Source organism: Monodon monoceros, unplaced genomic scaffold, assembly GCF_005190385.1.
Source record: "Monodon monoceros isolate NGI ecotype Baffin Bay Population unplaced genomic scaffold, NGI_Narwhal_1 Super_Scaffold_6, whole genome shotgun sequence".
Classification (NCBI taxonomy): Eukaryota; Metazoa; Chordata; class Mammalia; order Artiodactyla; family Monodontidae; genus Monodon; species Monodon monoceros.
The window spans coordinates 28,649,142-28,793,320 of NW_021703783.1; the positions used below are offsets into that span (position 1 = coordinate 28,649,142).

The following is a 144,179-nucleotide window of genomic DNA, read 5'->3' on the forward strand; positions in this document are numbered from 1 at the left end:
AACCACTTTTCTATTCTCTGTTTCTGAGTTTGACTTTTTTGTTTAGATTCCACATATAAGTGTTACCATGTGGTATTTGTCTTTCTCTGGATTATTTTACTTATGCTAATGCTCTCCAAGTTCATCCATATTATTGCAAATGACATGATTTCATTCTTTTTAAAGGTTGAATGACTTTCCATTGTGTATATATATACCACATTTTCTTGATCCATTCTTTCATTGATGAACACTTAGGTTGTTTTTGTATCTTGGCTATAGTTAATAATGCTGCTATGAACATGTGACTAGAGCTTTCGCTTTGAGATATGGATACATATCTTTGGATACATACCCAGAAGTGGTATTGCTGGATCATGTGGTAGTTCTATTTTTAATTTCTTGAGGAAACTCCATACTGTTTTCCATAGTGGCTGCATCAATTTACATTCCTACCAACAGTTTGCAGGAGTTCCTTTTTCTCCACATCCTCCCCAGCATTTATCTTTTTTATTTTTGACAAAAGTAATCCTAAGTGTTGTGTGGTGATAAATCATTGTGGTTTTGATTTGCATTTTCTTGATAATTGGTGATATTGAGCACTCTTTCATGTACCTGTTGGCCATTTGTATGTCTTCTTTGGAAAAATGTCTATTTAGGTCCTTTGCCAATTTTTAAGTTGGGTCATTTGGTCTTTTGCTATTGAATAGCATGAGCTCCTTACATATTTTAGATATTGACCCCTTATCAGATATAAGATTTGTAAATATATCTTCCCATTCCATAGGTTGCCTTTTCATTTTGTTGATGCTTTCCTTTACTGTGCAGAAGCTTTCTAGTTTGATGTAGTCTTACTTACTGATTTTTGCTTTTTTTCCTTATCCTTTTGGTGCCATATCCAAAAAATCACTACCAACACCAATATCAAGGAGTTTTTTCCTCTGTTTTCTTCTAGGAATCTTATGATTTCAGGTCTCACATTCCAGTGTTTAATTCATATTGAGTTAATTTTTGTGTATGGTGTAAGATAGTAGTTTAATTTTATTCTTTTGCACATGGCTGTGCAGTTTTCCCAACACCATTTATTGAAGAGACTATCCTTTCCTTATTGTATATTCTTGATTGTCATAAATTAATTGACCATATGTATGTACATTTATCTCTGGGCTGTCTTTTCTGTTCCATTGGTCTATGTGCCTGTTTTTATGCCAGTACCATACTGTTTGATTACCATAGCTTTGTAATGTTGTTTGAAATCAAGCAGTGTAATGCCTCCAGCTTTGTTCTTTCTCAAGATTGCCTTGGCTATTTGGGGTCTTTTGTGGTTCCATACAAATTTTAGGATTATTAGTTCCATTTCTGTAAAATCTTTCACTGGAATTTTGATGGGGATTGCATTGAATCTGAAGATCACTTTGAGTAGTATGGACATTTAAATGATATTAATTATTTTAATCCATGAGCACTGAATATCTTCCTATTTAGCTGTGTTTTCTGCAATTTCTGTCATCAGTGTCTAATAGTTTTTAGTAAACAGATGTTTCATCTCCTTGGTTAAATTTATTAAGTATTTTATTCTCTTTGCTGCCATTGTTAATGGGATTGTTTTCTTAATTTCTCTTTCTGATAGATCGTTGTTAATGCATAGAAATACAAGTGATTTTTGTACATTGATATTGTATCCTGAAACATTACTGAATTTTTTAGTTGTAACAGTTTCTGGTGGAATCTTTAGGGTTTTCTATCTATAATATCATGTTATCTGCAAATAAAGACAATTTTACTTGTTCCTTTCTAGTTTGGATGCCTTTTATTTCTTTTTCTTGCCCAACTGCTCTGGCTAGGATTTCCTTACTGTGTTGAATGAAAGTGGTGAGATTGGGCATCCTTGTTCCTGATCTTAGAGGAAAAGGTTTTAGTGTTTCACCATTGAATATTAGCTGTGGGTTGGAGTGGTAGATATGGAGTCCAAACCCTTTGCTCCTCAGGGAGAAGCTAGGATTTGGGGGTTCTCTCCCAACTGTATGGCATTGTGCTAGGGTAGGGTTTATGGTAACAGTGTGTCTCAGCCTTTCCTATTCATTTTAATGCGGAAATTTTATCTTTTGTCCAATGTGCAGGAGTCACTCACCTAGTTTCTGTATCTTTTTCATAGGGAATGCTCCAAGTGTAGCTGTACACTGGGTGTGTCTGTGCGAAGAGGGAAGCTTAGGAACCTCTTATATTGCCACTGTAAGGGAGCAAAATCTTCTACCCCAAAATGTCTCTTTGGCATGTGGATTATTTCAAGCTGAAAACATTCTAGGCCCAAAAGACTCAGGAAGAAACATTGACCTTTCTCCTAATTGCCTAAAAGAATTCAGATAGACAGCCTGTTCCCAGAACAGAGCTATCATCAGAGATATCAGCAAATATTGCCTAGGTGTGGTGTGGGAAAATTGGCAGGGCCTACAGATCAGAGTCCACTCTGGGTCCCATTGTCTACATGGCCCAGCAAACATTTATGTACCAAACATTTGCTTTTCCATCTCCATATGAATTGCCTTTCTTCCCTTTGAAGTCCCAAACCACTACTCCCAACATCCTCTTTTGTCTTTAGCTGAAGATGTTATTAAAGGTGAGGACTGCGCCCTGGTGGCGCAGTGGTTGAGAGTCCGCCTGCTGATGCAGGGGACATGGGTTCGTGCCCTGGTCCGGGAAGGTCCTACATGCCACGGAGTGGCTGGGCCCGTGAGCCATGGCCACTAAGCCTGCAAGTCTGGAGCCTGTGCTCCGCAACGGGAGAGGCCACAACAGTGAGAGGCCCATGTACCGGGGAAAAAAAAAAAAAAAAAAAAGGTGAGGACTTCAGCCATTTTGGTGAGTTACTCAGTTTTCCTGGATCTCTCTCATGTATACATGTTATTAAACTTCTGTTTGGTTTTCTCCTGTTAACGTGTCTCATGTCAATTTAATTCTTAGACCAGTTATAAGACCCTGGAAGGGCAGAGGAAAATTTCTTCTTCTCTGACACAATCTTGGTTAACCCTTGGGGGCAAAAACCAACTTTGCTCTCTTATTTTAATGTTAATCTAAGCAAAACCATTAGAAGCAACTATTAGGAATATATATATATACCTCCAACATGCACACACATAAATATATACATACAAATCCATACCTGACATAGCCAAATAAAAAATCACTTTTTGATGGTCAACTATTTTAACTTTATTGTACAACATCTCTTCAGTGGACTTTGTACCCTTTGGCACCCCAACATCTGAATCTGAGCACCTTGTCTATGCCTTAGGTATTTCTCACTTTATGAATTTTGATGATAGGCACAGCCCACCTACCTCTATAGAATCTGGAAAAAAAAAACCCAGATACCTGTTTCAGCCTGTTTTGCTGCTAGTGAATGGGCATATGATCTAAGCTCAGACTTTGATGTACTTGTCCTGTACCTTGAATCAGAGGTTAGTGGCCCAAAGAAATAAGACCTACAGGGCACCTATTGTAGTTGCAGGCAGTTGTAGGATCTGCAACAGCATTGAGTTTTCAGGGTTAGTAACACCAGTGATGCCAGAAGAGGTTGTTTTTCATTGTCCAGGTGTAGAAATTGTGCAGTCAGTGGTGTCCAGTGTTTGCCAGTGCCAGCAGTGGTGTCTTTATGAGACTAATCATGGCATAATTTTGACTGTGACCCCACAGCTGTCTCGACTTCCTTGTTCTTGCCAGTTGCCAAATCTGCTTCCTCAGCCCTCTTGGCAGGTCTATTAGCTATCCAATTTCCCTTTTTTTTTTTCATATATCAGTACTCAAAGAGAATTCATTTATTTTTTATTTTTATTTTTTAAACATCTTTATTGGAGTATAATTGCTTTACAATGGTGTGTTAGTTTCTGCTTTATAGCGAAGTGAATCAGTTATACATACGCATATATCCCCATATCTCTTCCCTCTTGTGTCTCCCTCCCTCCCACCCTCCCTATCCCAGCCCTCTAGGTGGTCATAAAGCACCGAGCTGATCTCCCTGTGCTATGCAGCTGCTTCCCACTAGCTAGCTATTTTACATTTGGTAGTGTATATATGTCCATGCCACTCTCTCACTTTGTCCCAGCTTACCCTTACCCCTCCCCGTGTCTTCAAGTCCATTCTCTAGTAGGTCTGTGTCTTTATTCCCATCTTGCCCCTAGGTTCTTCATGACATTTTTTTAGTTTCCATATATAATGTTAGCATAAGGTATTTGTTTTTCTCTTTCTGACTTACTTCACTCTGTATGACAGTTTCTAGGTCTATCCACCTCACTACAAATAACTCAATTTAGTTTCTTTTTATGGTTGAGTAATATTCCATTTTATATATGTGCCACATCTTCTTTATCCATTCATCTGTCGATGGACTCTTAGGTTGCTTCCCTGTCCTGGTTATTGTAAATAGAGCTGCAGTGAACATTATGGTATATGACTCTTTTTGAATAATTGTTTTCTCAGGGTATATGCCCAGTAGCAGGATTGCTGAGTCATATGGTAGTTCTATTTTTAGTTTTTTAAGGAACCTCCATACTGTTCTCCATAGTGGCTGTATCAGCTTACATTCCCACCAACAGTGCAACAGGGTTCCCTTTTCTCCACACCCTCTCCAGCATTTATTGTTTGTAGATTTTTTGATGATGGCCATTCTGACCAGTGTGAGATAATATCTCATTGTAGTTTTATCCAATTTCCTTTCAATTTATTTTCTGTTTAAATTAACCAAAGATGCTTTCATTTCTTTTAACTAAGAATCCAAACTGATGCAATATTCTTCTTTAATATAGGTAATTGAAAGTGACTATATCCAGTAAAACATTTAGACATAGAGTACTTACTGTTTACTAGCATTGGGTACCTTAATAATAGTTTAAAAAGTTCTGTTTAAGAAATTACCTTTGACTTATACATCAGGATCCTTTTTTACTTTCACTGTAGTTTAGTGATCAGTAAGCTGATCTAGCAATTGGTCTTGAATTCCTAATTAATTTTTTCTTAGGCAAATAGGAACAGGGATTATGTAGTACATAGAATTTGGTGAAAGTCATAAGATGATGTCCTGGATAATGGAAAATCAGCCTGCAATAAATTCAGTTGGTTTATGCATATATTAAGACTGTATTTAGACTTTGACTTATCCCTAATTCTATTGATCTTTATAATGTGGGAACTGCTTATACAATTGATATTTCTTTTTTCTCTTTATAATCTGGATTGTTTAGTGTTATTGCAGCCTCTATCATACTTCTTATATTTCTGACTTTGAAAAGTCACTTTTCTCTCTGTGCCAAAGTTTTTTAAGTTTTGAAATGATGGAGAATAAACTAATCCCAAAGGTCCTCTCTAGCCTTAGCATTTAATGAGTTAATGAAGTGTAATTTGTTTCCTTTTTCTTTTCCAAAGTTTGAATGCCAACAGTACACTTATGCTGCATGGAGCAGAATAGTTTGGATTTATTGTTCAGTGACCTCAAAATGGTCAATTTAAGACATACTATTGGGAAATATGTTAAAGAACAAGTTCAGTAAGTGGCAGAGGACTTCCCTGGTGGTGCAGTGGTTAAGAATCCACCTGCCAATGCAGGGGACACGGGTATGATCCCTGGTGCAGGAAGATATGACATGCAACAGAGCAACTTAAGCCCATACACCACAACTACTGAGCCTGTGCTCTAGAGCCCGTGAGCAACAACTACTGAGCCCATGTGCCACAACTACTGAAGCCCACCCGCCCTAGAGCCCATGCTCTAGCCCATGCTCTAGCCCATGCAAGGAAAGCCACCGCAATGAGAAGCCTGCGTACCACAACGCGGAGTAGCCCCCACTCACTGCAAATAGAGAAAAGCCTGCACAAGCAACGAAGACCCAACACAGCCAAAAATAAATAAATTTATTAAAAAAAAAAAAGTGGCAGAGTCTGGGGATATTCAGTAACTGTCATTCATGTAGTTTATGAAAATCATTTGGAAAAATGAACAGCTTTGTATATTCACAGTTGGCATACTTGGCAGGCAGTAAAAGGCACTGGTTAAAAATTTTAAAGCTAGATTTCTTGGATTTGAATCCTGGTTCTACCACTTATTAGCAGTATGACCTTGGGCAAATTACTTAACTTCTCTGTGTCTTAGTTTCTTCATCAGTAAAATGGGGATAAAAATAGAACTTACCTTATAGATTTGCTATGAATATTAAATGAGTTTATACATGTAAAGATTCTGGAGTATCTAGAATGGTACAAGATTTATGGTATTCATTTTTAGCAATTTTATTTTCATGTTATTATTACATAATCTCACATAGCTAAAATACATTTTGTTATTTTACTTATAATTCTTGCACAAATCTTGAATTTGAGAGTATAGTTTCATGTATATCCAAAAGATATATTGTGTAGATCTGACTCTATTATCAATGTTTTATAGTGTTCTGCTATTATTAATAGAGCAAATATTTTATAACTGTTAAATACTGCATTACCATTGGGATTCAGTGCAGTTTTTGGCACAAAGATTATGTGGTTTGAAGCACATCCATAATGAATAGCTGTTTTTTAAAGAAGTTGTGAGGTTTCAGGTACACATAGCTGATATATTAATGTAACTGAAGTTGCTCTAATAATAAACTTAACATTTCCTTAGATCCTATATAGATTTTGATCTTCTCTCTATTCCATGTTGATTTCAGTAGAATATTGAAATACAATACAAGGAAAGGCAAAGAAAATAGCAGTGTTGACCAAGAATATTGCTATCAGATGAGAATGTTTCAGTGATACATTCTTTCCAGTGCATTTATTTCTCTACTTATCTTGTTTTTTATAACAGGTTTATTTTATGCTTAATTATTCATCATAGGTCTAGAGTCTTTTTTATTAGTTCTTGGATTTTCTATCTGGGAAAATTTTGTGAAGCAGTATATATACTTTACAGATAATTTAAGAACATTCTCACAGTTGTCACTACACTTTTAGATTTTAATTCCAAGTCTTCAATTCAGCTAAAATGGCAGTTGTTTCAGAGACTATTTCTTTAATTATTATATGTTTTATCATGCTTCCCTTTTCAGGACCAGAGTTCTGATCAAGCAGGAAAGGAGAAAGCAAAAGGTAAAGAAAAAATATTTTTATTGTGTCTTATAGCCTTATGAGAACAGTGATCTTTTGGAGCACTTTTCCAAGGTTGATAAATTCGCCTGAGTGAAACTGGAAGACCATCTTTCTTTAGTCTTCTTCCTTCTTGTAGATAGCTTAATTAGCTACCCATTTTGCTCAGGCAGAGAGTTAAGGATCATGTTGATTGTTGTTGTCATCTAGTTCCAATATATCCCAAGTCTGATCAATTCTCACTAACTGTACTGTTAGCCCCCTGATCCACATCATTATCATTTATTGCCCAGAGTACTATAATGACCTTATAACCTATTTCCTACTTTTTTTAGTGTTTTTTAAAATTATTACATTGATTGTATTACATAGTAATGTTGAGCATGTATATGCCTTGCAACTGAGCAGTATATATCTCAGAGAAACTTCCACAAGTGCACTTTATGTACATGCTTGTTTGAATCGTTGTTGTTAAGTAGCAAACAAAAAAAAAAAAGAAAGAAGGAGAAAGAGAGGAAGAAGAAGGACAGGGTACAGGGGAGAGAAAAGGGAGCACCCAAACATTCAGGAGCAGTAGAATGGTTAAGCAAATTGTGGCCTACCCAAGTAATGGTATAGCCATGAAATGTATCATCTGAATGTAATTAATGTAGATGAATCTCAAAAACAACGTTGAGCAAGGGAAGCAACTCACAGAAGAATACAAGCAGTGAGATTCCATTTACAAAAAGTTCCAAAACAGTAAAAATATGTTCAAAGGTAGTAAAATTTAAAGAAAGGCAAGGGAGTGATTATGACGTAAGCAGGATATTTGTTAACTCAGTGAAATTATACCTTATTGTAAGTTTAACTTGTATTTTCTTGACTACTAATGAAGCTGACTATCTTTTCATTCAGGTTTTCTGTTTTGGGTTTTTTTTTTAACATCTTTATTGGAGTATAATTGCTTTACAATGATGTATTAGTTTTTGTTTTATAACAAAGTGAATCAGCTATACATACACATATATCCCCATATCTCTTCCCTCTTGTGTCTCCAGGTTTTCTGTTTCATGAGGTGCTTTTCCAAGTATTTAGAATTTTTTTTCTTTGGGTTCTTTGTCTTTTTCTTATTGTGTCTTTATACATTTAGGAATTCTTTGTCAGTTATATGTGTACTCCATAGCTTTATTTTTACTTCCTTAATGATATCTTTGAAGGAAAGTTCTTACTTTTAATGTCATTGAATTTATCAAAAAATTTTTTTGCTTTTTCTCTTTTGTATTCTATTCTTCACACAGCAGTTAGTATGATTTTTTTTAAAACACAAGCCAGAATTTATCATTTCCCTGCTTAAAAGCCTCAATTACTTTTCATTGCTTTTAGAATAAATCTGATTTAAACATATCTAAAAGGACCTAAAGGTTCTGAATGCTGCCTGCTTCTCTGACCTTATTTTTTACTACTCGCCCTATTGTTCATTGTATTTCAACCACACTGAGCCTCCTTCTGCCACTCTTCTTCCCTTTCTCTGGAAAATTCTCCCTTGAGATAGTTTTATGTCTGGCTTATCAATCTTGGGTCTCAGCTAAAGTATCTTAGACTGGCTTTCTCTGATCACTACATCAAATAGCTCCCCACCCTCCAGTTACTCTCTCTTCAGTACTCGCTCTTATTCATCACTCTTTTCAAAGTCTGGTATTTCCTTATAAATTTGTTGATTCTGTTCTCTTCCCCCACCCCCTATTAACATATATTCATAAAAAAGGGATCTTACCACTTTTATTCATTCTGTATCTCCTGTGCCTAGAATTGTGTGTAACATAGGCACTCAATAACTAAATAATCTATGAATGTCATCTGTCCCCAGACTATTTTTCAAAAAATAATCTAACTCTATTTGGATCATTCTTTTGAATATTTATAAGAAAGAAAAAGACTCATGGCCCTTTCCCAAAGTGTTGATCTCTAGTCATGTCACTTTCTTATTCTTTGAAAATTTCATACCTTCCTTTGTCTCCTCAAGCCTCTCTTCCCCAACCCTGTTCTTTATCCCTTCATACTCATTAGATGACCGTGTCTCATATTTCAAAGGAGATAGAAGCTATCAGATGAGAATTATCTGAAATTTCTATCACCAGTTCTATAAACCATCTTATATCTTCACCCATCTTCTCTTTCCCTCCTGTAACTAAGGAAGTAGTTTCCTTTTGTCAAGGTCTCTCTATCTGTGATCTGGATTCCATTTACTTCTGCTTTCTCAGGGACCTCACTGCATCAATTACTTCACCCCTTTCTTGTATCTTCAACTATTCTGGGTCAACTGGAGGTTTTGCATCGATATCATACATACTCAATTCTCTCCTGTTGAAACAAGTAAAAGCTCTCTCTGGATCCTTTCTCTTTTCTGCTATGCCCCTTCCCACTTACCTCCCGTTCACTTCTCATACACTCCACTATACAGCTCTTGCTAATGCTGAAATTGAACTTCATGTTGTTCAATTCCAAGATATTTTTCAGTCCAACTTACTTTAATATGTCATTATCTCCTGCAGTTTACCATTACCTCCATCTTTTCTTTTTGTAGGTGTGTGAGATATAAACAAACCATTCAATACTTCATAAAGTGGACAGTCTCCATTTGGAGAACTGTACACTCCCTTTATCTCAAAACAAGCTCTTACCTTGCTTTCTTTAACACATTCTCCAGATTCTATTCCTGTCTCTCTAGCTGCTTCTTTTAAATAGCTATTATCAAGTTAAAAATTGATTATTTCCTGAGTTTTTTCTAATTATTTTCTCTTTGGCTCTACCAAATGAAACTTGATAGAAAAATTGAGCCTAACCTTGTCAGGTAAATCAGTCACATACCTTTGTTCTTTCTGGGAACACAAAGATTAGAGGCTATCATGATATCTAGAGTATGAGGATCCATTCTCTTCAGCACAGTGTCCCCTGAAATAAAGACTTACTTGCTTTGTAGATAGTCGTTGTACTGTTCTTCCTTATTCCTAGAACCTTATATTTCTATCCTCTGGCTTACTCTTGACTCATCCATCTACCTTAGAAATAATTTCATAAGAAACCTTCCCTCTCCTCCTCTGCCTGACCTCCCACCACCTACCCATAGGTTGACTACCCTTTTGGGGTAGATCCTATAACATCTCCTATCACATGGTATTGTGATTATTTGTGTCACTGTCTCTCTCACAATAGTCTTATTCATCACAAAGTATACTGCCTTAAGAAATAGCATCTTAATTCTAAGATATCATCAATTGTAAGATCCATAGTCAGTTTTTTCAAGGGAAAAAACTATTTACATCCTGAAGGTACTGTAATTTCATTGCTGAACCATAGTGTGATCTTTTCTAAGACATTTAAGTCCAATTTGGGATTGCAAATCACTGAAACAAATTATAAACAGATATGTTTATCTACGGTTAATTTTGCATAACAACATGACATTTACTTTGTTGCTTGAGAACTGGTATGTTTCTTACAATTCTTACAAGTTTTTTACAATCTTAAGTCTAAGTCTACAGTATAAATGTCTATTATAATTAATGATATTCTGAAAGGTTAATGTGAAAGAGCTTTAATTTCTTGGAAAAGCAATACTTCCTCTTTAGTTTTTTTGCCATCTTGGACCTTCCTCATTTTTGATATCTCACATTTATAATCACATTTATGGCAGTGTATTATGAATTATTAATGGAAGAGAAGATGTTTTCACAATTTGTTATAGTGTTAGTACATAGTAGTTGCTCAATAAATAAGTTTTAAACAAATAAATGCCTTTGAACTTGGTAAATTAAGGGTATAATCTGAAAGAAAAGAATGAAGATAAGGAAGAATAATTAAGTTCAAACAACCAAGAAGAGAATAAATGCTGGATGATAAAAGATAATTATGTACAAGTCTGGTTTAAAAAAAAATTGTAGTCATGGAGGTATAACAAAGGGAATTAAATTGGCTTTGGCTGCAGATTATTTCTCACATAGCTGCTTTTTTTCCCCCCCTCTTCTCATCTCAGTTGACTTTTAATGGTACCCAGCTGAGAATATCTTTAAGGATTTTTATATCTATAGAATAGCACACTTTGTAGAAAAACAAATTTGTAACCTGTCAGATTTGTTTTATCAGATTTTTAAAAACTTTCTACATTCAGATAATTTTTGATACCTGTGAATATCTTTATAAAGTTCTGTTTTAAAAGTATTACATTTAACAAAAGAAAGATTATAAGAGGCTGTGAAATTTAGACTCTTTAGGCAAACTTCAAGTTATCATGATTGATTTTAATTTGTAAACATATAAAGCGTGTCACAAAAATATAAAAATATCAAGTCAAGGGCTTCCCTGGTGGCGCAGTGGTTGAGAGTCCGCCTGCCGTTGCAGGGGACACGGGTTCGTGCCCTGGTCTGGGAAGATCCTACATGCCGCGGAGAGGCTGGGCCCATGAGCCATGGCCACTGAGCCTGCAAGTCTGGAGCCTGTGCTCTGCAACGGGAGAGGCCACAACAGTGAGAGGCCCGCATACTGCAAAAAAAAAAAAAAAAAAAAATCAAGTCAATTATTTGATTGTATTATTGCTTTTTATTATTTATGATTCTGCCTGAAACCATATAGTTGCTGCAATAACTTTTTATTTATAATTACTTTAGGAATATTTTGAAAAGAAAAGGTTAAAATCAAAAATGGAATTACTGGGAGTTTCATCCCCTGTCAAAAATTCTGCTGTCAGTTTAGACCTCCTTAACCTGTATATGGTAAATCAGATATCTTGCCAGAATAAAACACCTGGTAAGTAAGTTTTTCTAATACCATTTTGTTTTGATTCTGATGTGATTATAAGACTTAGTTCTCTAATAAGTGTAATTTTAGAACTCAAAGGATGTGGAAAGTAAACTAATTTTAAAACTTGGTTGCCTGGTTAAATAAGGTTTGTTAATTTTTGCTTAAAATCTTTTGTTTAATCCATTTACTTTTATTTTTAGGTTAAGTGTTATATAAAATTAATTTTATAAGGTATGGTTAGACTTATTACAGTGCAGCTGTTTCAGTTATTACATTATTCTGTCTAGGCATATAGTTATCAAAGTTTAGCTAAAGAGAAGGAAATAAATGTATTTACTATCTTATACTATTTAGAGAATTTGTTTGAAAGGAAGAGCTGAAAGGATTTTTGTCAGTTTCCTATCTCGCAATCTGAATAATTTCATAGGCATTCCTGGGGTATTAACTATGGTAGTCTAATACTTCAAAATAAAGTTCCTTTTGGCATGCACTTTGATTCTTTAAGTAAATAAAAAGTTTAATCAGAGTATTTTTTTTCTCTCTAAAGGGAACTTGTGGATATTTAATTTTTAAAATAAATGCTAAAATGAGAGCTTAAAGAAGAGAGTTCATAAATGATGGATAGAAATTGATCATACTGTTCTTAGTATCCTCTCTTTTCCTTTCTCTGCCATTTTTGTTTCTCCCTCCACAGATGGCAGTTTACGCAAGTAAAAAACTTTTACTGTAGTAAAAGTAAATACATTATTCATGGACTTTGGGAATAAAAGCTTTTGTTGTAAATCTGTCTGTTGAATTTACCTTTTATTTTCTTCACTTATATAATACAGTGTTATCAACTATAGTCACCATATTTTACACTAGATCTTCAGACCTTAATCATCATACAGCTCAAAGTTTGTACCCTTTTACCAGCCTCTCCCTATTTCCCCTACTCTCCAATCCCCAGCCCCTGGAAACCACTTTTCTACTCTGTGTTTCTATGAGTTTGACATTTTTTTTTTAATACTCTACATGTAAGTGATTCTACATTTTTTTTTTAAGATTCTACAGTGCACAAGGGTTCCCTTTTCTCCACATTCTTGTCAACACTTGTTATCTCTTCTCTTTTTGATAATAGTCCTTCTGACATGTATGAGAAGATGTCTTATTGTGGTTTTGATTTGCATTTCCCTGATGATTAGTGATGTTGAGCACCTGTTGGCCATTTGTATGTCTTTGGAAAAATGTCTATTCAGGTCCTCTGCCCATTTTTAAATTAGATTGTTTATTTTTTTGCTAATGACTTATGTGAGTTCTTTATATATGGTGGATATTAACCCCTTATTAGATACATGATTTGCAAATATTTTCTCCCATTCCATAGGTTGCCTTTTCATTTTGTTGATGGTTTCTTTTGCTGTGCAGTAGCTTTTTAGTTTAATGTAGTCTCACTTGTTTATATTTGCTTTAGTTGCCTTTGTTTTGCTGTCAAATCCAAAAAATCATGCCAAGATGGATGTCAAGGAGCTTAACCTTTATGTTTTCTTCTAGGAGTTTTATGGTTTCGAGTCTTATAATTTTCACTTTTTTTTTTTTTTTGGCCACGCTATGTGGCATGCGGGATCTTAGTTCCCAGACCAGGGATCAAACCCTTGCCCCCTGCACTGGGAGTGTGGAGTCTTAACCACTGGAACGCCAGGGAAGTCCCTCGGGTCTTATAATTAAGGCTTTAATCCATTTTGAGTTGATTTTTGTGTATGGTGTAAGATAAGGTTCCAGTTTTGTTCTCTTGCATGTGCTGTCCGATGATGAATTTATCTTTATGTATTTTCTTTCTCCCTTACTTTCTTTTCACTTATGCATTCAACATATGTTTACTGAATACCTACCATAAGTATTGTGTTGGATGCTGGGAATAGAATAGGAAGTGACAAGGTCGGGACACGATACCCCAAAATATGGCACCTTGGCATTTTGAATATTTTAAACTGAAGGAATTTGAGAAGCAGCATGTGCAGGAAGGATTCTCATGCGAGAGGTACCCTATACCTGGAGGAAAGGAACATCTTTATCTCCAAGACAGAGGGGCACTGAGAGGAATCTAAATGAACGGGACTGCTGTTTCCCCCAGTTTACTACACTTTGCTCATACCCTTTTTTTGTCCTGTCACATTCTTTATGACTTTCCATTGTTCGTCAAACCTAGCATTGAAATGCTCAGGTTTAAACACTTCTTTGGGTCTTCATTTTCTTTTTGAAGTTTTCTATGTAAAACCTATATTAAGTAAATTTGAATGTTTTCCTCTTGTTAATCCCTGTTTTGTTACAGGGGCCCCAGCTGGGAGTTTAGAAAGGTAGAGGATAGAGATATTTCTACTCTCCTACAAAAGCAAGACTTTATTAGTGAGGACTCATGGCTGCAAACAACAGACATTTAAAAATATATACTTATTTAATGTTGTGAACTGAATGTTTGTGTCCCCCCCCCCAAACTCATATGTTGAAATCTTAATCCCTAATGTTCAGGAGGGACATTTAGGAAGTGATAATGTCATGAGGGTGGAGCCCTCATGGATAGCATTGTACCCTTATTAAAGAGACCCCAGAGAGCTCTCTTTCCCTTTCTACCATCTGAAGGCACAGTGAGAAGATGGCTGTCTGTGAAACAGGAAGCAGGCCCTCACCGGACACCACATCTGCCAGCGCCTTGATCTTGGACTTCGCAGCCTCCAGACTGAGAACTAAATTTCTGTTGTTTATAATCCACCCAGACTATGGTATTCTGTTACAGCATCCTTGAAGGGACCAAGGCACTTAACTAAAAGGAAGGGCTGTGGTGCAGCCAGGCCTCAGAGACTGCTTGAATCAGGGACTTGAATACAGCCAAGATTCTTTCTCACTTCAGATATTAGCTTCATTCTCTCAGACTGTCTTCATCATTGAGGCTTAAAACATTACCTTAGGGGCTTCCCTGGTGGCGCAGTGGTTGAGAGTCCGCCTGCTGATGCAGGGGACCCGGGTTCGTGCCCCGGTCTGGGAGGATCCCACATGCTGCAGAGCGGCTGGGCCCGTGAGCCATGGCTGCTGAGCCTGTGCGTCCGGAGCCTGTGCTCCGCAACGGGAGAGGCCACAGCAGTGAGAGGCCCGTGTACCGCAAAAACAAACAAACAAACAAAAAAAACACATTACCTTAAAAAACTAATATTGCTCATCTCTCCTAGTTTTGCTACCAGGGCAATACTGAGATCTATTTCTCTGGTTCTGAACTTTAAAAAATTCCACTGGAGGGATGTTGCCTTGCCCTACTGGTGCCAGGGCCCAGCACTGGAACAATTACTTATTTTTTTAACTTTTTATTTTATACTGGAGTATAGCTGATTAACAATGTTGTGACAGTTTCAGGTGCACAGCAAAGCGATTCAAACCTACATATATATGTATCCATTCTCCCCCAGGCTCCCGTCCCATCCACGCTGCCATGGAACAATTACTTATAACCAGAGGGAACAATTATTAATTCTTCTTGGGTCAGATGGGTACCCATTATTTTTTCCAGAAAGGCAGGGTTTTATAACATAGAAAGTCTCCACTAGAACTACATAGTTGGTGCATGTGTAAAAGCATTTCACAGAAGAGTTGTCAAAAGTACTGAACAGACAAAATAGAGACTTCTTCTATAAAGAGAGACAAGGATTCTGCTCTATAAAGTTTAAAAATCTAGTGAGGGAAATAGAGTTAATCAAGTACTGCAAACTATGGCAAGTGCTATAATAGAGAACTTATATAGCTTTATGGGAATGTATCAGACAACATCTGATATAGTCTGGGCGTCAGGGAAGTCTTGGAGGAAGTAAAAAGTAGAAGTGAGTAGAGCCCCTTTCACGAGGAATATATAAGATGATGAAGAAAAAGAGATGATTTGACTTACTGTGATAGTATTGTAATGACTTCTAGCATATATATCAATAGAATATAGGTGGTTTTCAGTAAATTTCTAAAATGTACATTTATTTAATGAACATAGTATATCAAACAACGCTTTTAAAAGATTTTATTATTCTTATAGATTTTTATAAATTGTAATTTTTTTCATTATAGAAACTGTGAGAAAACCAATCCACGTGAATATGAATAGAGACATAAAAATGCCCCTAAGAAAGCATGATATAGAGCTTCCAATGTCGCCTCCCTGTGTACCATCTAACGTCTGCATTGATGATGTAGAAAACAAGTAGGTTTTAGCTAAGTTGTATATTATTAGGTATTTAAAATGGGTCATTATTAACACTCATTTATTCATTGTAAAATGTACAAAGGATTTATCCTTCTAAGCTTCAGTTTTTATTTGTTCGGCTGTTATAATATTATTAAACTATTAAGACCTTTATCAAATGACCAAATGTCCACACTAAGTTTTTGTACACAGTTTCACTTTCTTTATCATAAAAATGTCTCTCTTGTAATAATATAATTTTTAGAAAACTCAGTAATATTATAACCCTGGAATGAAGAGAGTTACTTAGAGTTCCATATGTTTTCAAGTATTTGTGTAGAACAGTATGAATTTTAAATAGATATAAAAAGATGGTCAATTTTATTGCCAGCTCTATTTTTAACCTTAAAATTTTATTTTCGTTAGTATATACTATCAAAGACTAAGCAGCAAGGAAGAATTTGATCCAGTTCAGGTGAGTTGTTTTTTTCTTTTTTTTGACAATTGTGACATGCCACCAAATGATATAAATTTTTCAAATACTGGAGAAAATTATAGTCCTTAAAATTATTCTTTTAAAAGTTTTTAATGTAAGGAACCTATACATTAAAATATTTTAACTGATTGCTTATGAGAAACAATTTGGAGTTTTGGTAAAGTAGACTAGGCCTACCTGTGCATAACATTTGATTCTGCTTGTTACTGACCAACTGCAAAGGATAATTCATTAGGAGATTCCTACTTTGGGTTCATGTGATCATTGAGCAATTCATCTCTTCAAACATAGTGATCAGATTATTTTATTTTACATCAAATTGTGATTTTCAATATTCACATTGTTTCTAAGATTATTTTTTAAAGTATTGCAAATGATTATTTTTTAGCAAATAATTTTTAATTTAAACATTTTTTTTTAAATTGAAGTATAGTTGATTTGCATGTCATGTTAGTTTCAGGTGTACAACACAGTGATTCAGTTATGTATATATATGTATGTATGTGTATATATATATATATATATTCTCTTTCAGATTCTTTTCCTTTATAGGTTATTACAAAATATTGAGTGTATTTTTCTGTGCTATACAGTAGGACTTGTTGATTATCCATTCTGTATATACTAGTGTGTATACATTAATTCCAACTTCTTAATTTATTCCCCCCTCCCTTTCCACTTTGGTAACTGTAAGTTTGTTTTCTATGTCTGTGGGTCTATTTCTGTTTTGTAGATAAGTTCATTTGTATCTTTTTTTTTATTCCACATATAAGCTATATCATATGATATTTGTCTCTCTCTGCCTGACTTCACTTAGTCTGGTAGTCTCTAGGTCTATCCATGTTGCTGCAAAAGACGTTATTTCATTCTTTTTTATGGATGAGTAATATTCCATTGTAACTATAAACCACATCTTCTTTATCCATTTATCTATTTGTAGACATTTAGGTTTGCTTCCACATCTCAGCTATTGTAAATAGTGCTGCAAAGAACATTTGGGTGTATTTATCTTTTCGGATTATGGTTTTCCCCAGATATATGCCCAGGAGTAGGATTGCAGGATCATATGGTAGCTCTATTTTTAGTTTTTAAGGAACCTTCATACTGTTCTCCAAAGTGGCTGTATCAGTTTACATTCCAACCAACAGTGTGTAGGAGGGTTCCCTTTTCTCCACACCCTCTCCAGCATTTATTGTTTGTAGACTTTTTAATGGCCATTCTGACCGGTGTTGGGGTGATGCCTCATTGTAGTTTTGATTTTCATTTCTCAAATAATTAGCAATGTTGAGCATCTTTTCACGTGTCTTTTGTCTACCTGTATGTCTTCTTTGGAGAAATGTCTATTTAGATCTACTACCCAATTTTTGATAGGTTATTTGTTTTTTTGCTGTTGAGCTGTATAAGCTGTTTGTATATTTTGGAAATTAATCCCTTATCAGTCTCATCGCTTGCAAATATTTTCTCCCATTCGGTAGGTTGTCTTTTGATTTTTTTATGGTTTCCTTTGCTGCAAAAGCGTTTAAGTTTAATTAGATCCCATTTGTTTATTTTTGTTTTTATTTCCATTATTCCAAGAGATGGATCCAAAAAGATATCGCTGTGATTTATGTCAAAGAGTGTTCTGCCTATGTTTTCCTCTAGGAGTTTTATAGTATCCAATCTTACATTTAGGTCTTTAATCCATTTTGAGTTTATTTTTTACATTGTATTAGAGAATGTTGTAATTTCATTCTTTTACATGTAGCTGTCCAGGTTCCCCAGCACCACTTACTGAAGAAACTGTCTTTTCTCCATTGTATATTCTTGCCTCCTTTATCATAGATTAATTAGCCATAGGTGCCTGGGCTTTCTATCCTGTTCCATTGATCGATATGTCTGTTTTTGTACCAGTACCATATGTTTTGAATACTGTAGCTTTGTAGTCTGAAGTCAGGGAGACTGATTACTCCAGCTCTGTTTTTCTTTCTCAAGATTGCTTTGGCTATTTGGGGTCTTTTGTGTTTCCATACAAATTTTTAAAAATTTTGTTCTAATTCTGTGAAAAATTCCATTGGTAATTTGGTAGGGCTGCCATTGAATCTGTAGATTGCCTTGGACGGTGCAGTCATTTTAACAACATTAATTCTTCCAATCCAGGAACACAGTGTAATCTTTCCAACTGTTTGTGTCACCTTCAGTTTCTTTCATCAGTGTCTTATAGTTTTCAGAGTACAGGTCTTTTGCCTTCTTAGGTAGGTTTATTCCTAGATATTTTAATCTTTGTGATGCAGTGGTACATGGGATTGTTTCCTTAATTTCTCTTTCTGATCTTTCATTGTTAGCATATAGAAATGGAACAGATTTCTATATATTAATTTTGTATCCTGCAACTTTACCGAATTCACTGATGAGCTCTAGTAGTTTTTGGGTAGCATCTTTAGGATTTTCTATGTATAGTATCATGTCATGTGCAGTGACAGTTTTACTTTCTGTTTTCCAGTTTAGATTCCTTTTATTTCTTTTTCTTCTCTGATTGCCATGGCTAGGACTTCTAAAACTGTGTTGAATAAATATCATATGATATAGCTTATGTTTGGAACTTTTAAAAAAAACAGAAACTGTGTCCATAGAGTGGACATTCTTGTCTTGTTCCTGATCTTAGAGGAAATGCTTTCAGCTTTTCACTGTTGAGTATGATGTTATCTGTGGGTTTGTCATATATGGCCATTATTATGTTGAGGTATGTTCCCTCTATGACCACTTTCTGGAGAGTTTTTATCATCAAGGGATGTTGAATTTTATCAAAAGCTTTTTCTGTATTTATTGAGATGATCATATGGTTTTTATTCTTCAGTTTGTTAATATGGTGTATCACGCTGATTAATTTGTGGATATTGAAAACTCCTTGCATCCCTGGTATAAATCCCGCTTGATCATGGTGTATGATCCTTTTAATGTATTATTGGTTTCGATTTGCCAGTATTTTGTTGAGGATTTTTGTATCTAAGTTCATCAGTGATATTGGCCTGTAATTTTCTTTTTTGAAGGTATCTTTGTCTGGTTTCTGTATCAGGGTGATGGTGGCCTCATAGAATGAGTTCGAAGTGTTCCTTTCTCTGCAATTTTTTGGAATAGTTTCAGAAGGGTAGATGTTAACTCTTCTCTAAATATTTGGCAGAATTCTGTTAAGTCATCTGGTCCTGGACTTTTGTTTGTTGGGAGTTTTAAAATCACAGATTCAATTTCAGTACTTATGATTGGTCTGTCATATTTTCTATTTCTTCTTGGTTCAGTCTTGGAAGATTGTACCTGTCTAAGAATTTGTACATTCCTTCTAGGTTGTCCATTTTCTTGGCATATAGTCGTTTGTAGCAGTGTCTTATGGTCCTTTGTATTTCTGTGGTGTTGGTTGTAACTTCTTTTTCATTGCTAATTTTATTGCTTTGGGTTCCCTCCCCTTTTTCTTTATGAGTCTGGCTAAAGGTTTATCAATTTTGTTTATCTTTTCAAAGGACCAGCTTTTAATTTCATTGATCTTTTCTATTGTTTCCTTGGTCTCTATCCCATTTATTTCTGCTCTGATCTTTATGATTTTTTTCCCTTCTACTAACTTTGGGTTTTGTTTGTTCTTCTCTCTGTAGTTGCTTCAGGTGTAAGGTTAGGTTGTTTGAGGTTTTTCTTGTTTCCTGAGGTAAACTTGTATCACTATAAACTTCCCTCTTAGAACTACTTTTAGCAAATAAAATTTTAATCAATTAGAAAATGCACAGATTGTGATTAAAGCTTGAAATATTAAGGTATAAGGCTATATTATTCATTACCCTTTCTTTCCTTTGAATCGCTAAAGTTATACTAGAGAAAGATAACAGTGATACTAAAATCTCTTGGAAATCTTTTCACCTGTAATGTGGGTTAATGAAACTCAGGTTTCCCGTCTTTAGGAGATGGCATGTAAGAGAATGGGGCTTGAGGATGGAGGGGACCAAGTGTGATAAAGGCAAATGAAAAGGAGCTCTTAAGTATAATCTTAGTTGATAACCTCTCTTGTCTTAATAAGTCTTGTCCATTACTGATGGGCTTGCCTTTCCTTGGGACTTTTTCTGCAACCCATGATCTTTTTGCACTTCTATTTTCACTTTCATCTTCTCTGGTTTTTACATTTTGGCAAACCAAATTATTGTATCTTCTTTCATATAGTCATCACAAGTCATGGACTCATATAGAATGTTTGAACCTCAATTCAACAGAACAGAAAACTGCAGTTTCACTCCACCATCTTTTTCAGCTGAATTATCTTCCAATAGAAATACTACAAAACTAAATTTCATTCCCAGAATAGCACCTAGTCTTCAGAAAGTTGCATATGAAGAGAAGCAGAATGAACAGATATCTTTGGATCACGAGTTCTTAGCATTTTGATATTATTATATTTTTATGATATATTCCTTTCTCTTTTTATAGATTTAAAAATATTAGTTGCGAATTGCTATGGATATAGCTAAAATAAGATATGAATTAAGTGTAATAGTTCCTCAAAGGTCAAAAACTTAATTCTCTGCACTGTAGAAGATTATGAATCCAAAAACTGGAGTGTTCTTTAAAAATCTTTGAAAAAAATCATTTTTTATAAAATTGATAGTGAAATTGAAAATCGTTCAGTGTGTTATATAGTAGTATGATTGTAATCACAGTAAATATCTAGTTGGTGATGTAATGGTGGCCCAGTAGACATGTTATCGAAAGGCTCTTGTGAATAGCAGTACATAATCTCAGTGATATCATAGTAGCCTGTTAAAGTATGAGTTGTGATGGCTTGATTCTTTTTATGATTTGTCAGATAACAACGTTATATGCACTTCAATTATAATTATACAAATATATTTCTATAGAGATGTGTAGTGCTAAAATATTGTTCAATCGTTGTGTGCTCTAAAGTAAAAATATGAAAATGTCCAAAATTTAAAATTCTGAAATATGTCTGCCATAGAACATACCAAGGAATGATTTTTTATTAAATTTATATAGAGTTTAAAAATAAAATTATTAAAGATTACTAATGTATAATGATAGGAAAATGGTTGTATAAACACTGTCTTATTAATAGGAATATTTAGTTTGAATTTCTCCCATTTTTAGCATGCAGTAGTTTTATGCTATATTTATGTAGTTATTATTTTTAAATTAATTTATAATTATAAATTTATAAATTATAGTTATATATCATGCTATATTATAGTTATATATAATATATAACATGATTCAATATTATTAAAGTATGTTTTCTGTTTTTCAGAAGAGAGAAAATGAAGTATTATGTTTCAGTGATATGTGTTAGCCTTATTAATTTGAGCACCCAATAATTTTTGAAAGATGCAGTGAAAAACATCCAAGTACCCATTCAGTTTGTATTTTATAAGACTAAAACTTGCATCCTAGATCAGCTTATAACTCATCCTTATTCTGTTAAATAGTTTATAGGCTAGAGAATGAAATACTCTGTAATCTCCTACTTATAGACTGCAGGTTAGTGATTATCTCCAGAGGGGTAAATAATGTTATTCTTAATATGACAGAAGAGAAAAAGAGAGTTTAATGTCCCTGGCATATTGTCACATTGTGACCTTTTAATGAAGTATTTAATAGTTCATTTGGAGGGATTTCAAGAAAAGTGAGAAGAATTAAAATGAAATTATATGATAAAAAAGAAATTGAGTTGAAAAAACATTTTAGAAGAAAAAGTGGTCTGGGGCTCACTTCTCACTTCCCTAGAAAAGTAGTATTTGAGCCCATATATAATATTCCCTTCTCTTTTGATTGTTTCTCACTTCAAGGGATGCACCTTTGTCTCTGCACCTCTGTCACTGTCTCTCTGAGGCTGAGATGTGAGATGTATTATCATACTTTATTTTCAGCTCTCCCTCACTTCAGACCTTTTTTTTTTTAAGACTTTCAGTATCTCTTTTTGTCTCCCTCTCTTTTTTTCCTATTTCTGTCACTGATTGTCTTTGGACTTGTCATTTCTATGTTTGATGACTTGTAGATAAATATATACTACAGATATAAACTATTGTTGCTGGATAGATTAGTGCTGGGCCAATATAATATATTTATATGGTACTTTCCACATTAATAAATGGATTATCTCAACTGCTTTTCACAATAGTCTTCCAACACTTTCTCCATTTTGTATTCAATGATATTGATATTTGGAAATATTAAAGTAGCAGTATAAAATTACTCAGTAAATGGAAAAACTGAGATAAGTATAGCTGTTTTCTTGGGAGAGATAATGTATTTTTTGTCAGAGAAATTTAACTTTTATTTACTCAAGATCCTGGTGTACTGGGTATTTTTTTAATTTTTGTTTTTAATCTCTGAGAAAATGTTTAGCTGACCATAGTATCAACCCTGTTATTTCAATAATTACTCAAATACTGATATTGCTTTCATTGTTATAACAGTATTTATTTTGTTTTCAATTAGGACACAATTACTTTATTTTAGACTAAAATAATACATTTTTGTATATATATGTTCACTTAAATGACATTTGTGATAAATAATTTAACTTGTATATATGTACATTTACCACTTTGGCAGGCTCTTCCTTTCTTTTTGCAGCTCAGTAGTGTTAATTATTCTAATTCCTTGGTTTCTAAATTAAATGAAAGTCAAGATACTTTCAGTCCATCATATGAAACAGCACAATTTGGACCATTACTTGAAAGATTAAACAGGTAAGCAAAGATGTTGAACATAATAAAGAACCTGTAGCATTCTTTCCTTGAATTATTAATTTGACTTTTAATAGATACAAATATTTTTTGTTAGAAATGTAAGCAGACCTAAATATTACTTCTAGAAAAAAACACTATCAGTAAAATGTAGCATTTCACTAAAACACTTATAAGTAATTATTTTCTAATGTGCACATTTACCTTTCATTTATTTATTTTAAAACATATTTGGGACCAAGGTGTTTTGTACCTGTTTTATAATCTCCATGAATTACTTGTTTCTTTTGCTGTGTCGTATCATATTAATTTCTTTTTCATATTTATGATAGTTGATCAGTGTCTTATTTTTATTTTCTAGATGTCTGTATATAAACCCTAGTTATTTGTTTTAAATCCATTGAACTTGTCAAACCAGTTTGAATTACTCTTGGTAATTGTGGTGAGAAACCTTGACTCTGTAATCCTACCCCAGTCATCTTCATGTTAGTAAAAGGCAACACTATTCACTCAGCTGCTTAAGCCAAAATAAAAGTTGTCCTCGATTCCTTCCTTTTCTTCATCTTCCAATATACATTTCACCAACAAAGTATTGTCATTTCTGTATTCTGATAAACTTTAAAATTATTTACTTACATTTTCATCTCAAAGGGTTCCATCCCAGTCTAAGCAACCACTGCTTCTTGCCTGGAGAATTGTAATAGCCACAAAACAGTTCTTTTTGTTTTCTCTTTGTCCTGAGATAAATTTTTTTTACAACTTTATTAATGTATAATCAACGTACAACAAAGTGAACTTATCTGAAATGTGCACTTCAGTAAGTTTTGACCTGTGTTAAAAATAATGAACTTATTTATCATCTCCAGTAGTTTCTTGGGCACCTTTTTAATCGCTTCTTCTGGTCACTTCACATCCCTTACTCCCGTCCCAAGACAACTGCTGATCTGCTTTCTGTCACTACTGATTAGTCTTTAAGTGGCATCATACAATATGTTCTCCCTTTTTTTTGTTTAGCTTTTTTCATTCAGCATAATTGAGATTCATCTATATTGTTTATTATATATATCAATGTCTGTTTCTTTTTATTGCTGAGTAGTATTCCATTGTATGGACATAGCACAATTTATTCATCTGTTGATGGACATTTGGATGTTTTTCTCCCAGTTTTGGCTATTCCAAATAAAGCTACTATGAACATTGATGCTGAAATCTTCGTTTGGACATACGCTTTCATTTATTTTGGGTAAATATCTACAAGTGGAATAGCTGGGTCATATGGTAGGTGTATGTTTAACTTTTCAAGAAACTGACAAACTGTTCTCCCAAGTGATTTGTGTCATTTTTACATTCCCATGAGCAATGATTGAGAGTTCCATTTGCAACACATACTTGACAACACTTGGTACAATCAGTTTTTTTAAATTTACACCATTCTAGTCAACCTGTAATGGTGTCTCATTGGGGTGTTAATTTTGCATTTCCCTAGTGACTAATGATGTTAGCATCTTTTCATGTGCTTCCTAGCCATTTATGTATCTTTGGTGAAATGCTTACCCTTTTCGTTTTCTTAATGGTGTCTTTTTGACACCAAACTTTTTTACAAAGGTTTTAATTTTGATGAAATCACATTTATTAATTTTTTAATTTATGAATCATGCATATGGTGTCAAAGTTAACAAATCTTTGCCTAAGACAAGGCCAGGAAGATTGTCTCTTATGTTTTCTTCTGTCTTGTAGTTTTCAATCTAATATTTTTTATTTTATTTTATTTTTAAATTTATTTTATTTATTTATTTATTTTTGGCTGTGTTGGGTCTTCATTGCTGTGTGCAGGCTTTCTCTGGTTGCGGCGAGCGGGGGCTACTCTTTGTTGAGGTGCACAGGCTTCTCATTGCGGTGGCTTCTCTTGTTGTGGAGCACAGGCTCTAGGTGCACAGGCTTCAGTAGCTGTGGCACATGGGTTCAGTAGTTGTGGCTTGTGAGCTCTAGAGCACAGGCTCAGTAGTTGTGGCGCATGGGCTTAGTTGCTCCGTGGCATATGGGGATCTTCCTGGACCAGGGCTTGAACCCATGTCCCCTGCATTGGCAGGCAGATTCTTAACCACTGCGCCACCAGGTAAGTCCTCAATCTAATTTTTTTTTTTTTTTTTTTTTGCGGTACGCAGGCCTCTCCCGTTGCGGAGCACAGGCTCCGGACGCGCAGGCTCAGCGGCCATGGCTCACGGGCCCAGCCGCTCCGCGGCATGTGGAATCCTCCCGGACCGGGACATGAACCCACGTCCCCTGCATTGTCAGGCGGACTCTCAACCAATGTGCCACCAGGGAAACCCCTCAATCTAATATTTTTGAGTTAATTTTTATGTATGGTGTGAGGTAAGGATTTAATTTCACCATTTGCATTTGTGGAAAGAGAAGAGTAACTTTTCCCCACTGAGTGCTTTGAGACTTTTATTGAAAATTAATTGACCAAAAATATGTTTTGTTTTCCCTGTAATCTCAATTCTGTTTTATTTATCAATCATGTCTATCTTTGTCACACTGTATACTAAAGCTTTAGTATAATTTTTGAAATTGGGACTTGTATTAGTCCTCCAATTTGTTCTTTTTCAAAAGTGTTTTAGGTTGTTTTAGCCCTTTGCATTTTCATATAAGTTTTAGGATCACCCAGTCAGTTTCTGGGGAAAAAAAAAGTTTAATTGGATTTTTATAGGGATTATGTTGAATCTATAGATCAATTTGGGAGAAATTTTAACATTTTAACAATAAAATTAAACAATTTTAACAAAGTGATTCTTCCAATCCATGAGCATGAAATGTTTCTCCTAATCGATTTTTCTGTATGTCATAGGAGCTTTATTCTTAATAGCCCCAAACTTCAACTAACCCAGAAGTCCATTAAGAATAAAATATTATATAATATTCATGTAATGGAATAGTACATGGAAAAGAAAAAGAATGGACTGCTAATATATGTGATAGCAAGCAAGAACATGAATAAATCTCAACACAAAAAGAGAACCATTGTATAATTCAATTTAAATGAAGCTCAAAGACAGGCTAAAATAATGTATAGCAACAGTAATCAGAATGGTGGTTACTTTTGAGAGGTATGGACTTGGAGGGACATGAGAGAGCCTTCCAGTGTGTTTGAAGTGTGATTTTCTTTCTCTCCAGCTTTAATGACATAACTGACAAATAAAAATTATATATATTTAAAGTGTTCACTGTGATGATTTAATATACATACACATTTTGAAATGATTACCACAATCAAGCTAATTAACACATCCATCACCTCACATAGTTATCATTATTGTATGTGTGGTAAGACCACTTAAGATCTACTCTGTTAACAAATTTCCAGTGTAAATATAGTATTAAGAACTATAGTCACCATGCTGTACACTAGATCCCCAGAACTTATTCATCTTATAACTAGAATTTTGTACCCTTTGACCAATATTTCCCATTTCTCCCACTTCCCAGCCCCTGGCAACCACCATTCTACTCTCTGCATTTTTGAGTTTGGCTTTTTAGATTCTACATATAAGTAAGATATACAATATTTGTCTTTCTGTGTCTGACTTTTCACTTAGCAAAATATCCTCCATGTTCTTTCATGTTGTCACAAATAGAAGGATTTTCTTTTTTTTTTTTTATTTTGCGGTATGCGGGCCTCTCACCGTTGTGGCCTCTCCTGTTGCGGAGCACAGGCTCCGGACGCGCAGGCTCAGTGGCCATGGCTCACGGGCCCAGCCGCTCCATGGCATATGGGATCTTCCCGGACCGGGGCACAAACCTGTGTCCCCTGCATCAGCAGGTGGACTCTCCACCACTGCGCCACCAGGGAGGCCCAGGATTTTCTTTTTATGGCTGAATAATATTCTATTTTATTTAATCTTCTTTAATTTTTCTCAGTAATTTACAGTAGTTTTCAATGTATAAGCCTCATGGTTATATTGTTAAATTTATTCCCACATATTTAATTCATTTTATGTTGTGATTGGAATTATTTTCTTTTTTTTAAGTTTTATTGAAGTATAGTTGGTTTATACTGTGTTAATTTCTACTGTACAGCAAAGTGACTCAGTTATACACACATACATATATATGTATATATATATACCTACACACACATATATATATATTCTTTTCCATATTCTTTTCCATTATGGTTTATCACAGGATACTGAATATAGTTCCCTGTTCTGTACAGTAGGACCTTGTTGTTTATCCATCCTCTATATAATAGTTTGCCTCTACTAATCCCAAACTCCCAATCCTTCCCTCCCCCCAGCAGCCCCTTGGCAACCACAGGTCTGTTCTCTATGTCTGTGAGTCTGTTTCCATTTCATATATATGTAAATTTGTGTCATATTTTAGATTCCACATATAAGTGATATCATATGGTATGTCTCTCTCTTTCTGACTGACTTCACTTAGTGTGATAATCTCTAGGTCCATCCATGTTGTTGCAAGTGGCATTATTTTATTCTTTTTTAATGGCTGACTGATATTCCATTACATATATATCTTAATCCATTCATCCATCAGTGGACATTTAGGTTGTTTCCATGTCTTGGCTATTGTAAATAGTGCTGCTATGAATATAGGGGTGCAGGTATCTTTTTGAATTATATTTTTTTCTGGGTATATGCCAGGAAGTGGGATTGCTAGATCATATGGAAACTCTATTTTTAGGTTTTTTGAGGAACCTCCATACTGTTTTCCAGAGTGGCTGTACCAAATTACATTCCTACCAATAGCGTAGGAGGGTTCCCTTTTCTCCACAACCTCTCCAGCATTTATTTGTAGCCTTTTTAATGATGGCCATTCTGAATGGTGTGAGGTTATACTTCATTGTAGTTTTGATTTGCATTTCACTAAGAATTAGCAATGTTGAGCATATTTTCGTGTGCCTATTGGCCATATGTATGTCTTCTTTGGAGAGTTGTCTATTTAGGTCTTCTGCCCATTTTTTGATTGGGTTATTTTTTTGTTGTTACTGAATTGTAGGAGCTGCTTGTATATTTTGGAAATTAAGCCCTTGTCAGTTGTATTATTTGCAAATATTTTCTCCTAATCCATAGTTTGTCTTTTCATTTTGCTTATGGTTTCCTTTGCTGTGCAAAAGCTTACAAGTTTGATTAGGTCCCATTTGTTTATTTTTGCTTTTATTTCTATTGCCTTGGGAGACTGACCTAAGAAAACGCTGGTACAATTTATGTCAGAGAATGTTATAACTATGTTCTCTGCTAGGAGTTTTATGGTGTCTTGTCTTATATTTAAGTCTTTAAGCCATTTTGAGTTTATTTTTGTGTATGGTGTGAGGGTGTGTTCTAACTTCATTTATTTACATGTGGCTGTCCAAATTTCCCAATACTACTTGCTGAAGAGACTTGTCTTTTATTGTATATTCTTGCCTCCTTTGTCAAAGATTAATTGTCCATAAGCGTGTGGGTTTATTTCTGGGCTCTCTATTCTGTTCCATTGATCCATATGTCTGTTTTTGTGCCAATACCACACTGTTTTGATTACTGTAGCTTTGTAGTATTGTCTGGAGTCTGGGAGGGTCATGTCTCCTGCTCTGTTCTTTTTCCTCAGGATTGTTTTGGCAATTCTGGGTCTCCCATGGTTCCATATAAATTTTAGGATTATTTGTTCTAGTTCTGTGAGAAGTGTCATGGGTAATTTGATAGAGATAACCTTAAATCTGTAGATTGCTTTGAGTAGTGTGGCCATTTTAACAGTATTAATTCTTCCATTCCAAGAACATGGGATATCTTTCCATTTCTTTGCATTATTTTTAAGATTTCCTTTATTAATGTTTTGTAGTTCTCAACATATGTCTTTCACCTCCTTGGTGAGGTTGATTCCTAAGTTTTGTGTTTTTTTTTATGTGATTTTAAAAGGTATTGATTTTTTTACATTCCCTTTCTGATATTTCATTGTTAGTATAAAGAAATTCAACTGATTTCTGTGTGTTAATCTTGTATCCTGCTACCTTGCTGAATTTATCAATTCTAGTAGTTTTTGTATGGAGCCTTTAGGGTTTTCTATATATAATATCATGCCATCTGCATATAATGACAATTTTACCTCTTCCCTGCCAATGTGAATACCTTTTATTTCTTTTTCTTTTCTGATTGCTGTGGCTAGGACTTCCAATACTATGTTGAAGAGAAGTGATGAGCATGGGCATCCTTGGTCCACATTTTAGCGGGAAGGCTTTCAGCTTTTCACCATTGAGTATTATATTGGCTGTGGGTTTGTCATAAAAAGCTTTTATTATGTTGAGATATGTTCCCTCTATACCCACTTTCATAAGGGTTTTTATCATTAATGGATGTTGAATTTTATCAGATGCTTTTCTGAATCTATTGAGATGATCATGTGGTTTTTATCTTTTCTTTGGTTGATGTGGTGTATCACATTGATTAATTTGCATATGTTGAACCATCCTTGTGACCCTGGGATGAATCCAACTAGGTCATGGTGTATGATCTTTTCTATGTGTTGTTGGATTTGGTTTGCTAATATTTTGTTGAAAATTTTTGCATCTATAGTCATCAAAGATATTGGCCTGTAATTTTCTTTTTACTAAAAAACCAATGGATCAATGATGAAATCAAGGAAGAAATTTAAAAATGCCTTGAGGCAAATGACAATGAAAACACAACCAAACAAAATCTATGGGATGCAGTAAAAGCAGTTCTTAAAGGAAAGTTCGTAGCAGTATAGGTCTTCTTTAAGAAACAAGACAAATGTCAAATAAACAACCTAACCCACCACCTAAAAGAATTAGAAAAAGAAGAACAAATAAAACCTAAAGTTAGCAGAAGAAAGCAGATAATAAAAATCAGAGAGGAAATAAATAAAATGGAGATTAAAAACAATAGAAAAAAATCAGTATAACCAAGAATTGCTTCTTTGAAAGGGTAAACAAAATTGACAAACCTCTGGCCAGGCTCACGAAGAAAAGAGAGAAAACCCAAATAATGAAAATAAGAAATGAAAGGAGAAATCATAACCGATACCACAGAAATACAAAAATCCATAAGAGATTACTATGAACAATTATATGCCAACAAATTTGACAACCTAGAAGAAATGGACAACTTTCTAGAAACATACAGCTTGTCAAGACTGAGTCAAGAAGAAAATGATAACTTGAACAGACCAATCACTAGAAATGAAATAAAATCTGTAATTAAAAATACAAAAACAAGAAACAACTCCCTACAAACATAAGTCCAGGGCCAGATGGCTTCACAGGTGAATTCTACCAAACATACAAAGAAGAACTTGTACTGATCCTTCTCAAACTCTTCCAAAAGATTGAAGAGGAAGGAACACTCCCAAAGACATTCTATGAAGCCATCACCATCACTCTGATACCAAAACCAGACAAAGACACTACCAGAAAAGAAAATTACAGGCCAATATCTTTGCAATTATTTTGTTAATATTATTTTTGGATTATTCATTGCTAGTATATAGTTATACAATTTTGTATATTGAAATTGTATCCTTTGACCTTGCTGTATTATTAGTTCTACTAGTAGTTTTATGAGTTCTTTAGGATTTTCGCCATATTGGATTATGCTGTCTATAAATATAGATATTTTTACCTTTCCCCTTTCAATCTGAATGCCTTTTGCTTCTTTTTGTTGCCTGACTGCAGTGACTTGAACCTCTAATACAGTGCTGAATAGCAGTGGCAAGAGTGAGCATGTTTACATTGTTCCGAGTCTTAGGGAAAAGCATTTAGCCTTTCACTATTAAGAATGATATTAGCTTTAGGTTTTTTGTAGGTGCCCTTTGTCAGGTTGCCCTCTATTCCTAGTTTATTGAAACTTTTTATCATGGATTTTTGCCAAATGCTCATTCTGTGTCCCTTGAGATTATCATGTAGTTTTTTTTCCCTTTATTAATATATATATTACCTTATTTTCAAATGTTAAACCACCTTTCCTTCCTGTGATAAAGGCTGCTTAATTATGTTACAGAACCCATTTTGTAAAATGCTGGATTTATTTTGCTAATTTTTTAATGATTTTTACATCTACATTCATGAGAAATATTGGTCTGAATTGTTATTTTCTTGTGATGTCTTTGTCTGGCTTTGGTAACAGAGTAATACTTTGGCTTCATAGAACAAGTTGGAAAGCCTTTCCTCCTCTATTTAATGGAAGAATTTGTGGAGGACTGGTTATTTCTTCTTTAAGTATTTTTGCACCTGGCCTTTTCTTAGTGGGAAGACATTTAACTAATAATTCTTTTTATTTTTAGTTGTTATAGGTCTAATCAGATTTTAAAATTTCTTCTTGAGTACTTTGTGTTAATGTGTGTTTTTATAGGAATTCATCCATTTCATCTAAGTTGTATAATTTGTTTGCATAAAGTTGTTCATAGTAGTCCCTTGAAGTCCTTTTAATTTCTATAAGGTAAGTGTTGATATCCTTGTTTAACCTGTTTAATTCCAGATCTGTGTCTTTTCTACTTTTTTTCTTGGTCAGTATAACTAAAGATTTGCTAATTTTATTTGCTAAGTTTTGAGTTTCATCAGTTTTCTCTATTTTTTTTTCTATTCCATTTCTGCCCTAATGTTTATCATTTTCTTTTTCTACTTACTTTGGATTTAGTTTGGCCTCCTTTTTTTTCTAGTTTCTTAAGGTGTAAGCTTAACTTATTGATTTGATATTTTTCTTCTCTTCTAATATAGACATTTAAATCTGTAAAGCAGTGCTTAGAGGTCAACCAATGATTAGTTGAAGGTTGTGTTTAAACACCTTGAGCTAATAAGACTTCCTCCTGGGCATAAGACCTTACATTCAGCCAGGTATGAGTGGATACCTCACATTCAGCCAGGATGAGTGTTATTTTTCAAAGACATTTTGAAAAATGTCTTTGAGTGACATTGTTTCCAACTAGAAGTTTGCTGTCGTTCTTATCTTAATATCTGTGTATATATAATATATAATTTTCTCTGTTTTTAAGATTCTTTTATCGTGGATTCTCTACCACGGATTTTTTGCAGTGGATTTCTCTCCATTAGGATTAGGATGTTTGTTTTCTATTTCTTGTATTTGGACTGTGTTGAGCGTCTTGGATCTGTGGACTTCTTATTGTTCTTACAAAATTTGGAAAAAATTCAGTCATTAATTTTTCAAATATTTTTTACATATTTTTTCTGATTGCTCTCTCCTGTGTGTGTTCACAGCCTTATACATGTTTGCAGCTTTCCAGACCACCAGTGATGGCTGAGAGTTTATGAAAGCGTATTTGTTTTCTAGATCTCTCCATGAAATTTCTTGATCGTTTTTTGCTTTCTCCAAGTATTATAGCCTTAGGCAGCTGCAATGTTAGCCTATCCTGATGGTCTGCCACCAAGATAATGATCGATTTTGACAAATTCCCTGTTCATGGGGCTCCCCCATACCCACCTCCAAACTGCCTAGCCTTGGTAGTGCTACCAGCCATGGAGCGGGGGATGGAGGGAAGCAGCCCAAGGCTAAAACTCCACAGACTACCACTTTTCCTACTAAGGTTTAGTAGTTTTACCTCCTTCTCAGTTTATTGTATACCTTTGGTCACTCCCCAGATTCTGAAATAGTTTTTTTTGCAAATGTTATTTGGTTCTGTTGTTGCTTAGAGTGGGGAAGAATTTGCCAAGTTTCTCTATCAATTCCAGAGGTCCTGCTCCTCATCGATTAATTTTTTTAATGTTAAATCAGTCTTGTGTTCCTGAGATAGACCCCACTTGGTCACAGCATGCTATCCTGGTTATGCATTCTTGGATTTGATTTGCTAATATTTTGTTAGGAATTTTTGAAAGATATTGTTTTCTAGGTTTCTTTTTATTTTAATATCTTGGTCTGATTTTGATATCAGCCTAATGCCAATGTCATAGAATGAGTTGGGAAGTAACCCCTCCTATGTAATTTTCTGAAAGTTTGTGTAGCTTTGGTATAATTTACTCCTTAAATGTCTGGCAGAGTTCATCACTGAGGAGTTCTTTTTGTGGGAATGTTTATTTTTTACTCTAAATTTCATTTCTTACTAGATACAGGCTAGTCAGATTATTTTTAGTGAGATTTGATAATTTGTATTGAATAAAAAAAGTATTCATTTAATCTGTTGTAGAATTTATTGACTTCAAGTTATTCATAATATCCCCTTACAATGCATTTAACATCTTTAACATCTGTAGTGATGTCTTTTCTCTCATTGATAATCTTCTCCTTTTTTTCTCCTGATTATTCTGATTAGGGACTGGCCAAGTTTACTTATCTTCTAAACGAATTAACTTTCAATTTCACATATTTCTTATTTTTCTAGTATTCATTTCATTGAATTCTGCTTTTATTTCCCTTTGTCTTTAATTTGGATTTAATTTGCTCTTTTTTTTTTCTGGTTTCTTAAGGTGAAAGCTGAGGTCATTGATTTGAGACCATTTTTTCTTTTCTGTGTGTGTGTTTGTGTGTGTGTGTGTGTGTGTTTAGTGCTATCAGTTTCCCATTAACCACTGCTTTTGCTATATCCTACAGGTTTGATATGTTTTGTTTTAATTTTCATTCAGTTAAAAAAATTATAATTTTCCTTTTGATTTCATTTACAATCCATTAATTATTTAGAAGTTTGTTGTTTGGTTCCTAGAAACCTCAAGGCTTTTCTGTTATCTTTCTAAATTAATTATATTGTGGACAAGGAAGATGCTTTATGTGATTTGAATCCTTTCAAATTTATTGAGATGTATTACTGTTAAGAATATCATTTACATTTAATGTGACAATTGATATGGTTGGGTTTAAGTCTGTTCTCTTGCTAGTTGTTTTTTATTTGTCCCATATAATTTTGTTCCCCTTCCCTCTTTTTCTGCCTTTTGAGTATTTTCTATGACTTAATTTATCCCTTTTGTTGGCTTATTAGATATAACTCTGTTTTTTGTTTTTCAGTGATTGCTTTAGATTTTATAGTATATATTTAATTTATCATGGACTGTCTTCAAGTTATATTATGCCAATTCAAATATAATATGAGACTTATAATGGTATGCTTCTGTTTCTTTCCTTTAGCCTTTGTGTTGTTGTATTCATACATTTTACTTATATATATGTTATAAATCCATTATTCTTTTTGTTTTAGAGAGAGTTAAAAAATAAGAAAACAATTTTTTATATTCAGTTCAAATTTATCTTTTTTGGTGGTCTTCATTATTTTGTGCAGCTCTAGATTTACATCTGGTGACATCTTCCTTCTGTTTAAAAGACTTTCTTTAACATTTTTTATAGTGTGGGTCTGCTGGTGATTAATTCATCTCGTATATTTTTAAGTCTTTATTGTTCTCTTCTTTTTGAAAAATGTCTTTGAGTACCATTGTTTCCAACTAGAAGTTTGCTGTCATTCTTATCTTAATATCTGTGTATATATAATATACAATTTTCTCTGTTTTTAAGATTTTTCATGGTGGATTCTCTACCACAGATTTTCTACTGTGGATTTCTCTCCATTAGGATTAGGATGTTTGTTTCCTATTTCTTGTGTTTGGGCTGTGTTGAGCTTCTTGGATCTGTGGACTTATTGTTTTTACAAAGTTTGGAAAAAATTCAGTCATTAATTTTTCAAATATTTTTTCTGATTCCTCTCCTCTCTTCTTTGGGATCCCAAATAATATGTAAAGTAGTCCAACTGAAGTTTTGTAACAGTTTGCTGATGCTCTATTCATTTTCCATTTTTTTCCTCTCCTTTCATTTTATATATATTGTTAGATCTTCAAATTCACTAATTGTATCTTCTTTGGTATCTAATACTGGTAAATTTATTCAGTGTATTTTTCATCTCTAGAAATTTGATTTAACTCTTTATTTTCCTTGTATCTATTCAATATACTCAATCTTTCCTTTAGCTTCTTGAATATAGGGAACACAGGATAACTCTCTTAATGTCCTTGTCTATAAATTATATCATTTTGTGTCATTTCTTAGTCTATTTCTAATAACTGATTTTCCTCCTCATTACAGATTGTAACTTTCTGCTTCTTTGCATTCTTGCGCATTTTGTTTAGATTCTATACATTGTGAATTATCTTTTTGGTTTCTGGAAATCTTGTAATCCTATAGATCGTCTTAAGCTTAGTTCTGGGATACAGTTCAGTTACTTGGAAGTAGTATGATTTTATTGAGGGTTGCTTTAAACTTTGTTAAGCAGGACCAGATACACCTTCAGTCTGTGGTTAATTTGCCCTCTGCTGAGGCCATACTCTTCTGAGTCCTCTCCAATTTCCTTTGAATTACAAGGTTTTCCACTCTGGTTGATGAGAACACAAAATTTTCCCATCTTTGTGTGAGTTCCTGGAATTGTTCCATCTTCTCATGTTGGGTGGTTCTTTTCCCAGCCTTGACTAATTGCTTCATATGTATGTGCTGGTCAGTACTTGGTTAAAGATTTGAGAACTCTCTGTAGATCTCTGGAGCTTCCTTTTTTTGAAACACACTCCTTCATGGTACTCTGCCCTGTGAACTCTATTTTCTATAGTCTCCCTGAACCCCCAGCCCTATTTCCTCAAGAAGGGTAATCTGTGGGCTCTGACTAGGTTTCCCCTCCAAGTATTCAAGTATTCTGTGGCTTGGATACACTCTCAAGGTAGTAAGCTAGGAGCAGTTATAGGGTTCATTTGATTTGTTTTCTCTCTTTCAGGGATCATTATCCTGTTCTACCTGATGGCCCATGTCTGAAAATTATTGTCTCATGTATTTTGTCTAGTTTTTTAATTTGGTCAGTTGGGAGGATAAATCTGGTTCTTTTTACTTCACTTGGGTAGTCAGAAGACCTGAAATTCATAAGCACCCAGCAATCAGACTGATATTTTCCAAGGCAGAAGACAGTCGATTTTACTTTTCTTCTTGGAACCTTTCAATGTTTTTTATTGGCCTTTTCAGAAATAAAGCTCTGCATGATTTTTGGCCCTTTTGTACCTTTTAAGCCTTAAGTCATAAGTTTTCTTTTACTGATTCTAATCTAGCTTTATTCCTCCTCTTTTCATTTCCCAAACATGCTGCAGACCTTGCATTTGTTATTATTCCATTCCCCAGGGTGTGCTTACTCCTTTCTTCACATGTCTAATCATTCTGTACTTTTAGCTTATTTATCACTTCCTTATTAGGGACTTTCCTGACCAAACTATCTGAAACATGACCTCCAACATGTTATTCCATCACGTGATTTTGTAGCACTTGTAAAGGCACTATAATTATCTTTATTTGTTTAATTATTTATTTCTTTTATTCATTGTACTTATTAATGGCTAATTATCTTATTTGTTTAATATATTTGTTCACTAGAATATAAGCTGTATTGTCTCCTTACCACATAGTAGGCATACATTAAATTTCTGTTGAATACTCTTTATTTAGATAATAAATTTATCCCTATTTTTGTACATAATTTTCATGAATTTTATATTTATCTATAAGAAAAATTAAATTGTTAAAGAAACTGGATGGATTTATCTTAATAAGACTTAAAAATTTTTAGCATCATGTCTCTCATTTGTACAAGTAACAATTCTTCCCAACATTTGGTCCCCAACTCAAATGCCACCTGCCTGATTTTTCTCAATCAAAAGAATTTCTATGTACTATAGTGACAATTTACTGTAGGATAGCACTTTTCACTGTCTAATTTTTTCTTGCCTCTTCTAGGCTATTTCTTGTGAGCAATGACTGTGCACTCTACACTTCTGTATTGCCCACATCTTTTGAGTTAGTGATTATCCTGAGTCTGAATGCTTAAGATACCCTATTAAAATGATGATTTACATTTTGTAGTATGCTTTCTAACTTACTAAGTGCTTTTAAATTTATTTTCTCATTTAGAGTAATAGAAATTTCTCTGGTGTTAATGGTGTATATTATTGCATACTATAGGTTATGCCTTCTGGTAATAACAGAGTAGCATTTTTCTGCCCAAAATACCAATAAGACCCATATTGAGAAATAATGTAGGATCATGATCTGTGTGCATTCATGGACAAAACATCTCTCTCTCCTTAATACCAAACTGAAATATTTTATCTCTCTGTCCCCAACACATGGCGCACTGCCTAGAACAGAGTAGGTGTACTTGCTCATTAAATATTTAATAAATTAATTACAAATAAAATTGGAACTCAATCAGAGTTTCGGCAGTCTGTGTTTTTTCTAAATTTCTTTGGTACCTCCAATCTCTGGAACAAAACCAACCCCAAGTAAATTTGTAGATAGTCAAAGGCAACAAAATTCATAATACCTTGATTTCTAATTACTTTCCATGATAACTTTGATTCTTTAATACAAATTGGACATAACTTAGAATTATGATTTATAATAATTTATAATAATTATGCATTAGAAGGGAATTTGCAAGCTATCTGGTCTAACATTTTCATCTAATCCATCTTATCTCTTGGCTTTATTACTTACGTATGCATTTGTAGTTATATTGCTCTTCCTTGGGAACTTCAGAGATAGTTTGTTAGTTTGAGTTCCTTGTTAGGTTGAGAAATATCTGATTTAATGTTCTCATAACAATTTTATTTGACATTTTAACACTAAGGGTAATTATTTTCTCTGAACAGTCTTCAAGGTGTCTTTCTCTGGTTAAATGGAGTGGCATTTATGTACAGTGTTTGCCTAGGTAATTCTCTAGACGTTATTATGGAAGACACTATAGATTGGTCATATTTTGTTTTGTTAATAAAACAGTAAATTGAACCACATACTAGTTTTTCATGTTGCAGTACTAAACTAAGTGTAGATTATTTTTATACTCACTAAGATATTAGAAGAGGATATTAACACATTTCCACCCAAAGCAGTATTATTTATTTAAATTTAAAAAATGTAAACATGGTCCACTTAAATGTTAGCAGCTACTCAATATGTTCTGTAAGATTTAACTTCACGTGTTTCTAAATGAGAGTGCTCTATGCTTTTCTTGCTAAATATGTTTTTATTTATCCTAAAGTCCAGAAAATAGAAATTTCCTTACTAGGAGACCTGCTATAGTTGTAGGTGAATATTGTGGAAGCATGGATGAAAGAAGACAGTCAGATTTCATTACTGAAAAAAATTCATTACAACATATTTGGGGAGAAAATAGAAAAAAGTTTTCTAATGAAGATATGAACCAGCCAACCCCAAGCCTTCTATCAGATAACTGTGACTCTTTTATTAGTGAAAATATGATCAACTTATTAAACATAGATCAACAGAAGATAAAGAAAACCTTTGACAAGTGTCGTTATGACAGTGCAGTCATTAGTTCTGATAAAAACCATTTCACTGATAGATGCATTAGAAGTATTTTTACAGATCCAGAGTTGACTTCTAGTAATTCTACTTTTAATAAATCAAGTTTTCCAGAAAAGTGTCGACCAAACAAGGATTGTCAGAAAGAGTACAACAATAATGAAAGAAATAATTTTAGTACATCTTTTGAGAAGGATTGTTACCCAGCCAACTCTGATAAAAAAGGTTGGTGTTATAGATGGAAAGTGTAATAATCTATTGGGGCTTTTTGTTTGTTTGTTTTCAGTTTTAATGAATATCCGTGTGTGTGTGTGTGTGTGTGTGTGTTTGGAGGAACATGAAATTAAAAATAGAATGACATTCTATTATATGACATTGTGGACCAGTGGCATCCCTCTATATGGGTCATGCTAATAAGCTTCAAATTAAAAAATAGAAATCGTCTATGCTAAAGTTTTATTTCAATGCATACTTTTATTTTTAAAGGAAAATTTGAAAGTGATTACCAAGAGAAGACATCCCAGAAAAAAAATCAGAAATATTCAGTGAACCATATGTAAGTTTTTAGGTAAATTTGGGGAATGCAAATTGGGATCTAATATAATGCATGTTTAAGGATTAAACTGATACAAAGTGAGGTAGGCATAATGCTGTCTGAGGGTGGGCAGACTGGCCTCAAAAATCAATTGTCAGACCTTGGTAATATCACCCTAGTTGAGAGTTTGGTCCTCATATTCACCAGTGCAAAAATATCTTCTTATCTGAATCATAGTGTTAATTAGATTTGAGAAAACTGACTTATGTGTTCAGGAAATTTATTTACCCACCAGAATGTCAATTTATTAATTTACAATAAGAAATAGAAAGGTGACATATATAGGAATGCTTACTGGCATAATTTTCTTACTGAATATTTTCTACCTTTTGACAGCTTGCCATGGGAAGGTTGCTTGGTTAATATAGAATCAGAACAAGGGAGTAATAGAATTCAAATGTTAATGGCATAAACAAGCATATCAACAATGTATGGGACTGACATTATAGGAAATTAAAGAAAACTTGTTTCAGAATATACCTTTCTCAGTAATAATTATGATTTAATCAAATCTTCGTAATTGAAAATCATGAATTAGAATAGATTTTTATTTTGGAAGTACTTTCTTATGGAAATATGTAAAATATCTATAATACAAAGAATTATTAGATGCCATTTTTATGGCATTGGCACAACAAATTAATTAAAAAATAGATTCACCACTTATTTAATAAAATCAACAACTTAGGTTTTTGTTGTCAAACCTCCAAATATTCAGAAACTTATGAATGAAAAACAGGATGTTAAAACTTGAATTTTAAAACATTTTATGAAAGTGCTTTAGAACATGGCTTCCAAACCTGTGTGAAGATCCTCATCACTTGAGGTTTTTTTTTTTCCTAATAAATTTATTTATTTTTGGCTGCATTGGGTCTTCATTGCTGCACGTGGGCTTTCTCTAGTTGCGGTGAGCAGGGGCTTCTCTTCGTTGCAGTGCGCAGGCTTCTCACTGTGGTGGCTTCTCTTGTTGCAGAGCATGGGCTCTAGGCATGAGGGCTTCAGTAGTTGTGGCTTGTGGGCTCTAAAGCGCAAGCTTAGTAGTTGTGGCGCATGGGTTTAGCTGCTCTGTGGCATGTGGGATCTTCCCAGACCAGGGATCGAACCCATGTCCCCTGCATTGGCAGGTGGATTCTTAAACACTGCACCACCAGGGAAGCCCAAGGGGTGATTTTAAAATACAAAATATCAAGTTTGACCTACACAAAATAAATAGGCTCCTTAAGATAGAGCTTATGAATCCTTATCTTTTAAAAAACTTCTCTTATAATTCTGATCTTTAACCAACTTTGGGAATCATAATTTAGAACAATAATTTTCAGAGGGAATAAAACACACTCTAATACTGTCTTATTAAAACCCTTAGGGGTAATATCCCTTTGGAAGAATTGTGTTCTAAGCAATCATGGGACTTCGGAATTGGTGAGGTAAAGTACATCTTACATTATCTTTCCAATTAAGTAAGTTGTATTATCATGTCTTATTTTAGTATTTAAAATTTACTTTGATTTAAGGTTAGCTCTTTCTGAAAATTTTCTTTTTAGGGTAACTTTTTTAATATATTTTTTTACTCTGGGGAAGTTATAGCTTAGATTGAGAAATTAAATTAACAACATTTCAGAAACTGTAATGTGCCTTATTTTAGTCAAACCAATATAAATGCATTTAACGTTCTCTCTCTAAGTCCTATAAAATTTATTCCAAGATGAAATTTCTTTAGGTTTAATTGTGTTACAGGTGAAAATAGTTATATATTTAAGAATACTAAAACATATATAAACACTGGTTACCTAAGTTGTAATTCCTGCTCATAATAAGGGTGTATGATTCAGTCATTCAAAAAACAATACACATTCTTTTCAAGAGCGCATGGGACATTCTCTAGGATAGGTCACATACTAGGACACGAAACAATAAACAGTTAAGGAACAAGCACAAAGATGTAAAATATAGCATAAAAAACCCACAAAATGTAAGAGAAGGGAGTAAAAAATGTAGATATTTTAAAATGTGTTTGAAATTAAATGACTATCAGTTTAAAACAAGTACAGTAAGTCCCCTACATATGAACCTTCAAGTTGAGAACATTCAAAGATGCAAATATGCATTCACATGTCCAATCACATAAATTAATTCATGTGTCTGGCATACATTGTTACATGTATGCGTCTTCTAAAAGTGGTTGTGCTTTTGTGTACTTTACAGTATGGTATAGAGTATAGTAGTACAGTGTCTTTATTTCAAGCCCAGGCTGTCTGGAAGCAAGCATAAAAGCAGTGGTGATGTAGCAGGTACTGCTAAGAAGCACCAATTGATAACAATAGAATTGAAAGCCCAGAGAAAGGATGAAGAGAGAAAAGAGGAAGAAGAAGTAACTGAAGAACCAAAGAGATTCACATTGCAGGAAATTTGGTAAGGGGATTTTCTTTATTTGAGGAGGCACTATTAGTTTTTGAGGCACAGGACCCAAACTTAGTACATGAAAGTTGCAGCAGCCGTTCAGAATGCAATCCAGTGCTACTGTGTCACCTATGATGAGAAAAAAAGAGCTACTACCCCCCAGAAATCACTGGGTCTTTTGTTCAAGAGGGTAGATAGAATTGAATCCAGCAAGGAACCAGAACTTTTGTCATCAATGTCAGGCATGTGTAAAATTGCAGCTTGCCCTCCATCTCTCATTGCTGATGATCCTTCAGCTCTACCATCTCCCACCTCCTCTCCCTCCTCCAGTCAGTAATTATTCTTGCCTGTTCACTTGATACCAGCCCCTGTATGCCAGCTGTTGTACTGTACTACTGTACTTTTTAAGGTACTGTACTGTAAGATTAAAAATATTTACTTTTGTGTTTGTTTGCTTTTTATGTATTATTTGTGTGAAAAGTTTTATAAGCCTATTACAGTACAGTACTATATAGCTGATTGTGTTAGTTGGGTACCCAGGCTAACTTTGTTGAACTTACAAACAAATTGGACTTATGAACGTGCTCTCAGAACAGAACTCATTCGTCTGTAGGGGACTTACTGTAGATATAATTATGGGTCAATATATGTGATCCTCGTGGAAACCACAAGTCAAAAGCCTATAATAGCTACACAAAAAGCAAATAGCAAGGAAACCAAGGAATTACTAAAGAAACTCATGAAACCACAATGTTAGAAACAAAAAGAAAAAATGAACAGAGAAGAACTACAGAAACAACTGGAAAACAAGTGATAAAGTGGCCATAAGTACATACCTATCAATAATTACTTTAAATGTCAGTGTTTGATCAAAAGACATAGGGTGGCAGATTGGGTAAAAACCAAGACCCTCAATATGCTGCTTACAGGAGACTTTAGGGCAAAAGACACGTACAGAATAAAAGTGAGGGGATGGAAAATGATATTTCATGCAAATGGAAACAACAAGAAAGTGGGAGTAGCAATACTCATATCAGACAAAAGAGACTTCACAACAAAGGATATAACAAAAGACAAAGAAGGGTATTATATAATGATAAAGGGATCAAACAAGAAGAGGATATTATACTTGTTAACATATTTGTACCCAAAACAGGAGCACCTAAATATATAAATCAAATACTAACACTTAAAGGAAGAAAGGGACAATAATATAATAATAGTAGGGGACTTTAACACCTAACTGACATCAATGGACAGATTATCCATACAGAAAATCAATAAAGGAAGAGTGGTCTTAAGGACACACTAGACCAGTTAAACTTAGTAGATATCTATGGGACAGTACATCCAAAAACAACAGAATACACATTCCTTTCAATTGAACACAGAACATTCTCCAGGATAGATCACATACTAGACCACAAAACAAGCCTCAGCAAATTTAAGAGGATAGAAATTGCATCAAGCATTTTTTTCAGAACACAACTGTATGAAACTAGAAATCAACTACAGAAAGAAAAATGGGAAAAGAACAAACACGTGAAGACTAAATGACATGCTACTGAAAAGCAAATGGATCAACAATGAAATCAAAAAGGAAATCAGAAAGTACCTTGAGACAAATAAAAATGGAAACAAAACTTTTCAAAATACATGGGATATTGCAAAGTCAGTTCTAAGAAGGAAGTTTATAGCGATATAGGACTTCTTCAGGAAACAAGAAAAATCTCAAACAGCCTACCACCTAAAAGAATTAGAAAAAGAAAAACAGAGATCAAAGTCAGCAGAAGGAAAGATAATAAAGATCAGAGAGGAAATAGAGATAAAAAACAATGGAGGGCTTCCCTGGTGGCGCAGTGGTTGAGAGTCCGCCTGCCGATGCAGGGGGTGCGGGTTCGTGCCCCGGTCTGGGAAGATCCCACATGCCGCGGAGCAGCTGGGCCCGTGAGCCATGGCCGCTGAGCCTGCGCGTCCGGAGCCTGTGCTCCGCAACGGGAGAGGCCACAACAGTGAGAGGCCCGCGTACCGCAAAAACAAAAACAAAAACAAAAACAATGGAAAAGATCAATTAAACTAAGAGCTATTTTTCTGAAAAGATAAAATTGATAAACATTTAGCTGGGTTCACCAAGAAGAAAAGAGAGAAGACTGAAATAAAATAAGAAATGAAACAGGAGAAATAAAAACTGATACCACAGAGATATAAAGAAATTATAAGAGAATTCTCTGAACAGTTATATGCCAACAAATTGGACAACCTCGAAGAAAGGACAAATTTCTAGAAACATACAGCCTACCAAGACTGAGTCCAGAAGAAACAACTTTAACAGATCAATCACTAGTAGTGAAATAAAATCTTTAACTTGAAAAACTCCCTACAAATAAAAGTCCAGGGCAAGATGGCTTCACAGGGGAATTTTACCAAACATATGAAGAAGAACTAATACTTATCCTTCTCAAACTATTCCAAAAAATGGAAGAGTAGGTAACACTCCCCAATTCATCCTACAAGGCCACCATTACACTGATGCCAAAACCAAAGACAGTACGAAAAAGAAAATTACAGGCCATATATATATATATATATATATATACATATATATATATATATATTTTTTTTTTTTGCGGTACGCGGGCCTCTCACTGTTGTGGCCTCTCCCATTGTGGAGCACAGGCTCTGGACGCACAGGCTCAGCGGCCATGGATCATGGGCCTAGCCGCTCCGCAGCATGTGGGATCTTCCCGGACCAGGGCACAAACCCGTGTCCCCTGCATCGGCAGGCGGACTCTCAACCACTGTGCCACCAGGGAAGCCCAGGCCAAATATTTTTGATGAATATAGACGGCAGAATCCTCAACACAATATTAGCAAGCCAAATCCAACAATATATAAACAGGATCATACACCATAATCAAGTTGGATTCATTCCAGGGTCAAAAGGATGGTTCAACATTTGCAAATCAACCAGTGTGGTATATCACATTAGCAAAAGGAAAGATAAAAATCACATGATCTCAATATATGCAGAAAAAGCATTTGATAAAATTCAACATCCATTCATGGTAAAAACTCTCATCAAAGTGGGTATAGAGGGAAAATATTTCAACATAATAAAGTCTATTTGTGACAAACGTATGGCCAATGTCATACTCAATGGTGAAAAATTGAAAGCCATCTCACTAAATTCAGGAACAAGTTAGGGATGTTCACTCTTGCTGCTTTGATTTACCATAGTACTGGAAGCCCAAGCCACAGAAATCAGACAAGAAAAAGAAATGAAAGTTATCCAAATTGGAAGGAAAGAGGTAAAATGGTCATTAGTTGCAGATGACATGATACTTTATATAGAGAACCCTAAAGTCTCACACAAAAACTACTAGAACTAATAAATGAATGCAGCAAGGTAGCAGGATACAAGAGAAAGTTTTTTAAAATCCCATTTAAAAATCACACCAAAAAGAATAAAATACCTAGGAATAAACTTAAGAAGATGAGAAACCTGTACTCTGAAAGCTGTAAAACATTGATGAAGGAAATTGAACATGATACAAAGAAATGGAAAGGTATCACATTTGTGGCTTTGAAGAATTAATATTGTTAAAATGGCCATACCACCCAAAGCAATCTATAGATTTCATGTAATCTCTATCAAACACTCATGACATTTTTCACAGGACTAGACCAAATAATCCTAAAATTTATATGGAACCACAGAAGACCCTGAGTTGCCAAAGCACTCTTGAGAAAAAGAACAAAGCCAGGGGAATTACACTCTCAGACTTCAGAGAATAAAACAAAACTGAAGTATTCAAAACAGCATGGTACTGGCACAAAAACAGACACATAGATAAATGGAACAGAATAGAGAGCCCAGAAAGAAACCCACAGAACTGTGGTAAATTAATCTATGACAGAAGAGGCAAGAATATACAATGGAGAAAAGAAAGTCTCTTCAACAAGTGGTGCTGGCCAAACTAGACAGCTACACATAAAATAATGAGATTAGAACATTTCCTCACACCATATTCAAAAATAAACTCAAAATGGTTTAAGACCTAAATATAAGACATGAAACAATAAAACTCCTAGAAGAGAACATAGGCAGAATACCCTTTGACATAAATTGTAGCAATATTTTGGGGGGTTTGTCTCCTAAGGCAAAAGAAATAAAATCAACAATAAATAAATGGGACCTAATTAAATTTAAAAGCTTTTCCACAGCAAATAAAACCATCGGCAAAGTGAAAAGCCAACCAGCAGAATGGGAGAAAATATTTAGAAATGATGCAATCAACAAGGGATTAATATCAAAAAATACATAAACAGCTCATACAACTCAATATCAAAAAAACCAAATAACCAATCAAAAAATGATCAAAGACCTGAACAGACTTTTTCTTCAAAGAAGACATACAGATGGCCAACAGGCCCATGAAAAGATGCTCAACATCACTAATTATTAGAGAAATGCAAATCAAAGCAGCAATGAGATATCAACTCACAACTGTCAGAATGGCTATCATCAAAAAGTCTACAAATAACAAGTGTTGGAGAGGATGTGGAGAAAAGGGGACACTTGTACGCAGTTGGTGAGAATGTAAATTGGTGCAGCCACTATGGAAAACAGTATGGAAGTTCTTTAAAAAACTAAGAATAGAGTTAACATATGATCCAGCAATCCCACTTTAGTATATATATCAGGAGAAAAAGAAAACACTAATTTGCAGTTACATGTGCCCCAAAATTTATAGCAGCACTATTTATACTAGCCAAGACATTGAAGCAACCCTAGTGCCCATCAACAAAGTAATGAATAAAGAAGATGTGGGAGATAAGCACACAGACACACACACACACACAAAATGGAATATTAGCCATTTGCAGCAATGTTGATGACCCTATGGCCCTAGAAGATATTATGCTTACTGAAATAAGTCAGGCAGAGAAAGAAAAATAGTGTATGATATCATTTATGTGTAGAATCTAAAACATAATACATATGAATGCATATGCAAAACAGAAATAGACTCACAGATATAGCAAACAAACTTGTGGTTACCAGTGGGGATAGGAAAGCAGGGAGGAACAAATTAGGGGTGTGGGGTTAAGAGATACAAACGACTAAGTATAAAATAGATAAGCAACAAGGATGTATTGTATAGCACAGGTAATTAGCACAATTATCTTGTAATAACTTATAATGGAGTATAATCTGCAAAAATACTGAATTACTATGCTGTACACCTAATCTAAATAATATTGTAAATCAACTATATTTCGATTAAAAATTGCTTTCCAAGATTCTGTTAGATTTCAGTAATTAATACAGTAAATAAAATCGGAATAAACAAAACTGAATTATGTATTAATTTTCCTTTTGTTTGATAATCAGTGAAAATAAATATTGTTTACCATCAAAAAAGAGAGAATGAGCTGCTAGAGAGATTTGGGAGTACTCAAAGAAAGGTGTCATAGGAAAGAAAAATGGGAGAGATTTTTAAGGAAGGGAATGTGGTCAGTAATATTAGATGCTATCCTGTTACTCCTTTAAATAACTCATATTTCCTAAATAAGAATAATATAGATATATCCTCTTAAAGAACGAATCATGAGCAGGTTAGAATCCTTAAAAAACAATCTCTACATCTATGGCAGGTTGAATGTGTCTAGAGCAAGTCAGAAAAGAAAATAAGCTCACTGGTAGAACCTGAGGGGTATCAGGTGCTATGAGTTCTTTAGGTAGAGCAGGCATCAGCTTTTAATTTGTGATGCCTAGACAGGGCTAAAGACATAGTGGAACCCTGGCTAAAATCTTAAATTTTACAAGAGAGACCAAGGCAGGAGTCACAATAAGAGAGGAAGAAAAGGATTGGAGCAGTAGAGGAGCTGAGCTATACCTGCCTACTGGTTGGGAAACTTTGGGACAGGTAATTCCTACTGAGGCAGAATTAATGAAGAGATAGCAAGCAAGCAAACCAAACCCAAAAATCAAACCAAACAAAAACTCCTCTTGGATGGCAGATAGTAGGGTATGGGTAATTAGGGGTGTTCCAAGATCCTTTTGTTGGATGTGGAATGGAATAGGAAAGAAGAACATCTTGGAGGATATAATAATTTTTTTTTCCGGTTTTCCCAATGAGTTTTATTTGGGCAGACCTGGGGACAGGGAGGGCCTGCGTCTAAAAGAAGGTGTTGGGCCTCTTAGTGGTGAGGTGTGGCTTGTGCTGGCAACAGAGAACCCTGTAGGGCAGTGGGAACTTGATCTTGGAGTCGTGGAACTGCTTGACTGCTGGTCGACAGCACTTGCTGGCTGCAATCTCTGTTTTTGTGATCTGGATCGAGTGGGCCCAGGCGCGGTGCCAGGTGCCCATGTCTTGGTAGCACTGGGTGACCGCACTGGCTGTGGTCAGGTCCCGGTACTCTCAGTGCTGTGGAAGTCATAGCGCAGCCAGAAGCCAAAGTTCTTCACCCGCAGGGGAGATTTCTCCAACACCTGTCTGCAGTAGACAATTTCCCCTGAATACTCTCATCTTCTTCAGCTGAGACACAAAGTACCAGAAACAGGACTTGGCAACATGATTAGGTGCAAAGATGCACATGCAGTAGAGGGGAGACATGCCGCATTTGGGGGTCAGCAGGCAGTGCCCCACCACCTTGTACTCTGGAAGTGTGCCCAAGGCCTTCATGGTGTTCTATACGTGCTTGCTGCCACCCTCGAAAAGGAAACTACTTTATTACTTTTATGGAGGTATAACTGACATATAACAGTTATTTAAAGTGTACAACATAGTGATTTGATATGTGTACCCACTGTGAAAAGATCGCCACAATAAGTCTAGTTAACATGGATCACCACACAGTTACAAATTCTTTTTCTTTGGATGAGAAATTTTAAGATATACTCTCTAGAAACTTTCAAATATAAAATACAGTATTATTAGCTATAGTCGCCATCCTGTACGTTACATCACCAGGACTTATTTATTTTATAATTGTAAGTTTCTACATTTTTACCACCTTCACTAATTTTGCCCATACCCCACCCCCCGACTCTAGCAACCACTAATCTATTCTATTTATGATTTTTTTTCAGATTACATGTATAAGTGAGGTCATATGGTATTTTTCTTTCTCTGCCTGACTTATTTAGCATGGTGCCCTCAAGGTCCATCCATGTTGTTGCAGTTGGCAGGATTTCCTTACTTTTTATGGCTGAATAGTATTCCATTGTGTGTGTATATATAGATATATATACCACATCTTCTTTATTCATCCATTGATGGACACGTAGGTTGTTTCCATGTCTTGGCTATTGTAAATAATGTTTCAGTGGACATGGTGGTGAGGATAATATTTTTGAGTTAGTGTCTTCTTTTCCTCGGAAAAATACCAGAAGTGGAATTGCTGGATCATATGGTAGTTCTATTTTTAACTTTTTCTTCAGTTTTATTGAGATATAATTGACATACAGCATGTATGAGTTTAAGGTATACATCATAATGATTTGACTTACATGCATCATGAAATTATTAGCACAATAAGTACAGTGAACATCCATCATCTCATACAGATACAAAATTAAAGAAGTAGAAAAAAATTCCTTGTGATGAGAACTCAGGATTTACCCTATTTTTAATTTTTTTGAGGAAACCCCATTCTGTTTTTCGGTAGCAGCTGAACAATTTACATTGCCACCAATAGTGCACCTGGGTTCCCTTTTCTCCACATCCTTGCCAAGGCTTGTTTTTGCTTATATTTTTGATGCTAGCTATTCTCACAGATGTGGTTTTGATTTGAATTTCCTTGATGATTCATTTTGTTAAGCATCTTTTTCTGTACCTGTTGGCTGCCTGTAGATCTTCTTTGGAAAAATGTCTGTTCAGGTTGTCTGCCCATTTTTTAGTGGGATTGTTGTTTTTTCACTTTGAGTTATATGAGTTATTTATATATTTTGGCTTATCAGATATATGACTTACAAATATTTTCAGATATATGATATATATATATCAGATATATGATTTACAAGTATTTTCTTCCATTCAGTAGGTTAGCTTTTCAATTTTTTGATGGCTTCCTCTTCTGTGAAAAGCTTTTCAGTTTGATGTAGTCCCACTTGTTTATATTTGCTTTAGTTGCCTTTGCTTTTGGTGTCAAATTCAGAAAATCATTGCCAAGATGGTTGTCAAAGATTTTGCCACTTGTGTATTTTTCTAGTAGTTTTTTGGTTTCAGGTCTTATATTCAAGTCTTTAATCCATTTTGAGTTAACTTTTATGTATGATATAAGATAGGGGTCCATTTTTCATTCTTTTGTGTGTAGCTGGTCAGTTTTCCCAGCACCGTTTATTGAAAGGACTGTCCTTTCTCCATTGTATATTGCTGGCTCCTTTGTCATAAACTGATTGACCAAATATGTATGGGTTTATTTCTGGGCTTTCTTTTCTGTTCCATTGGTCTATGTGTCTGTTTTTATGTCAATATCATACTGTTTTTATGTCAATATCATACTGTTTTGATTACTATATCTTTAATATTGTTTGAGATTATGAAATATGATGCCTCCAGCTCTGTTCTTTTTTCTCAACATTGTCTTCGCCATTTGGGTTTTGTTGTGGTTCCTTACCAATTTTATGATTTTTTTTTCTATTTCTGTGAAAAATATCATTGGAATTTTCACAGGGATTGCATTGAATATGCAGATGACTCTGACTAGAATGGGCATTTTAACAATATTATTCCAGTTCATTACCATGGACTATCTTTCCATTTATTTGTGTCTTCAATTTCTTTTATTAACGTCCTATAGTTTTCAGCGTAGAGGTATTTCACCTCTTTGGTTAAACTTATTTCTAGGTATTTTATTCTTTTTGATACAATTGTAAATAAGATTGTCTCCTTAATTTCTTATTCTGATAGTTCATTATTAGTGTATAGAAATGCAACTTATTTTTGTATATGGTTATGTATCCTTTACCCGAATTTATTTATTGTACAGTTTTTTGGCAACAGTGGAATCTTTAGCGTTTTCTATATATAATATAGTGTTATAAGCAGGTACAGACAATTTTAATTGTTCCTTTCAGTTTAGAATACTTTTTCTTTCTTTTTCTTGTCCATTGACTCTAGCAAATATTACCAATATTATGTTGAATAAAAGTGGTGAGAGTGGGCATCTTTCTCTTGTTCCTGATCTTGGAGAAAAAGCTTTCAGCTTTTCATCATTGAATGTGATATTAGCTGTAAGCTTGTCATACATGGCCTTTATTATGTTGAGGTACATTCTCTTTATACCCTTTTGTTACAAATTTTTAGACATAGATGGATGTGAATTTTTGCAAGTGCTTTTTCTGAATTCATATCAATGATTGTATGATTTCTACCCTTCATTTTGTTAATATGGTATATCTCATTGACTGATTTGTGTTATGTTGAACCATCCTTATCCTTGGAATAAATCCTACTTGATCATGCTGTATGATTCTTTTAATGTATTGTTGAATTCAGTTTGTTAATATTTTGTTGAGGATTTTTGAATCTATGTTCATCAGGGTTATTGGCCTGTAATTTTCTTTTCTTGTGTTCTTGTCTGGTTTTTGTGTCAAGGTAATGCTGGTTTTATAAAAGGAGTTTTGAAGTGTTTCCTCATCTTCTGTTTTTTGGAAGAGTTTGAGAAGGATTTATATTAACTTTCTTTAAATATTTGGTAGAATTCATCAGTGAAGTCATTGGTCCTAGACTTGTTTGTTGGGAAGTATTTGATTACTGATTTGTTCTTCTTACTAATTATCAGTCTGTTCATATTTTCTATTTCTTCATGGATTAGTCTTGTAGGTTGTAGTTTCTAGGAATTTTCCATAAATTCTAGGTTGTCCACTTTGTTGGTGTTCAGAGTACTGTCTTATGATCACTTGTATTTCTGTGGTATCAGTTGTAGTGTCTCCTCTTTCATTTATGATTTTATTATTTGAGTCCTCTCTTTTTTTGTTGTTGTGTCTAAATAAGTTTGTTAATTTTGTTTTATCTTTTCAAGAAAGCAGTTCTTAGTTTTTATTTATCTTTTCTATTATCTTTTTATTTTCTATTTTATTTATTTCTGCTCTGAAATTTGTTATTTTATTTCATCTACTATGTGTAGGCTCAGTTCATTCTAATTCTAGTTCCTTGAGGTGTAAAGTTACTTTGTTTATTTGAGATCTTTTGTTTATTGATGTAGGCATTTATCACCATGAATTTCCCTTTTAGAACTGTTTTTGCTACATCTCTTAAGTCTTGTTATGTTGTTATTTCCATTTTCATTTGTCTCAAGATATTTTTTTCTCTTTTGATTTCTTCTTTAACCCATGGTTGTTCAGGAGCATTTTGTTTAATCTCCACATGTTTGAATTTTCCAGTTTTCCTCTTGTAATTGATTTGTAGTTTAATACCATTGTAGTTGGAAAACATGCTTGATATTATTTCAGTCTTTAAAAAGAATTTGAGACTTGTTTGTTTTTTGATATTGAGCTCCATGAGCTGTTTGTATATTTTGGAGATTAATCATTTGTCTGTTGTTTCATTTGCAAATATTTACTCCCATTCTGAGGGTTGTCATTTTGTCTTGTTTATGGTTTCCTTTGCCGTGCAAAAGCTTTTACATTTAATTAGGTCCCATTTGTTTATTTTTATTTTTATTTTCATTGCCCTAGGAGGTGGTTCAAAAAAGATCTTGCTGTGATTTATGTCAAAGAGCATTTTTCCTATGCTTTCCTCTAAGAGTTTTATAGTGTCTGGTCTTATATTTAGGTCTTTAATCTGTTTTGAGTTTATTTTTGTGTATGGTGTTAGGGAGTGTTCTAATTTCATTCTTTTACATGTAGCTGTCCAGTTTTCCCAACACAACTAACTGAAGAGGCTGTCTTTTCTCCATTGTGTGTTCTTGCCTCCTTTGTCATAAATTAGGTGACTATATGTGCATGGGCTTATCTCTGGTCTTTCTATCCTTTGCCATTGATCTATATTTCTGTTTTTGTGCCAGTACCATATTGTCTTGATTACTGTAGCTTTGTAATATAGTTTGAAGTCAGGGAGCCAAATTCCTCCAGCTTCGTTTTTCTTTCTCAAGATTGCTTTGGATATTCAGGGTCTTTTGTGTTTCCACATGAATTGTAAAATTTTTTGGTCTAATTCTGTGAAGAATGCCAATGATAATATGATAGGGATTGCATTGAATCTGTAGGTTGCTTTGGGTAGTATAGTCATTTTCACAGTATTGAGTCTTCCAATCCAAGAACATGGTATATTTCTCCATCTGTTTATGTCATCTTTGATTTCTTTCATCAGTGTTTTATGGTTTTCTGAGTGTAGTTTTTATAGTTTTCTAAGTCTTTCACCTCCTGATGTAGGGTTTTATGTTTTTCTTTTTTTAATAAATTGATTGATTGATTGATTTTTGGATGCATTGGGTCTTCGTTGCCATGCGTGAGCTTTCTCTAGTTGCAGAGAGTGGGGGCTACTCTTCCTTGAGGTGCGCAGGCTTCTCATTATGGTGGATTCTCTTGTTGTGGAGCATGGGCTATAGGTGCACAGGCTTCAGTAGTTGTGGCACATGGGCTCAGTAGTTGTGGCTCACAGGCTTTGTTGCTCTGCAGCATGTAGGATCTTCCTGGAGCGGGGCTCGAACCTATGTCCCCTGCATTGGCAGGTGGATTCTTAACCAGTGTACCACCAGGGAAGTCTCCCTTAGGTAGGTTTATTCCTAGGTATTTGATTCTTTTTGTTGCAATGTTAAGTGGGATTGTTCCCTTAATTTCTCTTTCTGATTTTTCATTGCTAGTGTATAGGAAAGCAAGAGATTTCTGTGCATTTATTTTGTATCCTGCAACCTTACCAAATTCATTGATTAGTTCTAGTAGTTTTCCGGTGGCATCTTTAGGATTTTCTATGTATAGTATCTTATCATCTGCAAACAGTGAAAGTTTTACTTCTTCTTTTCCAATTTGTATTCCTTTAATTTCTTTTTCTTCTCTGATTGCTGTGGCTAGGACTTCCAAAACTATGTTGAATAAGAATGGTGATATTGGACATCCTTGTCTTGTTCCTGATCTTAGTGGAAACACTTTCAGTTGTTTACCATTGAGTATGATGTTTGCTGTGGGTTTGTCATGTATGGCCTGTATTATGTTGAGATAGGTTCTGTCTATGCCCACTTTTTGGAGAGCTTTTATCATAACTTGGTGTTGAATTTTGTCAAAAGATTTTTATGCATCTATTGAGATGATCATATGTTTTTTTTTAATTCGTTAATATGGTGTATCAAATTTGTTGATTTGCATATATTGAAGAATCCCTGGGATAAATCCCACTTGATGTGGTGTATGATCCTTTTAATATGTTGTTGGATTCTGTTTGCTAGTATTTTGTTCAGGATTTTTGCATCTATGTTCATCAGTCATATTGGTCTATAATATTTTGTGTGTGATATCTTTTTTTTTTTTTTTTTTTTTGCGGTACGCGGGCCTCTCACTGTTGTGGCCTCTCCCGTTATGGAACACAGGCTCCAGACACGCAGGCTCAGCGGCCATGGCTCACGGGCCTAGCTGCTCTGTGGCATGTGGGATCTTCCCGGACTGGGGCACAAAGTGTCCCCTGCATTAGCAGGCAGACTCTCAACCACTGTGCCACCAGGGAAGCCCTGTGATATATTTTTCTGATTTTGGTATCAGGGTGATGGTGGCTTTGTAGAATGAATTTGGAGGTGTTCCTCCCTCTGCAATATTTTGGAAGAGTTTGAGAAGGATAGGTGTTACGTTTTCTCTAAATGTTTGATAGAATTTGCCTGTGAAGCCATCTGGTCCTGGACTTCTGTTTGTTGGAAGATTTTTAATTACAGTTTAAATTTCATTACTTGTGATACTTTCTGTTTATACTTTCTAATTCTTCCATGTTCAGTCTTGGAAAATTGTAGCTTTCCAAGAATTTGTCCATTTCTTTGTGACTGTCCATTTTATTGGCATATAGTTGTTTGTAGTAGTCTCTTATAATCCTTTGTAGTTTTGTGGTGTTGGTTGTGATTTCTCCTTTTTCATTTCTAATTTTATTGATTTGCAACCTCTCCCTTTTTCTCTTGATGAGTCTGGCCAAGGGTTCAATTTTGTTTATCTTCTCAAAGAACCAGCTTTAGTTTTATTGATCTTTGCTGATGTTTTCTTCGTTTCTATTTCATTTATTTCTGCTCTGATCTTTATGATTTCTTTCCTTATACTGTCTTGGGTTTTCTTTGTTCTTCTTTCTCTAGTTGCTTTAGGTGTAGGGTAGATTGTTTATTTGAGATTTTTCTTGTTTCTTGAGGTGAAATTGAATTGCTATAAACTTCCCTCTCAGAACTTCTTTTGCTGCATTTCAGAGGTTTTAGGGGGTATGTTTTCTTTTCATTTGTTTCTGTGTATTTTTAAATTTCTTCTTTGATTTTTCAGTGATATCTTGGTTATTTCATACTGCACTGTTTAGCCTCCATGTATTTGTGTTTTTTATAGTCTTTTTCCTGTAATTGATTTCCAGTCTCATAGCATTGTGGTCAGAAAAGATGCTTGATACAATTTCAATTTTCTGAGGCTTGATTTGTGACCCAAGATATGATCTATTCTGGAGAATGTTCTGTTTTCACTTGGGAAGAAAGTGTATTCTACCACTTTTGGGTGGAATGTTCTATAAATAATAATTAAACCTATCTGGTTTATTGTGTCATTTAAACCTTGTGTTTCCGTATTTATTTTCTCTTTGGATGATCTGTCTATTGGTGTAAGTGGGGTGTTAAAGTCCCCTACTATTATTGTATTACTGTCGATTTCCCCTTTCATGGTCGTTAGCATTTGCCTTCTGTATTGTGGTGCTCCTTTGTTGGGTACATAAACATTTATAATTGTTATATCTTTTTCTTGGATTGATCTCTTGATCATTAGGTAATGTCCTTCCTTATCTCTTGTAACATTCTTTATTTTAAAGTCTATTTTATCTGATATGAGTATTGCTACTCCAGTTTTCTTTTGATTTCCATTTGCATGGAATATCTATTTCCATCCCTTCATTTTCAGTCAGTATGTGTCTCTTGTTCTGAAGTGCAGACAGTATATATATGGGTCTTGTTTTTGTATCCATTCAGCCAGTCTGTATCTTTTGGTTGGGACATTTAATCCATTTACATTCAAGGTTATTATCGATATGTATGTTCCTATTACCATTTTCTTAATTGTTTTGGGTTTGTTTTTGTGGGTCTTTTTCTTCTCTTGTGTTTCCCACCTAGAGAAGTTTCTTTAACATTTGCTGTTAAATGGTTTGGTGGTGCTGAATTCTATTAGCTTTTTCTTGTCCTAAAAGCTTTTGACTTCTCCATTGAATCTGAATGAGATCCTTGCTGGGTAGATTAATATTGGTTGTAGGTTATTCTTTTTCATCACTTTAAGTATATCCTGCCACTCCCCCTGGGCTGCAGAGTTTCTGCTAAAAAATCAGCTGATAACCTTATGGGGACTACTTTGTATGTTATTTTTTGTTTTTCCCTTGCTGCTTTTAATATTTTTTTCCTTGAATTTAATTTTTGTTAGATTGATTAATATGTGTCTTAGTGTGTTTGCCCTAGGGTGTATCCTTTATGGAATTCTCTGTGCTTCCTGGACTTGGGTGACTATTTCCTTTCCCATATTAGGGAAGTTTTCCACCATAAGCTCTTCAAATATTTTCTCAGACCCTTTGTTTTTCTCTTCTTCTTCTGGGACCCCTATAATTCAAATGTTGGTGTGTTTAGTGTTGCCCCAGAGGTCTCTGAGATTGTCTTCAATTCTTTTCATTCTTTTTTCGTTATTCTGCTCCTTGGCAGTTATTTCCACCATTTTGTCTTCCAGCTCACTTATTTCTTCTTCTGCCTTGGTTATTCATTTCTTCCAGTGTATTTTTCATTTCAATTATTGTGTTTGCTCATCTCTTTTTGTTTGTTCTTTAGTTCTTCTAGATCTTTGTTAAACATTTTTTGTGTTTTCTCAATCTGTGCCTCCATTCTATTTCTGAGATTCTGGATCATCTTTACTATCATTACTTTGAATTATTTTTCAGGTAGATTCCCTATTTTCTCTTCATTTATTGGTCCTGTAAGTTTTACCTTGCTCCTTCATCTGTGACATATTTTTTTGCCATCTCATTTTTTTTTTTCTTTATGGGTGGGATTGTGTTCCTATCTTAGTGGTTGTTTGGCCTGAGGCTTCCAACAGTGGAGTGTGTAGGCTGTTGAGTAGAGCTAAGTCTTGGTGCAGAGATGAGGACCTCTGGGAGACCTCACTCCAATGAATATTCCCTGGGGTCTGAGGTTCTCTGTTAGTCCAGTGGTTTGGACTCAGAGCTCCCATCACAGGAGCTTCAGCCCAACCCCTGACTAGTGAACCAAGATCCTTTTAGAGGAATGATATGCATCCAAATTTTAAGCCTCTCTGTCCAGAAGTTCCTTAACTTCAGTCAAGTTCTTTAATCTGGAGAGCCACTTGCCAGGCGCTTTCCAGACCCCCTCTCTGTGACCGCCAAACTTCTTTTTCCTCCAGACCCTTTAAACTGCCTCTAGGTATTTTTCTGATTTCCTCTTTCCATTGGTTGTTTAGTAGGATATTGTTTAGCCTCTATGTGTTTGTGTTTTTTTAGTTTTTTTCTTTTAGTTGATTTCTAATCTCATAGTGCTGTGGTCAGAAAAGATGCTTGATATGATTTCAATTTTCTTAAATTTCCTGAGACTCACTTTGTGGCCCAGTGATCAGTTCTGGAGAATGTTTCATGTGCACTTGAGAGGAATGTGTATTCTTCTGCTTTTGGATGGGATGCTCTGTAAATATCACTTAAGTCCACCTGGTCTAATGTGTCATTTAAGGCCTGTGTTTCCTTATTGATTTTCTGTCTGAATGATCTGTTCACTGATGAAATTGGGGTGTTAAAGTCCCCCACTAATATTGTGTTCCTGTTGATTTCTCCCTTTATGGCTGTTAATATTTGTCTTATATATTGAGGTGCTTTTATTTGGGTGCATATATATTTATAATTGTTATATCTTCTTCTTGGATTGTTCCCTTGATCATTATGTAATGTCTTTCTTTGTCTCTTGTAAAGTCTTTATTTTAAAGTGTATTTTGTCTGATATGAGTATTGTGACTCCAGCTTTCTTTCGATTTTCATTTGCATGGAACACTTTTTCCATCCCCTAATTTTCAGTCTGTATGTGTCCCTAGATCTGAAGTGGGTCTCTTGTAGACAGAAGATATATGGGTCTTGTTTTCGTATCCGTTCAGCCAGTCTCTGTCTTTTGGATGGAGCAATTAATCTGTTTACATTTAAAGTAATTATTGATATATATGTATTGCCATTTTGTTAATTGTTTTGTGTTTGTTTTTATTGGTCTTTTTTCTTCCCTTCCTCTTTCATTCTCTTCTCTTGTGATTTGATGGCTAACTTTAGTGTTGTGTTTGCATTGCTTATTCTGCTTTATGTGTGTATCTATTGTAGATTTTCAGTTTGCAGTTACCATGGGGTTTTGATATAGCAGTCTATATATAAGCAAGATTGTTTTAAGTTGCTTGTCTTTTCATTTCAAATGCCTTTCCAATATCCTGCATTTGTGCTCTCCTCTTCTCACAATTGCTGGTTTTGATACCATATTTTGTACGGATGATTTCCTACATTTACTGTTTGTTTGCCTTTACCAGTGAGCTTTTCCATTAGTAATTTTCCCATTTTTAGTTGTGGCTTTTTCTTTTCTGCTTAGAGAAGTTCCTTTAGCATTTGTTGCAAAGCTCATCTGGTGGTGCTGAATTCTCTTAGCTTTTGCTTCTCTGTAAAGCTTTTGATTTCTCCATTGAATCTGAATTAAAGCCTTGCTCAGTAGAGTATTCTTGGTTGTAGGTTTTTCCCTTTCATCACTTTAATATATTGTGCCACTCCCTTCTCGCCTGCAGAATTTCTGCTGAGAAATCAGCTGTTAACCTTATGGGAGTTCCCTTCTATGTGTTGCTTTTCCCTTGTTGCCTTTAGTACTTTTTCTTTATCTTTAATTTTTGTCAATTTGATTACTGTGTGTCTCGGCGTGTTTCTCCTTGGGTTTATCCTGCCCAGGACTCTCTGTGCTTCCTGGACTTGGGTGGCTATTTCCTTTCCCACGTTAATGAAGTTTTCAACTATAATCTCTTCAAATATTTTCTCGGGTCCTTTCTCTCTCTCTTCTCCTTCTGGGACCCCTGTAATGCAAATGTTGGTGCATTTAATGTTGTCCCAGAGATCTCTTTGGCAGTCTTCATTTCTTCTCATTCTTTTTTCTTTATTCTGTTCTGCAGCAGTGATTTCCACCATTCTGTCTTCCAAGTCACTTATACGTTCTTCTGCCTCAGTTATTCTGCTATTGATTCCTTCTAGTCTATTTTTCACTTCAGTTATTGTATTGTTCATCTCTGTTTGTTTGTTCTTAATTCTTCCAAGTCTTTGTTAAACATTTCTTGAACCTTCTCAATCCTTGCCTCCATCCTTTTTCCAGCATCTTGGATCATCTTCACTATCAGTATTCTGAATTCTTTTTGCAGCAGATTGCCTATCTCCACTTCTCTTAGTTGTTCTTCTGGGGTTTTATCTTGTTCCTTCATCTGGGAGGTATTCCTCTGCCTTCTCATTTTGTCTAACTTTCTGTGATTGTGGTTTCTGTTCCACAGGCTGCAGGATTGTAGTTCTTGCTTCTGTCTGTCCTCTGGTGGTTAAGGGTGTGTAAGAGGTTGTGCAGGTTTCCTGATAAAGGGACTCCACTGGTGAGTGGAGCTTGGTCTTGCCCCTCTGGTGGGCAGGGCCATTCTCAAGAAAACTTTAAGCAGCCTGTCTGCTGATGGGTGGGGCTGTGTTCCTGCCCTGTTTGTTGTTTGGCCTGGGGCACCCAAAACTTTTGGGTGGGGCTAATGGCAGCCTCTGGGAGGGCTTACACTAAATGAATACTCCCTAGAACTGCCACTGCCAGTGTCTTTGTCCCCACAGTGAGCCACAGCCACTCCCCACCTCTGCAGGATACCCTCCAATATTAGCAGGTAGGTCTGGCCCTGTCTTTTATGAGGGCACTGCTTTTTTTCCCCTGGGTTCTGTTCCACACAAAACCTTCTGTTCCCCCTTCAAGAGTGGAGTCTCTGTTTCCTCCAGTCCCATGGATTTTCTGTGATCAAACCCCACAGGCTTTCAAAGCCAGATTCCCTGGGGGCTCCTCCTCCCATTGCTGGACCCCCAGGCTGGGAAGATGGACATGGAGCTCAGGACTTTCACTCCTGCAAGAGGGCCTCTGTGGCACAATTGCTCTCCAGTCCATGGGTCACCCACCTGGCTGGTATGGTGTTTGATCTTATCGTGATTGTGCCCCTCCTAACATCTCATTGTGGCTTCTTCTTTGTCTTAGGCTGTAGGGTATCTTTTTTGGTAGGTTCTAGCATTTTTCTGTCCATGGTTGTTCAGCAATTAGTTGTGATTTTGGTGTTTCTGTAAGAAAGGATGAGTCCACATTCTTCTACTTCACCATCTTGAGCCCAAGATAAAAGCTCTACATTTTTATTTCCCTCCCCCATTTTGTTTTTGATGTCACATCTTACTTCTTCTTATCTTGTGTATCTATCAACAAGTTACTGTAGTTGTTATTTTTACTACTTTTATCCTTTAACTTTCATACTAGTTTTATAAGTGATTAACCACCCTTACAACATTAGATTATTCTAAATTTTACATATTTACCTTTACCAGTGAGATTTATACCTTCACATATTTTCCTGTTGCTAATTACTGTTATTTTGTTTTGTCTTAAAGAAGTTCTTTTAACATTTCTTTTAAGGCCAGTCTAGTGGTGAAAAACTCCTTTAGTTTTTGCCTTTCTGGAAAACTCTTTATCTCTTCTTCTAATCTGAAGAACAAATTTGCCAGGTAGAGTATTGTTGGTTGGTAGTTTTTTTTTGCTTCCTGCAATTTGAATATATTGTGCCACTCCTTTCTGGACTGCAAAGCTTATGCTGAAAAACCTGCTGATAGTCTTATGACGGTTCCCTTATACTTAACAAGTTGTTTTTCTCTTGTTGCTTTTAAGACTGTCTCCTTGTTTTTAACTTTTGATAAGTTAATTATAATGTGTCCTGGTGAGAGTCTATTTGGATTCATCTTATTTGGAACTTTATTGTCTTCTTGGATCTGGATCTGTGCTGTGCCCAGGGGGAATAACTGGTTAAGAATTCTTTCTCCATTTGTTATAGTGCTATAGGACCTATGAATTAAGACCCATTGGCTGCCAGAGCAAGGCAGACAAGGGGTGGAAACCGCAAAAACTGGGGCACAGATGTGTGTACAGGCTCATCTCTGGGAGCAAGGCAGAGGGAGCGCATGAAGATAGTGCCTAGACTCTGAGGTCTCTGGAGAGGATTACAGTCTGCTCTTAGATATGAGTTTAATTAGAAGCCTTCTGTTCAGGTCACATCTATGAAGATAAACTAATAGGCTTCTTTCACAGAAAGATTGGGTATGTCAGTGGGCTACCTCTGCTCTAGGCCCTGGGTAGTAGTCTTGTGGAGCTTGTGCAAACACTTTGAGAACTGTTTCTCAGTTTGCTATAGTCTTGCGGATCTCATAGACAAAGGCTTCACTGGCTTTCAAATCTTGATGTTTGGGAGGCTCATCTCTCAGTTGCAGGTCTTAGAAGTTCAGGAACCAAATATAAGGTTCCAACCATTAGTTCTTCATGGAGAAACTTGTAGTAAGTTCCTTCCTGATTGTGGGTTGCTGCACCTGGAGTGGGGTTTATGGTGTCTCAGCGTAATCTGAGATTGAGTCTCAGCCTGTCCTACCTGCTTCAATGTAGGTTTTTTCTAATTTGGCCAATGTGTGGGAGGCTCTTGGCTAGTTGGGGTTTTTTGGGGGGAGGGGAGGTTCTTTTAGAAGAAATTGTTCTGTGTGTAGCTGTAGATTCAGTGTGTCCATGGGAGAAGGTGAATTTAGGATCCCTCTACATTGCCATCTTTAACTGCAACTTATTTAATTTTAAAATAGTAGAGGAATACAGTTTAAATATTGTTTAAAATGGGAGGAAAATCACTAGAAAAATGGAGGCACATGGAAGAACTTCAGAATGCAAAGCGGTGGGGATGTCACACTAGGAAACCTGATCAAGGTGGGAAAAAATGAGAACGCTTCTATGTAAACAATAAATGTAAAATGTAAGGAATGAATCCTGCTTAGCAATATATTAAATTTTATTAGAGGGCTGGTGTTTCTTATCAAGATTAGAGGAATATCAAATTGAGGAGACTAATATCTCTACATATTTTTCAAGAAACATGTAGAACATAATAATAAAGGTTGAAAATAAAAAGATAGCAAAAGATATGTATATAAAGAAAATATATAGTATTAGGGACAGTATAAATGCAATAAATGCCCATTAGAGAAGAGAAGAAGAGGATATAAAAGTTATTGATCCATACCAATTATGAAATCCTGCTGAGCAGGCATTGTGAAGGCTTGCTGAACCTAGAGAATGGGGGAAATTCCTTGAATAATTCAGTTTTATTTTTTTCTATTTGGGCTGCTCTTTTTCTGTTTTTCTCTATCAAAAGATACGAAGTTGGCATTGCAGTATATGTCTACCTTGGGGTCTATGTAGCTTTCTCAGCTTGTGGGTTCCTGGTACAAGTTTGAGACTTGAATGTTTTAAGGATTGAGCCTACAATACTTTTTTTTTTTGTACAGCAGGTTCTTATTAGTCATCTATTTTATACACATCAGTGTATACATGTCAATTCCAATCTCCCAATTCATCACACCACCACCACCACCACCCCCACTTTCCCCTCTTGGTGTCCATACGTTTGTTCTCTACATCTGTGTCTAAATTTCTGTCCTGCAAACCGGTTCACCTGTACCATTTTTCTAGGTTCCACATATATGCGTTAATGTACAATATTTGTTTTTCTCTTTCTGACTTACTTCACTCTGTATGACAGTCTCTAGATTCATCCACATCTCTACAAATGACCCAATTTCATTACTTTTTATGACTGAATAATATTCCATTTTATATATGTACCACTACTTCTTTATCCATTCGTCTGTTGATGGGCATTTAGGTTGCTTCCATGACCTGGCTATTGTAAATAGTGCTGCAGTGAACACTGGGGTGCATGTGTCTTTTTGAGTGATGGTTTTCTCAGGGTATATGCCCAGTAGTAAGATTGCTGGGTGATATGGTAGTTCTCTTTTTAGTTTCATAAGGAACCTCCATACTGTTCTCCATAGTGGCTATATCAATTTACATTCCCAACAACAGTGCAAGATGGTTCCCTTTTCTCCACACCCTCTCCAGAATTTGTTGTTTGTAGATTTTCTGATGATGCCCATTCTAACTGGTGTGAGGTGATACCTCACTGTAGCTTTGATTTGCATTTCTCTAATAATTAGTGATGTTGAGCAGCTTTTCATGTGCTTCTTGGCCATCTGTATGTCTTCTTTGGAGAAATGTCTATTTATGTCTTCTGCCCATTTTTGGATTGGGTTGTGTGTTTTTTTAATATTGAGCTGCATGAGCTGTTTGTATATTTTGGAGATTAATCCTTTGTCCGTTGATTCATTTGCAAATATTTTCTCCCATTCTGATGGTTGTCTTTTCGTCTTGTTTTTAGTTTCCTTTGCATTGCAAAAGCTTTGAAGTTTCATTAGGTCCCATTTGTTTATTTTTGTTTTTATTTCTATTACTCTAGGAGGTGGATCAAGATCTTGCTGTGATTTATGTCAAAGAGTGTTCTTCCTGTTTTCCTCTAAGAGTTTTATACTGTCGGGTCTTACATTTAGGTCTCATCCATTTTGAGTTTATTTTTGTGTATGGTGTTAGGGAGTGTTCTAATTTCATTCTTTTACATGTAGCTGTCCAGTTTTCCCAGCACCACTTATTGAAGAGACTGTCTTTTCTTCATTGTATATCCTTGCCTCCTTTGTCATAGATTAATTGACCATAGGTGGGTGGGTTTATCTCTGGGCTTTCTATCCTGTTCCATTGATCTGTATTTCTGTTTTTGTGTCAGTACCATGTTGTCTTGATTACTGTAGGTTGGTAGTATAGTCTGAAGTCAGGGAGTCTGATTCTTCCAGCTCCTTTTTTTTCCCTCAAGACCTCTTTGGCTCTTCGGGGTCTTTTATGTCTCCATACAAATTTTAAGATTTTTTGTTCTAGTTCTGTAAAAAATGCCATTGGTAATTTGATAAGGATTGCATTGAATCTGTAGATTGCTTTGGGTATTGATTCTTCCAATCCAAGAACATGGTATATCTCTCCATCTATTGGTATTATCTTTAATTTCTTTAATTTCAACAATGTCTTATAGTATTCTGCATACAGGTCTTTTGTCTCCCTAGGTAGGTTTATTCCTAGGTATTTTATTCTTTTTGTTGCAATGGTAAATGGGAGTGCTTCCTTAATTTCTCTTTCAGGTTTTTCATCATTAGTGTATAGGAATGCAAGAGATTTCTGTGCATTAATTTTGTATCCTGCAACTTTACCAAATTCATTGATTAGCTCTAGGAGTTTTCTGGTGGCATCTTTTGGATTCTTTATGTATAGTATCATGTCATCTGCAAACAGTGGCAGCTTTACTTCTTTTCCAATTTGTATTCCTTTTAATTTCTTTTTCTTCTCTGATTGCCGTGCCTAGGACTTCCAAAACTATATTGAATAGTGGTGAGAGTGGACATCCTTGTCTTGTTCCTGATCTTAGAGGAAATGCTTTCAGTTTTTCACAGTTGAGAATGATGTTTGCTGTGGGTTTGTTTTCTGATTTGGATTCCTTTTCTTCTCTGATTGCTGTGGCTAAAACTTCCAAAACTATGTTGAATAATAGTGGTGAGATTGGGCAACCTTGTCTTTTTCCTGATCTTAGAAGAAATGGTTTCAGTTTTTCACCATTGAGAACAATGTTGGCTGTGAGTTTGTCATATATGGCCTTTATTATGTTGAGGTAGGTTCCCTCTAGGCCCACTTTCTGGTGAGTTTTTATCATAAATGGGTATTGAATTTTGTCAAAAGCTTTTTCTGCATCTACTGAGATGATCATATGGTTTTTATTCTTCAATTTGTTAATATGGTATATCACATTGATTGATTTGCATATATTGAAGAATTCTTGCAGCCCTGGGATAAATCCCACTTGATCATGGTGCATGATCCTTTTAATGTGTTGTTGGATTCTGTTTGCTTGTATTTTTTGAAGATTTTTGCGTCTATATTCATCAGGGATATTGGTCTGTAATTTTCTTTTTTTGTAGTATCTTTCTCTGGTTTTGGTATCAGGGTGATGGTGGCCTCATAGAATGAGTTCGGGACTGTTCCTTCCTCTGCAATTTTTTGGAAGAGTTTGAGATGGCTGTGTGTTAGCTCTTCTCTAAATGTTTGATAGAATTCACCTGTGAAGCCATCTACTCCTGGGCTTTTGTTTATTGGAAGATTTTTAATCACCATTTCAATTTCATTACTTGTGATTGGTCTGTTCATATTTTCTATTTCTTGGTTCAGTCTTGGAAGGTTATACCTTTCTAAGAATTTGTCCATTTCTTCCAGGTTGTCCATTTTATTGGTGTAGGGTTGCTTCTAGTAGTCTCTTAGGATGTTTTGTATTTCTGCAGTGTCTGTTCTAACTTCTCCTTTTTCATTTCTAATTTTATTGATTTGAGTCCTCTCCCCCTTTTTCTTGATGAGTCTGGCTAATGGTTTATCAAATTTATCTTCTCAAAGAACCACATTTTAGTTTTATTGATCTTTGCTATTGTTTTCTTTGTTTCTATTTTATTTATTTCTGCTCTGATCTTTATGACTTCTTTCCTTCTGCTAACTTTGGGTTTTGATTGTTCTTTCTCTAGTTCCTTTAGGTGTAAGGTTAGATTGTTTATTTGAGTTGTTTCTTGAGGTAGGCTTGTATAGCTATAAACTTCCCCCTTAGAACTGCTTTTACTGCATCTCATGGGTTTTGGGTCGTTGTGTTTTCATTGTCATTTGTCTCTAAGTATTTTTTGATTTCCTCTTTGACTTCTTCAGTGATCTCTTGGTTATTTAGTAATGTGTTGTTTAGCCTCCATGTGTTTGTGTTTTTTATGGTTTTTTCCCTGTAATTGATTTCTAATCTCATAGCATTGTGGTCAGAAAAGATACTTGATATGCTTTCAATTTTCTTAAATTTACTGAGGCTTGATTTGTGACCCAAGATGTGATCTATCCTGGAGAATGTTCTGTGCACACTTGAGAAGAAAGTGTAATCTGCTGTTTGGGGATGGAATGTCCTAGAAATATCAATTAAATCCATCTGGTCTATTGTTCATGTAAAGCTTGTGTTTCCTTTTTAATTCTCTCTTTGGATGATCTGTCCATTGGTGTAAGTGTGGTGTTAAAGTCCCCCACTATTACTGTGTTACTGTCAATTTCATCTTTCATAGCTGTTAGCAGTTGCCTTATGTATTGAGGTGGTCCCATGATGGGTGCCTATATATTTATAATTGTTATGTCTTCTTCTTGGATGGATCCCTTGATCTTTATGTAGTGACTTCCTTGTCTCTTGTAATATTCTTTAAAGTCTATTTTGTCTGATATGAGTATTGCTACTCCCGCTTTCTTTTGATTTCCATTTGCAGGGAATATCTTTTTCCATCCTCTCAGTTTCAGTCTGAATGTGTCCCTAGGTCTGAAGTGGGTCTCTTTTAGACAGCATATCTAAACCTCAAAACCTGTTTTGAGGTTCTTGTATTTGTATCCATTCAGTGAGCCTGTGTTTTTTGGTTGGAGCATTTAATCCATTCACGTTTAAGGTAATTATCAATATGTATGTTCCTATGACCATTTTCTTAATTGTTTTGGATTTCTTTTTGTAGGTCCTTTTCTTCTCTTGTGTTTTCCACTTAGAGAAGTTCCTTTAGCATTTGTTGTAGAGCTGGTTTCATGTTGCTGAATTCTCTTAGCTTTTGCTTGTCTGTAAAGCTTTTGATTTCTCCATCGAATCTGAATGAGGTCCTTGCTGGTTAGAGTAATCTTGGTTGTAGGTTCTTTCCTTTCATCACTTTAAGTATATGATGCCACTCCCTTCTGGCTTGTAGAGTTTCTGCTGAGAAATCAGCTGTTAACCTTATGGGAGCTCCCTTGTATATTATTTGTCCTTTTTCCCTTGCTGCTTTCAGTACTTTTTCATTGTCTTTAATTTTTGCCAATTTGATTACTATGTGTCTTGGTGTGTTTCTCCTTGGGTTTTTCCTGTATGGGACTCTCTGCACTTCCTGGACTTGGCTGGCTATTTCCTTTCCCATGTTAGGGAAGTTTTTGACTATAATCTCTTCAAATATTTTCTCGGGTCCTTTCTCTCTCTCTTCTCCTTCTGGGACCCCTATAATGTGAATGTTGTTGAGTTTAATGTTGTCCCAGAGTTCTCTTAGGCTGTCTTCATTTCTTTTCATTCTTTTTTCTTTATTCTGTTCCTCAGCAGTGAATTCCACCATTCTATCTTCCAAGTTACTTATCCTTTCTTCTGCCTCAGTTATTCTGGTATTGATTCCTTCTAGTGTATTTTTCATTTCAGTTATTGTATTGTTCATCTCTGTTTGTTCTTTAATTCTTCTAGATCTTTGTTAAACATTTCTTGCATCTTCTCGATCTTTGCCTTCATTCTTTTTCCGAGCTCATGGATCATCTTCACTATCATTATTCTGAATTCTTTTTCTGTAAGGTTGCCTATCTCCACTTCATTTAGTTGTTTTTCTGGGGTTTTATCTTGTTCCTTCATCTGGTACATAGCCCTCTGCCTTTTCATCTTGTCTATCTTTCTGTGACTGTGGTTTTTGTTCCACAGGCTGCAGGACTGTAGTTCTTGCTTCTGCTGTCTGCCCTCTGAACATACAATACTTTTTAAATGGTTGAATAATGGGGTTAGAGAAGAGGTTCTGCTCTATAAAGTTATTTAGGACCCCTGGCTGCTAGGGACTCTGCTGTCTTTTAACTGGTAGCTTTCCTTGTTTGCACTGTATGTTGGTATCAGAGGGAAAAGGAAGTGGAAGATTATGGAGAAAATTTTTATAGACCAAGACTGGTAGTGTTCTGCACCATATTTGCCAATGATCAGAACTTAAATCACTTGTTCAAACCAACTGCAAGGGATGCTAGGAAATGTAGTTTAGCTGTATGCCTAAGAGGAAGGGGAAACAGGTTTGATTGAGCAGCCAGACAGTTTCTCTTTTATACTACCTATCTATCTAAAAAACTGTATCCCACCAACAGAGAATATTTAGTTTCTATGAATCCATGGTACATTTATAAACATAATTCATATATAATAATAAGCCATAAAGAAACTCTAAGATATTTATCTATGGAGAGATTCATAGCCACATTCTCTAGTAAAAAATCATTAAAGTAGTAATCAACAGCAACAACAAAAGGTGTTTAACCTCCCTTACCTTCTTGGAAATTAAGAAACACTGTGGGTTTAACAATGAAAAAGAAAAAAAAGAAAAAAATCAAAAGAAAATGCAAATTACATAGAAATTGATGAAAATCAAAGCCAGTGGTGTGTTATACAGAAAATTTTTACCTCTAAGAGCTTTTATTATTTAGAAAATCTGAAAGTAAATGAACTGATATCCAACTTAAGAAATTAGAAAGGGAATAACAGAATAGATCTTCAAATTGCTTTAATATCTTTGTCTTTTTTCAACTACATTTGCTAAGGTTACCTGAAGCCTTTCCTTTTTGTCAATAATTTATTTCTTGGTAAATGTCTATTCTGTTGCTTGCTGTTTCTAAACCAATTTATATTTTATTTCATTTTATTGTTCATCACAGGCAAATTTTTCTTTGTGATTTTAAAATCATCTGAGTTGAATTAAAGTAATATGAAAGAAGAATGCTATAAGATGAGTTGGTGTGGTTAAAAGGAACTATAAGTAGGTATTATTTTATATTCTTTGGAGTTGTTAAAATTTTGTTTTTCTTCTAGATTCTGATGGACGAAGGAGGAATGTGTTCTTTAAAAGGCGGGATAACATCTACTAAGAAAACCTGTCAGTATAACTATAAATGAATTTTATTCTTTAAAAAAACAACATTTTAACAGAAATTAGTTAAATTTTAAGGTTTTTTTAGAGTTTTGCCAGCAAATATATTTTATAAGTATCTTAGAATATATTAATAGTGCAATTGGGTCTTTAAAATTAATTTTGTCTTCTATAAAATGTTATACATGATGAGGATATATAATATATATGTACAACTTACTGAATAATAAACAGATACCTTTGTACTTAGTTTGTATAGTAGTTTAAGAAATAATACATAATCAGTACTTTTGAATATCTTCTCAATTGCATTTCCTATCCTGCCCCCTAGTGGTAACTCTTTTCCTGAATTTGTTTTTTGTGATAGCACATATAGACTTTTCCAATTGCTTGCTTTTGAGCTTTCTGCAGCAAATTGAGGCAAACTCTATACATTTTTCTGAAACTTACTTTTTGTTCACCCAGTAATATGTTTTGAGGTTCAATCACCCTGACACTTGTGACTCTAATACAGTTCATCATTTGTTTTCTCCTATATAGCCTTCTATTGTGTGAATGTAGCACAATCTATGTATGCATCTTCTGACAAAGATTATTTGAGTTGTTTTTAATATTTTGCTATGATAAACAATGCTACTTTGACAAATTTTGACATTTCTCCTGGCACACATGTATAAATGTTTCTTCTAGGATATAATTCTAGAATAAGAATTGGCTAGTTCATATGATATGCACTCTTCTAGGTAATGCAAAATTGTTTTCCAAAGTAGATGTGCCTGTTTAAACTCCTGGTTTAAACTCCTGGTTTAAACACTAGCAATAGGTAAAGAATCTTAGCTGTTACTTATTCTCACTAACACTGGATCAGCTTTTTATCATTGTTGGCAATGTGATATCTCACTGCAATTTCAATTTATATTTCCCATTGTTGATTAGGCTCATTGGCCACCCATATTTCATCTGTGAAATGTCTTTCATGTCTATTGTCCATGTTTCTTTTAGGAAGTTTGGCTTTCTTTATGGGATGTGTCTTTTGTATATCTATGTCCTTTATACCTTTTATATATCCTAGATTCAGATTGCTTGTAGACCCCTGTGTAGCAGATATTTCATATTTGAGTAGCAGATATTTCATATTTGAGTGGTCTTTTTATTCTATATTGTCTTTTTGTTGACAACACTTTCTGGCACTTTTTAGATATTTTGCGGTTGAATGATTCTTCAGCATATCTAGTCTGTTGGGATACCTAGAAATCTTTATGGACTTTTTCCTTTTTTACTTAATTTAATTTTTTTAATATGTAAAACATTAATTTGGTTTCTATCCCTCTCCTGTCTGCCCTATTTCCTTCTGCCTCATATGAGTAGCTATTTTTTGTTGGCTTACTGTTTATCATTCCAGTGGACTTTTTTCTAAATAAAGCCTGATGTGTATAAATGCACATATTTGTGTGTCTTAGTTCCCTGTTCTTTGCACTCTAAATAGGATATTTTATTTAATACAATATATTTTATAGATGAATTAAATGGATTTATTTAATAAATTTTCTGTAGATTTCCTCGTATTAGTACTGGACATTTATTCATCCTTTATTTATGCCCATTTAGTAATCCATTATGTGGATGATCTATAGTTTACTTAGTCAGTGCCCTGTTGGTGGATATTTAGGTTGTTTCAAGTATCTTTCTTACAAACAATGTGCAGTGAACAACTTTGAGCACATATTTCTTAATTGTGGAGGTACATTTTCAGGGTAATTTCTAGAAGTGGGATTGCTGAATCAAAGAGGAGATACACTGTGGGGTGTTTTTTTTTGATAGTTATTGCCAAAATTTGATTTTGATAGAAATTTCCAAATTCCCCATTGCATCATTTTGTAATCCTACCAGAAATGTGCTTTTGATTCCACAGCCTCACCAACAGGGATTGTGGTCAAACTTAGGAATTTTTGTGAATCTTATAAAGATATATAGATAGAAGTTTCAGTTTGCACTTCTTTTTATATGAGTGCAGTCGAGCATCGTTTAAAAATGTGTAATGGCTATCTGTGATTTTTTTTCTGTGAACTCTCCATTCATGTCCTTAGGCCCATTGAGGTTTTACATCTTTTTCTTGATATTTAAGAGCTCTTTATATATTAATATTAAAGAGGTTTAGGTCTTTGTAATGTGTCACAAATATTTTCTGCTAGTTTATTAATTTTTGATTTGTTTTATCTGTTTTTACTTTGTTTATGGTGTCTCCTGCTTTGCAAAAGGCTTAACATTTTTTATGTAGCTAATATTATCAATCTTTTCTTTTATACCTTTGGATTTAATTAGGAAGACTGTTTACACTCCCTGGTTGCAAATGAATTCACTTATATTTTCTTCTAGTATTAGTATGATTTTATATTTTTGCACTTAGAGTTTATCTTGTTTTAGGAGTTTATCCTGATTCAAGTTTTTAAAAATGCATCTTTTCCCTAGGTATTTGTAATACTACCTTTTTATGTATCAACTTTCCATATATACTTCAATCTGTTCTGGGGCTTTCTTTACCATTCCATTGATCTTTCCTAATCTTCATGTGCTAATATCACATTATTTTTATTATGATTACTTTATACTATGTTTAATTTCTAAGAGTTACACCTCCCTTTGCACTTTTTAAAGAATTTTTCTGGCTATTTTTGATTAATTTTACATGTAAACTTTAATTTCAACTTGTGTAACTTCAAGGAAATGTTTCTTTTGGTGGGGGGGGGGCACACTGCTTGGCATGTGGGATCTTAGTTCCCCGACCAGGGATCAAACCTGTGCCCCCTACAATGGAAACACAGAGTCTTAACCACTGGACCACTGGGGAAGTCCCGCCAAGGAAATGTTTCAATTTTTATTGGGAAAGTACTAAATGTATACATTAATTAAGTGTGAATTGTCATCCTAATGATGTTGAGTAGCCCTATATAAGAATAAGGATGCCTTTTTATTCAGTCTAATTTTATATCTTTAATAGTTGTTTAAAATGCCTTTATGCACTTTAACGTTTTCCTCAAGCAGATTCTGCATGTCCTTTATTAGATTTAGCTGTAGGTACTTTTCATTGTTTTTGTTGCTACTTTAGTGTGAATGTACACCCCATGTTTCTACATTAAGTAAGAGTCTGGATTTTGGACTTAGGCACGTGTGTGTTGACTGTTTTATTGAGAGCTTTTTTAGAAGTGATTTTGAGGCTATCAGTAATTTGGGGAAGAGTGATTATTGGCATCTGTAGAAATGATTATTATCTTTCCCTCATATATCTTTTTTTGTACCCCAAAACACATAAAATTCACCCTTCCAACAATTTCAAAGGGTACAGTATACCTCTCCTTCCCCCCAGCCTCTGACAACCACTATTCTGTTTCTATGAGTTTGAATATAAGTGTAATCATACAATATACAAATATTGTATGTAATCATACAATATTTATCTTTTTGTGACATTTCACTTAGCATAATGTCTTCAAGGTTCATCCATGTTGTAGCATACAACAGGATTTCCTTCTTTTATAATGCTGAATAATATTCCATATTATGTGTAAACCACATTTTCTGTATCCATTCTTTTGTCAATAGACATTTAGGTTGCTTCCACCTCTCGGCTATTATAATTCTGCAATGAACATGGGTGTGCAAATATCTCTTCAAGATTCTGTTTTCAATTCTTTTGGATATATCCCTAGAAATGGGATTACTGGATCATATGGAAGTTCTGTTTTTAAACTTTTGAAGAATAATTCATACTGTTTTCCATATCAGCTACACCATTCTACGTTCCCACGAATAGTGCACCAGGGTTCCAACTCCTCCAAATCAGTGCCAACACATTATTTTCTGTTTTTTTTTTCTCAATAAGTAACCATCTTAATGGGTGTGAGGTGATATCTCACTGTGGTGTAGATCTTTTAAAGTGCTGAATTTTGCTAATGGATTTTGTGATATGGACCATTCTAGCATTCCTAAAATAAATCCCACCAAATCATGATGAATTATGGTTAAGTTTGCTATTCTATTTAATTTTTAAATTTTTTTCTTTAATTTTAAATTTAAAAGTTTTAATATTTATATACAATTTTTGCATTGATCCTATAAGTGAGATTGGCCTATGTATAATATGTATGTGTGTGTGTATGTGCATGTGTAATCTTTCTCAGATTTTGGAATTAGTGTTATGTCAGATTGACAAAAATTTTTTTTTAAATTGAGGCTATTTGAAAGCTTTCTTGAAATTTGAATCACTTGCCTCTTCAATGCAGTCCCACTGTTTTATTGCAGATCCTCATCACTTCATAACTTGATTATTGAGTTAATCTCCTAACAATCTGCTTTCATATAGTTTAACCCTTCTTTAATTAATCCCCAATTAGATGCCTTGGTAGACAGTCTAAAATTAATTTTGTATTAAAGTGCACCTCTATACTTTCTTTTCCCCCATCCCATATGCTATTTTTCATCTTGTCTTTTGGGAAATTGTTTATTCATCTTCCAAAGCCCATTCTTTATCTTGTGCTTTCTCTATTACTCTTCACTAAACCTTTTTTCCCTAGAGCTCATCACACTTAGGTCTCTACCACTTTTGTACCTTCTATGACTTCTATTGTTGGGTCTAATTTTGTGACTATTTAAAAAAAATAAATGTATGTCTTTTTCTCCATCTCAAGAGTCTGAATACTTTGAGCATTATGGCCACATATTCCTAAAAACTACTAAGTGACTTACTTAAGGTAATTACTCAATAAGTGTATAATTTACATTTTAATCTACATATCCTTTCTTACACTGTTAGAGGTAAGACATTCATTTAACAGACATTTGTCTTCTCTACTAATAACTATGGGTTTACTATACTTATGAACTGAATGAACCTTGTTGTGGGGGAATGCCCTTAGATCATGTTGTTAGTAAAATCCTACTTTTCTTTTCTCTGCTTTCCACTGTTGAGGAGAACCTGCTTTGGGAGGGTATAAATTCCTTCTAGTATGATGAACTAAGGGTAACTGAATTTACCTAAGTTCTCTCTACCTCTCAGCTGACTGACGGTTAGATTCTGTTACAGAAGGTATCAGATCTGATCTGAGGTATGAATAGTAGTCATGGTCTGTTGTGTATGGGAGGACATGTGATTTAACATGTGTTGTTGCACCACATTCCATTACCTTTTTCTTTTTGGATAGCAAATTCATTTTCACAAACAAGAAGAGGAATGGTTGAAGCTACTGTTGATCTATAGTATTTATGCATGCTAGGGAGTCATGACCTACTTTTCAAGCCCATTTTTAAACTTCACTTGTAATCATAAGAGAACACATTAGACAGATAATGAAAGAATAACATACTGGATGCTTTGAGTTTTTTTACGTACAGCTTTTTAAAAAATAAATTTAACAGTGTCACAGTCACCATCAAATTTCAATAGATTATATATCTTTTTATATTATTTTGAATTCATAAATGGCTTTAAAATTCTATAGTTATGAAATCATATTAAAGGTTAAATAAAGTTTTGATTGTGTGATAAAACTTCATTTACTCAATTAGCAAATATCTGGTACCTTAACTTGGCTTATTTCTCCTTCCTACAGATTGACACTTTAAATTATTTGCTCATAAAAAATGGTTCATTGTATTGGAAAAAATCAATTCAATTTCCTCTGTTCTCCTTTCTTCCCTTACGTTAGGTACCCTCATTTTACTTGTAGATACACATCTTTTACATGTAGAATAAATCCATAATACCCTGTCAAAAATGCAACCTGCCACATATCCAACATTTTAACTTTTAAAATGCTCTATAGTATGTTAGCTAAACTTATTTACCAGCAGCTATCTTCTGCCTATGTACATATTAATAGGTACCATTCTTCACAAATTAAATTTTTATTTTCAAATCTTGATTCTTCACGGAGTAGTCAGTCTACCAGTTGCTCCCCAAGGCCAGCAGATAGTTGTTTCAGTTCTAGTTCAGAGATGGTAAGTTATGCTCTTTTTTTTTTTTGCTTGTTAATATATGCTATACTAATTTAGAGTGATTTGTATTTCTCATCGTTTACTTTTTCATTCTGAAAAAAACAGTTGAGATAATAGTGAAAATAAATGTAAACAAAAATGTGAAAATATTAAAAATGTAAGAAGAATGTAAATTAAAATGTAGTTGAGCATCATTCATTCATGCTTATGAGATGATGAATGTGTTCATTGTTATTTACAAAACCCACTCTTACTGAGATGTATGTGTGTGTATATGATAAATGCATTCTTCTTTTAAAAGCGTTTTTAAAAGAACCCAGTCACAATAATTGAAAACGTAAAACAACCAATAATACACACAAAAAGAAAGTCTCAAGACTTATGTGAAGAAAACTATAAAATACTATAATCTGAATAATTGGAGTGACATGTTTAATGCTGAGTGGGAACTGTAATCTGAATAATTGGAATGGCATTATATTCTGAGTGAGCTTCTCACAAATCACATGGTTAAATGGAATTCTCCATTAATTCTTCCATCTTCGTTTCACCTACCTTTTGTCTCTAGCTTGCTGTCCAAACTGCTCTTGCTGAGGAAGGACACCAATGACCTCTAACGATGCCAAATTCATTGGACAATTTTCAGTTATTTTATAAGAATTTCTAACAATATTAATAGAAATTATTATTTTCTTTTCTTGAAACATTTTTTTCTCTTTGCTTTTGTGATACACACTATCTTAGTTCCCTGCATACCTCTCTGAATGCTACTTTATGCCTTTGCCCACTTCTCTTCCACCTTTCCCTGTATATAAATGTTGTAATATTTAGGGTTTGCTTCAGGAGCCTATTCTTCTTTTAACCTACACTCCAAACTCTAGATGATGTTACATACTCCATTGATTTTTTATACTATTACCTGGTTGATGACAATTCTCAACTTTATGACTTTAGCTTAGATCCTTAATTAGGTGTCCAATTTCTTATTGGATATCTTCTTGGATATTTCACAAAAAACTGAACACTTCTGATCTCCCCATATCAGTTTTTCTGATAGTTCCCATATTAGTGGATCCCTTTTCTATCCACTCAGTTGTTCATGCCAGAAACTTTAGTTTGGCATTTCTGTCTCATCTGCCTTCCTTAACCATATTCATTTCATCACTTGATCCAATCAATTCTACCTCCAAAATAAATTGCATATTTATCTACTTCTCACCTAGGGTACTAATCCCTAATCTAAGGTACCATCATCTTGTTCTTGAACTGTTATGGTTGTTGCCCAAGAGATCTCTCTACTTCCACTCTTGCCCCACTTTTCCTCTAGTTAACAGTCATCATGGTCTTTTGAAAACTTAAACTGAATGATGTTACTTCTGTGTTTATTCAATGGATTCCTGTTTTACTTTAGAATCTAAACTGCTTTCATTAGTGACAGGCCATGTGTGATCTAGCCCGTGGCTACATCTCCAACTTCTAGTATTCCTCTCTCACCACACTTTACGCATACTGACATTCCACTTCCTTAGCTTATTAAGTCACTTTTCTGCTTCAGCACATTTATATATTCTGTTTCTTACATTACTGTTATTCATCCTTTAGGTCGCAGCTTAAATATGTCACTTCTTTTGAAAGCCCCTCCTTGGCTTTTCAATCTAAATTAGGCTCCTTAGTTATGCTCTTGAAGTGCTTCATGCTTGCTCTTCATAATGCTTTTTTCAACTTGTAATTACATATACTTGTGTGTAATTATTTGATTAACGTCATTTCCACACATAAGAGTGTGTGCTGTAGAGAGCAGCAAATATGTCTGCTTCACTCACATTGCAGGTGCTGAGTATTTATTTCTTGAATAAATAAATGTACTGATCCTATTTTCTCTAATTTATGCCCAGCCAGTTTTAGTGCTGTTTCTTGGGCTTACTTTTCCTATTTTAGTGCCAATCAGCTGAGGTCTATATCTCATTTTAGGTTTTTTTATGTTAACTTTGCTTTTTATTTTTAGCTAGAATAATCAATACTTTTATATAAGATTTTTATTAAAACAGTATTTTGGTTAGTTCAGTAATTAAAAGATAAATTTTTCTTGAAGTTGAAAAATTCAAGCTACTAAATTGAAATCTAGACCTATTAAAAGTTCTTAAAATTTGATTTTTTTATATAACAGTTTTGATATTTATTGCTGTTTAACCTTTCTTTTGTCTATTTGATTTCCTGTTAGCTGATACCATTCTTAATGAGTCTTTTTTGAGACTGAGCTTGTGAAAGATACAATATAGATATTTTTTGACTTAATGACTCAATGAGTGAATATTAAAACAAATTGTATGTGTTAGCTTTTTCTTTCAGAGTTATACTTCTACTTCACTCTTCTTAAGTAGTTGAAGAGTATATGTTGTATTTCATTTCCTCTCTGCGAAAAGGTAGTAGGGTGATGTCACCTATGAGTATGAAGACTAATAATGGACAAAAATCTTCTCTTTTTTGTGCTTTTGCATCTTTAATATAAGGATTATTATTGTTTCATGCTATTTTAAAATCCATAACCTTGATTAAAAAAAAATTCTAAATCTAGGTTGATTTACCACCTGCCAAAGTCTCTTCTTTTTTTGAAATTTTCTATAATGTGAATTTTAAGAATGTCTACTTTCGGGCTTCCCTGGTGGCGCAGTGGCTGATGCAGCGGACACAGATTTGTGCCCCGGTCCGGGAAGATCCCACATGCCACCGAGCGGCTGGGCCCGTGAGCCATGGCCGCTGAGCCTGTGCATCCGGAGCCTGTGCTCCGCAATGGGAGAGGCCACAACAGTGAGAGGCCCGCGTACCGAAAAAAAGAATGTCTACTTTGAAGTGATTGATTTTTTTTTTAATTTAAGCATCATTAAGAGCAAAATTACTAAATTTCTTTTAGCCATCTGAAGATGAAGATCAAATTGAAGGTTCAAATAGGAGATCCATCAAACCAAAGAAACAACTAATAATTTTTATTAAGAAAGCATGGAGAAACTTCCATGTGATAGGATTATTAAAAACAATGCCAAATTTCATAAACAAAATGAGGATTTTAACCAGTTCTCAATGAATAGTAATATAGATCAGTTTCCACAGTCTCAGTGTAATTCAGCACATATATTTCAAAACGTAACCAATAATAACTGCATTCTACAGGTTGCAAGGTGTGATGCATGGATACAAACGGAGAGTGAAACTGTAATTGAAGAAAAATTAGATGCTGCCATACAATGTGATATAATTTCAAAATGTAAATGTAGAAAAGATGTGTCTTCTTTTTGTAACGTTGAAAGGTGCAATGAAAATATTAAGGCAGATACCACTGGAGGGCAGGAAATCCTTAAAAACAACTAATATTCTAAAACCTCAGCCTGAGATTTTGTATTTGGTTTAACGTTTAGAGTTTTATTAACATAATAAAGAATGAGAATATTTTTGTAGCTAAGCAACTAGGTGGAAGTATTCCCATAGGTATTTTTAATAGCTTTAGTATGTCAAAGTTTTTTAGAAAATAATATATATGTAAATTTACTATCTTTCTTATGGTAATTATTAATTACATTATGATATGCTGTTGTTTATGGATTAAAAATATGTTTAATTACTTCCTTCTTTGTTGCATTTATGTTAAAATTTAGTGCTGTTGCATCTTTTGGCAAAAATGTTCTCTCCCAAGAGCTTAAGACAGAAAATAATACTAAATAATACTAAATATGTTTTATAACTTAATTATAAGAATTTTCTTAGCTACTTCTCTTAACTACTATACCATCATTAAAAATTCTGGCATTAATTTTTAGATAAAGTATTTTTTTCTAATTTGGAGAACATTTTTTGTTTTTGCTTATATTAATTCAGAGGAATGGTTTTTCTCTTCAAGTTTAAAAAAATGTTTTAATGCTTTTGTAAAAGAATTGATCAACTTTGGAAAATAATTTATGTTTACTAATTTTAACATTACATAAGATATAAATAATGCATCAGAATTTCTCATTTGTAAAATATGGGCTTTATTTCCAACATAACAATTATTGTTTTTGGTCAAGATTTTAAATGTTCACACTAGTCATTTTAGAAAATGGACATTTGTATGGGTATATTACAAAGTGACCAGCAGGGGGCATTCTGATATCTAACTGTAACAAAAATAAAATTGTTAGGACTTTCTGTTAAAGGATGATTAGATGCTGCATTTTTACATGTACACGTATCACTCAATAGTTTGTTTTACAGAGGTGATCTGAAACGTAACAATTTAGAAACACTAATAGCTAATATTTAAACAGTAGCAATCTTTAGGTTTTTAGCTAGTTTTAGGAAGCTCTCTTTGCTGCCTCAGAGAGAGCACAATGAACTCTAAAATAAATTTCTTAAAGTAGGGTAATAATCTCATGAATGGGTAATATAATTATCTGATGTACACTGGTAGTTTTTCAAAAGGCCAGATTTTCATCCTGGTATTCAATAAAAAGTATTTCATAGTGGATTGATTATCCTGAGCATTGTTTTGTAAAATATGACATATTGTAGTAATGAAGACCTATATACGGAAAAGAAGACGATACTGGTGATACTAGAATAAGATTGAGCTTTGAATCTTGGGTTGTTTCAAATATCATGTAAACTGATTTTTTCCCCAAATACAAATCAAAGTCTAGCAGCTATTAAAAGCACATTCATTACAAAAGTTCACACCTAGTTACATTTTTATCAATATCATAATGTGGCAGTTAAGATTAGTAAGGTAAAGAAAAATATAGGGGCTATTTAGTGTAATGACTGCACACAATGATAGCAGGGTAAGGTTCAGTGTAGTAAAGAATTTAAATTTGCCCCAAAAGAGATCTGGTTTTTTACCCTTGGCTTTTGTGAGGTAATCTCTAAGCTCTTGGAGTGTCATGGCTGATAGAAGTGTCTTTGTTTGCCTTGGGACCTTGGGCCAAGCCAGATAGTTAACAGTGTGATTTAGGATGGGACTCTGAGTCAAGCAATATCAGCTCAACTTCCTAAGGGGCTAGAAACTGAAATCAGCCATATGGGCTGTCAGTCATGCCACTGTGATAGAGCCAGAGTAAAGGCTCTGGACACCAAGGCTCAGGTGAGCTTCCCTGGTTGGCAGTACTGTGTGTTGGCACACATTGACACCAGGAAAATAACACTGTCCGTTACTTGTAGAAGACTGGAAGCTCTGTATTACTTTCTTAGACTCTGTACTAAGTGCCTCTTACCTGGGCTGATTTTAATGTCTCCTTTCCTTGTAATAAACTGTAACTGTGAATATAACAGCTTTCAGTGAGTTCTGAGTCCTTCCAACAAATTATCAAATCTGAAGGTGCTCTTGGAACCCCTGAATTTTTATGGACTGTTCCCTAACATTGTAGTTGCTAACTCTTTAGGGAAATAAATATATTTGGATAGGAAAGTGAGTACAGATTTACAAAATAAAGAGGACATATATAACAGAATAGATTATAACATACTTCTCAAAATACTAGTTTAGAGTTTCTCTTGGTGAAACAATTTAATGAAAAAAATTAACTGAGGTAAACATAGCCTTCTTCCATATTTGCAATTTAAGGTTTATAGAACAAAGCCCTAGCTAAGTTTTATCCAAATGAAACAAAATGGAAAACTTAATGATTCTGCACACATTTGTAATATAAACTGTCAATCACAGTGACTTCAAATAAAATACTGTACATCCAATAATGGCTATTGTATATAATATCGATCTGGAGTTTGTGTTTAACAGTTTGTGAAAAGTTGCCACCTGAAATAATATGAAGCTATATTTAGGGGTAGTCTCATGTAATTTACAGCACATGATAATTGTAAGTTATTTGTGTAATTTCTTGTTTCATGTTTATTTTCCCCATGACACCATATATGGCAGTATGGCAAATGTCAGTACTCTGTTCACATTACCTTGGCACTTTCCATTTCAATACATGCCAACCTGATTTCTAACTGCCAGCACATTTGACTCATTCCCTGAGGGGTTTCTCCTTGCTGCAGATACCTGTTTGGCCTATGTGCAGGCAGGAACGTAGTACCAGGGTATTAATACTGTCTGAAAGCGGTCTTTTTAGAGCAATGACTGATGGTAGATGGTGAATAAACACCCCAGTTCCCTTGCCTCTTGAGCAGGATAATGTCCTCAGAAGTGTGTTCTACACCACTGCTTAAAGTGTGATCCACTGACTTGTAACATCAACATCACCATTGCTTGAGAGTTGGTTAGAAATGCAAATTCTTAAAATCCACTCCAAAATTACTGTATCAAAATCTCTTGGAGTGGGGCCAAAGAATCTGTGCTTAAATAGGTGATGTTTATACATTCTAAAGTTGGAGAAACACTATTCTTCCAGAGTTCCTCAGAAGTATTATGCTTCAGTTGCTTTCAATGGTAACTTGCTTGATAGTAAGCCCTTTGTTAGCTTCCTTCTTTTCCTATCTCACTTCTTCAATTCCTTACCAGTGTTTCTTGAGATCACACCCCAAACATACTACATGCACTTAAATTCTTGGCTTATGATTTGCTTCTGAGGTAATCCATACTGACAAGTTAGGGACCATGACAAATAGCTGAATGAATTGTCTTTATTGGTGTCACTCAAATGTTAACATAATTTTCTGGTTTTACAATTCTCTTGTACCAGTTTTCTATTTCTGCCACCTGCTGAAAACTCAGTAAATGGGACTAGAAGCATATAGACACAAGTGAAGAGAGAATTAGTGAAATGAAATATTCATCATAATAAATTATCCAGATGCAGGAGAGAAAAAGAAATAGAAAATATGAAAGAGAGTGAATTAAACAGTAACAAGGATATAATGAGAAACTCCAACATATGTTTAATTGAAGTATCAATAGCAGAGGAGAGAAATAGGATTTTGAAGAAATAATGGCTGAGAATTTTCCAGAATTCATCAGTCACATTAATCCACAATTCAAGGAGGCCAACAGATTCCAAGTAGTATAAATAATGTGACATCCATGTCTAAACCCAGCATAGTGAAATGGCAAACCTCAAAGACAAGATGTTGAAAGGAACTGGAGAGAAAATGACCTTCCTAGAAGGACAACAACACTGTTAGGTTATTTTTAAAAGCAATAATGAATGCCAAAAGACTGTAAAAATACCATCCAAATCCTGATAGAAAAATAACAAGTCACTCTAGAATTGTGTTTCCAGCCCTACAGATCTAGCACTATTTGACACCACCATACTAGCCAATACTAGCGTGAAGGACCCAATTTTGTAGGCTACAGCAATTTATATTTAAGCTTTTTGAATACAGGTACTGATTTCTCTTTGTGGAAAAAGTTTCTAATTTTTTACTGTTTGGTTTTTAACCCATATGCACAATTTTTCCACTGCTTCTATTTTTTTAGACCCTCTTCTTATTGACTTTGCAACACTTGAAGTTGTTCCAGCGATGGACTTTATTTATCTTTTCAGTGTTTTCTCTGATGGTCTGCAATATATATTCCTTTATGCCTGTTGCTGAGGAGCTACCACATGTTCTCTCATTCCTTTAAAATTACTTTATTATTTCAAACTTCTCTTTAATACTTAAAGCTTTACTTTTACATGCACTGCTTGGCCTTTTTGAATCAAGATATTTAGATCTGTTTTGAATGTTGATATCTATATCTATCTGTTTATATAGATATCCACAAATATGAAAACTTAAACGATAACAGTGAATTAAGGTAACTGCTAAGTTTTTAATGGATGTGTGTTCATTTTGTATATACCTATATGGTTCAGTTCAAATGGGTGCAGTTTTGTGCATTCACCTAGTGTCATGGGTCCACCCACCCATGGGCCAGCACTACTCCCAGGACATCCTGGGCCCTGGCCTGCCTACCAGCAGGTTGACACCAGCTCCAAGACACCTTGGAACCCTCAGCATTGCACACCAGGATCCAGCCCCAATCACAAGTAAGCCGACACCAGCTTTAGGATACCCTGGACTGTGAAGCCAGCCATGTCAGGAACCAGTCCCCCCTACCAGCAGTTTGATACTAAATCCAGGAACCCCAGCTTCACAACCACCCACCCCATAACTTGACTCCACCTACCAATAGGCCAACACTAGCCCTGGAACTCCCTGAGGCTCCACAGCCAGCCATCTCATGACCTGGCCCCACTCACCAGTGGCCAGAAGCCTCTTCACAAGACAGGTTCTGGCCCCAAAATGGACCAGAAACCAACCACAACTGCTAGATAGTCCATAGTAGTCAGTCCACCACCACAGAAGGACACATGCAGCCTACATAGGGGGCACCCCAGAGCATATAGCTCTGGTAACCAGATGGGAGTGCACTGCTGGGAAGCATAGAACATCTACAAAAGGTCCCTTCTCCAAGATTGGAAAGTGTAACCAACCTACCAAATACACTGACATAAATACAGCAAATTAGGCAAAATGAGGTGACAGGAGTAAGTTCCAAGAAAAAAAAGGAACAAGGTAAAACCCAGAAGAGAAACTAAGTGAAGTGGAGATAAGCAATCTACCCAATAAAGGGTTCAAGGGAATGACTCTAAAGATGTGCAAAAACTCAGGAGAACATTGGATGAACAGAATAAGAAGTTAGAAATCTTCAACAAAGAGAAAATACAAAGAAGAACCAAACAGACGTGAAGAAAATAATAACTGAAATTTCAAAATACACTGGAAGGAATAGTAGATTAGATGATACAGAGGAATAGATCAGTGAGCTGGAAGACAGAATAGTGGAAATGACTGAAGTTGAACTGAAAAGAGAATAAAAAGAAATGAGGACAGTTTACTACCATTCACATTATAGGGCAGTCTCAGAAGGAGAAGAGAGAGAGTAGGGGCAGAGGACATATTTGAAGACATAAAAGATGAAAATGTCCCTAAGCTGGAAGAGAAAACAAACATCCAGGTTAAGAAAGCACAGAGTGTCCCATACAGGATCAAGCAAAAGAGTACCAGACCAAGACACATTGCAGTTAAAGTGTTAGAAATTAAAGAGGTAGTATTAAAAAGCAGCAAGTTACATAAAAGGAAACTCTCATAAATCTATCTGCTGACTTTTAAGCAGAAATTCTTCAGGTGAGAAGGGACTGGTACAATATATTTAATGAGATGAAAGGCAAAAAGCTACAACCAAGAATACACACACAGCAAGGCTTTCATTCAGATTTGATAGATAAAGAGTTTCATGGACAAGCAAAAGCTAAAAGAGTTCGGCACCACCAAACCAGTTTTACAACAAATGTTAAAGGGACTTCTCTAAGTGAAAAACAAAAGGCCACAACTAGAAACAGGAAAATTACAAAAGAAAAAATCTCATTGGTAAAGGCAATGTATAGTAAAGGCAGTAAATCAACCACATACAAGCTAGTAAGAAGGTTAAAAGACAAATGTAGTCAAATCAAATATATATCCACAATAACTAGTTAAGGTATACACAAAAGAAAAAGATGTAAAATATGAGGTCAAAACAAATGTTGTGGGAGGATAAAAATACAGTGTTGTTAAAATTCATTTGAACTTGAGAGGTCAGCAACTTAATGTATACCTCATGACAATTACAAACCAAAAATCTATAATGATAAATACACACAAAATAGAAAGGAATCCAAACATAACACTAAAGATTGTCATCTAATCATGAAAGAAGAGAGCAAAAGAACAAAAGAACAAAAAATAACTACAAAAGCAACCCCAAAACAATTAACAAAATGGCAATCAGTACATACATATCAATAATTACTATAAATTTATATGAACAATATGCTCAAACCCCAAGATATAGACTGGCCAAATGGATACAAAAACAAGACCCATATATATGCTGCTTATAAGAGACTGACTTTAGATCTAAAGTTACACACAGACTAAAAGTTGAAAGGATGGAAAAAGATATTCCAGGAAAATGGAAATCAAAAGAAAGCTGGTGCATCAGTATTTATATCGACAAAATAGACTTTAAAACAAAGACTGTAACAAGAGAAAGAAGGACATTGCATAACGATAAAGGGATCGATCCAAGAAGAAGATATAACAATTGCAAATATATATGCACCCAACACAGGACTACCTAAATACATAAAGCAAATATTAACAGACATAAAGGGAGAAATTGACAGTAACACAATAATAGTAAGGGACTTTTAACAGCCCACTTACATCAACGGACAGATCATCTAGACAGAAAATCAACAAGGAAGCACTGCCTTAAATGACCCATTAAGACCAGATGAATTTAATAGATGATAGATAGGTAGATTATAGATAGAACATTCCATCCAAAAGCAGCAGATTACACATTCTTTTCATGTCCACGTTGAAAATTCTCCAGGATATATCACATGCTAGACCACAAAATCAGTCTCAGTAAATTTAAGAAAACTGAGACAATATCAAGCAACTTTTCTAACCACAATACTATGAGACTAGAAATCAACTACAAGAAAAAAATCTGCAAAAAAATACAAACATGTGGAGGCTAAACAATAAGCTACTAAACCAGTGGATCACTGAAGAAATGAAAGAAGAAATAAAAGAATATGGGAGACATATGAAAATGAAAACACAATGGTCCAAAATCTATGGGACACAGCAAAGGTGGTTCTAAGCGGGAAATTTATAAATAGTGATAAAAGCCTACCTCAAGAAACAAAAAAATCTCAAATAGAAAACCTAACTTTATACCCAAAGGAACTAGGAAAAGAAGACAAGTGAAACCTAAAGTTAGTAGAAGGAAAGAAATCATAAATATCAGAGCAGAAATAAATAAAATAGAGACTAAAAAATAGAAAAGATAAATGAAGCTAAGAGCTGAGGAATACCAAGCATACAAATAACTTATGCCTATTTTGCTCAAACAATTCCAAGAAATCGAAGAGGAGAGGACAATCCCAAATTCATTTTATGAAGCCACCATCACCCTGATACTAAAACCAGAAAAAGACACTGCCAAAAAAAATTATAGGCCAATATCTTTGATGAAAGATATTCAAATTGATGAATATAGATGAAAACTTCTTAACAAAATATTAGCAAACCAAATCCAAGAATACTTAAAAAAAGATCATACACCATGACTAATTTGGATTCATTCCAGGGTCACAAGAATGGTTTTACATAAAAAAAAATCAATGTGATACACCACATTAACAAAAACATGATCATCTCAATAGACTCAGAAAAAAATTGACAAAATTCAACATCCATTTATGATAAAAAATTCTCACCAAAGTGGGTATAGAGGGGACATATCTCAACATAATAAAAGCCATCTACAGCAAACCACAGCAAACATAATACTTAATGATGAAAAGCTGATAGCCTTCCTACTAAATTCAGTAGCAAGACTAAGATATCCACCATTTCTATTCAACATAGTATTGGAAGTCCTATCCACAGCAGCCTAACAAGAAAAAGAAATAAAAGATATCCTAAATTGGAAGGGAAGGGGTAAAACTGTAACTCTTTGCAGTTGACATGATACTCTATATAGAGAACTCTAAAGTCTCCACACAAAAACGAATAAATCAATTCATCAAGGTAGCAGGATACAAGATTAATATAAATAAATCTGTTCCATTTATTTTCACTAACAATAAAATGTTAAAAAGAGAAAGTAAAGAATAATTCCATTTAAAATCCCGTCAAAAAAATAAAAATAAAATACCTAGGAGTAGCTTAACCACAGAGGTGAAAGTCCTATACACTAAGCACTATATAACATTGTTAAAGGAAACTGAAGATAATTAAAAGAAATAGAAAGATATCATGTTCTCTTGGATTGGAAGAATGAATATTGTTAAAATGGCCATACTACCCAAAGCAACCTTCAGATTTAATGTCATCCCTATGAATTTTTCACAGAACTAGGACAAATAATCCTAAAATTTATATGGAACCACAAAAGACCCAGAATTGCCAAAGCAATCCTGAGAAAAAGAACAAAGCTGGAGGCATAACCCTCCCAGACTTCAGACAATACTACAAAGCTTCAGTAATCAAAGCAGCATGGTATTGGCACAAAGACAGACATATGGATCAATGAAGCAGAATACAGAGCCCAGAGTTAAATCCACGCACCTATGGTCAATTAATCTACAACAAAGTAGGCAAGAATATACAATGGATAAGACAGTCTCTTTAACAAGTTGTTCTCAGAAAACTGGAAAGCTACATGTCAATCAATGAAATTAGAAAACTTCACACAATATGCATAAAAAAACTAAATGTGGCTTCAAGACCTAAATACGAGACATGACACCATAAAATTTCTAGAAGGGAACGTAGGCAAAATATTCTCTGACATAAATCGTAGCAGTATTTTCTTAGATTGGGCTCCCACGGCAAAAGAAATAAAAGCAAAAACAAACAAATGGGACCTAATCAAACTTAAAAGCTTTTGAACAGCAAAGGAAACTATCAACAAAACAAAAAGACAACCTATGGAGTGGGAGTAAATATTTGCAGATGTTGTGACTGACAAGGCATTATATCCAAAATATAAAAATAACTTATACAACTCAATATCGAAAAAACAAACAACACTATCAAAAAAATGGGAAGGAGACCTGAATAGACATTTCTGCAAAGAAGACATACAGATATCCAACAGGCATGTGAAGAGATGCTCAACATTGCAAATCAAAATCACAATGAGATGTCACCTCACATCTGTCAGAATGGCTATCATCAGAAAGTCTACAAATAACAAATGTTGGAGAGGATGTGGAGAAAAGGGAACCCTTATACACTGTTGGTGGGAATGTAAATTTGGTGCAGCCACTGTGGAAAAATAGTAGGGAGGGTTCCTCAAAAAACTTAGAACTACCGTATGATCCAGCAATTTCACCCCTGGGTATATATCTGAAGAAAATGAAAACACTAATTTGAAAAGATATATGCACCCCAATGTTCATAGAAGCATTATTTACAACAGCCAAGAAATGGATGCAACCTAAGTATCCATCAACAGGTGAATGGGTAAAGAAGATGTGAGATAGATAGATAGATAGACAGATAGATAGATAGAGATAGATAGATAGATAGATATAGATATACACCCCAATACAATGGAATACTACTCAGCCATAAGAAAGAATGAAAATTTGCCATTTGCAACAACATGGATGGAACTGGAGGGTATTATGCTTACTGAAATAAGTCAGAAAAAGACAAATACTGTATATATTTTATATGTGGAATCTAAAAAATAAAACTAATGAATATAACAAAAAAGAAACAGACTCTCAGATATAGAGAGCAAACTAGTGGTTGCTAGTAGGGAGAGGGAAGGGCAAGATGGGACAGGGGATTAAGAGGTATAAACTACCACGTAGTTTAATAAATAAACTACAAGGATACATTGTATAGTACAGGGAATGTAGCCAATATTTTATAATATATAAACTATGAATGGAGTGTAATCTATAAAAATTTTGAATCACTATGTTACACTCTTGAAACTAACAAAATATTATAAATCACCTATACCTCAATTAAAAAAATAAAATTTAAACTGTCATTTGCCTAACAGTTATTTGAAAAAAATAATTTAAAAATGGGCAAAGCACCTGAAGACATTTTTTTCAAGGGAAACATACAGATGGCCAACAAACACATTAAAAGATCCTTGACATCCAGAATGGCTGTCATCAAAAAATCTGCAAACAATAAATGCTGGAGAGGGTGTGGAGAAAAGGGAACCCTCCTACACAGATGCTGGGAGTGTAAATTGGTGTAGCCACTATGGAAAACAGTATGGAGGTTCCTCAAAAAACTAAAAATATAGTTGCCATACGATCCAGCAATCCCACTCCTCAGCATATATCCCAAGAAAACTATAAAACTATAATTCAAAAATACACATGCCTCCCAATGTTCATTGCAGCACTATTTACAACAGCCAAGACATGGAAACAACCTAAATATCCAGAGAGATGAATGGATAAAGAAGATGTGATACATATATACAATGGAATACTACTCAGTCATAAAAAAGAATGAAATAATACCATTTGCAGCAACATAAATGGACCTAGAGATTATCATACTAAGTGAAGTAAGTCAAGAGAAAGACAAATGCCATATGATATCACTTATATGTAGCACCTAAAATATGACACTAATAAACTTATCTATGAAAAGGAAACAGGCTCACAGACATAGAGAACAGATTTCTGGTTGCCAAAGGGGTGGGAGGGTGAAGAAGGGGTGGATTGGGAGTTTGGGATTAACAGATGCAAGCTACTATATAAAGAATGGATGAACAACAAGGTGCTACTGTATAGCACAGGGAATTCAGTATCCTGTGATAAATTATAATGGAAAAGAATATGAAAAAGTATATATATATACATATATATATACATATATGTATGTATAACTGAATCACTTTGATGCACAGTAGAAATTAACACATTGTAAATCAACTATACTTCAATAAAATAAATTTTTTAAAAAGATGATTGACATCACTAATCATCCTGGAAATGCAAATCAAAACCACATGTTATCTCCTCAAACATGCCATAATGGCTATTATAAAGTAGATAACAAACAGCAAGCATTGGGAAAATGTGGGGAAAAAATGGAACACTTGCACACTGTAAATGGGACTGTAAATTGTGCAGCCACTCTGGAAAATAGTATTGAGATTCCTCAAAAAAATTAAAAATAGAGCTACCATACAATCTAGTCATTTCACTCCTGGGTATTTAGCTGAAGAAAATGAGAACACTAATTAGAAAAGATGTATGTACACCTATGTTCTTTGCAGCATTACTTACAATAGCCAAAATATGAAAGCAAACTTAGCGCCCATCTATAGATGGATCTATATAGAAGACGTGATATATACATACAATGGAATATACCAGCCATAAAAAAGAATGAAATCTCACCATTTGTGACAACATAGATGGACCTGGAGCATATTATGCTAAGTGAAATAAGTCAGACAGAGAAAGACAAATAATGTATGATTTCATTTGTATGTGGAATCTAAAAAACAAATGTAACAAAACAACAGAGAAGAAACACATGATTGCCAGAAGGGAAGTGGGTACAGGGAGGAGAGAAACAAGTGATGGAGATTAACAGGTAGAAAATTCCAGGTACAAAATATGAGTCACATGTATGAAATATACAGATGGGGAAGATTCAATAAGTATGTAATATCCTTGTATGGTGAACTATTGTAATTTGACTTATCATGATGATCATCTTGAAATATATAGAAATATTAAATCATTATGTTATGTAACAGGAAACAAACTCATAGAAAAGAGATCAGCTTTATGGCTACCAGAGACGGGTTGCGGGGAGGCGGATTTGGATGAAGGCAGTTAAAAGGTACAAACCTCCAATTATAAGATAAAAAAAGTACCAGGGATGTAACATACAACATGATAAATATAATTAACACTGTTGTATGTTACATATGGAAGTTAAGAGAGTAAATCCAAAGACCTTTCATCACATGGAAATTTTTTTCTATTTCTTTAATTTTGTATCTGTATGAGATGATGGATGTTCACTAAACTTATTGTGTTAATCATTTCATGAGGTCTGTAAATCATATCATATGCTGTACTCCTTAAACGTATGTAGTGCTCTATGTCAGTTATATCTCCATAAAACCGGAAGAAAAAAAAAAGAAATTTATGTCATTCTCAAATTGTCCCCTAATATATCATATGGGAACAAATTTGCCTTCTCAAAACAATTGTAGTAAAACCGACTCTATTTTCCCCCAGACAGAAGGGTCTTTTTATTTTCTTAATGGTGTCTTTTGAAAAACAAACGTTTTAAGTTTTAATAAAATCTAATTTATCTTTTTCGAAAAATCATGGTCACAAATTCTCTTCTGTGTTTATTTCTAGAAGTTTTATATTTTAATTTCTTACATTTACATTTATAATTCATTGCCAGCTAAATTTTTTGATATAAGGTAATGTTGTAAGAGTTTTGTTGTTGTTTGTATATAGATAGACATTCAATTGCTCCAGTAGCATTTTTTCAAAAGACAATTTTCCCCTGTTGAATTGACTTTACAACCTTGTCAAAAATTACTTGACCAAGAGGCTTCCCTGGTGGCACAGTGTGTAAGAATCTGCCTACAAATGCAGGGGACGTGGGTTCGAGCCCTGGCCTGGAAAGATCCCACATGACGCGGAGCAACAGAGCATGTGCACCACAACTATTGAGCCTGCGCTCTAAAGCACGTGTGCCACAACTAGTAAGCCTGCATGCCTAGAGCCTGTGCTCCACAACAAGAGAAGCCACCGCAATGAGAAGCCTGTGCACTGCAACAAAGAGTAGGCACAGCTTGCCGCAACCAGAGAAAGCACGCATACAGCAACAAAGACCCAATGCAGCCAAAAATTAAAATAAAATTAAAATAAATTAAACAAAAATTAATTGACCGAAATCACCTTGAGGGGGCACCTTCAATATGGTGGAAGAGTAAAACGTGGAGATCACGTTCCTCCCCACAAATACATCAAAAATACATCTACATGTGGAACAACTCTACAAAACACCTACTGAATGCTGGCAGAAGACCTCAGACTTCTCAAAAGGCAAGAAACTCCCCACGTACCTGGGTAGGGCAAAAGAAAAAAGTAGAAACAGGGACAAAAGAATAGGGATGGGACTGCACCTCGGGGAGGGAGCTGTGAAGGAGGAAAATTTTCCACACACTAGGAAGCCCCTTCACTGGTGGAAATGGGGGGTGGGCGGGGGGAAAGCTTTGGACCCACGTTGGAGAGCACATCAACAGGGGTGCAGAGGGCAAAGTGGAGAGATTCCTGCACAGAGGATCAGTGCCAACCAGCACTCACCAGCCTGAGACGCTTATCTGCTCACCTGCCGGTGTGGGTTGGGGCTGGGAACTGAGGCTCAGGCTTCGGAGTTCAGATCTCAGGGCGAGGACTGGGGTTGGCTGCATGAACACAGCCTGAAGGGGGCTAGTGCACCACAGCTAGCTGGGAGGGAGTCCAGGAAAAAGTCTGGACCTGCCTAAGAGGCAACAGACCATAATTCGGGGTGTGAGATGAGAGGGGATTCAGAGCACTGCCTAAATGAGCTCCAGAGACAGGCGCGAGCCGCGGCTATCAGCGCAGACACCAGAGACGGGCATGAAACACTAAGGCTGCTGTTGCAGCCACGAAGAAGCCTGTGTACAAGCACAGGTCATTATCCACACCGCCCCTACCTGGAGCCTGTGCAGCCCGCCACTGCCAGGATCCCGTGATCCAGGGACAACTTCCCCAGGAGAACACACAGCGCACCTAAGGCTGTTTCAACATCACACCGGCCTTTGCTGCCTGTAACCTCACCCTGCATTCCGTACCCCTCCCTCCCCCCAGCTTGAGTGACCCAGAGACCCTTAATAAGCTGTTACATTAACCCCATCCTGTCTGGGGTGGAACAGACGCCCTCAGGCGACATACACACAGAGGCAGGGCCAAATCCAAAGCTGAACCCCAGGAGCTGTGTAAACAAAGAAGAGAAAGGGAAATTCCTCCCAGCAGCCTCAGGAGCAGTGGATTAAATCTCCACAATCAACTTGATGTACGCTGCATCTCTGAAATACCTGAATAGACAATGAATCCTCCCAAAATTGAGGCAGTGGACTTTGAGAGCAACTGTAGACTTGGGGTTTGCTTTCTGCATCTAATTTGTTTCTGGTTTTATGTTTATCATACTTTAGTATTTAGAGCTTCTTATCATTGGTAGATTTGTTTATTGATCTGGTTGCTCTCTTCCTTTTTTTATTTTATATGTATATATTTTTTCTATTTTCTCCTTTTTCTCTTTTTGTGAGTGTGTATGTGTATGCTTCTTTGTGTGATTTTGTCTATATAGCTTTTCCTTTCCCATTTGTCCTACGGTTCTGACTGTCTGTTTTTTGTTTTTGTTTTTTATTATAGTTTTTAGTGCTTGTTATCATTGGAGGATTTGTTTCTTGGTTTGGTTGCTCTCTTCTTTCATTCTTCTGTTTCTTTATTACTTTTTTATTTTTAGTAATTTTTTTCAATTTTAATAACTTTATTTTATATTTTTTTTCTTTCTTTTTCTCCCTTTTCTTCTGAGCTGCTTGGCTGACAGGGCCTTGGTGCTCTGGCCAGGTGTCAGGCCTGAGCAGCTGAGGTAGGAGAGCAGAGTTCAGCACATTGGTCCACTGGAGACCTCCTGGCCCCATGTAATATCAAACAGCAAAAGCTATCCCAGCGATCTCCATCTCAACACTAAGACCCAGCTCCACTCAATGACCACAAGCTACAGTGCTGGATACCCTATGGCAAACAACTAGCAAGACAGGAACACAAACCCACCCATTAGCAGAGAGGCTGCCTAAAATCATAGTAAGTTCACAGACACCCCAAAACTCACCACTGGATGTGGTCAGGCCCACCAGAAAGACAAGATCCAGCCTCGTCTACCAGAACACAGGCACTAGTCCCTTCCACCAGGAAGCCTACACAAGCCACGCAACCAACCTTACCCACTGGAGCAGACACGAAAAACAATGGGAATTACAAACCTGCAGCCAGGAAAATGGAGACCCCAAACACAGTAAGTTAAGCAACATGAGAAGACAAAGAAATATGCAGCAGATGAAGGAGCAAGGTAAAAACCCACCAGACCAAACAAATGAAGAGGAAATAGGCAGTCTACCTGAAAAATAATTTAAAGTAATGATAGAAAAGATGCTACAAATTTTGGAAATACAATAAAGAAAATACAAGAAACGTTTAACAAGCACCTAGAAGAACTAAAGAGCAAGCAAACAATGACGAACAACACAATAAATGAAATAAAAATTCTCTAGATGGAATCAATAGCAGAATAACTGAGATGGAAGAACAGATAAGTGACCTGGAAGATAAAATAGTGGAAATAACTACCACAGAGCAGAATAAAGAAAAAAGAATGAAAAGAATTGAGGACAGTCTCAGAGACCTCTGGGACCACATTAAACACACCAACATTCAAATTATAGGGGTCGCAGAGAAGAAGAGGAGAAAAACCAGAACTGAGAAAATATTTGAAGAGATTATACTTGAAAACTTCCCTAATATGGGTAAGGAAATAATAAGTCCAGGAAAGCAATGAGTCCCATACAGGATAAATCCAAGGAGAAACACTCCAAGAAACATATTAATCAAACTATCAAAAATTAAATACAAAGAAAAAAAATTAAGAAGCAGCAAGGGAAAAGCAACAAATAACATACAAAGGAGTCCCCATAAGGTTAACAGGTGATCTTTCAGCAGAAATTCTGCAAGCAAGAAAGGAGTGGCAGGACATATTTAAAGTAATGAAAGGGAAAAACCTACAACCAAGATTACTGTAACCAGCAAGGATCTCATTCAGATTCGATGGAGAAATTAAAACATTTACAGATAAGCAAAAGCTAAGAGAATTCCGCACCACCACCAGCTCTACAACAACTCCTAAAGGAACTTCTCTATGCAGGAAACACAAGTGAAGGAAAAGACTTACAATAACAAACTCAAAACAATTCAGAAAATGGTAATAGGAACATACATATCAGTAACTACCTTAAATGTAAATGGATTAAATGCTCCAAGAAAAGACATAAACTGCCTGAATGGATACAAAAACAAGACCTGTATATATGCTGTCTACAAGAGACCCACTTCAGACCTAGGGACGCCTACAGATTGAAAGTGAGGGGATGGAAAAAGATATTCCATGCAAATGGAAATCAAAAGAAAGCTGGAGTAGCAATTCTCATAACAGACAAAATAGACTTTAAAATAAAGACTATTATAAGAGACAAAGAAGGACATTACATAATGATCAAGGGATCAAGCCCAGAAGAAGTTATAACAATTGTAAATATTTATGCACCCAACATAGGAGCACCTCAATACATAAGGCAAGTGCTAACAGCCATAAAAGGGGAGATCGACAGTAACACAATCATAGTAGGGGACTTTAACACCCCACTTTCACCAATGGACAGATCACCCAAAATAAAAATAAATAAGGAAACACAAGCTTTACATGATACATTAAACAAGATGGACTTAAGTGATATTTATAGGACATTCCATCCAAAACCAGCAGATCACCCTTTCTTCTCAAGTGCCCGTGGAACACTCTCCAGGATAGAACATATCTTGGTCACAAACCAAGCTTTGGTAAATTTAAGAATATTGAAATCATATCAAGTATATTTTCCAACCACAACTCTATGGAGCTAGATAACAATTACAGGAAAAAATCTGTAAAAAATATAAACACATGGAGGCTACACAATACAATACTTAATAACCAAGAGATCACTGAAGAAATCAAAGTGGAAATAAAAAAAAAACCTAGAAACAAATGACAATGAAAACACAGTGACCCAAAACCTATGGGATGCAACAAAAGCAGTTCTAAGACAGAAGTTTATAGCAATACAATCCTACCTCAAGACACAAGAAACATCTCAACTAAACAACCTAACATTACACCTAAAGCAATTACAGAAAGAACAAAAAAAACTCCGAAGTTAGCAGAAAGAAAGAATTCATAAAAATCAGATCAGAACTAAATGAAGAGGAAATGAAGGAAATGATAGCAAGGATCAATAAAACTAAAAGCAGGTTCTTTGAGAAGATAAACAAAATTGATAAACCATTAGCCAGACTCATCAAGAAAAAGAGGGATAAGACTCAAATCAACAGAATTGGAAATGAAACAGAGAAGTAACAAATGACCATGAAGAAATAAAAAGGATAATGAGAGATTACTGCAAGCAACTACATGCCAATAAAATGGACAACCTGGAAGAAATGGACAAATTCTTAGAAAAGCACAACCTTCCAAGGCTGAACCGTGAAGAAACAGAAAATATGAACAGACCAATCACAAGCACTGAAATTGAAACTGTGATTAAAAATCTTCCAACAAACAAAAACCCAGGACCAGATGGCTTCAGAGGTGAATTCTATCAAACATTTAGAGAAGAGCTAACACCTATCCTTCTCAAACTCTTCCAAAATATAGCAGAGGGAGGAACACTCCCAAACTCATTCTATGAGACCACCATCACTGTGATACCAAAACCAGGCAAAGATGTCAGAAAGAAAGAAAACTACAGGACAATATCACTGATGAACATACATGCAAAAATCCTCAACAAAATACTAGCAAACAGAATCTAACAGCACATTAAAAGGATCATACAACATAATCAAGTGGGGTTTATCCCAGGAATACAAGAATTCTTCAGTATACACAAATCAATCAATGTGATACACCACATTAACAAACTGAAGAATAAAAACCATATGATCATCTCAATAGATGCAGAAAAAGCTTTTGACAAAGTTCAACACCCATTTATGATAACAACCTCCAGAAAGCGCATAGAGGGAACTTACCTCAACATAATAAAGAACATATATGACAAAGCCACAGCCCACATCATCCTCAATGGTGAAAAACTGAAACCATTTCCACTAACATCAGGAACAAGAAAAGTTTGCCCACTCTCACCACTATTACTCAACATTGTTTACGAAGTTTTAGCCACAGAAATCAAAGATGAAAAAGAAATAAAAGTAATCCAGGGCTTCCCTGGTGGGGCAGTGGTTGAGAGTCTGCCTGCCGATGCAGGGGACACAGGTTTGTGCCCTGGTCTGGGAAGATCCCACATGCTGCGGAGCGGCTGGGCCTGTGATCCATGCCCGCTGAGCCTGTGCATCCGGAGCCTGTGCTCCGAAACTGGAGAGGCCACAACAGTGAGAGGCCTGCATACTGCAAAAAAAAAAAAAAAAAGGAATCCAAATAGGAAATGAAGAAGAGTAAAGTTGTCACTGTTTGCAGATGACATGATACTATACATAGAGAATCCTATAGATGATACCAGAAAAATACTAGAGCTAATCAATGAATTTGGTAAAGTAGCAAGATACAAAATGAATGCACAGAAATCTCTTGCATTCCTATACACTAATGATGAAAAATCTGAAAGAGAAATTAAGGAAACACTCCAATTTACCATTGCAACAAAAAGAATAACATACCAAGGAATAAACCTACCTAAGGAGACAAAAGACCTGTATACAGAAAACTATAAGACACTGAAGAAAAAAATTAAAGATGATACAAACAGATGTAGAGATATACTATGTTCTTGGATTGGAATAAGCAACATTGTGAAAATGACTATACTACCCAAAGCAAACTACAGATTCAATACAATCCCTATGAAACTACTAATGGCATTTTTCACAGAACTAAAACAAAAAAATTCACAACTTGTATGGAAACCCAAAAAACCCCGAATAGCCAAAGCAATCTTGACAAAGAAAAATGGAGCCAGAGGAATCAGGCTCCCTGACTTCAGATTATACTATAAAGCTACAGTAATCAAGACAGTATGCTTCTGGCAAAGAAACAGAAATATAGATCAATGGAACAGGATATAAAGCCCAGAGATAAACCCACGCACATATGGTCACATTATCTTTGATAAAGGAGGCAAGAATAGAGAAAAGACAGCCTCTTCAATAAGTGGTGCTGGGAAAACTGGACAGGTACATGTAAAAGAATGAAATTAGAACACTCCCTAACACCATACACAAAAATAAACTCAAAATAGACTAAAGACCTAAATGTAAGACCAGACACTATAAAACTCGTAGAGGAAAACATAGGTAGAACACTCCATGACATAAATTACAGCAAGATCCTTTTTGATCCACCTCCTAAAGAAATGGAAATAAAAACAAAAATAAACAAATGGGACCTAATGAAACTTATAAGCTTTTGCATAGCAAAGGAAACCATATACAAGATGAAAAGACAACCCTCAGAATGGGAGAAAATACTTGCAAATGAAGCAACTGACAAAGGATTAATCTCCAAAATATACAAGCAGCTCATGCAGCTCAATATCAAAAAAACAACCCATTCCAAAATTGGGCAGAGCCCTAAATAGACATTTCTCCAAAGAAGATATACAGATTGCCAACAAACACATGAAAGAATGCTCAACATCACTAATCATTAGAGAATTGCAAATCAAAACTACAATGAGATATCACACCAGTCAGAATGGCCATCATCAAAAAATCTACAAACAATAAATGCTGGAGAGGGTGTGGAGAAAAGGGAACCCTCTTGCACTGTTGGTGGGAATGTAAATTGATACAGTCACTCTGGAGAACAGTATGGAATTTCCTTAAAAAACTACAAATAGAACTACCATATGACCCAGCAATCCCACTACTGGGCATATACCCTTAGAAAACCATCATTCAAAAAGAGTCGTGTACCACAATGTTCATTGCAGCTCTATTTACAATAGCCAGGACATGGAAGCAACCTAAGTGTCCATCGATGGATGAATGGTTAAGAAGATGTGGTACATATATACAATGGAATATTACTCAGCCATAAAAAGAAAGGAAATTGAGTTTTTTGTAGCGAGGTGGATGGACCTAGAGACTGTCATACAGAGTGAAGTAAGTCAGAATGAGAAAGACAAATACCGTATGCTAACACATATATATAGAATCTAAAAAAAAAAAAAAAGGTTCTGAGAAACCTAGGGGCAGGACAGGAATAAAGATGCAGACATTGAGAATGGACTTGAGGACACGGGGAAGGGAAGGGTCAGCTTGGACGAAGTGAGAGAGTGGCATGGACATATATACTTTACCAAATGTAAAATAGATAGCTCGTGGGAAGCAGCTGCATAGCACAGGGAGATCAGCTTGGTGCTTTGTTTCCACCTAGAGGGGTGAGATACGGAGGGTTGGAGGGAGACGCAAGAGGGAGGAGATATGGGGATGTAAGTATATGTATAGCTGATTCACTTTGTTATACAGCAGAAACTAACACACCATTGTTAAACAATTATACTCCAATAACGATGTTAAAAAAATTGACCATGAAGTGTGGGTTTGAACTCTTTATTTAATTCCATTGATCTATGTATCTTTTCTTATATAAATAATATTGTCTTGATTAATGTAGTGTTCTAGCAAGTTTTGAAAAACTCAGATAGTGTTACTAGTTGTTTTTTAAACAATGAATTTGGCTTTATATGTATTTCTGTATAAATTTTGGCCTGAGCTTGTCAATTTTCATGAAAAAAATTGTAGGTGGATTTTGATACAGAGAGTGTTGAATCAATATGGTAATTTGGGGGAATTGACATCTTCATAATATTGAGTTTTACAATCAGTGAATATATTATAGCTCTCCATTTAGTTAGGTTTTCTTTAATTTCTTATACCAAGCTTTTGCATAGACCACAGCTTCATGAACAAAATAAATGTTTTTAGCCACTATTTTGGGGGTGTTTGTTTTTGAATAATTGATCAATGAAACACATTTTAGTACCTGGAAGTGAGGTACTGCCATAATAGAAACTGAAAATGTGGCTTTGGTAGTGAGTGGCAGTCTGAAGATGGAAGGACCTTGAGAATATTATTAAAGTCTAATGGCCCTTGAAGAAACTTCTGGTGGCTTGTCGGTGAGAGCTGAAATGAAATTGAGGATAATGTTACTGAAAATTGGAAGAATGGGTACATTATGTGGCCCTATGACCTGAAGTAATGTGGGAAACAGAATGAAGTAGAAGTGGAAAATTGAGATTTCAAAGGAGAGTGTTGAAGATGCCACCCAGCTTCTTCTAGCTGCCTATAAGTAAAATGCAAGATGAGAGTGTTAAGTGAAAGAAAGATCCTTATATATAATGGATCCAGGACTTCCTGGAATCAAAAATAAAGCTGTTTTTCGTTTCAGTTTCTTCAGATGGCAAATGATGCTGAAATTATGAAAAGACTTTTGGACAAAAATCATTCCAAGACACAGTCAGAAAAATAAGGAACAAATATGATATCAAGGGTGTTGTTACACTACAACTCTTTGCAAAGACCTCAGAAAAATTTTAGGTGGTATCTAAAACAGATGAATATCTCTAAGGAGTTTAAAAGGCATGTATTGCAAATTGTTTCTGTTCAACAATAGGGCTTTTAAGAATACCAAGCTCTTTTCCTTAAAGCAGCCAAGGATATAGAAAGTCTTATCATGGTGAATTTTGTGCGTTTGACTCTTGTCTGATGGGATGAACCGCACTGCTATTTAAAAGAAATCCACAAAGTTTTAAGAGAAGTGTACTTGCAGAAACACTACCAGGTTTGACTAAAAGGGACAGAGATAGTACAACATGAAAAGAAGCCTTTGGACTTTTGAAGTTTCCACTGGCAGGAAGCAAGTTAATAAAACTACGTAATCTGCAAACTCAGAATTTTTTTTTATTTATGGAAAAGGATGACTAAGAAGGTGGAACCATAAGCTCAGAGAGTAGAACTTAGACATATAGAGATGTTATGCTGCATTCCCAGGCCTGTTGCATGGAATCAGTATGTCCCTGGCTGGTATTCAGAATTGTGTATGAACTAGTGACTGCTTCTTGCCGTTTTTTACCCCCCTTTCAATGGAATAGTCTACAATGATTATCTCATGCCTCTTTCACTGTGGTATGTTGGTGTGCAGAACACCTATAACTCGTCCTTTTAGTTCACCAGGTCTACAGATTGAGAATAGCTATAGCTGAGGAGCTGCACTTGATAAATAACATCTGAACAGTTTGATACACACTTGGATGGGATTCTGGACATTGAACCTATGCATGATGCCATAATAGATGAGACTTTTGCACAGGTGGTGCTGTCTTGGGAAGTAGAGAGTGTATTTTGCACGCAGAAGGAATATAATTTGAGGCAAAGGTATGCTTGCAATTTCTTTGACTCTCCTTTCACAAAAAGTGGAGTCTAATTGCCCTTCCCTTGATATGTGTGAGCCTTAGTGACTTGCATCCAGCAAATAGAATGAGGCATAAGTGATGTTGCAGGACTCCCAAGACTATGTCATAAAAAGTGATATTTCCAGCTAGTGCTCTCTCTTTCCATCTTTCAGGACACATGCCTTAGTTGCCCTGAGCTGCCATTTAAGAAGTCTGGCTACCATGAAACCTCCATGCTGGAGAGACCACATGGAACGACCATATGGAGATACAGTAAAATGCACGAGGAGTCCAGTTTTCCCAGCCCCAGCCTTTCCAGTCTTCTCAGCCCAGGCAACAGATTTTGTGAGTAAATGAGCTAGACCCCTGCTTTCAAGAAGCCACAGACAAAGATGTGTAGAAATAAGCTGTCCTTGCTAGCCCTGCTCAGATTGAATATTTATGATATTTATGATCCAAATGTGTTGTTTTAAGCCAGTAAAAGTTTTGAGGTGATTTGTTACACAACATTACATTACTGGAGCAGTTCATGTTTACATCATATTATTCTCACTCGTTACATTTACTATTGAGAGGGAGAACACTGTTTTGCACTATTTTTTTTTTTTTTTTTGCAGTACGCGGGCCTCTCACTGTCGTGGCCTCTCCTGTTGCGGAGCACAGGCTCCGGACGCACAGGCTCAGCGGCCATGGCTCATGGGCCCAGCCGCTCTGCAGCATGTGGGCTCTTCCCGGACCGGGGCACGAACCTGTGTCCCCTGCATCGGCAGGGTTAGTGTATATAACCCAAAATAGTTCTCTTCATACAATGGCCACTCAGTAAATCCAGTTGGTGTTGTTAAATGGATTGGAGCACAACCCAGACATCATGCACTTGGCTCCTTTAAAGCAGCTTCATTCTAACAGTATAGTTGTATCACTTCATGTTTCCCTTTTGAGTCTTTGTTCTTGTTTATTTGTTTACCTTAGTTACTTTCTGATTTTGGCTCTAGTTCATAACTCTAATATCTATTTTACTTCATCCTTACTTTGACTCCTTAACCTAACTTTTGCCTCATGGCCTGATGTTGACAATAACTCTTAAAGTATATTGAGCTATATGTAAGTTTTACAGGTGAAGAGCCACTGTATCCCTTAGAAAAGTGCCTAGCACATAGTAGCAAGCAGTAATCATGTGTTGATTGACCTTAACTGTGTGAAAGAATAATACTGAAGAATAATATATACACTACCTTTTAATCCTTGCAACAGCATTATGAGGATTATTGTCTTCATTCTATAAATAAGGAAGTTTAAGTTAAAATTGGTGATTTTTCCAAGGTACTATAGTCAAGAGTGGAGACAGAATTCAAATCAAAGATCTATCTGACTTGAAAGCCTTTGTTCTTTATGACTGTACTTTACCTTGTTTTGTTGTTTACATAGGTTTCTTGTAGTTGACCTTGGCATTATTTATTAACTTCACCCATGACATTTGTTTGATTTGCTATTTAGCCACCACTTTCCAGAACTGATGTCTTATTTGCCCTTGATTTTTATGTTGCTACATTATATCCTGTGACTTGTTTGGGGGTCCATGGAAAGACTCTACTTTTAAAATGTAACTATACACATACAATTCAGATTTAAAAGATTTACTTCAGTAATACAGAGAATAACGGTGTGTTGTCTTCAAGTAAAATGTATCTAACATACACTGGAGCTATTGAGCATTTTCCATGCTTGAAAAAATTAAGACCTACAAGGATGGATGGACTTTAAGCAATTTTGAGTTTATTTTTTTGTATGGTGTTACACAATATTCTAATTTTATTCTTTTTTTAAAAACATCTTTGAGGGCTTCCCTGGTGGTGCAGTGGTTGAGAGTCTGTCTGCCGATGCAGGGGACACGGGTTTGTGCCCCGGTCCGGGAAGATCGCACATGCCACAGAGCTGCTGGGCCCGTGGGTCATGACCGCGGAGCCTGCGCGTCCGGAGCCTGTGCTCCGCAACGGGAGTGGCCACGACAGTGAGAGGCCCAAGTACCGCAAAAAAAACAAAAAACAAACAAAAATAAACATCTTTGAGTATAGTTGATTTACAATATTGTATTAGTTTCTCCTTTATAACAAAGTGAGTCAGTTATATGTATACATATATCCCCATATCCCCTACCTCTTGCATCTTCCTCCCACCCTCCCTATCCCAACCCTCTAGGTGGTCACAAAGCACCGAGCTGATCTCCCTGTGCTGTGCAGCTTCTTCCCACTAGCTATCTATTTTACATTTGGTAGTGTATGTATGTCAATGCTACTCTCTCACTTCACTCCAGCTTCCCCTTCCCCTTCCCCGTATCCTCAAGTCCATTCTCTACATCTGCATCTTTATTCCTGTCCTGCCCCTAGGTTCATCAGAACTATATATTTTTTTAGATTCCATATATATTTGTTAGCATTCAGTATTTGTTTTTCTCTTTCTGACTTACTTCGCTCTATGACAGACTCTAGGTCCACCCACCTCACTACAAATAACTCAATGTTATTTCTTTTTATAGCAGAGTAATATTCCATTGTATATGTTTGCCACATCTGCTTTATCCATTCTTCTGTTGATGGACACTTAGGTTTCTTCCATGTCCTGGCTATTGCAAATAGTGCTGCAATGAACATTGTGGTATATGACTCTTTTTGAATTATGGTTTTCTCAGGGTATATGCCCAGTAGTGGGATTGCTGGGTCATATGGAAATTCTATTTTTAGTTTTTTAAGGAACCTCCATACTGTTCTCCATAGTGGCTTATCAATTTACATTCCCACCAACAGTGCAAGAGGGTTCCCTCTAATTTGATTCTTTTACATGTAGCTATCCAATTTTCTCAGCAGCACTTTTTGCAGAGACCGTCTTTTCTCCATTGTGTATTCTTTCCTCATTTGTCATAGATTAGGTGAACATCGGTGGGTGGGTTTATCTCTGGACATTCTATCCTTTTCCTTTGATCTATATATCTGTTTTTGTGCCAGTACCATACTGTTCTGATGACTGTAGCTTTGTAGTATAGTCTGAAGTCAGGGAGTCTGATTCCTCCAGCTCCATTTTTTCTTTCTCAAGATTGCTTTTGCTATTTAGGATCTTTTGTGCTTCCATGCAAATTGTAAAACTGTTTGCTCTAATTCTGTGAAAAATGCCATTGGTAATTTGATAAGGACTGCATTGAATCTGTAGATTACTTTGGGTAGTATAGTCATTTTGACAATATTTATTCGTCCAATCCAAACACATGGTATATCTCTCCATCTGTTTGTGACATCTTTGATTTCTTTCATCAGTATCTTATAGTTTTCTGAGTACAGGTCTTTGACCTCCTTAGGTAGGTTTATTCCTAGGTATTTTATTCTTTCTGATGTGATGGTAAATGGGATTGTTTCCTTAATTTCTCTTTCTGATCTTTCGTTGTTAGTGTATAGGAATGCAAAAGACTTCAAGACCTAATTGTAAGACTGGATACTATAAAACCCTTAGAGGAAAACATAAGAAGAACATTCTCTGACATAAATCTCAGCAAGATCTTTTTTGATCCACCTCCGAGAGTAATGATAAAAAAAACAAAAATAAAATAATGGGATTAAACTTAAAGTTGAAATTATTTGCAAATGAAGCAACTGACAAAGGATTTACCTCCAAAGTATACAAACAGCCCATGCAGCTCAATACCAAAAAAAAAACAACCCTATCAAAAAGTGGGCAGAAGAACTAAATAGACATTTCTCCAAAGAAGACATACAGATGGGCAAGAGGTACATGAAAAGATGCTCAACATCACTAATTATTAGAGAAATGCAAATCAAAACTCCAATGAGGTATCACCTCACACTGGTCAGAATGGCCATCATCAAAAAATCTGCAAACAATAAATGCTGGAGAGGGTGTGGAGAAAAGGGAACCCTCCTATACTGTTGATGGGAATGGAAATTTGTACAGCCACTATGGAGAACAGTATGGAGATTCCTCAAAAAAACTAAAAATAGAGCTACAATATGATCCAGCAATCCCACTCCTGGGCATATATCTGGTGAAAACCATAATTCAAAAAGATACATGCACCCCAATATTTATTGCCACACTATTTACAATAGCCAATAGCAACCTAATGTCCATCGACAGAGGAATAGATAAAGAAGATATGGTACATATATTCAACGGAATATTACTCAGTCATGTTCAATGGACTATTACTCAATCATCAGAAAAGAATGAAATAATGCCATTTGCAGTGACATGGATAGATCTAGAGATTGTCATACTGAGTGAAGTAAGTCAGACAGAGAAAGACAAATATCACATGATATTGCTTAAATGTGGAATGTAAAAAAATGGTACAAATGGATTTATTTACAAAACAGAAATACAGTCAGAGATGTAGAAAACAAACTTATGGTTACCAAGGGGGAAATGGGGAAGGGATAAATTGGGAGATTGTAATTGACATATACACACTACTATGTATTAAATTGATAACTAATAAGAACCTACTGTATAGCACAGGGAACTCTACTCAATACTCTATAATGACCTATATGGGAAAAGAATCTAAAAAAGAGTGGATATATGTATATGTATAACTGATTCACTTTGATGTACAGCAGAAACTAATACAATATTTTACTCAACTATACTCCAATAAAATTAATTTTAAAAAAAAGAATGAATAGAGAAGAGTTATAGCAATTCTTTCTGATGTTAAATTTTACAGTTTTAGAGTTAAGACATTTTAAGTCTTGTTGATATGCCAGTAAATGATTTTTATTTAAAATTTTTTTTATTAAGGTGAAAGCACTTGCTCATATTAAAACTCTATTCTTTTCTCTTGCATGTTGCCATAATAGTTAATTCTTTGACCTGCTATTGGCCATTTGGTTCTCAGACAAATTATTTGGTTCTCAATAATACTTCTGGTGTCACTGAACATGTATGTGAACAGTACTTTCCACTCATCAGTTGTTTTAAGGACTTTTATTGTTATGTTAGTTATGAGTTAGAGAGAAGGTAAATGTATAAAATTTGAGAGTATTTAAGAAGGTAGATCAAAAAAGAAGTGACAGGCTTCCCTGGTGGCTCAGTGGTTGAGAGTCCACCTGCCAATGCAGGGGACATGTGTTTGTGCCCTGGTCCGGGAAGATCCCACATGCCGCGGAGCGGCTGGGCCCGTGAGCCATGGCCGCTGAGCCTGCGCATCTGGAGCCTGTGCTCCGCAACGGTAGAGGCCACAACAATGAGAGGCCCGCGTACCGCAAAAAAAAAAAAAAAAAAAGAAGTGAGGTTTGAAAAAACAAAGTACAATGAGTCCAAAAATATTCTTTTCCTATCATAACGTAATTATACTGAAACTTTATTACATTTCATATTAGTCAATTCTAATCTATCTTTAATAATTGATAATAGGGAAATACTTCATTTTACATAAGATCAGATCCAAGTGTTATTATTTTCCTGAGCTGCTTTTACTTGAAAATAAGTTCATCTGACTTTACAGAAAGTGACCCCCACAAAAAAAATAAGTGACATATCCTAAACTATTTCATAAGATCTCTGAGTAATGATTTATTTGTTCAATACCCATGAAGGTGATATATTTTAATATATGTCTTTTTTTGATGATTTAATTATTTATTGCCAGTTAGGTGCCCATGTTATTTATATTAGTGTTGACCAGATTCCACTGAGCCTTAAAAGTAACTAAATATTAATTATTAATAATGAGTTATGGCAATTATATTTCTATAGCCCATACACTGAAGATGATGTATCACTGTAAATAAGAAAACCTTTCAAAGACAGAAGATGATAGCCAGACCTGGAATTTCAATAAATGTTCTTAGTTTTTATTTTTTTCCTATTTATTTATTGTGTTTTGTAAACATATGTTCATTTGTATCATTTCTTTTTAGATTCTGCTTATATGTGATATCATACAATATTTCTCTTTATCTGTCTGACTTACTTCATTCAGTGACAATCTCTAGGTCCGTCCATGTTGCTGCAAGTGGCAGAATTTCATTCTTTTTTATGGCTGAGTAATATTCCATTGTATATATGTACCACATCTTTATCCATTTCTCTGTTGATGGACATTTAGGTTGCTTCCATGTCTTGGCTATTGTAAACAATGAATGCAATGAAAAATGCGGTGCATTTACCCTTTTGGACCATGTTTTTCTCCAGATATATGCCCAGGAGTGGGATTGCAGGGTCATATTGTAGCTCTATTTTTAGTTTTTTAAGGAACCTCTGTTCTCCATAGTGACTGTACCAATTTCCATTCCCACCAACAGTGTAGGAGGGTTCCCTTCTCTCCACACCCTCTCCAGGATTTATTCTTTGAGGATTTTTTGCTGTTAGCCATTTTGACTGGTGTGAGGTGATATCTCATTGCAGTTTTGATCTGCATTTCTCTAATCATTAGTGATATTGAACACATTTTCATTGGCCATCCATATGTCTTCCTTGGAAAAATGTCTGTTTAGGTCTTCTGCCCATTTTTTGATTGGGTTGTTTATTTTGATGATATTAAGCCACATGAGCTGTTTGTAAATTTTGGAGTCTAATCCCTTGTCAGTCACATCATTTGCAGATATTTTCTCCCAGTCTGTAGGTGGTCTTGTCATTCTATTTATGGTTTTCTTTGCTGTGAGAAAGCTTTTGAGTTTAATTAGGTCCCATTTGTTTATTTTTGTTTTTATTTCCATTATTCTGGGAGACAGATCAGAAAAGATATTGCTGCAATTTATGTCAGAGAGTGTTCTGTCTATGTCTTCCTCTAGGAGTTTTATAGTGTCTGGTCTCACATTTAGGTCTTTAACCCATTTTTAGCTTGCTTTTGTGTATGGTGTTAGAGAATGATCTAATTTCATTTTTTGCATGTAGCTGTCCAGTTTCCCCAGCATCATTTTTTGAAGAGACTGTGTTTTCACCATTGTATAGTCTTGTCTCCTTTGTCATAGATTAACTGACCATAGGTGTGTGGGTTTATTTCTGGGCTTTCTATCCTGTTCCATTGATCTATAGTTCTATTTTTGTGCCAGTACCATACTGTTTTGATGAATATAGCTTTGTAGTATAGTCTACAGTCAGGGAGCCTGATTCCTCCAGCTCCATTTTTCTTTCTCAAGATTGCTTTGGCTACTCAGGGTCTTTGGTGTTCCCATACAAATTTTAAGATTTTTTCTTCTAGTTCTATGAAAAATGCCATTGGTAATTTGATATGGATTGGATTGAATCTATAGATTGCCTTGGGTAGTATAGTCATTTTGACAATATTTATTCTTCCAATCCAAGAGCATGTATATATTTCCATCTGTTTGTGTCTTCAATTTCTTTCATCAGTGCCTTGTATTTTTTGGAGTACAGGTATTTTGTCTCCTTAGGCAGGTTTATTCCTAGGTATTTTATTCTTTTTGATGCCATGGTCAATGAGATTGTTTCTTGAACTTCTCCTTCTGATCTTTCATTGTCAGTGTATAGCAATGCAACAGATTTCTGTGTATTAATTTTGTATCCTTCAATTTTACCAAATTCATTGATGAGCTCTAGTAGTTTTCTTGGTAGCGTCTTTAGGATCTTCTACGTATAGTATCATGTCACCTGCAAAAGTGACAGTTTTACTTCTTGTTTTCCAATTTGGGTTCCTTTTATTTTTCTTCTCTGATTGCCATGGCTAGGACTTCCAAAACTTTGTTGAATAAAAGTGGTGAGCATGGGCATCCTTGTCTTGTTCCTGATCTTAGACGAAATGCTTTCATCTTTTCACTGTTGAGTATAATGCTAGCTGTTGGTTTGTTGAACATGGCCTTTATTATGTTGCGGTAGGTTCACTCTATGCCCACTTTCTGGAAAGTTTTTATCATAAATAGGTGTCGAATTTGTCAAAAGTTTTTTTCTGCAAAATTTGCAAATTTATTCTTTTTGATGTGATTGCAAATGGAATGCATCTATTGAGATGTTCATATGGTTTTTATTCTTCAATTTGTTGATGTGGTGTATCACTCTGATTGATTTACCAATATTGAAAAATCCTTGCATCCCTGGGATAAATCCCACTTGATCATGTTGTATGATCCTTTTAATGTATTGTTGGATTCGAATTGCTACTATTTTGTTGAGGATTTTTGTATCTATGTTCATCAGTGATATTGACCTGTAATTTTCTCTTTTAGTGGTATCTTTTTCTGGTTCTTTATCAGGATGACAGTGGCCCCATAGAATGAGTTTGGAAGTTTTCCTTCCTCTGAAATTTTTTGGAACACTTTCAGCAGGTTAAGTGTTACCTCTTCTCTAAATGTTTGATAGAATTCACCTGTGAAGCCATCAGGTCCTTGACTTTTGTTTGCTGGGATTTTTTTTTGTGTGTGTGTGGTATGCAGGCCTCTCACTGTTGTGGCCTCTCCTGTTGCAGAGCACAGGCTCTGGAAGCACAGGCTCAGCAGCCATGGCTCATGGGCCTAGCCACTCCGTGGCATGTGGGATCTTCCTGGACCAGGGCACTAACCTGTGTTCCCTGCATTGGCAGGCGGACTCTCAACCACTGTGCCACCAGAGAAGCCCTATTTTTAATTTTATTGAGGAATTTTTATACTGTTTTCCTTAGTGGCTGCATGAATTTACATTCCCACCAACAGTTTGCAAGTGTTTCCTTTTCTCCACATCCTTGCCAACACTTACTATCTTTTTGATAATAGCCATTTTGACAGGTGTGAGGAGATATTTCATCATGGTTTTGGTTTCATTTCCCTGATGACTACTGAAGCTGAGCATCTTTTCAAGTGCCTGTTGGCCATTTATATGTCTTCTTTTGACAAAGTTCTATTCAAGTGCTCTGCCCATTTTTAATTGGATTTTTTTTTATGTTGAGTTGCATAAGTTCCTTATATACTTTGAATGTTTACCCCTTATCAGATATATGATTTGCAAATATCTTCTCCCATTCAGTAGGCAGCCTTTTCATTTTGTTGATGTTTATTCTTCACTGTGTAAAAGCTTGTTAGTTTGATACAATCCCATTTTTAATTTTCACTTTTGCCTTTGCCTGTGGAATCAGATTCAAAAAAATATCACTCAAATCAATGTCAAGGAGGTTACTCCCTATGTTTTCGAGGAAATTTATGGTCTCAGGTCTTACATTCAAGTTTTTAATCCATTTTGAGTTAATTTTTTATATGGTGTAAAATAATTGTCCAGCTTTATTCTTTTGCATGTAGCTGTCCACTTTTCTCAACATCATTGTTGAAGAGACAACAAATCTTTTTCCTGTTGTATATTCTTGCTTCCTTTGTCATAGATTAGTTGACCATGTAAGAATAGGTTTATTTCTGAGCTCTCTATTCTGCTCTATTGATCTCTATTTTTGTGCCAGTACCATACTGTTTTGATCACTATATTTGTGGTATATTTTGAAATCAGGGAATATTATTCCTCTGGGTTTGTTCTTATTTCTCAATTTGCTTTGGCTACTTGGGGTCTTTGGTGTTTCTATATATATTTTAGGATTTTCTTTAGTTCTGTGAAAAATATCATTGGTATTTTGATAAGGGTTATATTGAATCCATAGATTTCTTTGGGTAGTAGAGGCATTTGAAAATATTAACTTTTCCAAAGCAAGAACATGATTTATGTTTTTATTTATTTGTGTCTTCTTCAATTTTCTTCATCAATGTCTTATAGTTTTCATAGTACAAATTTTTCACCTCCTTAGTTAAATTTATTCCTAGGTATTTTATTCTTTTTGATGTGATTGCAAATGGAATTGTTTTCTTAGATTTTCTTTCTGAAAGTGTATTATTAGTGTATAGAAAAGTAATAACATGTTAATTTTGTCTTTTACCTTTACTGAATTTATTTATTAGTTCTAATAGCTTTTTGATGGAGTCTTTAGAGTTTCTTATGTATAGTATCATGTCATCTGCAAATAGTGACAATTTTACTTCTTCCTTTCCAATTGGTGCCATTTATTATTTTTTTCTTGCCTAATTGCTGTGGCTAGAATCTTTTTTCTTTCTTTCTTCTTTTTTGTTTTTGCTGCAAGCATATGTCTTTTTGTTTGTTTGTTTGTTTTTTTGGGGTGCTGTTTGTCCTTATTTTTAGCCTTACTAGGGAATCCAGCAATACAGATTTTAATTGTCTGGCACAGTCACTGACCAGAGCAATTTTCTCTGGGCTCAAAAAATCTGGGTGACATTTTGAGCAAATTTACTATCTCTTTTCTTTTAGGGTAAAAAATATTCTTTCTACCCGTCATTACATGGTGTTGTCCTGGGAACTCCATCAAAGCACAGACTCACTAATCAAGTTTCTTTGCATAGGATTAAGATGGAAATGTTAATTTTTAAAAACTACAATCCACGTTTTCTTAAAATCTGTTGTCATTATTCCATAGGAGGAGTGGAGGAATCCAATGTTACATGGAGATCATTGATCCCAGGGTGTGCAGACAGGGAGATAGCACTCAGGCTTGTTATAGTTGTTTGGTTTGGAGTTTTCTTGTTCTTGCAGATCTGATCCTTCTTTATCCTCTTGGTGCCTAGGGTTGGGGTTGGGGTAGGAGGGGGAAGTGAGCAGTCCTCTGACTGAGGGAGGAGATGGAGTGGAGGCCTTTGTTTTAAGACCATGGTTCTGATTATGTGGTTAGAATTTCAAATCCTGTGTTGAATGAAAGTGGTGAGAGTGGGCTTGTCTTTTTCCTGATTTTAGAGGAAAAGCTTTCAGCTTTTCACCATTGAGTGTGATAGCTGTGTGTTTGTCATAAGTGGCATTTATTATGTTGATGCATATACCACTATGTTGAGAATTTTTATCATAAATGGATATGAAACTTTTTCAAATGCTTTTTATGCACCTATTGAAAGAATTATATGATTTTTGTCCTTTATTTTGTTAATGTGGTGTATACATTGGTTGATTTGCAGATGTTGAACCATCCTTGCAGCCCTGGAATAAATCCTACTTGTTCATGGTGTATGATCCTTTTAATGCATTGTTGAATTCAGTTTGCTAACATTTTGTTGAGGATTTTTGCATCTGTACTTATCAGGCATATTGGCCTGTAATTTTTTTTAATGTGTGTGGTGTCTTTGGTTTTGGTATCAGGGTGATGCTGGCTTTGTAAAATGAATTTGAAAGCATTCTCTCTTACTGTTTTTTTGAATAGTTTGAAAAGGATAGGAATTAAATCTCCTTTGAATATTTGGTAGAGTTCACCAGTGAGGCTGTCTAATCCTAGATATGTTTGTTGAGAATTTTTTGATTACTGATTCAATCTCATTACTAGTAATTTGTCTATTCAGATTTTCTATTTCATCATGATTCATGGAATTGGAAGATTGTATATTTCTAGGAACTTATCCATTTCTTCCTGGTTGTCCAATTTGTTGGTGTATAATTGTTCATAGTAGTCTCTTATAATCATTTATATTTCTGTGGTATGTTATAATGTCTCCTCTTTTATTTCCAATTTTATTTATTTGGCCCATCTCCCTTTTTTCTTGCTGAGTCTAGCTAAATGTTTGTCAGTTTTGTTTATTGTTTTAAAAAACAGCTCTTAGTTTCATTGATATTTTCTAAGTTTTTAGTCTCTATTTCATTTATTTCCACTCAGATCTTTATTATTTCCTTCCTTCTACTAATTTTGGGTTTTGTTTCTTCTTCTTTTTCTAGTTCCTTTAAGATTAGATTGTTTGAATTTTTTATTGTCTTTTGAGGTGGGCTTGTAATGCTATAATCTCCCTTCTTAGAACTGATTTTGGTGCATTCCATAGACTTTGGAATGTTGTGTTTCCATTTTCATTTGTCTCCAGGTAATTTTTGATTCTCAATTTGATTTCTTCAGTTACTGATTTGTTGTTCAGTAGCATGTTGTTTAGTCTCTTTGTGTTTGTGTTTTTCCTTATGTTTTACAAGTTTTCTTCTTGGAATTGATTTGTACTTTCATATTACTAAGGTTGGAAAGATGCTTGCTATGATTTCAATGTTCTTAAATTTACTGAGACTTGTTTTATGACCTAACATGTGATCTATCCTGGATAATGTTCAATGTGCACATGGAAAAAAAATGTGTATTTTTATGCTTTCAGATGGAATGTTCTCTATATATCTATTAAATTCATCTGCTCTTAATGTGTTGTTTAAGACTAGTGTTTTCTTATTGATTTTTTGTCTGGAAGACCTATCCATTGATGTAAATGGAGTATTAAAGTCCCCTATTATTGCTGTGAATTTCTCCCTTTATGTGTGTTAATATCTGCTTTATATATATTTAGGCGCTCCTATGTTGGGTGCATAAATATGTGCAAATGTTATTTCTTCTTGTTGGACTGATTCTTTATCATTATGTTATGCTGTTCTCTGTCATTGTTAGAGTTTTTGTTTTAAGGCCTATTTTGCCCAATAAGCCTAGCATTTTGCCTAGTACTGTTACCCCAGCTTTTTTTTGGTTTCCATTTTCATGGAATATCTTTTTCCATCCTTTCCGTTTCAGTCTCTGTGTCTTTATCTGTAGTGAGTCTCTTATAGGCAGCATATATATGGGTCTTGTTTTTTTTTTATCCATTTAGCTACGCTTTGTCTTTTGATTGGAGCATTTAGTCAATTTACATTGAAAATAACTGTTGTTAGGTATGTACTTATTGCCATTTTATTCCTTGTTTTCTGATTATTTTTGTAGCTCTTCTGTGTTTCTTTCTTCTCTTGTTCTCTTCCCTTGTGGTTTGATGACTTACTTTAGTGCTTTGTTTAGATTTCTTACCTATTATTTTTTTGTGTGTATCTGTTATAGGTTTTTGGTTTATAGTTACCATGAGATGTGTATATATATATGTGTATATGAGGTGTGTATATATATATGAGAGAGAGAGAGAGCAGTCTATTTTGACAGTCAAGTTAGGACACATTTCAAAAGCGCTATATTTTTACTCTTCTCCTCCACATTTTGTTTCTGTTGTCTTATTTTACAACTTTAATTTTTTGCATTTCTTAACTAATTATTGTAGTTAAAGTTGATTTAACTAATTTTGTTTTTTGACCTTCATACTAGCTTTATAACTTGTTGATCCATTACCTTTAGTTTGTTTGCCTTTACTATTGAGGATTTTTTCTTGCATATATTTTTTTATTTCTAGTTATAACCTTTTGTTTCAGCTTAGAGAAGTCCCTTTAACATTTCTTGTAAGGCTGGTTTAGTGGCGATGAACTCTTTTAGGTTTTGCTTGTCTGGGAAACTCTAATCTCTTCTTCAACTCTGTATGACAACCTAGATGTGTAGAGTATTCTTGATTGGAGTTCTTTTCCTTTCTGTCTTTTGTCCTGCAAAGTTTCTGCTGACAAATCAGCTAATAGTCTTATGGTGGTTCCCTTGTACATAACTGGTTGTTTTTCTCTTGCTGCTTTTAGATTTTTCCTTTATCTTTAATTTTCAATATTTTAATTATGTTTCTTGGTGTGGAGCTTATTGGGTTCATTTTGTTTAAAGCTCTCTTTGCTTCCTGGACCTGGATCTCTTTTTTCTTTCCCAGGTTAGGGAAGTTTTCAGCCAGAATTTCTTCAAATGTTTTCTGCCAATTTTATTTCCTATGGTGAATTCCTATGGCAGATTTCCTATGGTGAAAGTGGAATTAGGAATTAGAATATGTGTGAATTATATTGCCTTCCAAAATGTTTGTATCAAATTAATAGGAGATAGGTATTCATTTTCACTAAAACAATGTTGTAATTTGTTGTAATTTTTAATGTCCTTTTTTGTTTGCATGTTAGTTTTGTTTTGATTTGTGGGGGGCACTTCACCAAGCAAAAGTGAAAATATTAAGGTTTTATTTAGTTTGCATCTTGGGTTCACCTGCAAGGATAACTTGTGGTTAGAAATATGAATTGCCAGGTGGAATCAGTGAGACCCTTATTTTGCTGTAGAAGTAATATGGTGAAAAAGAAAGAAAGTGAGATTTGGAGTTGAAACAACTATATCTGCTAATAAAATACAATTTTCTTGTTTTTTAAGAAGGTTATTTTTTCTCTTTTCAAAATTTTGTTTTTTTGCTTCCCCCAAACTAAGGGATAATATTTAAAATCCAGCTATTCAATGATATTTTTTATAATAAAATTAAAGCCATGTAAAAGGAAATCTGATTTGTGTTGTCTGAATGAACTAAAAAATTTAATGTAACATGAGTAGTTGTTTCATGAAAAAAAGTGCTCCTTTACATTCTTAAACATCTTTAATTTATAGAAAGCATTTCAAGTTCTTTCAAAATTCATTTCTATAGTTCTCCCTGGAAAGTTATTTGTCTTATGCATTTAGAATTTTCATTAGATTTACATCTCTCTTATTCTGTCATTCCAACTGGACTTTGAGCTTCTCATGGGTCATATCCTTCCCTTTATAAGAATACCTTACATAGGACCTACTATAATCCTGGGGACATACAAGCATTTCAATAGAATTCAATCGGCCTGATCATCACCTTATTGGGGAATATGATTAGAATGTTATATCTCCATTTTGCTGAGGAGAATCAGTATTACTGGGGACAGAGGAATTTTATCACATGATTCATTTCATAGTGCTTGGGGTATGGAGTGATGGTAGAGTGACAATGTTTTCTGATCTGTGCTTAGCTGGATGCTCTTTTATAAAAGGCCACTCTCTCAGGTTCCTTTCCACAGTTAGACATCTTTTTTTTTTTGAGAGAGAGGAAGAGGTCATGTAACTGCCAGTTATACCTACGCTATGTTTATTAAGTGTGTTGATATATGAGCTCCAACATCTAGCAATTTGAGGGCTTCCCTGTTGACACCTTCAGGTTACCTGAGATTCCTGATTAAACCTCAAAAATAAGGTAATATTTTTGTTTTCTGAAGTTACAGCTGTCTTGGAGCTCAGGGACTTCCCTGCTTGTGACAACCTCTGAAAAGGCTTCAGTGTCTTCTGGTCACTTGCCCAGTAGTTCCTCCTGGTATGAAAAAGGTCTCTTAAAGTGTATAAAAAGGTATTGTGTCTACCTCAGCTGGAGTAATCCTAATTGTATATTATAGAGCCGAGGAAGCTTATTAGTTTCTGGTCTGGCATGTAAGGAGCTTGGGAGTTACACCACCCTAATAACAAATAAAAAGCTGAACAAACTGAAAATCAACAACTCTTCCATATGAGAAGTGAGGTCACAGGGCAAATTGCTGCCCCCTAAACTGGAGACAGGAGGACACAGAGAATCACAACTTACTTAAGCAAAAAGTCAAGAGCAGAAACCTCTATGGGAAGCAGTGTCAAGGTGAGAAAACTAAATTGTAATTGATGGAAGCTCAGTGTGGAAGTGTGAGAGTTAAAAATTCCAGGATGTCACAGTCATACTGAGGCTTCCATACACTTTTTTGAGCTTTACTTCTAAGAGCTCTACCAGGTTCTGACAGTGGAGATTGGGGAAAATCTCTCAGGCTTCTGGCAGGAGGAAGAAAAAGGAAGCATTTTGAAATAGGCCAGAGCATTCTGTTCTTAACAAGGTCAAGAGAAACTCAGTTACTATAGCCTAACCTACTGGAGCTTTATCAGAATCTAATTGACCTGGAGGAAGGGAAATACCCATCTCTAGTTCCCTATAGTCATCTTGTTCCACCTTAGGGAAAAAAAACAAAAAACAAATGAGAACTTGTGAAGTTCATAGCCCAGGGACACAGGCTCACTAAAATACTGAGACTTATCAAAGGACTATAGAACACTTCTCCTCCACCCACACCCTATATCTGTATCACTAAAGGCCTATTTATTGGAGTTCCTTTTATCCAGTATGTCAAGTCCAGCTTTCAAGAAAAAATTACAAGGCATACTAAAAGGCAAAAAACACAGTTTGAAGAGACAGAACAGCATCAGAATCAGATTCAGATATGCCAATGATGTTGAAATTATCAAACTGAGAATTTGTTGTAACTATGATTAATTTGCTAAAGACTCTAATGGAAAAAGTAGACAATATGCAAGAGCAGAGGGGTAATGTAAGCAGAGAGGTGAGAGTTCTAAGAAAGAATCTATTCTTTCAATAAAAGAAACACTAAAGATCAAAAACATTTTGACAGAAATGAAGACTGACTTTGATGGGTTCATTAATAGACTGGAAACAGCTCAGAAAAGAATCCCTGAACTTGAGAATATGTCAACAGGAACTTTCAAAACTAAAATTAAAGAGAAAAAAATGACTTAAAAAATTGAACAGAATATCCAAGAATTGTGGGACAATTCCAAAAGGTGTAACATACATGTAATGGAAATATCAGAAGGAGAAGAAAGAAATAGAAGAAATATTTGAAGCAATAATGACTGAGAATTTCCTCAAATTTATGTCGGATCAATGATCTAGGAAGCTCAGATAAATGTCAAAAAACCTACACTTAGGCATGTCATATTCAAACTGCAGAAAATCAAAAATAAAGAAAAAAATCTTGAAGGAAGCCAGAGGAAAAAAACACCTTACTTATGGAGGAGAAATATTAAAATTACATCTGATTTCTCAGAAACCACGTAAGTAGGAAGAGAGTGGAGTGAAATATTTAAAGTGTTGGGAGAAAAAAAAAACAAAACAAAACACCAACCTTGAATTCTGGATCCTGTAAAATTATCCTTCAAAAGTGAAGAAGAAATAGATCTTCTCAGATGAAAATTGAGAGAATTTGTTGCCATAAAACCTGACCTGCAAGAAATGTTAAAAGAAGTTCTTCAGAGAGAAAGAAAATGGGCTTCCCTGGTGGCACAGTGGTTGAGAGTCCGCCTGCCGATGCAGGGGATGTGGGTTTGTGCCCCGGGCCAGGAGGATCCCATGTGCCTCGGAGTGGCTGGGCCCGTGAGCTGTGGCCGCTGGGCCTGTGCATCTGGAGCCTGTGCTCCGCAACAGGAGAGGCCACAGCAGTGAGAGGCCCGCGTACCACAAAAAAAAAAAAGAAAAAAAAAAAGAAAATGATGTAGGTCAGAAACCTGGCAACAACAAAAAGAATGAGTGAAGGTAAATTAAAAACTTTTATTTCTTATTCATAATTGATTGAACAAATAGTTTATTCAAAATAATAACAACACAGCATTCAATGTATAACTTATGTACAAGTGAAATGAATGAGAGCAGAAATAAAAGGAAAAGAAGTGAGAAATTAGGAATATTTTGTTATTATATGGTACTTATTCTACCCGTGAAGGAGTATAGTGTTATTTGAAATGGACTTATATTAGTTGCACATGCATATTACAAACTCTAGGGCAACCACTTTAAAAAAGTGAGGAAAAAATTATAATTGATATGCTAAGAACAAAGAGGAATGGGATCATATAATATGTTTAATTAAAACCACAAAGGGCAGAAAAAGTAGAAAAAATAGGAACACAGAACAAAGGCAACAAATAGAAAAGAGTTACAAATATGATAGATATTACATCACTTTAAATGTCAATGGTCTAAATACTCCAATTAAAAAGTGGATTGTTGGGCTTCCTTGGTGGCGCAGTGGTTTAGAGTCCGCCTGCCGATGCAGGGGACACGGGTACGTGCCCCGGTCTGGGAAGATCCCACATGCTGCAGAGTGGCTAGGCCCGTGAGCCATGGCCACTGAGCCTGCGCGTCCGGAGTCTCTGCTCCACAACGGGAGAGGCCACAACAGTGAGAGGCTCGCATACCACACACACACACAAAAAAGTGGATTGTCACAGTGGATCAAAAAACAAGACCCAACAATATGTTGCCTTCAAGAAACCCACTTTAAATATAAAGACACGTATAGATTAAAAGTAAAGGGATGGGCTTCCCTGGTGGCGCAGTGGTTGAGAGTCCACCTGCAGATGCAGGGACATGGGTTCGTGCCCCGGTCCGGGAAGATCCCACATGCCGCAGAGCGGCTGGGCCCGTGAGCCATGGCCACTGGGCCTGTGCGTCCGGAGCCTGTGCTCCACAACGGGAGAGGCCACAACAGTGAGAGGCCCACGTACCGCAAAAAAAAAAAAAAAAAAAAAAAAAAAGTAAAGGGATGGAGAAAGAAATACCAAGTTAACACTAATTAAAAGAAGCTGGAGTAGCTATATTCATTTCAGACAGAGAACAGTTTAGAGCAAGGAAACTTATTAGGATTCTCAGGGTTAATTCATAAATGTAAATTTGGGCATGTTTTCAGAAATTACTGATCATTTTTGACTTTAACTAAATCCTAATCCTTTCACATTTGACTCTAAATTATACTGTCAGTTTTATTCAGTAGTTATGTTTTAGTTCCTAAATCCATAACCAGAGACCCTGCAGGAAGAAAATAGTACAAAAATTTTCAGGTAGAGGCAGGTATCAATTTTTCCATGATAAAACTCATTGTAAAAAACAACAACAACAATAAAGGGAAGTGGTTAAAAGTGACAGAAACTGACCTGGGTCTAAATTCAGACTCTACAAGTTATGCTACTGAACATATTACGTTACTTCCTGTGACTCAATTATTTCCTCATTCATAAAATTGTGGTAATAACAGTCTTTTTTGTATAGGGTTTTTGTGAGGATAGAATAAAATGATGTATACAAAGTATCTGTCATATGAGTTGTTGTCTATAAAGAAAACATAGAAACAGATTAATTTATTATAAAACATGCAAATTCCACCCCAAGCTTGCTATCCTAATACTTAATTATTTTGTTATTATAAACAGATTTCCCCTTCTTTTAACAGGAATCATAAAAAACAAAATTTATCATCCAAATGTGTTTATATGAAAACACATGCATTCATATACCACATGGAATTTGCTGTTTGATTAAAACAGCTTTCCTATACAGAGGTTCATTTTCAAACCATGCTTGTTGATATTGGCCTGGTGCCATGGTGTCATTTTCATCATTTTTTAGCCCAGAAAAAGCTTCCACTGTTCCTTTGTGGACCACAGGAGCACATGTGATGCATGCATCCATTTATTCTTCAAATATTTATTGAGCACATATTATATGCTAGGCATTGTATGAGGTGCTGGTGAGTCAGTGGTTAAATAATACAAGTTCCCTGCTCTCATGCAGTATATATTCTAGCGGGAGAAACAGACAAGAAATAAGAAAAATAATTCTCAAATAATGATAAACACTCGGAAGAAAATAAAACAAGGTTACCTGATAATGTCATGAAGAGGAAGGGAGTAATTAAGTTGTATAATCAAGGTAGGCCTCAGAGATGATTTTGAGCTGATATTTGAATAACAAAAAAGAATTAGACGCAGAAATAGGGTGATGAGCATACCAGGCAAAGGTAAAACCATGTCCAACACCCCTGAAGTGTCAGTGACTTAGCTTTATGAATTCCTAAGTAGCTTGAAGATAAATCCGCTCAATTAGTTCAATATTCAGTAGATGAGCTTATTACCATTTGAAAGAAAGTGATGATTTCAAAATTCTAATGCAATGGTTCTCACACAATCATGTGCTTAAGAATCACCTGGAGAGTTTGTTAAATTACAGTTTCCTGATCTAAAAGAGCTGAACTTGTAAAAACAGAGAGTAGAATAGTGGTTACTAGAGGCTGGGGGTTAGAGGAATTGGGGAGATGATTAAGGGTACAAACTTGGAATTAGTGGACAAATAAGGCCTGATGAGCTTTATAGACAATATTGTATTTATAAACTTCAAAGCTGCTAAGAGACTAGATCTTAATTGTTCTCACCACAAAAAAGAAATGTTATGTGATATGATAGAAGTATTAGCTAACTCTATGGTGGTGCTTCTATTGCAATATATAAATGTATCAAATCAATACTTTGTATACCTTAAACTTACACAGTGTTATATATGTCAATTATATTTTAAAAAAAGTTTCCTGGGCTACAATTCCAGAGATTCTGATTCAGTAGGTCGGGTAAAGTCCACAGATTTGCATTTGTAATAAACTCACAGGTGATGCTAGCGCTACTAGTCTGGGGACAACACTTTGAGAAACACTGCTCTATCAGATCTGTCTTGTGAGTTTAATATCTATTTGATAAAAGTAAAGCATGCCAATATTTTCTTTCATGTAAAAAATTTACTTACCATGCCTGGTGATCATCTGAAATTAAGTTTTGTAAGTGTAGTGGAAAAGTGCATGAAATACTGGAGGTAAAAAATACCTTCAATGTTTCATGTTGAATTCATAGCATCTATAATAATATGAGCTTAATTTCAATATAGCCTATTGGTAAAAGGGTTAATGTCAGTTGTCATTCAGAGAGGATTTCAAAATTATTTTTTAAATGCTGAAAAGAATTTAAATGATAATTAACTGAGGGGTTTTTTTAAATTATTTTTTTCATGGCTGGGAGATCACATAAATAGAAATTATATATTACATCCTGTTAATCAGGAGAAAATGAGAAGGTTGTGTTCTTATCTGCTGTGCCATTCAGGAGGATACTAATGGAAAAGAGGTAGAGAAAGGAAGAGGGGTATCAGGATAGTCAGCGAGATCAGCTCAAACCATTCTGGTCAGCAGAGAGCCTGGCTGTCGCACTCACACAGCCCGCCTGACGTGTCAAAGAAACCCATGTGCTCCTGTCCCTATGCACATCATGACCTTAGCATCAGGGATAGCATATGGACGATGATACTAAGAACAGCCAACAGTTATCCAGCACTTACTATTTGCCATTCCTCTAAGTGCTTTACACGACTAACCAATGTTACCCCTCCCTGCCGCAACACTTACATGAGGTAGATAGTAACATCTCCATTCTATATATAAGAAGGTGAGGCAAAGAGTAACTCAGTGATTTAGGTTACCAAGCAGTAAGTGGAAACGCTGGGATCCAAACCTAGATAATTTGTATCAGTCTGACCTCTTAAATAATGTACTATACAGATCTTCCTCATTCTGATGGGGTTACATCCTGACAAACCAATCCTAAATTGAAAATACACTTAATACTAACCTACTGAAATCATAGCTTAGCCCAGCCTACCTCAAATGTGCTCAGAATACTTACATTAACCTGCAGTTGGGCAAAATCATTTAACGCAAAGCCTGTATTACAATAAAATGTTGAGTATCTCATGTAATTTATTGAATACTGTTTTGAAAGTGAAAACAGAATGGTTGTGTGGGTATGGGATTGTTATAAGCGTATCAGTTGTTTACCCTGGTGACAGCGTGCCTGACTGGGAGCTGTGGCTGCTGCCCTGCCCAGCATCACAAGAGAGACTATCATACCACATGTGGCTAGCCTAGGAAAAGATAAAAATTAAAAATTCGAAGTACAGCTTCTACTAAATATGAATCACTTTCACATTATCTTATAGTTGAAAAATTAAGTTGTACCACTTTAAGTTGGAAACCATTTGTATACTGCTTCATATTTGGAAAAAAATCCCCAAATTAAAGGTTTTCAAGATTTGTGTCTATAGTCCAGGTTAAAATGAGGTATCTGATTCTTTTTCTTCACACCCTTTAAGTTATAATACAGCAATAACATGATGTCTATTTTTTAATCTTTCTGCCTGGATCTGACAAGAAGACATTCCAAATGAGGACCAAGAGAGAAAGAGTGTGGTGTAGTCACTGCAGAGAAAAATTTTGTAAACACTTCCTAGTGTGTGATCTTGGGCAAATCACCAAAATGTTCTGAATTTAAGTTTTAGTATCCACAAAAGGATGACAACATTTACCCCACAAGATTAGACAATTAAATGAAGACTTTTCTGACCACTGATACAGATATGAACTGCACTATTCAGGTATTCAGATGAGTGGACACTTTATACATAACATGGGATTTTCAAGGGTCATTTTGACTGTAGGATTTTTGCCTTACCTGCTGACATCAGAATCCTTGCTTAAGATGCAACTCCATTGTAAGCCTTTGAGTGAAAGTGGACCTAGGGTCTTCAGAGGATCTCCTCAGACTAGCTCTATAGTTGGGCTCAGGATGGCACACCCTAACTATGGAGATAAGTCTGATGGCTGCCCAGATCAAACAATAATATAATGCTTACTAATAAAAGCTACAGTTAGGGCAGAATGGCAATGAAGAGCAGCAGAATTCCAAAAGAACTGTCAACTGGTCATCCAGCAGGTATTTTGTTTTCATTTACAAAGCAACAACCATAAACAATTTTTGTCAACCTGACACAATGGTTCATGTCAATATCAAGTTCTGACAACAATAAGAAACAATATTTCAAGGATTTCTGAGTACTTCATTTCAAAGTTTTATATTTACTATTTAGAATAACTCCTTGCAATAATTTTTAGGTATTATAAAATAGTTTTAAAGGTAGTTAAGTTTAACCATGGTCAAAAAGAGGTAAAATATCATTAAAATGAGTAGCATTGCATAAATATATAGAGGTAGGTAATCTTTGTAGATGCTTTTACTTTGTAACCTAGATCCTAAAATCCAAGGAAAAGAATTGGATAAAATACAAAACTACAAGGGAGACAAATGAGTAGTGAATAGTCTTAACTTTTATTTGACTATTTTCATTTACAGTTCTGGCACTGACACTTTTTTAAAAAAAGATTTAAATTTTATGTAAAGATTGAACTTCAATAAAATAACTTAAAAAACATTTACATATACATCACTAAATCTCCATAAAATATACAATACTTTTGATACAACTATAGGCTACAATGACTTTGAAGGAAATGATACGTATTCATAATTTTTAAGAGATATCCCATGTGTCATATGTAGGAATAAATATATTGGATTTGCTAAGACATGTGGAGTATTAAACACTATATAACATGCATTCTCAGAAATTAAAACATACTTTTGAAAACATATTTTAAAAGCATAAACCTGTGTTTTCATTTAATCTAGATGTACATTAGAGCTTTTAAATAGAAATTTGAACATTTATTACAAATAAAAGATACTATAACATCAAGTGAGATATAGTCCAAAAGCTGCTAGGAACCAGTTTGGACATGTAGAATGTAAATTTCAACTTTGGCTAGAGATAAGTATCATTTTTTTAACCTTCAAATGAGACGGAATAATGTTAAATTTGCTAAAATTTTAAAACTTGACAAAATATTGGTGGTTTTTAATTTTTAGTACTTGTAAGCTATATTTCTTTTTCCCATTTATATAGATATGATAAAATCAAATGCATGGACTTAACTGTCTAAAATCAAAACATGAATATTACTGCTAAATGAAGGTAGATATTTAACATTCCATAGACCAAATCACTCAAGTGCAACAGACTGTGTTTTATACATACAAAGTAAAAATTTATAAGAATTACATTGTTTTACACTCACAAGCAAATTATGAGATAAAATTCTTTCATGTACTTCTGAACATCATTAACACGTACAAAATACCTCTCTGATGATTATTGGCACATGAAAATCTCCTTCTCTAAGAGATGATGTTTAAGAAAGTTGGTAGCAGTGAGCTGTTTGGCATTTTAAAATGATTGCTATTTCTAGAAAATAGCAGCAATATTGCTCACCCAGAAGAACTGAAAACTGATACATTGCTACAACCTGAATCACTTCATCAAATTAGCTTAACATTACTGTACATGAGGCTAAGAAAATAGATAGAAAGTGACAGAAAACAGGATGTTAAAACTAATGCAGAGAACAGTTCTGAGTCTCTTAACAGGCAGAAGCTACACATGAGCTGTAAATTTTACCCACAATTCAATACATTTTGGTATAAAGCACATATTACGAATTCTCTGCTTCCAGCATGGTATGTCATTCTTTTATTCGTAGTTACTGAAAATGTCGGAATTTGGCAACTTAAAACATGATACAACAACTGTATAAATGTCAGTTGTTAGGTACTTAGTATAATTTGAGATATTATAACTAAGAGAATAGTAAAAAAATCTGTTTAACAAAACATCTTATTTTATTGTTCTTAATTACTGTGCTGATGAAATAAAGTCAAAACAATTTTCCCACCCCCCTTACTGTATTACAGTATTTATAAAATATATTAGTGTCATTAAACTAATGAGACTAGTGAGACTTTCTTAGATAACATGTGAAGAGTATTTTCTAGAATATTCTCCCCCCAAGATCTATGGATTATTATAGTACATTTCAGTTTTACTTTCTGATATAAAAGGAAAAGGATAAGTTGTCAACTTATATTTTTCCTATTAATTCTTCCTCTATATAACTGATTTTGAAATTATAGTAAACAATTTCTAAATTCTCTGCTTTAACAGATTTCCTATTTTAGAGTGAATAACTTAAGAAATAATATTTAGACTCTTTTATATTAAAATGGTTCAGTGGTAAAATAAAAATATGAAAAGCACTTGATAGCATTACTCTCATAGCATTTTCCATCTGGGAACTAACTACTGCATATGACTGGGAACAAAATTTCAAATGGAAATATTACCCTTTAAATCTAGTTTTAATTTAGATCTTTTACATATACATTAAAAATCATGTTTTGGGCAATTATTGACTAAGGTGAAACAATCAAAATTATAAGAAATTTTATATTTAAGAAAAATATTAATACCAAATCTTTAAAATCTGACATCACATTTAGCCCTATGTGTTCAGATGCAGATGAAACGTTACATTCTCTTAAGTCTAGTGCAGATCTCACCAGCCATCCAGCTAAGCCTCAGTAGAGGTTATGACTGTCTTCCCTATATTTTCCTAAATCACAATATAACTCTATTAAATTTGCAGCATGTTTAGAAGGAAACATATAATTTCAGCTAAAAGCATGATGCTTAATGTGTTTTAATATGGTAGGTCAAATCATACCATATATAAACTGTCCTACAAAATATATATTTGATGATATTTCAAATGGAATGTTTTCAAGTTGATAGTGGTAGCCAAAGATGCTTGATAACTTAAAAGGTGCATAATACTAAAAAACCTGCAAAATTCAAACATTTAATTTTTAATATACTATAAATGTTCACTGAATCTAAAAATAATACCCTAATTGTATAAGGTTCCTTTTCAAGTAGTTATTAAAAAATTATAAATAATTCTTATACTGTGCCTCTCTTATACTTCAAAGATATGGAATATTATCTTTATCACTATATAAATAACAAGTAGTCCCTTATAGAAGGAATTGAGGAGAATAGAGGAAAAGAACTGTGGCTATTTTTCCCTGTTATTATGTGCATTTATGGATATAAAGTTGAAAACACCATTTGCTTATGTCAAGGAGAACAGGCTATGTTCTGCTTTAGGAAATAATGAGCCCAGGTGCTCCTTTAATAAAGTTACTGTGCATTCAGCTCAGCTGAGTATAAGCATATAGTTAAGGCTATGTATACAATAAAGAGAAGAATTGAGGCAATTATTTGGATAAATCAGGAAAACAAACTGCTAAAGAGATCATTTTATGGGTCTAAATACTTTTTCTCCACATTATATTCTGATATATTTTACCACACAATAGTTCATTTTCTGCTTCACTCTACCTGTGTGAAATATACAGATAATAAATTTCTTATGGGATAAGAAATATTGATAGAATAATAACTTTCTCTATCAAAGCACATCTGCTTTTCTGGGGAAAATCAAAATCAATATCCCCTTAGAAATCAATTGCCAAAGTGCCTAATTCAAGGAAAGAAGCTCTCTAATTTTTTTTAGTTACATGAAATTATCAAAGGGAGAAAACTCTTTTTTGGCTGAAGGATTTTTAGGTTTAGAGAATGAACCTCCTTGGCTACATTCTCAGCTGTGATCATTGTGATAAGAACAAGCAAGAGAGACCAAACCATCTTGGAGACTGGCAGAAACATACTGAATTTAGAGAGAGCCACTTTTTCACTCCAAAAAGTACCTTATTAGATATTTAGGGCTATTTTAAAATGCATCAAATGTACGCACTCTTAACTGACCACAGAAGAGTCATTCGTATTTCCACTGGAACTAGCAAGTAATTTTGTGAGTGAGTTTGTACATACTATATAGTTCTTAACATACGAGTGAAAATTGGAGTTCACTGATGAATGAGCATAAAAACCAATGAACACTTTGAAAAGATATTGTAGAAATGTAGTAAGTCAACATCTCTTAAAGGCATATTACATGAGAACCATTAATCTGTTCCAGTAGAAAATCCCAATTTTTAGACAAGGAGGAAAAAAATCCAAGCCAAGCATGAGACAAAGGAAAAACCCACAGACAAATCTATGTATCTTTTAATATAGAATGTCAGGTAAAATGAGAAAGGGTGTGCAAAATAAAAATCAGTTTATGCTCTCAGAATTAAAAGGAAAAAAAATAACGAGTACCATAAGTAACAAAATGTGACAATTCCCTTAGGAAGAGTTAATAAAAAGTTAAGAAAAATAGAAGTCCCACTACTTAATTAAACAAACATCAGTAACAGCAGGATTATTTCTGCCACTGATTTTCTTCCTTCCTTTCTTGGTTCAGAAATTATTTGATTAAAAGAAGGGGAAAATTAAGTCTGCTAGAAGTTTTTTATATCACACAAATGAAGGCACAAATACTAGGACTCCAGAGTGGATGAGTGAAGGCATGGTGAATATCTGGTGATTTTGGCATGAACAAAAACTGACCCTGAAACACAGTTGAAGATCTAGTGCTATTTTGTGTTTACAGTTGCACACTTAAGTGACTAACTCAGGGTTAAAAATCTTTAAGGTCCATAAAAATCTTTTCTTTCTTACTTTCTAGCAATAAAATATACTTATCAAAACTTGCTAGCTAATCTGTGCAAATGTATACTTCTCACTGATGCAAAAAATATGTAGGAAAATAAACCCTAAAAGCCCTGCTTTTCATAATGTTCAAATGATCCTATACAGAGTCAGCTTCTGAAGAACTTTCCAGATATGAATTGGAGAGACAAACCAAAATGTGGGATCCAAAGGATATAAGGACAGCTATGCCCCTGTAGGAGGCACTTTTGAATTTGTTGATGAAAGCTTAAATGGAGTTTACTTTCTAATAGCTGATCACAGGTAAGCTCCGTGTCCTTAGGAGAATTTAGGGCCAACAGGCCATGCTTTGACAGAAAATACCCTTGGACCATACTTTAGAATCCTCTGCTGTAAGTATATCACACATATATGATTTGGCTAGATTAGCACTGACTCAATTGCCACTAATAATTATATATAGTCTTAGGAAAAAAGGATTATCACGGAAGTCACTGGGTATAATATTCATTTTAAACTATCTCAGGAAGGAATTATACACATTTGCTCAAAAACTATTAGTTTAAAATCTCTGTAGATTTTTTTTTTACATCTCTGCTTGTGAAAAAAAATGTCATTGTGATTGTATCTTCCTTGGAATCAAATATTCTAGAATATGAAGTCATTCAAAACTAGACTGTGGAAAGAACCAGATTAAAAGCAGGGCAGTGAGGTCACCAATTGCTGTTCTTCTCTCCCAAGTTTGTTTAAATTACTAAATATATCAGCAGCTGACAATTATTCCACATCAGAAGCGTCATTGTCAGAAAGATGATAGTTACTTCCCTTCACCCGAATATATTCAATATATCTCCCTTCATCAGAATCTGAAGCACCACATGTACATAGCCTATTGTCAAAGAGTGATTCAATTTCCTCTAATTTTTTCCCTTTGGTCTCAGGAAGACAGCCGTAGATGAAAAGGAGACCCACAGCAGCGAATCCAGCATAGAGGAAGAAGGCTCCTGCAATGGGAGATAATATATATGTATAGGTTTACATTGGAAAGGGTACTTGATTTTAACGGGTCAATCATGCATGACTGTGGTCTGAGCTGGAACCAAAAAATTGCTTCCAGCCTCGTTTATTCTAATTGTTCTAATGCTGTGAATATAATGCAATTTGTCTTTCTAAACTCAAGTCGTGTAATCACACTCAAGAAGAATGACAGACCAGGCTCAGATATAACTTCTGCTTTGAAGTCTTTCCTCACTTCCCTGGTTAGAGTTAATTGTGTTTTCACAAAACTCTGCTGAGGCAAAGTGGTACATAACAACCAAGAAGTATTATAATTAGGTAAATATATTTGTCTGTCTTGTCTACTAGACTTGAGGCACTTTGAGGGAGAAATTTCCTTCTCATTTGTCTTGTATTTCCAGAACCACATTCAATGACGATATTGCTGAATTCATGGGTCAATGCCCAAAGTCTGGAAGTCAACTTTGAGTTTTCTCTTACTCTCCCACCCAATACCCACTCTGTTAGAAAATCCTGTTGGATCTACCTTCAATCACAATCCAAAGATGACCACCTCTCACCATTCCTGGATATCTCTGGTCTTAAAAGACAAATGGCTGGAGAAAGGATATCAGATTGGGAGTTGGAAGATCTGGCTTAAGTCTTGCTCTGTGGCTTCTAGACAGTCATTTAACCTCCTCCCTGGACCTCAGTTTCCTCATTAAGTAAAATCATTTCTCAGCTCCTATTTAAATTTATGGTTTAAATTATAATTCTGTTAAGTTTTACAACCCAAATCAGGACTGGTATAGGAAAGATGGTTATGAGACGCTTGAGGAGGAGACCAGCAAAAGTGGTCTCCTCAATGACAGAGTCTATGGCTTGTCTTTGGGTTCCTAGTACAGTGCAGACACATTGGAGTGTTTAGAGAATGAATGTTCTCTTGTTGACTGCCAGATGGAACTCACTGGGTAGCAGATCTGAAATAAAGGGCTATACTAGACGTCATGAAGACATATTTGAAAGTCAAGCTATAAGCTAAATAGTACAGCAATTAAAGAACTGAATAGTATTTCTCAGTTCTGCTGAATCATTACAGAATGTGGAAAAACATTACTAAAACTACTTTCTTAAAGTAGTTTTTATGCCTATAAAGTAGTTTAGTAGGCCTATAAGTAACCATTTCAGTACTATCCACAGAAACATTTCTTGGGAAGACTCAAGGAAAACTAGAGAGGAAAAATGCTGCTGAATTGGCCACTCCAAAGAATCTGCTCTTTGGAATGAGGAGCCATGAGAAAATAAAAGGGAAACAGAGGTAAACTATGAGACATTAGGAAAAATATGAAAGGGTTGACTAAACCAAGACATAATTTGTTAGATTAAACCATCAGAAGCTATATAATTCTTAAGGAGTGGGACCTGCATAAATCAAATCCTTTCTTTAATAAAAATACAATTCCATTTACAAATATAAATAAATAAAATTACTTCATTTCAGTTTGGTTTACATTAAACACTTACTACAAGTTTATATATTTTTATATCTTATACTTGATAATCAGACAATAATAATAGGTCATCTGGAATGAATAGCTGAGTGTTATAGTGAGAGAAAGGCACCATGTCTCTGTAGACAGTGTAGGTCTGAAAGTCACAAAGTGATGCAGGCTGAATCCTTGAGCAGTTTCTTGAATTGTCTTGACCTTGTTTCCTGATGTGACAGGGAAAATAAATTCTGCCTGGCTAAACTGAAAAGAATAGAAAAAATGTATGCTACATTCCTATTAGAATTTTGGATGTTAGTTGCTCAAAAGAGTGATAGACAGCATTATTAAGTTTTACTAAATGACTAGGGAAGAATAGTTGCTAGTAAGATCAGCATGCCTAATAAATTGGTAATGTTTTCATCTAAAGGGTGAAACTGACAAGCTAGCTCTTGGAGAATTTGGAATTTTGAGAAAAAAATGATAGGAGATGAAGCCCTGTGTTCTGAATACAGATAAGCAAAATTGTGGACATAAGAAGAGAAACGGAATCTTCTGTGGGGAGGGGCAAAGAAAGGATGGTAATCATGTTTATAATACAGAAAAAAATAAATGCAGAGGGTAAAACATTTTAGACCAAATCAGGACGCTAAACTCTAAAATATCTAACAGAGTAAATATAGTCTATAGTCTGGCTTTATAAAATATAATGTTGAGAAATATTCATCATCTTTCACAATTTAGGTACAGTGGCATGATTAGAAGTAACAAATCAAATCTGTTAGCGCTAAATTCATACAGTCAAAAACAATTAGATGGATTACGAAGATTCTCAAAGGCCATGAAGTTTCTTGTGTGTGAACCAGATTCCCAAAGCCAAATTAAGGAAATTCTATTCCTTTTATAAAAATCTGAGTAATCTAAAGAAGGCAAATGCCAAAATTGCGTATATGGGCTTCACTGGTGAGACCTGTGGTTAAGCCACAGAGGCGAGGTGTAGGCAGGCCTGGGAGGCTGTGACCTGCTCCATGTAATGGGCAAGTCAATTATGTAACTCACTTTCTTAATTATGCCCCCTTGGAATGAAAATGAAAAAAATGTAACAAGTCTGTCAGGATTGTTAAAGAGTACAGATATTCCTCAGCTTTATTCTAAAGGAAATAAATCTTATTAGAATCCTATATTAAGTTTCAGATTAAAACAAATATTTAATTGAATCATATAAAATGAGGAATTAAAGACCATGTTTGATTGAATTTCAGTACTTCAACACAGGAACTTTAATAATAATGCTCATCAAGGGATCTATTTAGTCACATGTGTTATAAATAAAGTGATATACTGGTGACATTTTAATGATAACTTTTAGTAATAAACATTACTGAATGGGGTCCAAGGCAGACCTTTCTAGGCAGTATAGTTTAGGAAGGAATCAAAACCTGAGGTCTTCAGAATGGCCGTCATCAAAAAGTCTACAAAGAATAAATGCTGGAGAGGGTGTGGAGAAAAGGGAACCCTCCTGCATTGTTGGTGGGAATGTAAATTGATACAGCCACTATGGAGAACAGTATGGAGGTTCCTTAAAAAACTAAAAATAGAACCACACGACCCAGCAATCCCACTACTGGGCATATACCCTGAGAAAACCATAATTCAAAAAACGTCATGTACCACAATGTGCATTGCAGCACTATTTACAATAGCCAGGACATGGAAGCAACCTAAGTGTCCATCGACAGATGGATGGATAAAGAAGACGTGGCACATATATACAATGGAATATTACTCAGCCATAAAAAGAAATGAAATTGAGTTATTTGTAGTGAGGTGGATGGTCCTACAGTCTGTCAAACAGAGTTTAGTAAGTCAGAAACAGAAAAACAAATACTGCATGCTAATACATATGTATGGAATCTAAAAAAAAAAAAGGTTCTGAAGAATCTAGGGGCAGGACAGGAATAAAGACGCAGATATAGAGGATGGACTTGAGGACATGGGGAGGGGGAAGGGTAAGCTGGGACGAAGTGAGAGAGTGGCATGGACATATATACACTACCAAATGTAGAATGGATGGCTGGTGGGAAGCAGCTGCATAGCACAGGGAGATCAGCTCGGTGCTTTGTGATCACCTACAGGGTTGGGATAGGGAGAATGGGAGGGAGACGTAAGAGGGAGGGGATATGGGGATATGTGTATACATATGGCTGATTCACTTTGTTATACAGCAGAAGCTAACACACCATTGTAGAGCAATTATACTCCAATAAAGATGTTGGAAAACAAAAATAACTTGAGGTCTTATGAAACAATAAAAAAGGAAGTAAAAGAAGACATGAATATTTCCAGAGAAATACATCATTATGGTGCATATTTGTTAAATCAGGAATATAAACATATACCTTACATAAATCAGTAACCTATAGATTAAAATATAGAGCAATAAACAGGGAAAATCTAACCTGAGCTGAGATACTGTTCCACTAGTGAGGACCTAATGGACAGTGTGCTGACCTGATAGAAGCTTGGCTTAATGCAAAGCAAAAAGCTTCTTCCAAGGAGATATTTCTGAAAGAAGCTTGGCTATGCCATATTTAAATTTTGCTTCTGTTGCCTCATGTTTTTCTGACAGAATTTATTCAAGGAAGAGGTGCTTTGCTATCAAAAGTCTTACCACATAGACTTTTATTATTTGGTCTATTACTTTCTATTAAAAAATGCTTTCTCAAGATATTAGTCTATATTTAGGTCTTCATATATTTAAGTGTTCTCAAGAATCAGAAAATATGGATAAATATTTATTGTGTTCATATTTATGCTGTTAGGAAGATAAGCTTACAAATTTATGTAAAACATTTTAATTGCCAAATGGGATAAGGCTGAATATACTAAATATATATCCAGTTTAAAATGCCAGCGCGTTCCCTTTCCAAGAAAATAAATATTTCTAAATGTCCCAAATGGTGATCAGCAGAGAGAGGAGTTTTATAAAGATAAAAAAAGCATTAGATAAATAGTTTTAAATAAAAGTAAATATCAATTCAGCATGTTCACAAGACAGGAGGAATAGACTTTTATAATGTTTCCTCATATTCACCATTCATCTAAAAGTTCATCCGTGTAACTATTCATTTGACAAATACTTCTGAGTGCTTATTAAGTGAATAGGATGCCCTGGAGGGCACTGGGAATATAATGGTGAACAAAGCATAATCCTGGCCTAAACTCAAGGGATTTATGGTCCAGTAGTGAGGGGTGGGGTAGGGGAGCTGACAAATAAACCTGTTCTTACAAAAAGGAATTATAAGTAGCCAGAACATGGGATGTGGTGAGATGAGGTGATAGGGGAGGGGATCAGAGAATGGACTAAGCAATAGGCATTCAATATACAATCACAGAGGCTCATGAGAAGATTAGAATGAAAACCTCCTATTTCATCATTTAGAATCCAATCACAGCTATAAACTCATACAGTGAAGAAATCCTCTTGCTAAAAAGCCAAAATCATTTCATTTTAGCAAAGATAAACTTGAAGTAGCTTCCCAAAGTTTTTTCCTAACTCAGTCACTTCTCAAGATTGTTTTCTTTGAGTTACGGTCTCCACACATTTTCACTTGAACACTTCTGCCACATTTATAGTTTTGGCAGTGGTAAGCGCTGGCCTCAGTGGATCCTGAAATGCTTTGGCCCGAATAGCACAGATGACAGAGCGGAAGGCATAACTCATAGCACAGCATTTGGGGGAGCTACTTTAACCCTACTTCCACTCTTGGATACCACTCCATCCCTGTTATGAGACATCTTCAAGCATTAGCCCTAGACTCCTGCAGATTTCTACCATTCTCTGTTTATGTTTTTTCATTAAACTAAAGGCCTTGCTGTGAAGATTTCCAACTGGGGAGATAGCTGGGAGATGTCTGGGTCTGAAGTGTAGGTGGGTGGGTGAAGGCTATAAGCAATACTGCTTAGGAAAGGAGAGTTCCTCTTCTGTGGGGAATAAGAAAGCCATATAGAGAATTTATAATAGCAAAAATATAACCATCTAATCTTTCAATCACAAATGATAGTGTATCTAAAAATAGAGTAGGAAAATAAAAATGAAACTATAGCTGGAAAAAATATTCTCTTACCGTAGTATGTAAGATACTCTGCTGTGTGTAAAAATGTCAATGAAACCAGAACATTGAAAATCCAATTTATTCCAGATGAACATGCATTTCCTGTACTTCTTGCCCAAAGGGGATATATTTCAGAATTCACAGTCCAAGGCATTGGTCCCATTCCTGAGAAATACAAAATGAATTTCGGTAAGTGTAGTAAGTAATTTAAAAGAGTTTTTCTCCTCTAAATAGAGACAATTTAATTAACATAACAATAATAACAACAAAGCCTTTGTTTACCAGGTGCGAAGAAAACAAGATATAAAATAAGGCCCAGAAGTGCAGTCCAGGAGTATGGAGTAGGGCAGAAATTGTAAGCCCAAAATACTTCTTCTGTTTTGAATTTGGTTTCATTTTCACACCTGAAAAATAATGCAATATAAGTATAAACTTAGGGTTTTAGGGTATAGTTGCAGAAATTCAGTGTGATCATCTAGAAGGTATTTGGAAGTTCCTTAATCTCATTAAGGAAAAGAATCCAACATGTTTCTCTTGAAAAAAAATTTAAGATTTAAATAGGAGGATTAGATATGTAAGCTGACATAAAACTTTTTAGAGCTGAATATAATTCAAGAACAACACATTGTGCATTCAACTCAACAGCAAAAAAACAATCTGAATGAAAAATGGGCAGAGGATCTGAACAGACATTTTTTGAAATAAGACGTACAGATGGCCAACAAGTACATGAAAAGGTGCACAACATCACTATTCATCAGGTAAATGCAAATCAAAACCACAATGAGATATCGTCTAACATCTGTTAGAATGACTATCATCAAAAAGACAAGAAATAGGGCTTCCCTGGTGGCGCAGTGGTTGAGAGTCCGCCTGCCATTGCAGGGGACACGGGTTCGTGCACCGGTCTGGGAAGATCCCACATGCCGTGGAGCGGCTAGGCCCGTGAACCATGGCCGCTGAGCCTGCGCGGCCGGAGCCTGTGCTCCGCAACGGGAGAGGCCACAACAGTGAGAGGCCCGCGTACCGCAAAAAAAAAAAACCAATAAATAAAAAGTGTTGGTGAGGATGAGGAGAGAAGGGAACCCTTGTGCATTGTTGGTGTGAATGTAAATTGGTGCAGCCACTATGGAAAACAGTGTGGAGATTCTTCAAAAACTTAAAAATAGAACTACCATACGATCCAGCAATTCTACTTCTGGGTATTTATCAGACGTAAACAAAAACACTAACTTGAAAAAATATCTGCACTCCCATGTTCACTGCAGCATTATTTTCAATAGCTGAGACATGGAAACAACCTAAGTATCCATCAATGAATGAATGGATAAAGCAAAATGTGGTGTATATATATAGTATATACATATATATAGTATTCAGCCCTTAAAAGATGGAAATCTTGCCATTTGAGACCACATGGATGGACCTTGAGGGCATTATGCTTAGTGAAATAAATCAGAGAAAGACAAATACCATATGATCTCACTTATATGTGTAATCTTAAAAAAAACAAAAATAAAAAAGAGCTCATAGATACAGAGAACAGATTGGTGGTTGCCAGGGGTGAGGGGTAATGTGAGGTGAAAATGGGTCAAAAGGTACAAATTTCCAGTTATATAATAAATGAGTCATGAGGATGTAATATATGGCATGGTAGCTATAGTTAATAATACTGTATTGCATAAGAGAGTAGATCTTAAAAGTTATAAGAAAAAAACGTAAATATGTATGGTGACGGATGTTAACTAGACTTATTGTGTTGATTTCCCAATATATTCAAATATTGAATCATTGTGTTGTACACCTGAAACTCATATAATGTTGTATATGTAAAATATACCTAAATTAAAAAATGCGTTTCATACCCATTTCATATGTCAGACATGATTTCCAGTTAGTCCTTGAAGGCTGCAGCAACAGTTTAAAACCACTGAGAGTAAGTAGGTTGTGGTAGAAAGCTTTAGATTTTGCCATTAGGACAAGATTCAAATTCTAGAACCAGACTTTTTTCATTTGTTAAATGGGGTATAATGCCTAACAGGTAATTTTAGGGATTAGAAGGGTCACCTGGAAAGGGGTGATAGGGGAATCTGGGCAGGGAGCAATGCTTATTTCTTATTCAAACTAACCCTTTACTTTCCTGCTGTGTGTACTTGCTTCTCTATCAGTCACTCCCTGCTGACTTTGCTTCCTAGTTCTACTAGGGAGCAAAGTCTATTGTTCTAGACTGATTCTCAAGTTGAACTTCCAATTCTTTACCTTAATTGAAATCTGAATTGCACCTGAAGACACGATCAGCCTGAAAAAGTTTCTTATCCTTTACTGTCATTTTTGACGCTATTGTTTTCTCTTTACCAACATCTATTTTTGAACCTTGACATCTAAGCCCTGTCCTTATTTTTGTGTTTATGACCTCCATCATAACACCCCATCTGACTTGATGCCTGGTCAGTCATTTTCTCCATCCCTCTCATCCTCTGCCACATTCATTTAATGTCTACTTCTGGCCTGTTTGATACCTTGGCTTCATAGTTCCTTATTTAACCTCTGAAACTGAGGAAAGGGCATTATAATTAGCTTGATTTGGGACTATTTTACTTCAAAATTTTACTGTTTTACTTCTCAAACTTAGAGCATTCCGTTTCTGATTACCAGCACTTTATTTCTTCATTTCTGGTAGCTTGTTCCACACCCAAATTACAATCTTTAGATTCTACACTTCTCTCAGTATTCATTCACATCACTGCTTAGACCATGATGCCAATACTGTCTTCGCTGACCTCTAGAATCCATCTTTCATTCCTCCATGCTTGCCTGTCATTCTCACAGTTTCAGTTCCCAACCCTGTGCGGGACCATTAACTTCCTTTAATAATAGCTTTTCAGAAGCTGGGCAAAATTATGAAACCATGCTGCTGAATTCTATTAAAAGTTCATGCTATTTCTTCTCAGTTGGGTTCCTAATTATGCTTATTTTATCCTTTATTGTCTTCTCTACTGAATTTTCTGCTTATTTCAGAGTAGACATTGAATAAACTTTTTGTCAACTGTTGCCTCAATTAATTAAAATATTTCTTACTATCCTCTAGTTATGAAATCTTTCCCTCTCTTTCTGGGTATGAAGAACTTGCCTCCATCTTTAAGACAACTGAGGACTTTCAATTTGAATACGCTCAATTTTTCTCTACTGGACCTCTACTTTTCTATATTTTATTTCAGATTATTCTCCTACCTAGAATGGTAACATGTCCCTTTCTAAGGTCTGCCCTTTCTATTAGTGGTCCTACATCTCATTCTCCTTCTGTCTCCTCTGGGGTCATGTTCTATCAGTAGTCAATTCTCTTTATGCTATCTTTAGTTTGTTCCTACTTGAGCCTACCCTTCTGTTTACAACACAAAAAATTACTCCTATTAAAATCTTTCATCCCTCTCATATTACTACTACTAGCTCATCTGAAATTACAAAGAGTTTATACTAGTGAGCTCTATATCCTTACTATGCACTCTTTCCTACACAAGCCCATTTCCCCACCTACTCACTTTCTTTTTTTTTTTTTTTTTTTTTTCTGTTTTTGCAGTACGCGGGCCTCTCACTGTTGTGGCCTCTCCCGTTGCAGAGCACAGGCTCTGGACGCGCAGGCTCAGCGGCCATGGCTCACGGGCCCAGCCGCTCCGCGGCACGTGGGATCCTCCCGGACCGGGGCACGAACCCGCGCCCCCTGCATCGGCAGGTGAACTCTCAGCCACCGCGCCACCAGGGAAGCCCCCAGACACTTTCTTGATTCTTATTCAGTCCCTGTTTTTTTTCCGAATCTGCTCACCCCAGAATCGATGACCTCCTAATCCCCAAATGCACTTATCTTGCCTTAATTCTGAGGCTCTTTGATTACCCTGTGGTGGTTGATATTGCTGAAATCCTTCCTTCTCTTTCCCCTTTGCTTTCATATCTATATATCCATCTCAACTCTCTGATACATATGTCTTCATTGCTTTTTAAAATGCCTCTTCCTCCCCTCAGCCTCTAAACATAGGTGTTCTCTAAGGTTCTGGTTTGGAGCTTATGCCCTCTCCCTTAATCATCTCATCTAATTTTAGGGACTTTTGATCTCCACATGGATGCTCCCTGACAGGGAGCCTAGCCTTGACCTTTTCCTCAAGCTCCATTTAATAGAATTTATATATCTGCTGAATATCCATATCTAGATTTCCTGCTATGGCTACAATGGAATGCATTGTCTACTCCAGGAGGCAGAGTGAGGCTGTTCTGAGTTCAACTCATGACTCTACCACTTATAAGCTCATTCATTCAAAAATTTATATAATGAACACTTTTTTATGGTCAGACATTAGAGACAGAGCTATGAACCAAATAACCCTTTGCACTTATGGAAATGATGGTTTAGTGGGCACAGGCACAGTTCTGTTTTCTGATCTGTAAAATAGGGGAAAGGACTATTTTCATAGGCTGTTGGCAACATTAAATGTGATTATGCGTACTGAGTGCTTAGCACACTGCCTGGCATGTAGTGTACGCACAATAAATATTACTTTAATAGTGCTTCTCACGACGTTTCTCTTAGTTGAAATGGAGTTGAAATCTTGGAGTTATCTTCAATATTTTATCCATCTCTCTTTAAATTCTCTATACTTTTAGGTCCAAGTAAAGAAGGGTGGCCACGACTATGAGCTCTGGGACTGCCATCCTACTTTCAAATCTAGGTTAGGACACCCAGATTTGAAGCTCATATGTATGTGATCTAGGCACTTAACTTTTAAAAGCCTGTATCCTCACCTGTGAAATAAGGATTTTCCTGGCACCTACGTCAAAGAGATATTTTGAGGCATATATGAGTTAATGTATGCAAATAATTTCAAAAGAAATCATAGTTATATTTCCTAGACGTAATTTCTTGAATCTAACTCTTCCTCTCTATGTGCATTCATACCACCCTAATTCAGACTCTTGAGGGTTTGTTTCACCAACTGTATCTGTCTGTGGCAGACTCTAGAGTAGACACTCTATGACCCATGTTTCCTGATGTTCACACTCTTGGATTATCCCCTCCCCTTAAGTGTGGGAGTGACCTTTGACTTGTTGGTTAGAAACCAACAGAATGTGGCAAAAGTGACAGGACACATGTGATTAAAATTACAGTGCTATTTAGCTGAAGTCTCTCACTCCCTTGCTAGCTTTCAAAAAGCAAGCTGCCACGTTATGGAATGCCAGTGTTGGAATGCTCATGGCAAGAACTGAGAGAAGTCTTTAGGAGCTGAGGGTAGCCTTTGTGACAGCTAGCAAGAAACTGAGTCCTTGATACAAAAGTTACTGAATTCTGCTAACAAAAGCTAATCCTTTCCTAGTTGAGCCTCAGATGAAATCACAGCCCCAGTCAACACTTTGATTGTAGCCTTGTGAGACCCTAACCAGAGGACATACCTAAGCTGTGCCTAGACTCCTGACCCACAGAAACTGATATCATAAATGTTGGTTGTTTTAAGCTGCTAAGTTTGTGGTAACATTGTTATGCAGCAATAGAAAACAAATACAGTTTCTGAATTATTTTTCCTGCTTCTAGCATTGCTTTCTTCAAACTACTACCCCATCAAGTTGAGCTCTTTAGAGCATTGTTCTTGCCACCTCATTGCTCAAAAGCCCTCATCCTCCTTATTCCAAATGCCTATGAAACGGGGCCTGCAAAATTTGGCTGTAGCCTACCTTATCTGGTACTGTTGTATACAATCTCTTTCTCCAACTAAACTAGACTACTTATTTTCTGAACCTACCTTCCAGACCCAGCATCTTCTACTCATGCCATTTCCTCTAACTGAAAGCAAATTCTCACTCCTGATCTCCACTATCAAAATCTACCTCAGCCCTCAAGGCTAGTACAGATGCCACCCATTCACTTGTCTGAAATATTCTCTCCCTCCTCTCAAGCCTTTTCATTTTCCTCATCTGTATTGTTATCACATAGTGCTCTGTATTATGCTGTCTGAATATACTCCCTCTTCTACTGTCCTGAGCTCTCATCCCAGGCATCATAGCACAAAGGTTAAGGACACAGGGTCTAGAGTCAGGCTGCATGGTTTTGAATCTCAGTTCTGCCACTTACCCACTGTTTAACTTTGGGCAAGGTACTTAACCTCTTTGTACCTTGGTTTTCTAATCCATAAAATGAGAGTCCCTAATAATAGACTTGTTACAAAGATTAATTGCTCAGCACAAAGAAAGCAAGTTATCTAAGTGTTTGCCAAAGAATAATCATTTTTGTGTCTCCCTTCTAAAAATCTCAACCTCTAGTCCATAATAGTACTCTGTATAGAGAAAAATGCTCATTGAATGATGAATTAAGCATACATTTGTTTAATGCTGCATTAAACAGCATTAGAAATCCCCTGATCAATAATCCTCCACCTTCACTTCCCACTAGTCAAATAGTCTTTTGGGTTGTGGACATCTTAAAATGAGAAAATAGGATAGAAAGTGGGAGAGGGGAGGGGAATGATGGGAGAAAGGGATGGAGGGGGAAGAAAGGGAAAAGACAGGCTGCTGTGGAGGGAAATGCTTGCAAATAATCAAATCACTAAAATTCACTGAAAAATTCTATTTACTATTCACACTGATTATTATCAAAGTTCCTTGCATGATCGCTTGCTGGAACAATGGAAAGCAGGATATTTTCTGGTAGACTCTGTGCTTGCTGTGATGTAGCTTTTAACCATCTGGACACACATATTTATATGCATAAAAGGCTAACTCCTCTTCATCCTCATGCTGATTTTAGGAAAGCACTGCAGGCATGGACCTGGCAGAGTTACATACCCAGCAATACGTAGATAGCTATTGACTAAGAATGTGACATCATACATGACCTTCAAAATATAAACGCTAGAAATTCCAACTAAAAAATAAAAAATGTATATTCCAAGTGCTATTACAAAATACCCTCATGTCTTCCTGGCTCAGTGACTGCTGGTGGAAGAACACAATGCTCTGGGGAAAGAACAAAAATACTCTGAAATCAGTGTGTGGGTTGGGATAAGAAAAAGTCATGCTCTCACATCCTAGAGCAAAACCAGAAAATAATTACAATAATGGCAGCGGTGCAGATAGTGCTGCAGTGGACAAAGCAGAAGAATCATATGCAAGCAGGCAAAATAGGTCTCATTTTGGCAGAGTGAGAGAACTACTTTTTACTAGCAGACTAGACTAACACCTGATATGTAGACCAAAAAAATGATTAGTTCCCTGTTCCAGCCATGGAGCCCACAGTGCTTCCCTTAATAATGCATCTAGAAATTAACAGCTTTCTTTGAAGGTAGAACAATCCTCCCTTGCCTACTCAACACCCACCCCAAAATCAGTTCATACGTAGAGCTATTTCTGCCTATTTTTTGGTGTTACTTCTCCATCAGATTTCTAAAGAGTTTTGAACCAAATAAATAACCAAAGGAACTAAGTGGTGCAATTGCTCTTGCCACAATTAACCATAAGGAACTTATTATTTGCTTCCTACAGATGATATGCTTTTTGTTTTGTTCCTTTATTTACTATGATGAAATTATTTAAGTGCTTCAGGTTCATGTATGGGGGATGGGTGAAAATACAACTTGTATTTATAGCACAAAACTTCTAATTTTATCTATCCAATCCTAATCATTGAGAAACCTACAGAACTTTGCCACCTTCCCAAAAGAGTTTATAAAAGACCTGGGGTTTTGGAGAAGGGAAGGGACAGCTTACTACGATTTGTGTGACACATCTACCATTCTTCTACTGGGTTTACTGCAAATGCTTTACTCGTCAATTCATTACGGAGAAGTGTGAGTGAAGCATGATTTCATCTCCAATTCCTGAGGCAGGACTGTGGTTTCTTTGAACAAGATCATTAAGCTATCACCTCAAAACCAAATGGATACTGCTAAGGGTTAAATTTAATAGTTCTTTATCTATAGGAACTTATGATCTGATTACACATTTATAGTCTGATGTTGGTGGTAGAGAGGTTCCTAGAAAAAGGATAGAGTATCTCCCCAGTAAAGGACAGGTTCACTTTTGTCTGAGGAGAAATAAAGAAACACAACACCAATCAATCAGAGGACTAGGATGATATAAATTTATAAATAACCCTAGCCATGAGAAATTTCAAATCAGCAAAGCAACCAGAAAAAGTTACTCTTACAAACCTGAATCATTACTACTCAGACAGTGTAATTTCTGTTCACTAGTATAATTCCTGTATTATAAACTAACATGAAATAAACTTATGTCAAGCATAAGTTGAACTGCAACATAGCATTTAAACTCTAACGTATCTGTAGTTGAATAATTTTAGGAAAGTATGGCTCCTGAGCTTGCAGTATGCAGACCATGATGAACATCTTGGCCTTGGATAATTTTCTATTGTCAAGACTTTTCCCCTGTTTTCATGTTTTACGTTTTTCCTGCAGAGGACTGTCACATAAAGGCAAGTTGAAAAAAATCACCTCTTATCTTTTGTTAACTACTATTATTTTCTGGTAAAAATAAAACCTTCAGAATTATTGAGATGATTAAGCATGGACATCGGTAAATTTCAAAAGCACTAGAAATTTGGAACTAAAAGCCATTTTTATTGAATAATAAAGAATTAATAAAATTTATATATAAATCACTGTATATAAACCATTTACCAGTATGTTGTCTAGCTTATACGTCCTAAATATGTGAAAAAGATGGACAGAATATGAGTGGGCAAGCAAATGAAAATAATGATAATACTTAAAGCTGATGAAGTTAGTATAACTTCCTCTTGGGCTGAAATCTGGCAGTTTTATATAAGAATATTCACACCCAAATATTCCTGGCCCAAAGTTTCGTTCCTAAAATTTATCCTTAGAAAATGATCTATATGGAAAAATATTATATGCTGATATACTTTCACTGTACTTTTATTTATCACAAGCATAACATAGTTAAATAATTAGAAAAATTGCTGATATACTACAATGGAGGGTAGTTAAGTCAATTAAGGTACCATAACTGAATAAAGAAGCCATTAAAATAATAATTATAAAGTAAGCTGGGCCAAGCCACAAAGGATGGTCTGGGTTTGAAGATTGGTCAAAATGTCTTAGATTTAACTTCAGTTACTTTCATTTTGGTATCAAACTGGCAAACAAACAGTACAATGGATGCACAATTAAGGACCCAAGTAAGAGGACATGGTCCCCTGTTGCCTTTCTGGCCCCTCCCAGACTTGTCTCTGAAGTTCTGTGCTCAGTGTAAAGAATCTGCCAAGTCAGAGGAGCCCTGAACTCTGCCTTGTAGAGAGCTCACATTAGCATTCAGGGTTCAATCCCATTTCTGTGTAAGAAAAATTTTCCACTGTATTGCTTAATAAGAAAATACTTCGTTCTTTTTCTTACTGCATCATCACACCTACAGCCAGCCTGGTAGTGGTCTACTTTGTAAAGATTACCTGGGAACACGGAAAATGCCATGAAGTTGGCAGTATAGGGGATATCAAACTCAAAATATTATCTAGGATATAGGTTATATGGGTAAGAGTAAATGGAAACATGGAAAATTGGGGGGAAAGTAAATCTATTAAGATGATGATTGTTTTCACTTTTGAATTTATAGTTGTGACAGTGTCAATCTGACAAGGTGGGAAAACCTTTAGTGACTCATAGACAACTAATCCTGGGATTCTTCTTCCATTTTTTTCACTCTAAAATTTTTCCCATAGTAAAGGCAGACATTAAAGTTATTAGCTATTCTTCTGCTTCGACTGGCACTGAAAGGAAGGGAAATCTTGCCTTTGAATTACATACCTTCTCCATCACGCTGTTACCCAAAAGGGTTCAAAAGCTTTGGTTTGCATATTTATATGCCATAGTCATCACTACACTGCTTCCCTTCTCAGGAGTCTCACAGGGCCTGCCTCTATCCACATCTTGGGGGTCTCCCATGTGCAAATGGTAATGTTCTGTCCCACAAACTGCCTGCCTAGCTGTAACTATGTTTGACACCAAGGCTGTCAATAGCCTTGGCATAGGGTGGATGCTTTATACAAGAGAATGTTGAGAAACGATTTATATCCTCTCTCAGTAAGTCAGAATACGAAATGTCTGAAGAGGATAGAGCAATACAGAAGTGGAAAGACTCAGAGAGAATAGGCAGAGGTCATAAGAAGGGTCATGTAGCTGAGAGCCATGGGGGACGTGCAGAAGAGACAGGCCAAGAGCAGACAGCCACCAGTCTGATGATTAGTATTCTAGATATCCATGAAGCAGGGCTGGGTAGAAGTTGAGACTTTTTTCTTTCTCATTTCCCCCCTTACTTTTCTATGCAATTTTACCATAAAACTTCCATTAACTGAGGAAATCAAGTGTGTCTCTGTTCCTCTCAACATAAGAAGTTCTAACAAGATAAAGGCTAAGTTCTATGATAGAGTACTGATCCTGATTCTAAATCTTTAAAATTCCACAGGTCCTCAAAAGAGTGTACAGAGTGTATCACAATGGCCATACAGGTA

The 144,179-nt window shown here is 35.3% G+C and overlaps 2 protein-coding genes and 1 pseudogene across 2 annotated transcripts in view; 1 reads left to right on the top strand and 2 right to left on the bottom strand.

The window, feature by feature from the left end:
- The first annotated feature begins 7,065 nt into the window (after positions 1-7,065).
- Positions 7,066-78,000, top strand: CUNH12orf40 (chromosome unknown C12orf40 homolog). The gene is given in 13 exon segments (XM_029206538.1): positions 7,066-7,098; positions 11,742-11,880; positions 15,955-16,087; positions 16,496-16,544; positions 20,742-20,947; positions 23,171-23,281; positions 38,285-38,793; positions 39,055-39,124; positions 40,527-40,587; positions 68,586-68,646; positions 74,552-74,637; positions 77,546-77,591; positions 77,594-78,000. Coding segments are annotated over 12 exon segments (1,845 nt in total). The 5' UTR covers positions 7,066-7,098; positions 11,742-11,774.
- LOC114886037 lies at positions 47,743-48,249 on the bottom strand (annotated as a pseudogene).
- Positions 78,001-122,857: 44,857 nt separating the features above from the next.
- SLC2A13 (solute carrier family 2 member 13) overlaps positions 122,858-144,179 on the bottom strand; it is a 432,223-nt gene continuing 410,901 nt past the window's right edge. Inside the window, exons 8-10 of the mRNA XM_029204950.1 lie at positions 133,943-134,064; positions 133,673-133,825; positions 122,858-128,066 (exon numbers count right to left, since the gene is read on the bottom strand). Of these exons, the coding sequence (XP_029060783.1) occupies positions 127,840-128,066; positions 133,673-133,825; positions 133,943-134,064 (502 nt within the window). The 3' untranslated portion in view covers positions 122,858-127,839. The remainder of the gene's footprint in view (positions 128,067-133,672; positions 133,826-133,942; positions 134,065-144,179) is intronic.